This window comes from Mustelus asterias, chromosome 1 (genome assembly GCF_964213995.1).
Source record: "Mustelus asterias chromosome 1, sMusAst1.hap1.1, whole genome shotgun sequence".
Lineage (NCBI taxonomy): Eukaryota > Metazoa > Chordata > Chondrichthyes > Carcharhiniformes > Triakidae > Mustelus > Mustelus asterias.
In genome coordinates this window covers 38,365,501-38,509,679 of record NC_135801.1, presented here as the reverse complement: position 1 = coordinate 38,509,679, position 144,179 = coordinate 38,365,501, and the positions used below count along the sequence as shown (strand labels likewise).

Here is a 144,179-nt window from a genome sequence, read left to right as displayed (position 1 = left end):
TTATGAATGGAGGTGCTGGGATTCAAAAAGAAGGTATAATAACTAGCGTAAAGGCACTTTACCTAAATGCTCGTAGCATTCGAAACAAGGTAAATGAGTTGACAGTACAAATCATTGCGAATGTGTGTGATTTAGTGGCCATTACAGAGACACAGTTGCAGGGTGGTCACGACTGGGAGTTAAATATCTAGGATTTTCAGACTATTCGGAAAGACAGACAATAAGGTAAGGGAGGTGGTGTACCTTTGATATTTAAGGATGACATCAGGGTAGTAGTGAGAGATGATATAGGTTCTATGGAGAAAAGTGTTGAATCCATATAGTAAGGAGAAAAAGTAATTGATAGGCGTAGACTATAGGCCACCAAATAATAGAACATAGAAAAACTACAGCTCAAAACAGGCCCTTCGGCCCCACAAGTTGTGCCGAATATATCCCTACCTTTTAGGCTTACCTATAACCCTCCATTCTATTAAGTCCCATGTACTCATCCAGGAGTCTCTTAAAAGACCCTATTGAGTTTGCCTCCACCACCACTGATGGCAGCCGATTCCACTCGCCCACCACCCTCTGTGTGAAAAACATTTCCCCTGTACCTACACCCCAGCACCTTAAACCTGTGTCCTCTCGTAGCAGCCATTTCCACCCTGGGAAAAAGCCTCTGAGAGTCCACCCGATCTATGCCTCTCAACATCTTATATAACTCTATTAGGTCTCCTCTCATTCTACGTCTCTCCAAGGAGAAAAGACCGAGCTCCCTCAGCCTATCCTCATAAGGCATACCACCCAATCCAGGCAACATCCTTGTAAATCTCCTCTGCACCCTTTCAATCTTTTCCACATCCTTCCTGTAATGAGGCGACCAGAACTGAGCACAGTACTCCAAGTGGGGTCTGACGAGGGTCTTATATAGCTGCATCATTATCCCCGGACTCCTAAACTCAATCCCTCGATTGATAAAGGCCAGCACACCATACGCCTTCTTAACCACCTCCTCCACCTGCGGGGCCGATTTTAGAGTCCTATGGACCCGGACCCCAAGGTCCTTCTGATCCTCTACAGTACTAAGAGTCTTTCCCTTTATATTGTACTCCTTCATCCCATTTGACCTGTCAAAATGGACCACTACGCATTTATCTGGGTTGAAGTCTATCTGCCACTTCTCCACCCAGTCTTGCATCCTATCTATGTCCCTCTGTAACTTCTGACATCCCTCCAGACTATCCACAACCCCACCAACCTTTGTGTTGTCGGCAAACTTACCAACCCATCCCTCCACTTCCTCATCCAGGTCATTTATGAAAATGACAAACAGCAAGGGTCCCAGAACAGATCCCTGGGGCACACCACTGGTGACTGACCTCCATTTAGAAAAAGACCCATCTATACCCACTCTCTGCCTCCTTTGGGCAAGCCAGTTCTGGATCCACAGGGCAGCAGCCCCTTGGATCCCATGCCCTGTCACTTTTTCTCGAAGCCTTGCATGGGGGACCTTATTGAACGCCTTGCTAAAATCCATATAAACCATATCTACCGCTTTCCCTTCGTCAATGTGTTTAGTCACATTTTTGAAGAACTCCACCAGGCTCGTAAGGCACGATCTGCCTTTGACAAAGCCATGCTGAGTATTCTTGAGCATACTAAACCTCTCTAAATGCTCATAAATCTTGTCCCTCAGGATCTTCTCCATCAGCTTACTAACCACTGAGGTTAGACTCACCGGTCGGTAATTTCCTGGGCTATCCCTATTCCCCTTCTTGAAAATAGGAACCACATCCGCAATCCTCCAATCCTCTGGCACCTCTCCCGTCTCCATCGACCACGCAAAGATCATCGCCAGAGGCTCTACAATCTCTTCCCTCGCCTCCCACAGTAACCTGGGGTACATCCCATCCGGACCTGGCGACTTATCTATCTTGATGCCATTCAAAGATTCCAGCACAACCTCTTTCTTAAAGTCCACATACTCAATCTTTTCAGTCCACCGCAAGCCCGCAGTACATCCACCCAGGTCCTTCTCCTCTGTGAAAACTGAGGCAAAATACTCATTAAGCACCTCTGCCATTTCTACTGGTTCCGTACAGATTTTCCCGCCTTCACCTTTTATAGGCCCTATTCCTTCACGTCTCATCCTTTTACTCTTCACATATTTATAGAACGCCTTAGGGTTTTCCTTAATCCTACCTGCCAAGGCCTTCTTGTGACCCCTTCTGGCTCTCCTAATTTCTTTCTTTAGTCCCTTCCTACAAGCCGTATACTCATCCAGATCCCTATCTTCGCCAAGCTCTCTGAACCTTTTGTACGCTTTCCTTTTCTTCTCGACTAGGTCCCGCACAGCTTTCGTGCACCACGGTTCCTTTAACCTACCAACTCCTCCCTGTCTGCTTGGAACATTGTCCTGTCGAACTCTCAACAGACATTCCTTGAATAACATCATGGTGGGGCGAGAAATAAACAAAGAAATAACTGATGCATGTAAAAATGGCACAGCAATTGTCATGGGGGATTTTGATCTACATGTCAATTGGTCAGACCAGGTCGGTCAAGGCAGCCTTGAGGAGGAATTCAAAGAATATATCCGCGATAGCTTCCTTGAACAGTATGTAATGGAACCGACAAGTGAGCAAGCTATCCTAGATCTGGTCCTGTGTAATGAGACGGGAATAATTAATGATCTCAGTAAGGGATGCCCTCAGAACAAGCGATCACAGTATGGTTCAATTTAAAATACAGATGGAGCATGAGAAGGTAAAATCCAATACCAGTGTCTTGTGCTTAAACAAAGGAGACTGCAGTTGGGATGAGGGAGGAGTTGGCTAAGGTAGACAGGGAGCAAAAACTTTATGGTGGGACAATTGAGGAACAGTGGAGGACTTTCAAAGTGATTTTTCACAGTGCTCAGCAAAAGTATATACCAGTGATAAGGAAGGACTGTAGAAAAAGGGACAATCAGCCATGGATTTCTAAGGAGGGTATCACAAAGTGACAAAGATTAGTGGGAAAGTAGAGGATTAGGAAATCTTGAAAGATCAACAGAAAGCCACGAAAAAAACTATAAAGAAAAGTAAGATAGATTATGAGAGTACACTGGCTCAGAATATAAAAACAGATAGCAAAGATTTCTACAAACTTATAAAACCAAAAAGAGTGGCTGAGTTAAACATTGGTCCTTTAGAGGATGAGAAGGGGGGTTTAATAACAGAGAATGTTGAAATGGCTGAGGCATTGAAGTTATTTTGTGTCGGTTTTCACAGTGGAAGACACAAATAACCTGCCAAAAATTGATGACAAGAAGGCTATGGCAGGTGAGGACCTAGAAATGATCATTATCACTAAAGAAGTAGTATTGGGAAAGTTAATGACCCAGATAGCGAGAAAGGGCCTGTTTCTACGCTGTATACCTCTATGACTCTCTGAACTTTATTTATGTAGGGCTGGATTTGACAGTCCCCCACTGGCTGGGGCAGGGTGGAGGTGGGGGAGGAGTTGAACAGGGTCAGGCAAAATTTGTCAGGAGCCCCAGTTCACCTCCCACGCCCCCCCCCCCCTTCCCCCTCCATCAACATGTTCGCCATAACACAGGCTAGACTGCTGCCCTTAGGCCTATTAGGGTCCTTCAGTGTTCAATGAGTGGCAATTCAGGGCCTCAATCCACATCCACTGCTGTAAGATGTTGGGCAGTATGTGGCGGGTAAGAATTCAAAGGGCGGGATTTTACGAAAAAAATTCTAAGTGCCATGAGCGAGAAAATGGGAAAATTTCAGACTCATTTTTTGGGCAAGTTTGAAAATGCAATCTTACGGCACTTGGTGTAAAAAAAAAGACCCAGGATGCGATTCTTGCCAGCAGGAGGAGCCTCAGCTCACCAGAGAAGCCAGCTGCTGAGCTCTCGGAGCGCCATTGTGCAGGTGCCCCGATCTCCCAATGTATTGGGAGGTCTCCTGCTAATCCTCCCACCCCCACAAACAACCCCCTGCACATTTCCCTCCCTTCCTGCCAGATCACAGATTGAACGCCCCATGCAGATCACCCACCTTCCCTCCCCGATTGCAACGTTCCCTCCCTCCCTCTCCGATCAATCACTGGCAGAGTTCCCCCCTTCTCCCGCCGATCACCTCCCCCCGGCAGAGTCTCTCTTCCCTCCCGCCCCATCAGAGTTTCTCTCCCACCCCTGCGGAGATCCTCACATATCCCTCCCTCGCCCCCGTCATGGCTCTGCCCTCTGGCTCTGCCCCACTCTGGCTTCACTCCTTGGCACTGCCCCTGGCACAGTAATGGTGCCAGGTGGACACTTCCAGGGTGCCAGGTAGGCAGTGCCAGGCTGGCACTGCCCAATGAGCATTGCCTGGCCCTGCCCCAACCACCTGGCGGGCTTCAATGGCCTCCGATTCCACCCCACCCCGGAGAGTTCATCACGTCTGGTCCTCGTTAGTTGGGACCATACGTGATTCTTGTCAAGGAGAACCTTGGCCGATGAGGTGGTAAAGTTAAGTGAGCCTGAACGATAGTGTCCAGGACTTGTTAAGGACATGCAAAGCATGAGGGATTTTGCCAGCTAAACAGTGCTGGTAAGATTGGAGGAGGTGAAAAACCAGGCCTGATCTTACCACCTTGCCTCGCCAAAAGTCGGGTGAGACGAGGTCATAAGATTGCAGCTCAAAGGCTTTTTTTGAAATGGCTTGTTTGAAGGGGTGGGAAAGAAGGGACAGCTCATCAATCATGGGGTGCCTTGAGTACATCAGGGCCACCAACCCTGCCCCCACCGGGTTTCACTACTATTTCACTACTCACAATACCCCTCCCTCAGCTTCCTTTTCCTCTCCCATGGTCACTGCTCCACAGTTCACTGCACCTCTTTCTCCTCATACTCATTCCTATTCCAACTCTAACTTCCCCGCATCTCACTTCTTATACATTATGGCTGGAATTTTACCGCCTTGCCCGCCCCAGAATCAGAGCGGGCACGGCTCGCAGAACATAATTCTCCGTTGGCCTCGGCCGGGATTTTACGAGCCTCGGCCAAGCGGGGTCGTAAAATCCTGCACTACATATCAGCTATTCTACCATGACAGGCACTTTGTCAAAACACCTCATAGGACTCTCTGCAGCAAACTCCTTCTTTATTGCAGGATACGGTCAGACATAACTGAAGGCTGCAAGTTGCTGTGATGTTGAGGCCAAACCCATCAGCACATCCTACCCCTGTCAAAATACTGACCATCACAGGCAGGGGGACGGTTGCAACCATGGCAAGTGATAATGCTGGAGAAGACATCCCAATTTGCCCATTTTTCATCTTTTAGATCCATTTCACACTATCTCATATCTGAATACAATCTACAAACGCTTTCAATTCTCGGCTCTCAACTCAGATTCAAAACATTGTCACAATCTTTTATTTCAGGTGATGAAGATGGGGCGATAACTCTGCTATTTAAGGCCAAACTTGCTGAAGATTTCCGTGTGGTGGCAACTACAGGGGCTGCCGAGGGGAACTGGTTGAAAAGCCGCCTCTGTGACCTGGGACTTTGTCCCAATTACAATAAAAATAAAGGAAACAAAACACAACCCTCAGTTCCCCCTGCTCCCCACCCCCCCTCCCACAACCCCCCCACCCCCACACACACCCCATCCTCCATCACTCCATACACTCCTCATTCCCCATTCATGGCAACTTATGATCCCACACAGCCCCCATAGTCCCTCATATGCTCCGTACCAACCTATGCCCCTCTGTCCACATCCCATGGCCCTTTATGACCCCCATGCTAACTTAATGCCAACTCAGGCCAACCCATGATCCCCACTCATCACCATGACCGACTATAGTCCCTATGCCAACATTTGAACCAATTCCTGCCAACCCAACCCCCCACCCAACACCCTTTACCTTTACAACTTCCATGCCAATTTATCCAGATCTACCAAGTGCAAACTTAAGGAGCCATGGTGAGATATAATCAAATAAAGTTCTCAGTGTCTATTGCAAACTTCACTATTTAAAAAATATACTCATTCATAAAAAACATTCAATACATTTAAATTAATTTAAATGTTTAATGCCTTATAAAAATAACTTCCCCTGCAAGCACTTAATCCCTTATGAAAATAAACACTTATATTCATAGCCCCACATCAAAGACTTTATAACCAATTGGAACAATCAATCAACTGTAAAATTACAATCCCCCACTAGGTTGTAGATTCAGTCATGCAGCACTAATCCTATAATGATAACTCTCAGGCTTATGTCAACTGACAGCGAGTGAGATTGCATGCCACCACGGCTGGCTGTCTCTTTTTCAGAAATTGAAAGACTTTGGGGATTTTAAATAACTTGACAGTTTGACAATTCCACTGAGTGTATCCTTTTTTTACACACATTCATGTCTATTCTTAACAATCCCAAATGGCACCTTATCTTTCCTGAAGGGGCAACTAACCTATCCCAAAGGGACACCTGATCTCTCCCAAAGGACACTTTACTTCTCCCAAAGGGGAGGCACCTGACCTCTCTCAAAGGGTAGCTTATCCGTCTCAAAGGGCACCTTACCTCTTCCAAAGGTGTACCTGGTCCTCTCCAAAAGAGTACCCTACCTCTACAACTAGCTCTGGCAGCTTCAGAACATTATTTCCTCAAATGTCTAAAACCCACATATCATGTTCAGGATATTCCAGTTATGAAAATTTCATCTGTAAGAAGGCAGCTGCACCTTTACATGTGTGGCTGCCTCCATGAACCACAGATGTGCAAGCCTCAATGTGCCCCCATTTCAACACCCTCCCCCAGCCTGCCAGTGCTAATGGTTGAGGGGCAGAACTTCCAGAACCAGGGCTCCAGTAACACTTTGGCTAAGATGTAGAGCCCTTCCAGCTTTACCAAACTTTGGGCCAGGCACATGGGCCAATGTGAAACACAAGCAGTGCTCTGGTCATCATAACATTATCCCATTATACCTATTAATGCAGATGGCAGCAAATGTGTTCATACAAACAGTTTCACTACGAGCAGCTGGGATGGAGAAAGGAACAAGACAAACACTAAGGCCGGAATTTTAGTGCCCAGCCCGCCACGGGAATCAGAGCAGGTGAGAGGCAGACTTTCGTTGACCTCGGGCAGGATTTTGCGGTTTCGGGATGAGCGAGGCGTAAAATCCCGCCCAAAGAGTTTCTGTTAAATGTTCGATACAAATGTAATTGAGTTGCTTGATATATTTGTTTTTTATTCTGAATTTGACGATGCTGATTATTTTGGCAGTGAAATGAGGACAAGAGCCATAAAGGCTGAAAGATGACAAGTAGGTGGTGGCATTAAAGAGAGAGTGAATAAGGATTATAGGGCGGTTGTTCCAGGGGGATGGAAGGGAAAGTTCTGGTGAAGCGTGCTTTGGTGAGCTGTTCACTGAGAGCTCTGGCTAGTATGAGTTTTGATGATCTTTGACTGGAAATAGTACAGTAAGGAAAATCTGTAATTTCTTCAAAATATCCAGGGGATCTACAATTATTCTTTAAGAATGTTTCAGAATGACTTTTAAGAACTTGCATCAACGATCAATTGCAATTTTTGCTTGGTGGTACAGAACTTAAGCATTGCTGAAAAAAGAAAAATGCTGTCAAAGTTTTTCTTTTGCACTCATCAGGCCAGATGCAAGAATGTCAAATTTTAAATTAAGTGACAAATTATAACACATGAGAAAAGGGTGCTGATTGTTTGGCAAGTCAACTCTGATTGGTTGAGACATTGCCATGGAGAATGCACCAGAGAATTATTGTCCCTCATGCTCTTATTTAATTTTAAAAAGATACAATGCCTGTACTTGTTTCTTTTTCATGCAGAGGACAAATCCCTTTGTATGAATGCACATGTAGCTTCAAGCAAGTATAAGTGCACAAGCCACATTGTGGGCCCTATTTTACCATTTTGATTCTAATTGCTGGGCGGACTTGAAACTGTGTTTCAGATCCGACTTTTAGATCTGTTCTCAGGTGCCCCACACGCACTCTGCCTGAAAAAATATCAGTAATTCCAAATCGCGCTGCAGGAACTTGTGGGCGGGGCTTAATGCACCCAAAATCCTCCAATTGGCACCTCCAACCACGCATAGCAGAAAAAAAAGATAGAATGAGGCTCCCCTGCCACATCGCTCCCGGACTGGATAATGCCTCCCCCCGGCCCCCACAGACATTGCCCCACTCCCACAGCATTACTGACCCCCTTATCCCCCCATTCCCTCCCGCCACCCAGACTGATCGCGAGCCCCTCCCCCCCTTCTCCCCCTCTGATCTCAGACAAACTGGCAGCGGACCCCCCATTCCCCCTCACTGATCTCAGGCAGAGTGGCAGTAGATTCCCCCTCCCCCCCTACTGATCTGAAGCAGAGAGCCATCAGATCCACCTTCCCACCACACCCCCACCAATCTGAAGCAGAGAGCCGTCGGACGCTCGGCACTTACCTCCTCACTAACTGGAGCACCCAACCGGACTTTTGTGGAGCATGTCTGTTTCGTGCCGATTCTGGATGGGCAGACGCAGTGGTGAAGGGGGAAGTGCCAGTAAGGTTGGGCATGCAGCCCATTAAGTCAATTTAAATGCATGCAAATGCATTTAAATTACCGTCACGGCCATTTTCGGGCCTTGGTAAAGGGGGACCCGGCGTGGATGGCGCTACTCGCCTCACGCCCGACTTTACCAAATTTCTGCGCCCAAAAGCGGGCGCAACTTGGCAGTACAATCGGGCCCTGTGAGTCTAACTGATTATCTTAAATTGATTGTTGGTGTAATTTGTAGCATAATCAGGGTTGTCCTTCACATGCTGTCCGATGCTGCATCACATCTAACCTTTGACATTATTTTTGCAGCACAGGCTGAGTACAGTCAGCACTCTCGCCTACTGCAAACAGCCAAAGAGATGTACTGTTTGATATGATCCATTAGTCATTGGGATGTATGGCCTATGTACCTGGCATTGTACCAACGCTAAAATGTATTGACCACATTACTTATTTATGTGGTAGGCAGGATGTCATTTTGTTTTGATGGCATGGCAACATCCTGTTAGTGGAAAATACCAATTGTGTTGCTACTGCATAGTGGCAGCATGAAATGACTACATGCTCCAATTTTTGAGACACTTTACCCTTCCAAGGCAATTTGAGAGAGACTGAGCATTTTTTGGGTTCGAAGGTGGTGGCCTTAGGCCCATCCATGAGTATGTGCAATCTGATTGAAGTAACCATAATTGCACAGCAGAACTTTAATGAGTCCTATTTTGATATCAAACTTGCACCATGAGTAAATGATTTGGGTTCTATGTAGTAGATTGTGTCTGTCCTCACGAGTCAAGATGAAAGATTTCAACAGCATATCTCTTTTTTCAGCAATATTCAAATTGCAATTTTCTTGGATGACAGAAAATACTGGTTCATGTGACTTGGTGACCCTTGAGCTGGAAGCAGCACCAACAGGAAGACAGTTAAGATAAGGACACCTTGTGGCCAGGCATAAAGGACAGCTGCAAACATAAAGCGGAGCCACAAGCCAAGAAGCTGGTGAGTGAAGGCACAGATACAGACATGAAGGGCAAGCAGACAGAGCGACATGAAGTGGTACAGGAAAGTACTGTGAGGAGGAGATGCAAAACACTCCCAGGAAGGAGTCAGTTTTCTGTTTTCTAGTAAAGGAGACAGAAGATCTTGGAGGCATTGTGCGAGCTGGCTAAAAAGGTCTTAAACCTAGAAAGCTGTGGTGAATATCTCAAAGATGCTAAAAAGCTGGGTGGTATTCTAGAAGTGGCCAGCCCATGAAATTGGATGGTATCGGTTGGGTAGTTGCAAAGGAACTCTGGAAAACTTGGCTATCATGACTGTTGTGACAGAGAGAATTCATAGAAAGGTATCTTGATGATGATAATCATTCCCAGGAAACTCAGGGGTGAAACCTGTTGTCAGATAGGACTCCTGGGGAGGCCAATGGCGGGGTGAGCCAGTAAGATCGTGCGAGAGCCGAGAAATCAGGTTCGCGCCCGATTTCCCGCCTCTTGTGATCTCACCAGCACCGGATATCCAGCGCAATCAGCCTCCCACCCATTTCCAGCAAGAGGCTGAATAAATTATGCAAATTCAATTTGCATGTAATTTTATTGTCATTAGCGAGCCCGGGACGCTATCATCCGGGTTCAATTGCCTGTGTGGCCTCGCTGGGAGAGGTTCTCTCACAACAGGACAGGGCCTGAGGGGACGGAGACAGACCAGGGCTGGGCCGATGGGAGGGGCAGAACCAGTCTTGGAGTGGGGCTGGACTGGGGGCAGGGCCTACGGGGTGGGGCCAATGGAATTATAGAATTCTACAGTGCAGAAGGAAGCCATTTGGCCCATCAAGTCTGAACCGACCACAATCCCACCCAGGCCCTATCCCCATAACCCCATGCATTTACCCTAGCGAGTCCCCCTGACACTAAAGGGCAAGTTAGCATGGCCAATCCACCTAACTCGCACATCTTTGGACTGTGGGAGGAAGCCAGAGCACCCACACAGACACAGGAAGAATGTGCAAACTCCACACAGACAATGACCCAAGCCAGAAATTGAACCCGAGTCCCTGGCGCTACGAGGCAGCAGTGCTAACCACTGTGCCACCGTGCTGACCAAAAATATTTTTGAATAACGCAATAGCAAATTGTGACCCAGTGCCTACAATGTCTGGAATGCCATGAGTCCAAATTCGCTTCAGTGATTGAATGACTGCTTCCACCATGATGCAATACAAAGCTTTTTAAAAAGATGTAGGTGTCACTGGCTGAGCCAGTATTTATCGCCATCCTTAATTGCCCTTCAGAAAGTTGTGGTCAGCTGCCTTCTTGAACCGCTACACTCCCTGTGGTGTAGGTACACCTACAGTGATGTTAGGGAGGGAGTTTCAAGATTTTGATCCAATCACACTGAAGGAACGGCGATATATTTCCTCATCAGGAGGTGAGTGACTTGGAGGTGAACTTCCACGTGGTGGAGTTCCCAGGTATCTGCTGCCCTGGTCCTTTAGATGATAGTGTCATGGGTTTGGAAGGTTCTACCTGAGGAGATTTGGTGAGTTCCTGCAGTGTATCTTGCAGATGGTACACACGCTGCCACTGTTCATCAGTGGTGGAGAAAGTGAAGTTTGTGGAAGGAATGTCAATCCAGCAGCTGCTTTGTCCTGGATGGTGTTGAGCCTCTTGAGTGTTGTTGGAGCTGCACCCACCCAGGCAAGTGGAAAATATTTCATCACACTTCTGTGCAATCATCAGCGAACATTTCCACTTCTGACCATATGATGAAAGGAAAAGGTCATTGATGAAGCAGCTGAAGATGGTTGGGCCTGGGATACTACCCTGAGGAACTCCTGCAGCGATGTTCTGAAAATGAGATCATTGTTGATCTCCAACAACTACAGCCAGCTTCCCTTGTGCTAGGATTGACTGCAACCAGCGGAGAATTTTTCCCCTGATACCCATTGATTCCAGTTTTGCTAGGGCTCCTTGATGTCATACTCGGTCAAATGCTGCCTTGATGTCAAGGACAGTCGCTCTCACCTCACCTCTGGAGTTCAGATATTTTGTCCACTTCTGAACCAAGGCTGTAATGAGGTCAGAAGCAGAGTGACCCTGGTAGAACCCAAATCTAAAGTGAGATTTTCCGACCATGCTCGCCTCAAAACCGGAAAATCCCGCCTGAGGTCAACGGACCTTTGCATGGTCCATCCCCCGCCCGCTACAATTCCTGTGGCAGGCAGGATGGGAAAATTCCCCCCCCCTAGTGTCTTTGAGCAGGTTATTGCTAAGCAAGTGCCACTTGATAGCACTGTAGATTACCCCTTCCATCACTTTACTGATAATCGAGAGTAGATTGATGGGGCAGTAATTGGCCAGGTTGGATTTGTCCTCCTTTTGCGTACAGGACATACCTGGGCAATTTTCCACATTGTCCTAGACAGTGTTATAGCTATACCAGTACAGCTTGGCTAGGGGCACAGCAAGTTCTGGAGCGCAAGTCTTCAGTACTATTGCCAGAATATGGTCAGGGCCCATACCCTTTTATAGCATCCAATGCCTTCAGCTGTCTCCTAGTATTTTGTGGGGTGAATTGAATTGTTTGAAGACTGGCATCTGTGATGCTGAGAACCTCCAGAGGAGACTGAGATGGATCCACATACTCTATCCACTTGAGGCTGAAGATTGTTACAAATGCTTCATGAGGTCAGAAGCAGAGTGACCCTGGTAGAACCCAAATCTAGGGTGAGATTTTCCGGCCGCGCTCGCCTCAAAACCGGAAAATCCCACCTGAAGTCAACGGACCTTTGCATGGTCCATCCCCCGTAATGCCTGGTCTAAGTTCTCACATGACATTTTCTCTCTCTAAGTGACCCAGGTAAAGTCTTCGAAGAATATCAAGCCAAAGTGCTCTTGGTAAAACTATTCTCATGTTGAAGACTATTAAGTCACCAAAGACAGTGAAGTGCTTGCTCTGTTCAAAATACAGGCCATCCTTCCAAACAATATCCTCTTATCTGGAGACATTCCTCATCTTGTTGCTGTGCTTGTTTTATTTCCTGCAGCTTTTTTGTAGTCACTGCTAAGTGTTGAGTGATTATGAATGTATTTGCCTCCTCCTCCTTGATAAAGTGTAAATCTTATTGTTTGATTCCCTCTGATATTTTGTCTGCTGTTGTTTGATACTTCCCTTGAATGTAATCTCATTAATCATAATCTGAAGGGCTGGATTCTGGGCAGCATTTTCAGAATTTCTTTCAGCCTCAGAAGAGTGACTAGTACCTTATTGTCTGTTTTGATTTTAAATTGCAATCCCATAATGTCGTCTGAGAATTTTTTGTACAACCACATTTCTGCCAACGTTCCTTTCTCATTTGCGACATGTCTTTGTTCTGTTCCAGAAAGTGACCTTGAAGTATAACAAACCAGTCTACTATCGCCATCTTTCTGCACTTGAAATAATACTCCCCCAGACCTGGAAACAATATATCTGCTGCTGCTATGATCAGTAGTTCTGGATCATATGTGGCAATATTTCAGAGGAGATTTAAAGTTGGTTAATCTTTTCAAAAGCATTTTGCTGCTCCATATTCCAGTACCACTATTTACCATGTCAACAACTGTCTCAAAGGCTCATTGATCTCTCCCAAACTTGATAGGAACCTACCTACTTGGTTAACCAGACTGAGAATTCTTTGAAGTTCAGAACTCAATGATTAATTTTGTTTTCCACGAATATCAGTGGTTTGTACTATGTAACCTAGAAACCTGATCATAGGTTTGGCAAAGTCACATTTTTCATTCAATATTAGGCTTGCATCTTGTAAGACTCTCAAGACGGCTCTGACTCAGCGATCATGTTCTTCTCTCATGGAGCCATATATAAGTATGGCGTCCATACGTGTTGTGGGAAAATTGCCACTTCGGAGTCAGACTTGGAGGTTTCAACAATGCAGTTTTATTTGACGAAGCTTCGTGGAGAAAAGGCACTGGCACTCCGCAGTACATTAGGCAGCTACCTTCTCTCAATGATACAATCGGAGTGGTTCATTTTTATACTTTTCAGACAATGGATAGTCCGGACATTAGCCATTTAACACATCGTTACAGTTGAGTAAGATCGATAGTTAACACATCGTTACAGCCAGACATATACAGACATTAGCTTTTGACATCGCATTGTTTCATAGAATGGATACATTTCCTCCTTCAGTGACTATCAATGACTTTAGTTTCGGTCTATACATACAGTAATTGGTTTATTGCATTTATGTATTCCCGTTCCCATCTGTGGCTAATCTCTTTATCAGACCCTATTGTCCTTATCTTAAAGTGCCTCAAGCCCTGGCTGGCTTCCTGCAGGATCTGATTCCTGCATGTTTAACTTTAAATAACTGTCTGTCCTTCATGTTTTAATTTCAAGTAGCAGTCTGCGCTAAAAGTCAGTGCCTGTTTAATGTCTCTTTCCCAGGTGACTGTTTATGTGCCAGGCAGCCATTTTATGTGTTATGTACCCATCTTTATGTTTTTCCCCACTTCAATATGGCATATAATTTTTTTCCATGTCTTGAGTGTGAGATATTGTTCTCTGGAAAATTTCTCGAGTGGATGGTATTCCGACATTACGACGATAACTGGATAGCGTTATAAATATATGGTTAGCAATCTGGATTCTTTGCCCAGAGGCAACAGTCAAAATCTACTGTTTGTATCCACTTTAGTAAATAAAGTACTCTTGGCTAGATTGGCAAGGTTCTCATCCACTGAGGCCATCAGGTGGCTCTCACATTCCACAGATTTATTGAGTTAAATTCACGCAGATTCTTATAGAGCCATTTGACTTGGGGATTTTGATGATTCCAGAACACCATTTTGTTAGTATGGTGACGGGTGAGATAATCCATTGCTGTTGTATCTTCTTAATGTCACCATTGACTTTGCCCAAGAGTGGGTGAGGGGTAAAGAGGCAATTTAGTTCAGCGTCAGCCTTAGGATAATATCGTACTCACTCTTTAATTTTCCTTGGCCTGTAAATAATTTTGGACATGTGCTGCTGTAATGCTCATCAGCAACCTCATTCACTTTATAGATTATCTTCAATTTTAAGCATGCCTTTCTGCTTAGTAGACAGCATTCTTGATTTTGAATAACATAGAGATTTGAAGGTTTCTCTATTTTTGTCCTTCAACCTTGTCATGAGCTGGCCTTTGGTTTTCAATGTTGTTCCACCTGGACATTAATTTAATAGATGAGGGTTGCAGTGTAATCTGCTTGAGCCATTTGACTTTCTCTGATAGGGCAGAAACTCCTGCTCCTGTGTCTAATTTAAACTCAGTAAGAAGTCTCACAACACCAGGTTAAAGTCCAACAGGTTTATTTGGAATCACCATTAAACTCACTGGGATGTCTGTCCACTTTGAGTTTAATATTCCGGTATTTGTTTTCAATATAATTTACCTGCCCTTTGAAGATTACTTGCTTTGTCTGTAATGTGGCTTTGATTTTTTTCCCCTTCTTTTTACAGGTTTTCAGTTTTTTGAGAGACAGTTTTGAAGTGGCCTATTTTTCCATAGTAGTTGGACTCTGCCCACCGCCCCCCCCCCCTCCCCCCAAACCCCCCACCTCCATGCTGGACATTCTTTTCGCTTGTGGCCACATCTAAGACTGTACCAGATGGTGGTTGTCACGCTCTTTCTCATTTTGTCAGGCTTAGGCTTTGGCACACCTTCCTTCTTATGGCCTACAAATTGAATGATATCCCTGATCTTCTCCATGGGACTTTTCTTCCTCCATAAACAAATGTTTCATTCTGCCTTCGGAGCCCAGTTTGCCTCACACTTTGTACTGCCTTTAATAGTGTCAAATCCTCTCATGTCTGGAAGAGATCCAACAATGCCTCCTTCAGAACCCTTACTACAATTCTGTCATGAATCAATTCATCCCTTAAGATTCCATAATTGTAGTTTGCTGTCAGCCTGTATAAATAATTCATGAATGAATCCATGCTTCCAATTGTTCTTTGCTTTCTCTTGTTAAATTTTGCCCTTTCAATGTCACTTTGAAATGTGAATCAGAAGCTTTCAGGACTGCTTTGTAAGAAGTTGAAGTGTCATCAACTCCCTTGCTATCATGTTGTCAGCAATAGATTCTATTGCATAAAATAATGTACTGACCTGGTCTTTTTGATCTTTTTTGTATGAGCTAGAAGCTGTTCCATTTCTCATGAACCTCTTTCTCTCGCTGTCTCAATTCTGGGCCTGTTGTGAGCTTTTGGTGACCTGAAATGGTCCTGAGAGCAGTAGTGGGGATTCTGTGCTGTTATTGAGCCATGGAATTGTTGCTGCTTCAGTGGTATTGTGTGTTGCTTAGAATCAATGCTCACTTCTGTCTGGACTCCACGTCTGTGTCTCAGCTTGCATCTGACTTTGTGATGAGTTTGAATCTGTTCCTTTTTTGTCCTTTGACTTGCCAGCCCTGTAGCTTCTTCTTAAAGTTTTCTGTGTCGTCTACACTGTCGGTTGCCCAACATATCTTGGATTTGCGTTTTAGACGGGGGTCTTTTGGGCTTGTCTATTCTCCCAAAGTGAGCTGTTTGAGACTGTGACAGTTAAACCAATTACTCTTTAGTTAGGCTGAGTTTGTTGCCATCACAACTACAGGAGGCCCACTCACCGGAAAGGCTATTTCTATGTAGATCTTGGTGTACAGGGCACAAGCTCAAAATTTGTGGATGATACAAAACTTGGAAGTAGTGGAGGACATGCCCCTGTCTACATCAACGGGGATGAAATGGAAATGGTCAAGAGCGTCAAGTTTCTAGGTGTCCAGATCACCAATAACCTGTCCTGGTCCCTCCACGCTGACACTATAGTTAAGAAAGCCCCCCAACGCCTCTACTTTCTCAGGAGACTAAGGAAATTTGGCATGTCCGCAACAACTCTCACTAACTTTTACAGATGTACCATAGAAAACAACCTTTCCGGATGTATCACAGCTTGGTACAGCTCCTGCTCTGTCCAAGACCGCAAAAAACTACCAGGGTCGTGAACAAAGCCCAATCCATATCACAAATCAGCCTCCCATCCATTGACTCTGTCTACACTTCCTGCTGCCTTGGAAAAGCAGCCTACATAATCAAGGACCCCAAGTATCTTGGACATACTCTCTTCCACCTTCTTCCGTCAGGAAAAAGATACAAAAGTCTGAGGTCACATACCAACCTACTCAAGAACAGCTTCTTCCCTGCTGCCATCAGACTTTTGAATGGATCTAGTTCGTATTAGGTTGATCTTTCTCTACACCCTAGCTATGACGGTAACACTACATTCTGCACTCTCCTTTCCTTCTCTTTGTACGGTATGCTTTGTCTGTATAGCGCACAAGAAACAATACTTTTTACTGTATACTAATACATGTGACAATAATAAATCAAATCAAATCAAAGTATTGTGAACTGTGAGGAGAATAGTGTAGAAACTAAGAAGGACATAGACAAGTTGATGGAATGGGTGGACAGATTGCACGTGAAGTTCAATGCAGAAAAATGTAAAGTGATTCATTTTGGGGGGGGATAATATAAAGGGTACAACACTAAAGAGGGTGCAGGAGCATAAGGACCTGGGTGCTCATGTGCACAAGTCATTGAAGGTGGCAGAATAGGTTGAGAGGACAGTTAATAAAGCGCAGAGTATTCTGGGCATAGAGTACAGGAGCAAGGAGATTATGTTGAACTTATATAAGTCATGAGTTCAGCACTGCATTCAGTTCTGGTAGCTGCACCTTAGGAAGGATGTGAAAGCATTAGAAAGAGTGCAGAAAAGATTCATAAGAGCGGTTCCAGGGATGAGGAACTTCAGTTATGAAAATAGGTTGGAAAAGTTAGGACTATTTTTCTTGGAGAAAAGAAGGCTGAGAGGAGATCTGATAGAGATATTCAAAATTATGAGGGTCTGGACAGAGTAGATCGGGAGAAACTCTTCCCACTCAAAAAGAGGGGGCACAGATTTAAAGTAATTAGTAAAACAAGCAAAAGTGAAATGAGGAAGGATTTGCTCATGCAGTGGATGGTTAGGGTCTGAATGCACTTCCTGAGAGTGTGGTGGGAACAGGTTCAATTGAATCATTGGAAAAGAATTAGACTGATATCTGAAAAGGAAGAATGTGCAGAGTTACTGGGAGAATGCAAGGAAATGAAACCAGGTTAGCTGCTCAGAAAGTCGATCCAGACACGATGGGCCAAATAAGAACATAAGAAATAGGAGCAGGAGTAGGCCATCCAGCCCCTCGAGCCTGCCCCGCCATTCAATAAGATCATGGCTGATCTGAAGTGGATCAGTTCCACTTACCCGCCTGATCCCTATAACCCCTAATTCCCTTACCGATCAGGAATCCATCTATCCGTGATTTAAATATATTCAACAAGGTAGCCTCCACCACTTCAGTGAGCAGAGAATTCCAGAGATTCACCACCCTCTGAGAAGAAGTTCCTCCTCAACTCTGTCCTAAACTGACCCCCTTTATTTTGAGCCTGTGCCCTCTAGTTCTAGTTTCCTTTCTAAGTGGAAAGAATCTCTCCATCTCTACCCTATCCAGCCCCTTCATTATCTTATAGGTCTCGATAAGATTCCCCCCTCAGCCTTCTAAATTCCAACGAATACAAACCCAATCTGCTCAGTCTCTCCTCATAGTCAACACCCCTCATCTCTGGTATCAACCTGGTGAACCTTCTCTGCACTCCCTCCAAGGCCAATATATCCTTCCGCAAATAAGGGGACCAATACTGTACACAGTATTCCAGCTGCGGCCTCACCAATGCCCTGTACAGATGCAGCAAGACATCTCTGCTTTTATATTCTATCCCCCTTGCGATATAGACCAACATCCCATTTGCCTTCTTGATCACCTGTTGCACCTGCAGACTGGGTTTTTGCGTCTCATGCACAAGGACCCCCAGGTCCCTCTGCACAGCAGCATGTTGTAATTTCTTTCCATTTAGATAATAATCCAGTTTGCTATTATTTCTTCCAAAGTGAATAACCTCGCATTTGTTAACGTTATACTCCATCTGCCAGATCGTCGCCCACTCAGTCAGCCTGTCCAAATCCCTCTGCAGACCTTCTACGCCCTCCACACGATTCACTTTTCCACTTATCTTTGTGTTGTCTGCAAACTTTGTTACCCTACACTCAGTCCCCTCCTCCAGATCGTCTATATAAATGGTAAATAGTTGAGGCCCCAGTACCGATCCCTGCGGCACGCCACTAGTTACCTTCTGCCAATCAGAAAAGCACCCATTTATTCCGACTCTCTGCTTCCTGTCAGATAGCCAATCCCCAATCCACGCTAACACCCTACCCCCAACTCCGTGTGACCCAATCTTCTTCAGCAACCTTTTGTGAGGCACCTTATCAAACAGCTTTTGGAAATCCAAAAACACCGCATCCACCGGTTCCCCTCCGTCAACCGCACTAGTCACATCTTCATAAAAATCCAACAAGTTCGTCAAGCACGACTTTCCCCTCATGAATCCATGCTGCGTCTGCTTAATCGAACCATTCTTATCCAGATGGCCTGCTATTTCTTCTTTATTGATGGATTCCAGCATTTTCCCAACTACAGACGTTAAGCTAACCGGCCTGTAGTTACCTGCCTTTTGTCTATTTCCTTTTTTAAACAGCGGCGTAACATTAGCCATTTTCCAATCCGCCGGCACTACCCCAGAATCCAACGAATTTTGATAAATAACCACTAACGCATCCGCTATTACCTCTGACATTTCTTTCAATACCCTGGGATGCATTCCATCCGGGCCCGGGGACTTGTCCACCTTCAGTCCCATTAGTCTACCAAGCACTGCCTCCCTGGTAACATTAATTGTATTGAGTACCTCTCCTCCTACCAACTCTCTATCATTAATATTCGGTAAACTATTTGTGTCTTCCACCGTGAAGACCGACACGAAAAACTTATTTAAAGTTTCAGCCATTTCCTCATTTCCCACTATTAAATCCCCCCTCTCGTCCTCCAAGGGTCCAACATTCACTCTTGCCACTCTATTCCTTTTTATATATTTGTAAAAGCGTTTACTATCATTTTTTATATTTAGAGCTAGCCGAGCTTCATAACCTATCTTTCCTTTCTTTATCGCTTTCTTAGTCGGTCTTTGATGTTTCTTAAAGTTTTCCCAATCTTCCGATTCTCCACTATTTTTGGCCACTCTGTACGCATCGGTCTTTAATTTAATACTCTCCTTAATTTCCTTCGTTATCCACGGCTGGTTATCCCTTTTCTTACAGCCCTTCTTTATCACCGGAATATATTGTTGCTGAGTACTGAAAAGGATCTCCTTAAAAATCCTCCACTGTTCCTCAGCTGTCCTACCTACCAGTCTGCTCTCCCAGTCCACCTTAGCCAATTCAGCCCTCATCCTATCGTACTTCCCTCTGTTCAAACAGAGGACAGTGGTATGGGACCCTACTTTCTCCTCTTCCATTTGTATCAGAAATTCGACCATATTGTGATCACTTGACCCAAGAGGGTCCTTCACAAGAACATCCTTAATTCTACCTACCTCGTTACACATTACACTGGTGGCAAGATCTAAGATAACTCGTTCCCTCGTCGGTTCTGTAACATACTGTTCAAGGTAACTATCCCGACAGCATTCTAAGAACTCTTCCTCCATCCCACCCCTTCCAAAGAACAAAGAACAAAGAACAGTACAGCACAGGAAACAGGCCCTTCGGCCCTCCAAGCCTGTGCCGCTCCTTGGTCCAACTAGACCAATCGTTTGTATCCCTCCATTCCCTCCATTTCCAACTTGAGTCAGCCAATCAATATGCAGGTTGAAGTCCCCCATGATTATTGCCGTTCCGTTTTTGCACGCATCCATTATTTGCTTGTTTATAGCCCTCCCCACCTCAACATTATTATTTGGGGGCCTATAGACCACGCCTACTAGTGTCTTTCTCCCCCTACTATTCCTTATCTCTACCCATAACGATTCCACGTTTTGTTCCTTAGAGCCTATGTCATCCCTCACTACTACCCTGATATTATCTTTTATTAACAGAGCTACCCCACCACCTTTTCCTTCCTGTCTATTCTTCCTAAATGCCTGATACCCCTGGATATTCATCTCCCAGTCCTGGTCTCCGTGCAGCCACGTTTCTGTAATGGCCACTAGATCATACCCATTAGTGCTGATTTGCACCATCAACTCATTAACTTTGTTCCGAATGCTTCTTGCATTCAGGCAAAGTGTCTTTATTCCAGCTTTTATCTGGACCCGATTTGATGAAATGCTATCAACCTCTCCCTCGCCCTCTACTCCTTTAACTACTTGAATGCCCTCATTCACTTGCACTCGCTCCCTCTCCTTGACCATTGATTTCATAATTCCTCTTACCTCTGCACCCTCCCCCCCATAAATTAGTTTAAAGCCCTATCTACAGCCCTAGTGATACGATTCGCTAGGACTCTGGTCCCAGCACGGTTCAAACGGAGACCATCCCATCTATACAGGTCCCATCTGCCCAAATACTGGTGCCAATGCCCCATGAATTCGAACCCATTCCTCCCACACCAATCCTTGAGCCACACATTCGTCTCCTTAGTCCTATTAACCCTGCGCCAATTCGCGCGTGGCTCAGGGTAGTAATCCAGAGATTACCACCTTGTTGGTTCTGCTTTTTAATTTGTTCGCCAGCTCTTTGTACTCCCTCTGTAGATCCTTAGTTCCTGCTTTGTCTATGTCATTGGCACCTACATGGACCACAACAACTGGATTTTCACCCTCCCACTCCAGATTCCTCTGCAGCCCAGATGATACATCCTGGACCCGAGCACCAGGCAGGCAACACAACCTATGGTATTGCTTCTCCTGGTCACAGAGAACAGTGTCTATGCCCTTAACTACACTATCCCCAATTACTACTACATTTCTCTTTGATTTCTCCATTGCTGCAGCACCCTGCACCCTGGTACTGCCGACAGTTTGCTCGTCCTTCTCGCAGTCATTTTTCCATCTACACTGGTGGCAAGAACCTCAAATCTGTTACAAAGATTTAAGGGCTGAGGTTCTTGGGACTTTACCTCCCGCAAACTACTTCCCTTCTTCCCCCCTCTGCCCGCCTCACCCGCAGCCACTCCCTGTTGACCCTGACCCCCAGCTAAGTTAGTCAGTCTAAGGGGCGTGACTTTCTCGTTATACACATTATCCAGAAAGCTCTCCCCTTCCCTGATAAGCCTCAGTGTCTGTAGCTCAGAGTCCAGTTCATCTATCTTGAGCTGGAGATCCTCCAGCAACCAGCACTTACTGCAGACATGGTCCCTGGGGTCCACCTTGGGGTCCACTTGCTCCCACATCATGCAGAAACAGCACATTACATATCCCTCCATACCAATTTACCTTGTATGAGTTGGTGTAATTTAAAAGTGAAACCCTACCCTGCCTCTGCCTGTCCTCGCTGAAGCCCTGTGAGCCAAAGCCAGTTCACACTCTACTCCCCACTCACTCCGCCGCCCGCTCCCGACGCTGCCCGCTGTACAGAGTGACTTTTATACTAAAAAAACACAATCTCCCGGAATCCCCTGCGGCCTATTCCCACTTCCCTTAGATAAACCCTTGAAAAAAAGCCCGCGAAGAAACGGATTAAATAAATAAATAATTCACAGCACTTTACTCACCCTCAGCACTGCTGCTGAGAACCTCTCCCTCTGTCCTGCTCCAGTCGAACAAATGGCCTCCTTCTGCACCCTAGCAATTCTGTGACATCACAGATGTTTCAGGTAGTTGCTTACAACAAAGAATAGGTCAGACTATTGTATCTCCTGTCACCGCATTGGAGGAGGTGAGCATTCAATGGGCACACAATGATGTCAGTGGCACTTATGGGCACAGTGAGTGCCAACTCCCTGTTCCAAATACACAATAGTGATGTCAGCGGCATCCAGTTCAAGTGTAGTGGCAGGAAATACAGTGAAAAAAGAATTGAGATGCTTAGACTTTAATGTGTCCATCAAGGGAATTCAAGGCTGTACCTCACTTACAACTACTACCAACTAAACAGCTACTCAACTAATTGAAAGAGTTATCTGGTTTTTTAACCGAAGAGAATGATTAAGAATTTGCTGCATTGTAATGTGCATCTTTTATTGCTTAATTGTCCCTGCTGAATTATTCAGTCACAGAAAGCAGCAATAGATGGACCATTAGACAATGCCATTATTATAGTAATATGTCTCAGTCTGAGCCAGCTGTGTGCTTGATGAAAATTCTTATACCCTAAAAACTACAAGTTGTGCATTTTTAGATGCAAATAATTCAGAAAAATTAAATTGCTTGCCACAGGGATACAAAGAATGATTTTTTTAAAGCGCTTCTTCTTTGAACGACTGCAATCAGAGGATTCACGTTTGAACCATTCCTGTGCCATTCCCCCATACAATACATATTAAAAACCAGCACAGGTAAGGTCTAACAGTAAAAGCCTGAAGACCCTGGGCTGAGGCTTGGAGCATGTGGGGGGGGGGGGGGGGGTAAGGCTCAGTGGCTGGTGTGGAGCTCAGGCCAGGCTTGGATTGGAATCTTCACAGAATAACTCTCAACTGATTGACTCCCTAAAATTTTATTTAAGAATGTAATCGGAAACTGTCTTTTACCCAAGGCTGGAGATAGGCGCCAGGTTAACTCAACCCTGTTCAAGAGAGTGAAAGTTTTAAATAATTAAGTGCTGCATATTGTGCAGTCAGAAGTAGGTACACCCACCTCACTGATATCTGTGAGTAAATAGCAACCTTCTGAAAAGCATTATTACAACATTTTTACATCAGCAGTTTCATAACATGAGTATTAGAATTATGATTTAGATGGGGGTCATGGTTCACTTTCGTGCTGTCACTCTACCCACTGTCAACTCCAAATTCGCCGTTGTGCAGTTCACCCACAGCTGCAAATTTGTGCTCAGAACCAGGAAATAGCAAACAACAGACAAAAGTGTGAGGCAGTTCCAATGGTTACAAATACAGTGAGGAGGTGCTATTAGTTTTAAAGTTTGACTAATGCTGCATCTTAAAAGGGTGAATCAGTAGGTGAATGAGTGAGTGAGTGAGTGAGTGGGTAGGTGAATGAGTGAGTGGGTGGGTGAATGAGTGAGTGGGTGGGTGAATGAGTGAGTGAGTGGGTGGGTGAATGAGTGCAAGTGGGTAGGTGAATGAGTGCCTGGGCGGGTAGGTGGATGAGTGGGTAGGTGAATGAATGAGTGGGTGGGTGAATGAGTGAGTGGGTGGATAGGTGAGTGAGTGAGTAGGTGAGTGAGTGAGTGGGTGGGTGAATGAGTGGGTAGGTGAGTGAGTGAGTGGGTGAATGAATGAGTGAGCGGGTAGATGAGTGAGTGTGTGGGTGAATGAGTGAGCGTGTGGGTAGGTAAGTGAGTGAGTGGGTAGGTGAATGAGTGGGTGGGTAGGTGAGTGAGTGGGTGGGTAGGTGAATGAGTGGGTGGGTAGGTGAATGAGTGGGTGGGTAGGTGAGTGAGTGGATGGGTAGGTGAGTGAGTGAGTGGGTAGGTGAATGAGCGGGTGGGTAGGTGAGTGAGGGTGGGTAGGTGAATGAGTGGGTGGGTGAATGAATGAGTGGGTAGGTGAGTGAGTGTCTGGGTAGGTGAGTGAGTGGGTGGGTAGGTGAGTGAGTGGGTGGGTAGGTGAGTGGGTGGGTGGGTTGGTGAGTGAGTGGTTAGGTGAGCGAGTGGATGAATGAGTGCGTGGGTGGGTAGGTGAATAGCGGGTGGATTGGTGAGTGGGTGGATAGGTGAGTGAGTGGGTGGGTGAATGAGTGTGTGGGTGGGTAGGAAAGTGGGTGGATGAATGAATGAGTGGGTAGGTGAGTGAGTGGGTGGGTAGTTGAGTGGGTGGGTAGGTGAGTAGTGGGTGGGTTGGTGAGTGAGTGGATGGGTAGTTGAGTGAGTGGGTGGGTGGGTGAGTGAGTGGATAGGTGAATGAGTGGGCGGGTAGGTGAATGAGTGGGTGAGTAGCTGAGTGAGCAGGTGGGTAAGTGAGTGAGTAGGTGAGAGAGTGAGTTGTATGGTGAGTAAATGTGTGTAGGTGAACGAGTGTGTGAATGAGACGAGTGGGTGGGTAAGTGAGTGAATGGATGGGTAGGTGAGTGAGTGGGTGGGTAGGTGAGTGAGATGGAGGGAAGATGAGTGGGTGGGTAGATGAATGAGTGCATGGGTAGGTGAGTGCGTGGGTGGGGGGTAGGTGAGTGTGTGGGTGCGTAGGTGTGAGTGGGTACGTTGGAAGGTGAGTGAGTGCATGGGTGGGTAGGTGAGTGAGTGGGTGGGTAGGTGAGTGAGTGGGTGGGTAGGTGAGTGAGTGGGTGGGTAGGTGAGTGAGTGGGTGGGTAGGTGAGTGAGTGGGTGGGTAGGTGAGTGAGTGGGTGGGTGAATGAGTGTGTGGGTGGGTAGGAAAGTGGGTGGATGAATGAATGAGTGGGTAGGTGAGCGAGCGGGTGGGTAGGTGAGTGAGTGGGTGGGTAGGAGAATGAGTGAATGGGTAGGAGAATGAGTGAGTGGGTAGGTGAGCGAGTGGGTGGGTAGGTGAGTGAGTGGGTGGGTAGGAGAATGAGTGAGTGTGTAGGTGAGTGGGTAGGAGAATGAGTGAGTGGGTAGGAGAATGAGTGAGTGGGTAGGTGAGTGGGTAGGAGAATGAGTGAGTGGGTAGGTGAGTGAGTGGGTGGGTAGGTGGGTGGGTGGGTGGGTAGGAGAATGAGTGAGTGGGTAGGAGAATGAGTGAGTGGGTAGGTGAGTGAGTGGGTAGGAGAATGAGTGAGTGGGTAGGTGAGTGAGTGACTGGGTAGGTGAGTGAGTGGGTAGGAGAATGAGTGAGTGGGTAGGTGAGTGAGTGGGTGGGTAGGTGAGTGGGTGGGTGGGTAGGAGAATGAGTGAGTGGGTAGGTGAGTGAGTGTGTGGGAAAGTGAGTGGGTGCGTGCGTGTGTAGGTGAATGAGTGAGTGCGTGGGTTGGTTAGTGAGTGGACAGATAAGAGACTTCCCAACTTTCTCCCAGTCACTGACCCAGAAATACAGGACAAATGGAGAACCCGGAGGAAACAATACAGGACACGCAACAAACAGCTAAATTATTGGATGATCCCATACAATATATACTGGTGATCACCCTGGGAATTCCAAAACTCATATCCTGCCCACCAACTCAGACAATCCCACTATAAAGGTCACAAGTAGCATCCCAGAAATAGCTGCAAATCAAGAAATGGTAGAGAGGGAGAACTCAGGAAAATTACAATCACCAAAGGGGTATTGAGCAAATTGTTGGGTCTGTGGGCTGACAAATCTTCTGGTCCAGATGGACTTCACCCTAAGCTCTTGAAAGAAGTGACAGGTGAGATAGTTGATGCATTGGTTTTAATTTTCCAAAATTCCCTAGATTCGGTTAGATTAGAAGATAGCAAATGTAACTGCTTTATTCAAAAAGGGAGACAGAAAGCAGGAAACTACGGACCAGTTAGCCTAACATCTGTCATAGGGAAAATGTTAGAAGCCATTATTAAAGATGTTATGGTAGGGTACTGCATATCAACATGGTTTTGTGAAAGGAAAATCATGTTTAGCTATTGAAGTGCTTTGAAGGAGTAACATGTGCAGTGGATAAAGGGAAACTGGTGGATGTACTGTACTTAGATTACCAGAAGACATTTGATAAGGTGTCACATCAAAGGTTATTGCGTAAAATGAAAGCTCATGGTGTAGGGGGTAACATATTGTCATGGATTGAGGATTAGCTAACTGAAAGGAAACAGAGTTGACATAAATGTGTTTTATTCTTATTGGCAGGATGACGAGTGGTGTGCCACAGAGATCATAGAATCCCGACAGTGCAGGACGCCACCATTCGGCCCATCGAGTCTGCACCAACCACAATCCCACCCTGGCCCTATCCCCATAACCCTATTTATTTACCCTTCTAGCCCCCTGACACTAAGGGGCAATTTAGCATGGCCAATCAACCTAACCCACACATCTTGGGAGTGTGGAAGGAAACCGGAGCACCTGGAAGAAACCCACGCAGACACAGGGAGAATGAGGTTCAGTGCTGGGTGCTCAACGTTGCTCAATCAGTGTTGGGACCTCAAGAGAAAATGCTGGAAAATCTCAGCAGGTCTGGCAGCATCTGTAAGGAGAGAAAAGAGCTGATATTTCGAGTCCAGATGACCTTCTGTCAAATCAGCTTTGACAAAGGGTCATCTGGACTCGAAACATCAGCTCTTTTCTCTCCTTACAGATGCTGCCAGACTTGCTGAGATTTTCCAGCATTTTCTCTTTTGGTTTCAGACTCCAGCATTCGCAGTAATTTGCTTTTATCCAGTGTTGGGACCCCAACGTTTTACAATTTGGAGAGATGATTTGGATGAAGGGACTGAAGTTATGGTTGCTAAGTTTACAGATGACACAAAGATAAGTAGGAAATTAAATTGTGAGGAGGGTTTAAGGAGGCTACAAAGGGGCATAGTTTAAGTGAATGGGCAAAGATAAGGCAAATGGAGTACAATGTGCGCAAATGTGAAATTCTCTACCTTGGCAGGAAGAATAAAAATGTTTATTATCTAAATGGTGAGAGAGTGCAGAGCTCTGAGGTGCAGAGGGATCTGGGTGTCCCAGTGCATGAATCACGAAAGGCTGGTTTGTAGATACAGCAAATAATTAGGAAAGTTAATATAATGTTATTGATTGTGAGAGGAATTGAATGCAAAATAGGGAGGTTATGCTTGAGTTGTACAGGGTGTTGGTGAGACCACATCATAAGTATTGTGTACAGGATAGGTCTCCTTATTTACAGAATAATGTAAATGCGTTAGAAGCAGTACAGAGAAGGTTTCCTTTCTCTCAGAAGGTTGTGAATTTCTGGAACTCCCTTCTTCAAAAGGAAGTAGAAACAGAGTCTTTCAATATCTTTAAGGGAAAGCTATGTGGATTCTCAATTAACAAAGGGGTGAAAAATTATTGGTAAGCTTACTATAGCTCAGCCATGGTCTTATTGAATGGCAGAACAATCATGACGGCCCAGTGCCTACCCCTGGTCCTAGTACATACATTCAGTCCCAGCTCCTGCCCGTTATCTCATAGTCCCCTATCTATCACACACAGTCCCCTATCTATCACACACAGTCCACTATCTATCACACAGTCCCCTATCTATCACACACAGTCCCCTATCTATCACACAGTCCCCTATCTATCACACACCATCCCTATCTATCACACACAGTCCCCTATCTATCACACACAGTCCCCTATCTATCACACAGTCCCCTATCTATCACACACAGTCCCCTATCTATCACACACAGTCCCCTATCTATCTATCTATCTATCTCATAGTCCCCTATCTATCACACACAGTCCCCTATCTATCACACAGTCCCCTATCTATCACACACAGTCCCCTATCTATCACACACAGTCCCCTATCTATCACACACAGTCCCCTATCTATCTATCTCATAGTCCCCTATCACACACAGTCCCCTATCTATCACACAGTCCCCTATCTATCACACAGTCCCCTATCTATCACACACAGTCCCCTATCTATCACATACAGTCCCCTATCTATCACACAGTCCCCTATCTATCACACAGTCCCCTATCTGTCACACACAGTCCCCTATCTGTCACACACAGTCCCCTATCTGTCACACACAGTCCCCCATCTATCACACAGTCCCCTATCTGTCACACACAGTCCCCTATCTGTCACACACAGTCCCCTATCTGTCACACACAGTCCCCTATCTATCACACACAGTCCCCTATCTGTCACACACAGTCCTCTATCTATTATACAGTCCCCTATCTGTCACACACAGTCCCCTATCTGTCACACACAGTCCCCTATCTATCTCACAGTCCCCCATCTATCACACACAGTCCCCTATCTATCACACACAGTCCCCTATCTATCTCACAGTCCCCTATCTATCACACACAGTCCCCTATCTATCACACACAGTCCCCTATCTGTCACACACAGTCCCCTATCTGTCACATACAGTCCCCTATCTGTCACATACAGTCCCCTATCTATCTCACAGTCCGCTATCTATCACACACAGTCCCCTATCTATCTCAGTCCCCTATCCATCACACAGTCCCCTATCTATCTATCTCACAGTGCCCTATCACACACAGTCCCCTATCTCTCTCACTGTCCCCCATCTATCACACACAGTCCCCTATCTATCACATACAGTCCCCTATCTATCACACAGTCCCCTATCTATCACACAGTCCCCTATCTATCTCTCACAGTCCCCTATCTATCACACACAGTCCCCTATCTATCTCACAGTCCCCTATCTATCACACAGTCCCCTATCTATCACACAGTCCCCTATCTATCTCTCACAGTCCCTTTTCTATCACACACAGTCCCCTATCTATCACACACAGTCCCCTATCTATCACACACAGTCCCCTATCTATCACACACAGTCCCCTATCTATCACACACAGTCCCCTATCTATCACAGTCCCCTATCTATCACACACAGTCCCCTATCTATCACACAGTCCCCTATCTATCACACACAGTCCCCTATCTATCTCACAGTCCCCTATCTATCACACACAGTCCCCTATCTATCACACACAGTCCCCTATCTATCACACACAGTCCCCTATCTATCACACACAGTCCCCTATCTATCACACAGTCCCCTACCTATCACACACAGTCCCCTATCTATCACACAGTCCCCTATCTATCACACACAGTCCCCTATCTATCACACACAGTCCCCTATCTATCACACACAGTCCCCTATCTATCACACAGTCCCCTATCTATCACACACAGTCCCCTATCTATCACACAGTCCCCTATCTGTCACACAGTCCCCTATCTGTCACACAGTCCCCTATCTGTCACACAGAGTCCCCTATCTATCACACACAGTCCCCTATCTATCACACAGTCCCCTATCTATCACACAGTCCCCTATCTATCACACAGTCCCCTATCTATCACACAGTCCCCTATCTATCACACACAGTCCCCTATCTATCACACAGTCCCCTATCTATCACACAGTCCCCTATCTGTCACACACAGTCCCCTATCTATCACACACAGTCCCCTATCTATCACACACAGTCCCCTATCTATCACACACAGTCCCCTATCTATCACACACAGTCCCCTATCTATCACACAGTCCCCTATCTATCACACAGTCCCCTATCTATCACACAGTCCCCTATCTATCACACAGTCCCCTATCTATCACACAGTCCCCTATCTGTCACACACAGTCCCCTATCTATCACACAGTCCCCTATCTATCACACAGTCCCCTATCTATCACACAGTCCCCTATCTATCACACAGTCCCCTATCTATCACACAGTCCCCTATCTATCACACAGTCCCCTATCTATCACACAGTCCCCTATCTGTCACACACAGTCCCCTATCTATCACACAGTCCCCTATCTATCACACAGTCCCCTATCTATCACACAGTCCCCTATCTATCACACAGTCCCCTATCTGTCACACACAGTCCCCTATCTATCACACAGTCCCCTATCTATCACACAGTCCCCTATCTATCACACAGTCCCCTATCTGTCACACACAGTCCCCTATCTATCACACACAGTCCCCTATCTATCACACAGTCCCCTATCTATCACACAGTCCCCTATCTATCACACAAAGTCCCCTATCTATCACACAGTCCCCTATCTATCACACAGTCCCCTATCTATCACACACAGTCCCCTATCTATCACACAGTCCCCTATCTATCACACACAGTCCTCCATCTGTCACACACAGTCCCCTATCTGTCACACACAGTCCCCTATCTATCACACAGTCCCCTATCTATCACACAGTCCCCTATCTATCACACACAGTCCCCTATCTATCACACAGTCCCCTATCTATCACACAGTCCCCTATCTGTCACACACAGTCCTCCATCTGTCACACACAGTCCCCTATCTGTCACACACAGTCCCCTATCTATCACACAGTCCCCTATCTATCACACAGTCCCCTATCTATCACACAGTCCCCTATCTGTCACACACAGTCCCCTATCTATCACACACAGTCCCCTATCTATCACACAGTCCCCTATCTATCACACACAGTCCCCTATCTATCACACAGTCCCCTATCTATCACACACAGTCCCCTATCTATCACACAGTCCCCTATCTATCACACACAGTCCTCCATCTGTCACACACAGTCCCCTATCTGTCACACACAGTCCCCTATCTATCACACAGTCCCCTATCTATCACACAGTCCCCTATCTATCACACAGTCCCCTATCTATCACACACAGTCCCCTATCTATCACACAGTCCCCTATCTATCACACAGTCCCCTATCTGTCACACACAGTCCCCTATCTGTCACACACAGTCCCCTATCTATCACACAGTCCCCTATCTATCACACAGTCCCCTATCTATCACACAGTCCCCTATCTGTCACACACAATCCCCTATCTATCACACACAGTCCCCTATCACACAGTCCCCTATCTATCACACAGTCCCCTATCTATCACACAGTCCCCTATCTATCACACAGTCCCCTATCTATCACACAGTCCCCTATCTATCTCTCACAGTCCCCTATCTATCTCTCACAGTCCCCTATCTATCTCACAGTCCCCTATCTATCACACAGTCCCCTATCTATCACACAGTCCCCTATCTATCTCTCACAGTCCCCTATCTATCACACACAGTCCCCTATCTATCACACACAGTCCCCTATCTATCACACACAGTCCCCTATCTATCACACACAGTCCCCTATCTATCACACAGTCCCCTATCTATCACACAGTCCCCTATCTATCACACACAGTCCCCTATCTATCACACAGTCCCCTATCTATCACACACAGTCCCCTATCTATCTCACAGTCCCCTATCTATCACACAGTCCCCTATCTATCACACACAGTCCCCTATCTATCACACACAGTCCCCTATCTATCACACACAGTCCCCTATCTATCACACAGTGCCCTATCTATCACACACAGTCCCCTATCTATCACACAGTCCCCTATCTATCACACAGTCCCCTATCTATCACACAGTCCCCTATCTGTCACACAGAGTCCCCTATCTATCACACACAGTCCCCTATCTATCACACAGTCCCCTATCTATCACACAGTCCCCTATCTATCACACAGTCCCCTATCTATCACACACAGTCCCCTATCTATCACACAGTCCCCTATCTATCACACAGTCCCCTATCTGTCACACACAGTCCCCTATCTATCACACACAGTCCCCTATCTATCACACACAGTCCCCTATCTATCACACACAGTCCCCTATCTATCACACACAGTCCCCTATCTATCACACAGTCCCCTATCTATCACACAGTCCCCTATCTATCACACAGTCCCCTATCTATCACACAGTCCCCGATCTGTCATACACAGTCCCCTATCTATCACACAGTCCCCTATCTATCACACAGTCCCCTATCTGTCACACACAGTCCCCTATCTATCACACAGTCCCCTATCTATCACACAGTCCCCTATCTATCACACAGTCCCCTATCTATCACACAGTCCCCTATCTATCACACAGTCCCCTATCTATCACACAGTCCCCTATCTGTCACACACAGTCCCCTATCTATCACACAGTCCCCTATCTATCACACAGTCCCCTATCTATCACACAGTCCCCTATCTATCACACAGTCCCCTATCTGTCACACACAGTCCCCTATCTATCACACAGTCCCCTATCTATCACACAGTCCCCTATCTATCACACAGTCCCCTATCTGTCACACACAGTCCCCTATCTATCACACACAGTCCCCTATCACACAGTCCCCTATCTATCACACAGTCCCCTATCTATCACACACAGTCCCCTATCTATCACACAGTCCCCTATCTATCACACACAGTCCCCTATCTATCACACAGTCCCCTATCTATCACACACAGTCCTCCATCTGTCACACACAGTCCCCTATCTGTCACACACAGTCCCCTATCTATCACACAGTCCCCTATCTATCACACAGTCCCCTATCTATCACACAGTCCCCTATCTATCACACACAGTCCCCTATCTATCACACAGTCCCCTATCTATCACACAGTCCCCTATCTGTCACACACAGTCCTCCATCTGTCACACACAGTCCCCTATCTGTCACACACAGTCCCCTATCTATCACACAGTCCCCTATCTATCACACAGTCCCCTATCTATCACACAGTCCCCTATCTGTCACACACAGTCCCCTATCTATCACACACAGTCCCCTATCTATCACACAGTCCCCTATCTATCACACAGTCCCCTATCTATCACACACAGTCCCCTATCTATCACACAGTCCCCTATCTATCACACAGTCCCCTATCTATCACACACAGTCCCCTATCTATCACACAGTCCCCTATCTATCACACACAGTCCTCCATCTGTCACACACAGTCCCCTATCTGTCACACACAGTCCCCTATCTATCACACAGTCCCCTATCTATCACACAGTCCCCTATCTATCACACAGTCCCCTATCTATCACACACAGTTCCCTATCTATCACACAGTCCCCTATCTATCACACAGTCCCCTATCTGTCACACACAGTCCCCTATCTGTCACACACAGTCCCCTATCTATCACACAGTCCCCTATCTATCACACAGTCCCCTATCTATCACACAGTCCCCTATCTGTCACACACAATCCCCTATCTATCACACACAGTCCCCTATCACACAGTCCCCTATCTATCACACAGTCCCCTATCTATCACACAGTCCCCTATCTATCACACAGTCCCCTATCTATCACACAGTCCCCTATCTATCTCTCACAGTCCCCTATCTATCTCTCACAGTCCCCTATCTATCTCACAGTCCCCTATCTATCACACAGTCCCCTATCTATCACACAGTCCCCTATCTATCTCTCACAGTCCCCTATCTATCACACACAGTCCCCTATCTATCACACACAGTCCCCTATCTATCACACACAGTCCCCTATCTATCACACACAGTCCCCTATCTATCACACACAGTCCCCTATCTATCACACAGTCCCCTATCTATCACACACAGTCCCCTATCTATCTCACAGTCCCCTATCTATCACACAGTCCCCTATCTATCACACACAGTCCCCTATCTATCACACAGTCCCCTATCTATCACACAGTCCCCTATCTATCACACAGTCCCCTATCTGTCACACACAGTCCCCTATCTATCACACAGTCCCCTATCTATCACACAGTTCCCTATCTGTCACACACAGTCCCCTATCTATCACACAGTCCCCTATCTATCACACAGTCCCCTATCTGTCACACACAGTCCCCTATCTATCACACAGTCCCCTATCTATCACACAGTCCCCTATCTATCACACAGTCCCCTATCTATCACACAGTCCCCTATCTGTCACACACAGTCCCCTATCTATCACACAGTCCCCTATCTATCACACAGTCCCCTATCTATCACACAGTCCCCTATCTGTCACACACAGTCCCCTATCTATCACACACAGTCCCCTATCTATCACACAGTCCCCTATCTATCACACAGTCCCCTATCTATCACACACAGTCCCCTATCTATCACACAGTCCCCTATCTATCACACACAGTCCCCTATCTATCACACAGTCCCCTATCTATCACACACAGTCCTCCATCTGTCACACACAGTCCCCTATCTGTCACACACAGTCCCCTATCTATCACACAGTCCCCTATCTATCACACAGTCCCCTATCTATCACACAGTCCCCTATCTATCACACACAGTCCCCTATCTATCACACAGTCCCCTATCTATCACACAGTCCCCTATCTGTCACACACAGTCCTCCATCTGTCACACACAGTCCCCTATCTGTCACACACAGTCCCCTATCTATCACACAGTCCCCTATCTATCACACAGTCCCCTATCTATCACACAGTCCCCTATCTGTCACACACAGTCCCCTATCTATCACACACAGTCCCCTATCTATCACACAGTCCCCTATCTATCACACAGTCCCCTATCTATCACACACAGTCCCCTATCTATCACACAGTCCCCTATCTATCACACAGTCCCCTATCTATCACACACAGTCCCCTATCTATCACACAGTCCCCTATCTATCACACACAGTCCTCCATCTGTCACACACAGTCCCCTATCTGTCACACACAGTCCCCTATCTATCACACAGTCCCCTATCTATCACACAGTCCCCTATCTATCACACAGTCCCCTATCTATCACACACAGTCCCCTATCTATCACACAGTCCCCTATCTATCACACAGTCCCCTATCTGTCACACACAGTCCCCTATCTGTCACACACAGTCCCCTATCTATCACACAGTCCCCTATCTATCACACAGTCCCCTATCTATCACACAGTCCCCTATCTGTCACACACAATCCCCTATCTATCACACACAGTCCCCTATCACACAGTCCCCTATCTATCACACAGTCCCCTATCACACAGTCCCCTATCTATCACACAGTCCCCTATCTATCACACAGTCCCCTATCTATCTCTCACAGTCCCCTATCTATCTCTCACAGTCCCCTATCTATCTCACAGTCCCCTATCTATCACACAGTCCCCTATCTATCACACAGTCCCCTATCTATCTCTCACAGTCCCCTATCTATCACACACAGTCCCCTATCTATCACACACAGTCCCCTATCTATCACACACAGTCCCCTATCTATCACACACAGTCCCCTATCTATCACACACAGTCCCCTATCTATCACACAGTCCCCTATCTATCACACACAGTCCCCTATCTATCTCACAGTCCCCTATCTATCACACAGTCCCCTATCTATCACACACAGTCCCCTATCTATCACACACAGTCCCCTATCTATCACACACAGTCCCCTATCTATCACACAGTGCCCTATCTATCACACACAGTCCCCTATCTATCACACAGTCCCCTATCTATCACACAGTCCCCTATCTATCACACAGTCCCCTATCTGTCACACAGAGTCCCCTATCTATCACACACAGTCCCCTATCTATCACACAGTCCCCTATCTATCACACAGTCCCCTATCTATCACACACAGTCCCCTATCTATCACACAGTCCCCTATCTATCACACACAGTCCTCCATCTGTCACACACAGTCCCCTATCTGTCACACACAGTCCCCTATCTATCACACAGTCCCCTATCTATCACACAGTCCCCTATCTATCACACAGTCCCCTATCTATCACACACAGTCCCCTATCTATCACACAGTCCCCTATCTATCACACAGTCCCCTATCTGTCACACACAGTCCCCTATCTGTCACACACAGTCCCCTATCTATCACACAGTCCCCTATCTATCACACAGTCCCCTATCTATCACACAGTCCCCTATCTGTCACACACAATCCCCTATCTATCACACACAGTCCCCTATCACACAGTCCCCTATCTATCACACAGTCCCCTATCTATCACACAGTCCCCTATCTATCACACAGTCCCCTATCTATCTCTCACAGTCCCCTATCTATCTCTCACAGTCCCCTATCTATCTCACAGTCCCCTATCTATCACACAGTCCCCTATCTATCACACAGTCCCCTATCTATCTCTCACAGTCCCCTATCTATCACACACAGTCCCCTATCTATCACACACAGTCCCCTATCTATCACACACAGTCCCCTATCTATCACACACAGTCCCCTATCTATCACACAGTCCCCTATCTATCACACACAGTCCCCTATCTATCACACAGTCCCCTATCTATCACACACAGTCCCCTATCTATCTCACAGTCCCCTATCTATCACACAGTCCCCTATCTATCACACACAGTCCCCTATCTATCACACACAGTCCCCTATCTATCACACACAGTCCCCTATCTATCACACAGTCCCCTATCTATCACACAGTCCCCTATCTATCACACAGTCCCCTATCTATCACACAGTCCCCTATCTATCACACACAGTCCCCTATCTATCACACAGTCCCCTATCTATCACACAGTCCCCTATCTGTCACACACAGTCCCCTATCTATCACACACAGTCCCCTATCTATCACACACAGTCCCCTATCTATCACACACAGTCCCCTATCTATCACACACAGTCCCCTATCTATCACACAGTCCCCTATCTATCACACAGTCCCCTATCTATCACACAGTCCCCTATCTATCACACAGTCCCCTATCTGTCACACAGTCCCCTATCTATCACACAGTCCCCTATCTGTCACACACAGTCCCCTATCTATCACACACAGTCCCCTATCTATCACACAGTCCCCTATCTATCACACAGTCCCCTATCTATCACACAGTCCCCTATCTATCACACACAGTCCCCTATCTATCACACAGTCCCCTATCTATCACACAGTCCCCTATCTATCACACACAGTCCCCTATCTATCACACAGTCCCCTATCTATCACACACAGTCCTCCATCTGTCACACACAGTCCCCTATCTGTCACACACAGTCCCCTATCTATCACACAGTCCCCTATCTATCACACAGTCCCCTATCTATCACACAGTCCCCTATCTATCACACACAGTCCCCTATCTATCACACAGTCCCCTATCTATCACACAGTCCCCTATCTGTCACACACAGTCCCCTATCTGTCACACACAGTCCCTTATCTATCACACAGTCCCCTATCTATCACACAGTCCCCTATCTATCACACAGTCCCCTATCTATCACACAGTCCCCTATCTGTCACACACAATCCCCTATCTATCACACACAGTCCCCTATCACACAGTCCCCTATCTATCACACAGTCCCCTATCTATCACACAGTCCCCTATCTATCACACAGTCCCCTATCTATCACACAGTCCCCTATCTATCTCTCACAGTCCCCTATCTATCTCTCACAGTCCCCTATCTATCTCACAGTCCCCTATCTATCACACAGTCCCCTATCTATCACACAGTCCCCTATCTATCTCTCACAGTCCCCTATCTATCACACACAGTCCCCTATCTATCACACACAGTCCCCTATCTATCACACACAGTCCCCTATCTTTCACACACCGTCCCCTATCTATCACACAGTCCCCTATCTATCACACACAGTCCCCTATCTATCACACAGTCCCCTATCTATCACACACAGTCCCCTATCTATCTCACAGTCCCCTATCTATCACACAGTCCCCTATCTATCACACACAGTCCCCTATCTATCACACACAGTCCCCTATCTATCACACACAGTCCCCTATCTATCACACAGTGCCCTATCTATCACACACAGTCCCCTATCTATCACACAGTCCCCTATCTATCACACAGTCCCCTATCTATCACACAGTCCCCTATCTGTCACACAGAGTCCCCTATCTATCACACACAGTCCCCTATCTATCACACAGTCCCCTATCTATCACACAGTCCCCTATCTATCACACAGTCCCCTATCTATCACACACAGTCCCCTATCTATCACACAGTCCCCTATCTATCACACAGTCCCCTATCTGTCACACACAGTCCCCTATCTATCACACACAGTCCCCTATCTATCACACACAGTCCTCCATCTATCACACACAGTCCCCTATCTATCACACAGTCCCCTATCTATCACACAGTCCCCTATCTATCACACACAGTCCTCCATCTATCACACACAGTCCCCTATCTGTCACACAGTCCCCTATCTATCACACACAGTCCCCTATCTATCACACACAGTCCCCTATCTATCACACAGTCCCCTATCTATCACACAGTCCCCTATCTATCACACACAGTCCCCTATCTATCACACACAGTCCTCCATCTGTCACACACAGTCCTCCATCTGTCACACACAGTCCTGTCACACAGTCCCGTCACACACAGTCCCCTGTCTGTCACACACAGTCCCCTGTCTGTCACACACAGTCCCCTGTCTGTCACACACAGTCCCCTATCTATCACACACAGTCCTCCATCTGTCACACACAGTCCTCCATCTGTCACACACAGTCCTGTCACACAGTCCCGTCACACACAGTCCCCTGTCTGTCACAGACAGTCCCCTATCTATCACACACAGTCCCCTATCTATCACACAGTCCCCTGTCTATCACACACAGTCCCCTATCTATCACACAGTCCCCTATCTATCACACACAGTCCCCTATCTAACACACACAGTCCCCTATCTATCACACAGTCCCCTATTTATCACACACAGTCCCCTATCTATCACACAGTCCCCTATCTATCACACACAGTCCCCTATCTATCACAGTCCCCTATCTATCACACAGTCCCCTATCTATCACACAGTCCCCTATCTATCACACACAGTCCCCTATCTATCACACAGTCCCCTATCTATCACACAGTCCCCTATCTGTCACACACAGTCCCCTATCTATCACACACAGTCCCCTATCTATCACACAGTCCCCTATCTATCACACAGTCCCCTATCTATCACACACAGTCCCCTATCTATCACACAGTCCCCTATCTATCACACAGTCCCCTATCTATCACACACAGTCCCCTATCTATCACACACAGTCCCCTATCTATCACACACAGTCCCCTATCTATCACACAGTCCCCTATCTATCACACACAGTCCCCTATCTATCACATAGTCCCCTATCTATCACACACAGTCCCCTATCTATCACACAGTCCCCTATCTATCACACAGTCCCCTATCTATCACACACAGTCCCCTATCTATCACACACAGTCCCCTATCTATCACACAGTCCCCTATCTATCACACAGTCCCCTATCTATCACACACAGTCCCCTATCTATCACACACAGTCCCCTATCTATCACACACAGTCCCCTATCTATCACACACAGTCCCCTATCTATCACACACAGTCCCCTATCTATCACACACAGTCCCCTATCTATCACATAGTCCCCTATCTATCACACACAGTCCCCTATCTATCACACAGTCCCCTATCTATCACACAGTCCCCTATCTATCACACACAGTCCCCTATCTATCACACACAGTCCCCTATCTGTCACAGACAGTCCCCTATCTATCACACACAGTCCCCTGTCTGTCACACACAGTCCTCCATCTGTCACACACAGTCCTCCATCTGTCACACACAGTCCTGTCACACAGTCCCCTGTCACACACAGTCCCCTGTCTGTCACACACAGTCCCCTGTCTCACAGTCCCCTATCTATCACACTGTCCCGTCTCACACCGTCCCGTCTCACACAGTCCCCTATCTATCACACAGTCCCCTATCTATCTCTCACAGTCCCCTGTCTGTCACACACAGTCCCCTGTCTCACACTGTCCCGTCTCACAGTCCCCTATCACACAGTCCCCTATCACACAGTCCCCTATCACACAGTCCCCTATCACACAGTCCCCTATCTATCACACACAGTCCCCTATCTATCTATCACACACAGTCCCCTATCTATCACACACAGTCCCCTATCTATCACACAGTCCCCTATCTATCACATACAGTCCCCTATCTATCACACAGTCCCCTATCTATCACACAGTCCCCTATCTATCTCTCACAGTCCCCTATCTATCTATCTCACACACAGCCCCCTATCTATCACACAGTCCCCTATCTATTTATCACACAGCCCCCTATCTATCACACAGTCCCCTATCTATCACACACAGTCCCCTATCTATCACACACAGTCCCCTATCTATCTCACACACAGTCCCCTATCTATCACACACAGTCCCCTATCTATCACACACAGTCCCCTATCTATCACACAGTCCCCTATCTATCACACACAGTCCCCTATCTATCACACAGTCCCCTATCTATCACACACAGTCCCCTATCTATCACACAGTCCCCTATCTATCACACACAGTCCCCTATCTATCTCACAGTCCCCTATCTATCACACACAGTCCCCTATCTATCACACAGTCCCCTATCTATCACACAGTCCCCTATCTATCACACAGTCCCCTATCTATCACACACAGTCCCCTATCTATCACACACAGTCCCCTATCTATCACACAGTCCCCTATCTATCACACACAGTCCCCTATCTATCACACAGTCCCCTATCTATCACACACAGTCCACTATCTATCACACACAGTCCCCTATCTATCACACACAGTCCCCTATCTATCACACACAGTCCCCTATCTATCACACAGTCCCCTATCTATCACACACATCCCCTATCTATCACACACAGTCCCCTATCTATCACACAGTCCCCTATCTATCACACACAGTCCCCTATCTATCACACACAGTCCCCTATCTATCACACAGTCCCCTATCTATCACACAGTCCCCTATCTGTCACACACAGTCTCCTATCACACACAGTCCCCTATCTATCACACAGTCCCCTATCTATCACACAGTCCCCTATCTGTCACACACAGTCCCCTATCACACACAGTCCCCTATCTATCACACACAGTCCCCTATCACACACAGTCCCCTATCTATCACACAGTCCCCTATCTGTCACACACAGTCCCCTATCACACACAGTCCCCTATCTATCACACACAGTCCCCTATCACACACAGTCCCCTATCTATCACACAGTCCCCTATCTGTCACACACAGTCCCCTATCACACACAGTCCCCTATCTATCACACAGTCCCCTATCTATCACACAGTCCCCTATCTGTCACACACAGTCCCCTATCACACACAGTCCCCTATCTATCACACAGTCCCCTATCTATCACACAGTCCCCTATCTGTCACACACAGTCCCCTATCACACACAGTCCCCTATCTGTCACACACAGTCCCCTATCACACACAGTCCCCTATCTATCACACAGTCCCCTATCTATCACACAGTCCCCTATCTATCACACAGTCCCCTATCTATCACACAGTCCCCTATCTATCACACAGTCCCCTATCTGTCACACACAGTCCCCTATCTATCACACAGTCCCCTATCTATCACACAGTCCCCTATCTATCACACAGTCCCCTATCTATCACACAGTCCCCTATCTGTCACACACAGTCCCCTATCTATCACACAGTCCCCTATCTATCACACAGTCCCCTATCTATCACACAGTCCCCTATCTGTCACACACAGTCCCCTATCTATCACACACAGTCCCCTATCACACAGTCCCCTATCTATCACACAGTCCCCTATCTATCACACAGTCCCCTATCTATCACACAGTCCCCTATCTATCTCTCACAGTCCCCTATCTATCTCTCACAGTCCCCTATCTATCTCACAGTCCCCTATCTATCACACAGTCCCCTATCTATCACACAGTCCCCTATCTATCTCTCACAGTCCCCTATCTATCACACACAGTCCCCTATCTATCACACACAGTCCCCTATCTATCACACACAGTCCCCTATCTTTCACACACCGTCCCCTATCTATCACACAGTCCCCTATCTATCACACACAGTCCCCTATCTATCACACAGTCCCCTATCTATCACACACAGTCCCCTATCTATCTCACAGTCCCCTATCTATCACACAGTCCCCTATCTATCACACACAGTCCCCTATCTATCACACACAGTCCCCTATCTATCACACACAGTCCCCTATCTATCACACAGTGCCCTATCTATCACACACAGTCCCCTATCTATCACACAGTCCCCTATCTATCACACAGTCCCCTATCTATCACACAGTCCCCTATCTGTCACACAGAGTCCCCTATCTATCACACACAGTCCCCTATCTATCACACAGTCCCCTATCTATCACACAGTCCCCTATCTATCACACAGTCCCCTATCTATCACACACAGTCCCCTATCTATCACACAGTCCCCTATCTATCACACAGTCCCCTATCTGTCACACACAGTCCCCTATCTATCACACACAGTCCCCTATCTATCACACACAGTCCTCCATCTATCACACACAGTCCCCTATCTATCACACAGTCCCCTATCTATCACACAGTCCCCTATCTATCACACACAGTCCTCCATCTATCACACACAGTCCCCTATCTGTCACACAGTCCCCTATCTATCACACACAGTCCCCTATCTATCACACACAGTCCCCTATCTATCACACAGTCCCCTATCTATCACACAGTCCCCTATCTATCACACACAGTCCCCTATCTATCACACACAGTCCTCCATCTGTCACACACAGTCCTCCATCTGTCACACACAGTCCTGTCACACAGTCCCGTCACACACAGTCCCCTGTCTGTCACACACAGTCCCCTGTCTGTCACACACAGTCCCCTGTCTGTCACACACAGTCCCCTATCTATCACACACAGTCCTCCATCTGTCACACACAGTCCTCCATCTGTCACACACAGTCCTGTCACACAGTCCCGTCACACACAGTCCCCTGTCTGTCACAGACAGTCCCCTATCTATCACACACAGTCCCCTATCTATCACACAGTCCCCTGTCTATCACACACAGTCCCCTATCTATCACACAGTCCCCTATCTATCACACACAGTCCCCTATCTAACACACACAGTCCCCTATCTATCACACAGTCCCCTATTTATCACACACAGTCCCCTATCTATCACACAGTCCCCTATCTATCACACACAGTCCCCTATCTATCACAGTCCCCTATCTATCACACAGTCCCCTATCTATCACACAGTCCCCTATCTATCACACACAGTCCCCTATCTATCACACAGTCCCCTATCTATCACACAGTCCCCTATCTGTCACACACAGTCCCCTATCTATCACACACAGTCCCCTATCTATCACACAGTCCCCTATCTATCACACAGTCCCCTATCTATCACACACAGTCCCCTATCTATCACACAGTCCCCTATCTATCACACAGTCCCCTATCTATCACACACAGTCCCCTATCTATCACACACAGTCCCCTATCTATCACACACAGTCCCCTATCTATCACACAGTCCCCTATCTATCACACACAGTCCCCTATCTATCACATAGTCCCCTATCTATCACACACAGTCCCCTATCTATCACACAGTCCCCTATCTATCACACAGTCCCCTATCTATCACACACAGTCCCCTATCTATCACACACAGTCCCCTATCTATCACACAGTCCCCTATCTATCACACAGTCCCCTATCTATCACACACAGTCCCCTATCTATCACACACAGTCCCCTATCTATCACACACAGTCCCCTATCTATCACACACAGTCCCCTATCTATCACACACAGTCCCCTATCTATCACACACAGTCCCCTATCTATCACATAGTCCCCTATCTATCACACACAGTCCCCTATCTATCACACAGTCCCCTATCTATCACACAGTCCCCTATCTATCACACACAGTCCCCTATCTATCACACACAGTCCCCTATCTGTCACAGACAGTCCCCTATCTATCACACACAGTCCCCTGTCTGTCACACACAGTCCTCCATCTGTCACACACAGTCCTCCATCTGTCACACACAGTCCTGTCACACAGTCCCCTGTCACACACAGTCCCCTGTCTGTCACACACAGTCCCCTGTCTCACAGTCCCCTATCTATCACACTGTCCCGTCTCACACCGTCCCGTCTCACACAGTCCCCTATCTATCACACAGTCCCCTATCTATCTCTCACAGTCCCCTGTCTGTCACACACAGTCCCCTGTCTCACACTGTCCCGTCTCACAGTCCCCTATCACACAGTCCCCTATCACACAGTCCCCTATCACACAGTCCCCTATCACACAGTCCCCTATCTATCACACACAGTCCCCTATCTATCTATCACACACAGTCCCCTATCTATCACACACAGTCCCCTATCTATCACACAGTCCCCTATCTATCACATACAGTCCCCTATCTATCACACAGTCCCCTATCTATCACACAGTCCCCTATCTATCTCTCACAGTCCCCTATCTATCTATCTCACACACAGCCCCCTATCTATCACACAGTCCCCTATCTATTTATCACACAGCCCCCTATCTATCACACAGTCCCCTATCTATCACACACAGTCCCCTATCTATCACACACAGTCCCCTATCTATCTCACACACAGTCCCCTATCTATCACACACAGTCCCCTATCTATCACACACAGTCCCCTATCTATCACACAGTCCCCTATCTATCACACACAGTCCCCTATCTATCACACAGTCCCCTATCTATCACACACAGTCCCCTATCTATCACACAGTCCCCTATCTATCACACACAGTCCCCTATCTATCTCACAGTCCCCTATCTATCACACACAGTCCCCTATCTATCACACAGTCCCCTATCTATCACACAGTCCCCTATCTATCACACAGTCCCCTATCTATCACACACAGTCCCCTATCTATCACACACAGTCCCCTATCTATCACACAGTCCCCTATCTATCACACACAGTCCCCTATCTATCACACAGTCCCCTATCTATCACACACAGTCCACTATCTATCACACACAGTCCCCTATCTATCACACACAGTCCCCTATCTATCACACACAGTCCCCTATCTATCACACAGTCCCCTATCTATCACACACATCCCCTATCTATCACACACAGTCCCCTATCTATCACACAGTCCCCTATCTATCACACACAGTCCCCTATCTATCACACACAGTCCCCTATCTATCACACAGTCCCCTATCTATCACACAGTCCCCTATCTGTCACACACAGTCTCCTATCACACACAGTCCCCTATCTATCACACAGTCCCCTATCTATCACACAGTCCCCTATCTGTCACACACAGTCCCCTATCACACACAGTCCCCTATCTATCACACACAGTCCCCTATCACACACAGTCCCCTATCTATCACACAGTCCCCTATCTGTCACACACAGTCCCCTATCACACACAGTCCCCTATCTATCACACACAGTCCCCTATCACACACAGTCCCCTATCTATCACACAGTCCCCTATCTGTCACACACAGTCCCCTATCACACACAGTCCCCTATCTATCACACAGTCCCCTATCTATCACACAGTCCCCTATCTGTCACACACAGTCCCCTATCACACACAGTCCCCTATCTATCACACAGTCCCCTATCTATCACACAGTCCCCTATCTGTCACACACAGTCCCCTATCACACACAGTCCCCTATCTGTCACACACAGTCCCCTATCACACACAGTCCCCTATCTATCACACAGTCCCCTATCTATCACACAGTCCCCTATCTATCACACAGTCCCCTATCTATCACACAGTCCCCTATCTATCACACAGTCCCCTATCTGTCACACACAGTCCCCTATCTATCACACAGTCCCCTATCTATCACACAGTCCCCTACCTATCACACAGTCCCCTATCTATCACACAGTCCCCTATCTGTCACACACAGTCCCCTATCTATCACACAGTCCCCTATCTATCACACAGTCCCCTATCTATCACACAGTCCCCTATCTGTCACACACAGTCCCCTATCTATCACACACAGTCCCCTATCACACAGTCCCCTATCTATCACACAGTCCCCTATCTATCACACACAGTCCCCTATCTATCACACAGTCCCCTATCTATCACACAGTCCCCTATCTATCACACACAGTCCCCTATCTATCACACAGTCCCCTATCTATCACACACAGTCCTCCATCTGTCACACACAGTCCCCTATCTGTCACACACAGTCCCCTATCTATCACACAGTCCCCTATCTATCACACAGTCCCCTATCTATCACACAGTCCCCTATCTATCACACACAGTCCCCTATCTATCACACAGTCCCCTATCTATCACACAGTCCCCTATCTGTCACACACAGTCCTCCTTCTGTCACACACAGTCCCCTATCTGTCACACACAGTCCCCTATCTATCACACAGTCCCCTATCTATCACACAGTCCCCTATCTATCACACAGTCCCCTATCTGTCACACACAGTCCCCTATCTATCACACACAGTCCCCTATCTATCACACAGTCCCCTATCTATCACACAGTCCCCTATCTATCACACACAGTCCCCTATCTATCACACAGTCCCCTATCTATCACACAGTCCCCTATCTATCACACACAGTCCCCTATCTATCACACAGTCCCCTATCTATCACACACAGTCCTCCATCTGTCACACACAGTCCCCTATCTGTCACACACAGTCCCCTATCTATCACACAGTCCCCTATCTATCACACAGTCCCCTATCTATCACACAGTCCCCTATCTATCACACACAGTCCCCTATCTATCACACGGTCCCCTATCTATCACACAGTCCCCTATCTGTCACACACAGTCCCCTATCTGTCACACACAGTCCCCTATCTATCACACAGTCCCCTATCTATCACACAGTCCCCTATCTATCACACAGTCCCCTATCTGTCACACACAATCCCCTATCTATCACACACAGTCCCCTATCACACAGTCCCCTATCTATCACACAGTCCCCTATCTATCACACAGTCCCCTATCTATCACACAGTCCCCTATCTATCTCTCACAGTCCCCTATCTATCTCTCACAGTCCCCTATCTATCTCACAGTCCCCTATCTATCACACAGTCCCCTATCTATCACACAGTCCCCTATCTATCTCTCACAGTCCCCTATCTATCACACACAGTCCCCTATCTATCACACACAGTCCCCTATCTATCACACACAGTCCCCTATCTATCACACACAGTCCCCTATCTATCACACACAGTCCCCTATCTATCACACAGTCCCCTATCTATCACACACAGTCCCCTATCTATCTCACAGTCCCCTATCTATCACACAGTCCCCTATCTATCACACACAGTCCCCTATCTATCACACAGTCCCCTATCTATCACACAGTCCCCTATCTATCACACAGTCCCCTATCTGTCACACACAGTCCCCTATCTATCACACAGTCCCCTATCTATCACACAGTTCCCTATCTGTCACACACAGTCCCCTATCTATCACACAGTCCCCTATCTATCACACAGTCCCCTATCTGTCACACACAGTCCCCTATCTATCACACAGTCCCCTATCTATCACACAGTCCCCTATCTATCACACAGTCCCCTATCTATCACACAGTCCCCTATCTGTCACACACAGTCCCCTATCTATCACACAGTCCCCTATCTATCACACAGTCCCCTATCTATCACACAGTCCCCTATCTGTCACACACAGTCCCCTATCTATCACACACAGTCCTCCATCTGTCACACACAGTCCCCTATCTGTCACACACAGTCCCCTATCTATCACACAGTCCCCTATCTATCACACAGTCCCCTATCTATCACACAGTCCCCTATCTATCACACACAGTCCCCTATCTATCACACAGTCCCCTATCTATCACACAGTTCCCTATCTGTCACACACAGTCCTCCATCTGTCACACACAGTCCCCTATCTGTCACACACAGTCCCCTATCTATCACACAGTCCCCTATCTATCACACAGTCCCCTATCTATCACACAGTCCCCTATCTGTCACACACAGTCCCCTATCTATCACACACAGTCCCCTATCTATCACACAGTCCCCTATCTATCACACAGTCCCCTATCTATCACACACAGTCCCCTATCTATCACACAGTCCCCTATCTATCACACAGTCCCCTATCTATCACACAGTCCCCTATCTATCACACACAGTCCCCTATCTAGCACACAGTCCCCTATCTATCACACACAGTCCTCCATCTGTCACACACAGTCCCCTATCTGTCACACACAGTCCCCTATCTATCACACAGTCCCCTATCTATCACACAGTCCCCTATCTATCACACAGTCCCCTATCTATCACACACAGTCCCCTATCTATCACACAGTCCCCTATCTATCACACAGTCCCCTATCTGTCACACACAGTCCCCTATCTGTCACACACAGTCCCCTATCTATCACACAGTCCCCTATCTATCACACAGTCCCCTATCTATCACACAGTCCCCTATCTGTCACACACAATCCCCTATCTATCACACACAGTCCCCTATCACACAGTCCCCTATCTATCACACAGTCCCCTATCTATCACACAGTCCCCTATCTATCACACAGTCCCCTATCTATCACACAGTCCCCTATCTATCTCTCACAGTCCCCTATCTATCTCTCACAGTCCCCTATCTATCTCACAGTCCCCTATCTATCACACAGTCCCCTATCTATCACACAGTCCCCTATCTATCTCTCACAGTCCCCTATCTATCACACACAGTCCCCTATCTATCACACACAGTCCCCTATCTATCACACACAGTCCCCTATCTATCACACACAGTCCCCTATCTATCACACAGTCCCCTATCTATCACACACAGTCCCCTATCTATCTCACAGTCCCCTATCTATCACACAGTCCCCTATCTATCACACACAGTCCCCTATCTATCACACACAGTCCCCTATCTATCACACACAGTCCCCTATCTATCACACAGTGCCCTATCTATCACACACAGTCCCCTATCTATCACACAGTCCCCTATCTATCACACAGTCCCCTATCTATCACACAGTCCCCTATCTGTCACACAGAGTCCCCTATCTATCACACACAGTCCCCTATCTATCACACAGTCCCCTATCTATCACACAGTCCCCTATCTATCACACACAGTCCCCTATCTATCACACAGTCCCCTATCTATCACACAGTCCCCTATCTGTCACACACAGTCCCCTATCTATCACACACAGTCCCCTATCTATCACACACAGTCCCCTATCTATCACACACAGTCCCCTATCTATCACACACAGTCCCCTATCTATCACACAGTCCCCTATCTATCACACAGTCCCCTATCTATCACACAGTCCCCTATCTGTCACACAGTCCCCTATCTATCACACAGTCCCCTATCTGTCACACACAGTCCCCTATCTATCACACACAGTCCCCTATCTATCACACAGTCCCCTATCTATCACACAGTCCCCTATCTATCACACACAGTCCCCTATCTATCACACAGTCCCCTATCTATCACACAGTCCCCTATCTATCACACACAGTCCCCTATCTATCACACAGTCCCCTATCTATCACACACAGTCCTCCATCTGTCACACACAGTCCCCTATCTGTCACACACAGTCCCCTATCTATCACACAGTCCCCTATCTATCACACAGTCCCCTATCTATCACACAGTCCCCTATCTATCACACACAGTCCCCTATCTATCACACAGTCCCCTATCTATCACACAGTCCCCTATCTGTCACACACAGTCCCCTATCTGTCACACACAGTCCCCTATCTATCACACAGTCCCCTATCTATCACACAGTCCCCTATCTATCACACAGTCCCCTATCTGTCACACACAATCCCTATCTATCACACACAGTCCCCTATCACACAGTCCCCTATCTATCACACAGTCCCCTATCTATCACACAGTCCCCTATCTATCACACAGTCCCCTATCTATCTCTCACAGTCCCCTATCTATCTCTCACAGTCCCCTATCTATCTCACAGTCCCCTATCTATCACACAGTCCCCTATCTATCACACAGTCCCCTATCTATCTCTCACAGTCCCCTATCTATCACACACAGTCCCCTATCTATCACACACAGTCCCCTATCTATCACACACAGTCCCCTATCTATCACACACAGTCCCCTATCTATCACACAGTCCCCTATCTATCACACACAGTCCCCTATCTATCACACAGTCCCCTATCTATCACACACAGTCCCCTATCTATCTCACAGTCCCCTATCTATCACACAGTCCCCTATCTATCACACACAGTCCCCTATCTATCACACACAGTCCCCTATCTATCACACACAGTCCCCTATCTATCACACAGTCCCCTATCTATCACACAGTCCCCTATCTATCACACAGTCCCCTATCTATCACACAGTCCCCTATCTATCACACACAGTCCCCTATCTATCACACAGTCCCCTATCTATCACACAGTCCCCTATCTGTCACACACAGTCCCCTATCTATCACACACAGTCCCCTATCTATCACACACAGTCCCCTATCTATCACACACAGTCCCCTATCTATCACACACAGTCCCCTATCTATCACACAGTCCCCTATCTATCACACAGTCCCCTATCTATCACACAGTCCCCTATCTATCACACAGTCCCCTATCTGTCACACAGTCCCCTATCTATCACACAGTCCCCTATCTGTCACACACAGTCCCCTATCTATCACACACAGTCCCCTATCTATCACACAGTCCCCTATCTATCACACAGTCCCCTATCTATCACACAGTCCCCTATCTATCACACACAGTCCCCTATCTATCACACAGTCCCCTATCTATCACACAGTCCCCTATCTATCACACACAGTCCCCTATCTATCACACAGTCCCCTATCTATCACACACAGTCCTCCATCTGTCACACACAGTCCCCTATCTGTCACACACAGTCCCCTATCTATCACACAGTCCCCTATCTATCACACAGTCCCCTATCTATCACACAGTCCCCTATCTATCACACACAGTCCCCTATCTATCACACAGTCCCCTATCTATCACACAGTCCCCTATCTGTCACACACAGTCCCCTATCTGTCACACACAGTCCCCTATCTATCACACAGTCCCCTATCTATCACACAGTCCCCTATCTATCACACAGTCCCCTATCTGTCACACACAATCCCCTATCTATCACACACAGTCCCCTATCACACAGTCCCCTATCTATCACACAGTCCCCTATCTATCACACAGTCCCCTATCTATCACACAGTCCCCTATCTATCACACAGTCCCCTATCTATCTCTCACAGTCCCCTATCTATCTCTCACAGTCCCCTATCTATCTCACAGTCCCCTATCTATCACACAGTCCCCTATCTATCACACAGTCCCCTATCTATCTCTCACAGTCCCCTATCTATCACACACAGTCCCCTATCTATCACACACAGTCCCCTATCTATCACACACAGTCCCCTATCTATCACACACAGTCCCCTATCTATCACACAGTCCCCTATCTATCACACACAGTCCCCTATCTATCACACAGTCCCCTATCTATCACACACAGTCCCCTATCTATCTCACAGTCCCCTATCTATCACACAGTCCCCTATCTATCACACACAGTCCCCTATCTATCACACACAGTCCCCTATCTATCACACACAGTCCCCTATCTATCACACAGTGCCCTATCTATCACACACAGTCCCCTATCTATCACACAGTCCCCTATCTATCACACAGTCCCCTATCTATCACACAGTCCCCTATCTGTCACACAGAGTCCCCTATCTATCACACACAGTCCCCTATCTATCACACAGTCCCCTATCTATCACACAGTCCCCTATCTATCACACAGTCCCCTATCTATCACACACAGTCCCCTATCTATCACACAGTCCCCTATCTATCACACAGTCCCCTATCTGTCACACACAGTCCCCTATCTATCACACACAGTCCCCTATCTATCACACACAGTCCTCCATCTATCACACACAGTCCCCTATCTATCACACAGTCCCCTATCTATCACACAGTCCCCTATCTATCACACACAGTCCTCCATCTATCACACACAGTCCCCTATCTGTCACACAGTCCCCTATCTATCACACACAGTCCCCTATCTATCACACACAGTCCCCTATCTATCACACAGTCCCCTATCTATCACACAGTCCCCTATCTATCACACACAGTCCCCTATCTATCACACACAGTCCTCCATCTGTCACACACAGTCCTCCATCTGTCACACACAGTCCTGTCACACAGTCCCGTCACACACAGTCCCCTGTCTGTCACACACAGTCCCCTGTCTGTCACACACAGTCCCCTGTCTGTCACACACAGTCCCCTATCTATCACACACAGTCCTCCATCTGTCACACACAGTCCTCCATCTGTCACACACAGTCCTGTCACACAGTCCCGTCACACACAGTCCCCTGTCTGTCACAGACAGTCCCCTATCTATCACACACAGTCCCCTATCTATCACACAGTCCCCTGTCTATCACACACAGTCCCCTATCTATCACACAGTCCCCTATCTATCACACACAGTCCCCTATCTAACACACACAGTCCCCTATCTATCACACAGTCCCCTATCTATCACACACAGTCCCCTATCTATCACACAGTCCCCTATCTATCACACACAGTCCCCTATCTATCACAGTCCCCTATCTATCACACAGTCCCCTATCTATCACACAGTCCCCTATCTATCACACACAGTCCCCTATCTATCACACACAGTCCCCTATCTATCACACACAGTCCCCTATCTATCACACACAGTCCCCTATCTATCACACAGTCCCCTATCTATCACACACAGTCCCCTATCTATCACATAGTCCCCTATCTATCACACACAGTCCCCTATCTATCACACAGTCCCCTATCTATCACACAGTCCCCTATCTATCACACACAGTCCCCTATCTATCACACACAGTCCCCTATCTATCACACAGTCCCCTATCTATCACACAGTCCCCTATCTATCACACACAGTCCCCTATCTATCACACACAGTCCCCTATCTATCACACACAGTCCCCTATCTATCACACACAGTCCCCTATCTATCACACACAGTCCCCTATCTATCACACACAGTCCCCTATCTATCACATAGTCCCCTATCTATCACACACAGTCCCCTATCTATCACACAGTCCCCTATCTATCACACAGTCCCCTATCTATCACACACAGTCCCCTATCTATCACACACAGTCCCCTATCTGTCACAGACAGTCCCCTATCTATCACACACAGTCCCCTGTCTGTCACACACAGTCCTCCATCTGTCACACACAGTCCTCCATCTGTCACACACAGTCCTGTCACACAGTCCCCTGTCACACACAGTCCCCTGTCTGTCACACACAGTCCCCTGTCTCACAGTCCCCTATCTATCACACTGTCCCGTCTCACACCGTCCCGTCTCACACAGTCCCCTATCTATCACACAGTCCCCTATCTATCTCTCACAGTCCCCTGTCTGTCACACACAGTCCCCTGTCTCACACTGTCCCGTCTCACAGTCCCCTATCACACAGTCCCCTATCACACAGTCCCCTATCACACAGTCCCCTATCACACAGTCCCCTATCTATCACACACAGTCCCCTATCTATCTATCACACACAGTCCCCTATCTATCACACACAGTCCCCTATCTATCACACAGTCCCCTATCTATCACATACAGTCCCCTATCTATCACACAGTCCCCTATCTATCACACAGTCCCCTATCTATCTCTCACAGTCCCCTATCTATCTATCTCACACACAGCCCCCTATCTATCACACAGTCCCCTATCTATTTATCACACAGCCCCCTATCTATCACACAGTCCCCTATCTATCACACACAGTCCCCTATCTATCACACACAGTCCCCTATCTATCTCACACACAGTCCCCTATCTATCACACACAGTCCCCTATCTATCACACAGTCCCCTATCTATCACACACAGTCCCCTATCTATCACACAGTCCCCTATCTATCACACACAGTCCCCTATCTATCACACAGTCCCCTATCTATCACACACAGTCCCCTATCTATCTCACAGTCCCCTATCTATCACACACAGTCCCCTATCTATCACACAGTCCCCTATCTATCACACAGTCCCCTATCTATCACACAGTCCCCTATCTATCACACACAGTCCCCTATCTATCACACACAGTCCCCTATCTATCACACAGTCCCCTATCTATCACACACAGTCCCCTATCTATCACACAGTCCCCTATCTATCACACACAGTCCACTATCTATCACACACAGTCCCCTATCTATCACAAACAGTCCCCTATCTATCACACAGTCCCCTATCTATCACACACATCCCCTATCTATCACACACAGTCCCCTATCACACAGTCCCCTATCTATCACACACAGTCCCCTATCTATCACACACAGTCCCCTATCTATCACACAGTCCCCTATCTATCACACAGTCCCCTATCTGTCACACACAGTCTCCTATCACACACAGTCCCCTATCTATCACACAGTCCCCTATCTATCACACAGTCCCCTATCTGTCACACACAGTCCCCTATCACACACAGTCCCCTATCTATCACACACAGTCCCCTATCACACACAGTCCCCTATCTATCACACAGTCCCCTATCTGTCACACACAGTCCCCTATCACACACAGTCCCCTATCTATCACACACAGTCCCCTATCACACACAGTCCCCTATCTATCACACAGTCCCCTATCTGTCACACACAGTCCCCTATCACACACAGTCCCCTATCTATCACACAGTCCCCTATCTATCACACAGTCCCCTATCTGTCACACACAGTCCCCTATCACACACAGTCCCCTATCTATCACACAGTCCCCTATCTATCACACAGTCCCCTATCTGTCACACACAGTCCCCTATCACACACAGTCCCCTATCTGTCACACACAGTCCCCTATCACACACAGTCCCCTATCTATCACACAGTCCCCTATCTATCACACACAGTCCCCTATCACACACAGTCCCCTATCTATCACACACAGTCCTCCATCTGTCACACACAGTCCTCCATCTGTCACACACAGTCCTGTCACACAGCCCCGTCACACACAGTCCCCTGTCTCACAGTCCCCTATCTATCACACTGTCCCCTGTCTCACACCATCCCCTGTCTCACACAGTCCCCTGTCTATCACACTGTCCCCTATCTATCACACACAGTCCCCTATCTATCACACTGTCCCCTATCTATCACACACAGTCCCCTATCTATCACACAGTCCCCTATCTATCTCTCTCAGTCCCCTATCTGTCACACACAGTCCCCTGTCTCACACTGTCCCCTGTGTCTCACTGTCCCACTCAGTCCCCGTCACACTCAGTCCCCTATCTCACACTGTCCCCTGTCACACTCAGTCCCCTATCTATCTCACACTGTCCCGTGTCTCACAGTCCCGTGTCTCACAGACCCCGTCACACTCAGTCCCCTATCTCACACTGTCCCCTGTCACACTCAGTGCCCTGTCACACTCAGTGCCCTGTCACACTCAGTGCCCTGTCACACTCAGTCCCCTATCTCACACTGTCCCCTGTGTCTCACAGTCCCCTGTCACACTCACTCCCCTGTCACACTCACTCCCCTGTCACACTCACTCCCCTGTCACACTCAGTGCTCTGTCACACTCACTGCCTCTGTCACACTCACTGCCTCTGTCACACTCAGTCCCCTGTTACACTCAGTGCCCTGTCACACTCAGTGTCCTGTCACACTCAGTGCCCTGTCACACTCAGTCCCCTATCTATGTCACACTATCCCGTGTCTCACAGTCCCCTGTCACACTCACTCCCGTCACACTCACTCCCCTGTCACACTCAGTGCTCTGTCACACTCACTGCCCGTCACACTCAGTCCCCTGTTACACTCAGTCCCGTCACACTCAGTCCCCTGTCACACTCAGTCCCCTGTCACACTCAGTGCTCTGTCACACTCAGTGCCCTATCTATCTCACTGTCCCCTGTCACACTCAGTGCTCTGTCACACTCAGTGCCCTGTCACACTCAGTCCCCTGTCACACTCAGTCCCCTGTCACACTCAGTGCCCTATCTATCTCACTGTCCCCTGTCACACTCAGTGCCCTATCTATCTCACTGTCCCCTGTCACACTCAGTCCCCTGTCACACTCAGTGCCCTGTCACACTCACTCCCCTGTCACACTCAGTCCCTGTCACACTCACTCCCCTGTCACACTCACTGCCCTGTCACACACAGTGCCCTGTCACACTCACTCCCCTGTCACACTCACTCCCCTGTCACACTCAGTCCCTGTCACACTCACTCCCCTGTCACACTCACTGCCCCTGTCACACTCACTCCCCTGTCACACTCACTGCCCGTCACACTCACTGCCCGTCACACTCACTGCCCTGTCACACTCAGTGCCCTGTCACACTCAGTGCTCTGTCACACTCACTGCCCTATCTATCTCACTGTCCCCTGTCACACTCACTGCCCCTGTCACACTCAGTGCCCTGTCACACTCACTCCCCTGTCACACTCAGTGACCTGTCACACTCAGTACCCTGTCACACTCACTCCCCTGCCTCAGTCTGAGCTCCAGCTGCCTCTCTGGCTCTGGATTCTCCCACGTGTTGGCAGTAGCCGGTCGCAGGGTGATGATGTCAGAGAGGTGCGGCGCTGGTGTTTGGGTTGAGTCTCGAGCTGTGGGTTTGAAATGAGAGAAACTCCGCTGTCCAACTGTGAGAGGCAGTTCATCCTGCAGGCGCTCGCCGAGAGACAGGTGCGCGGAGCCCCAAATACCGCTGCTTCAGGGTTCAGTGATAAAGGCGGGCCGGGGGAGCGGGAGCCTCCGTGCCGGTGGGGGAGAAGGGGATGGAAGGAAGCGGGCCCAGTGCTCGGGGAGCGGTGCGGGAGGGGGGTGTGGGGAGGCTGACTGTGCCAGTGTGCGGGGTGTGGGGGGAGGCTGACTGTGCCAGTGTGCGGGGTGTGGGGGGAGGCTGACTGTGCCAGTGTGCGGGGTGTGGGGGGAGGCTGACTGTGCCAGTGTGCGGGGTGTGGGGGGAGGCTGACTGTGCCAGTGTGCGGGGTGTGGGGGGAGGCTGACTGTGCCAGTGTGCGGGGTGTGGGGGGAGGCTGACTGTGCCAGTGTGCGGGGGGTCGGGAGGCCGACTGTGCCAGTATCTGGGGGGGTGGGGAGGCTGACTGTGCCAGTATCTGGGGGGGTGGGGAGGCTGACTGTGCCAGTATCTGGGGGGGTGGGGAGGCTGACTGTGCCAGTGTGTGGGGGGTCAGGAGGCTGACTGTGCCAGTGTGCGGGGGTGGTGGGGAGGCTGACTGTGCCAGTATCTGGGGGGGTGGGGAGGCTGACTGTGCCAGTGTGTGGGGGGTCAGGAGGCTGACTGTGCCAGTGTGCGGGGGTGGTGGGGAGGCTGACTGTGCCAGTATCTGGGGGGGTGGGGAGGCTGACTGTGCCAGTGTGCGGGGGGTCGGGAGGCTGACTGTGCCAGTATCTGGGGTGGTGGGGAGGCTGACTGTGCCAGTGTGTGGGGGGTCAGGAGGCTGACTGTGCCAGTGTGCGGGGGGTCGGGAGGCTGACTGTGCCAGTATCTGGGGGACGGTGATCAGTGAGAGCTGAGGCTGTGAACCAGAGTCCAATGTGAACAGGAGCTATGGTGCTGTTCAGTCTGTGTGGCACAATTTGTGCCAGTGCCTGGCGTAACCAGTGGCTCTGTCAATGCGCTGTGTGATAACGGGTACTCTGTGGGAGGGAACTACATACAATTGACTGCTGAGCTTTTGGGAAAGATGGTCTGGCTCTTCACCAGTGCATATGGCTAGAGGATGACATAGATTGGGACCTGTGTATTGAGGGGTATGTTACATTTAGGAAAGGTAGGAAGTTAAGAACAGGCAGAGGGGTGGCTCTGTTAATTAATGACAGTATCAGCATATTAGAGAAGGGAGACCTAAATTCAGGAAACCAGCATGTGGAAGCAGTTTGGGTTGAAATGATAAAGGCAAGAAGTCATTTGTGGGTGTAGTATATAGGCCACCTAATTGTAACTACACTATAGGACAGAGTATAAAGAACAAAGAAAATTACAGCACAGGAACAGGCTCTTCGGCCCTCCAAGTCTACACCGACCATGCTGCCCGACTTAACTATAACCCCTTACACTTCCGGGGACCATATCCCTCTATGTCCATTCTATTCATGTATTTGTCAAGACGCCCCTTAAAAGTCACTATTGTATTCGCTTCCACTACCTCCCCCGGCAACGAGTTCCAGGCACCCACTACTCTCTGTGTAAAAAATCTGCCTCGTACATCTCCTTTAAACCTTGCACCTTAAACCTGTGCCCCCTAGTAATTGACTCTTCCATCCTGGGAAAAAGCTTCTGACTATCCACTCTATCCGTGCCTCTCATAATCTTGTAGACTTCTATCATGTCGCCCCTCAACCTCCGTCGCTCCAGTGAGAACAAACCAAGTTTCTCCAACCTCTCCTCGTAGCTAATGCCCTCCATACCAGGCAACATCCTGGTAAATCTTTTCTGTACCCTCTCCAAAGCCTCCACACCCTTCTAGTAGTGTGTCGACCAGAATTGAACACTATATTCCAAGTGCGGCCTAACCATGGTTCTATAAAGCTGCAACATGTCTTGCCAATTTTTAAACTCAATGCCCCGGCCGATGAAGGCAAGCATGCCGTATGCCTTCTAGACTACCTTCTCCACCTGTGTTGCCACTTTCATTGACCTGGGTACCTGGACACCCAGATCCCTTTGCCTATCAATACTCTTAAGGGTTCTGCCATTTACTGTATATTTCCTATTTGTATTAGACCTTCCAAAATGCATTACCTCACATTTGTCCGGATTAAATTCCATCTGCCATCTCTCCGCCCAAGTCTCCAACCGATCTATGTCTTGCTGTATCCTCTGATGGTCCTTACTAGTATCCGCAAATCCATCAACCTTTGTGTCGTCCACAAACTTACTAATCAATCCAGTTACATTTTCCTCCAAATCATTTATATTACAAACTGCAAAGGTCCCAGCACTGATCCCTGAGGAACACCGCTTGTCACAGCCCTCCATTCAGAAACGCATCCTTCCACTGCTATACTCTGTCTTCTTTGACCGAACCAGTTTTGTATCCACCTTGCCAGCTCACCTCTGATCCCATGCGACTTCATGAGGGACCCTTGTCAAAGGCCTTACTGAAGTCCATGTAGACAACATCTACTGCCCTACCCTCATCAACCATCTTCGTCACTTCCTCGAAAAACTCGATCAAGTTAGTGAGACACGACCTCCCCTTCACAAAACCATGTTGCCTCTCACTAATACGTCCACTTATTTCCAAGTGGGAATAAATCCTGTCTCGAAGAATTCTCTCCAATAATTTCCCTACCACTGATGTAAGGCCTGTAATTACCTGGATTATTCTTGCTACCCTTCTTAAACAAAGGAACAACATTGGCTATTCTCCAATCCTCTGGGACCTCAGCCAGTGAGGATACAAAGATTTCTCTAAAGAATGAGAAAATAGGAGTTTGTTGTAAGGCACAACAATAATCAAGCAGGATTTTAATCTACATCGAGATTGCAAAAATGAGATAGGTAATAGTAGTGTAGATAAGGAGTTCATAGAATGTTTTTGGAATTTTACTTTAGAACATGTTCTGGAGCCAACAAAAGGCACGCTATATTAGACCAAGACTGGTATTTTAAACTTAAGTAAGGGGAACTGTGAGGACATGATAGTGGAGCTAGCCAGTGTGAACTGGTAAATGTGCTTAAGGGACAGATCAATCAAAGGGACACATATTTAAATGGATATTTCAAAATATACAGAATATAGACAATCTGGGCCTATCATCTGTGTGTAACTAAAAGTTAAAGACAGCATTACACTAAAGCAAATATTTGCACAAAGTTGAGTGGCAGGTCAGAAAATTGGAAAGAATGTAAAGAACAGCAAAGAATTGCCAAAAAAGTGGTAAGGAGGGAAAAACTAAAGTATGAGAGAATGCTAGCTAGTAATATAAAGGTGGACAGTAGGACCTTCTATATATAATTAAATAAGAAAAGAATTGGCAAAGTGAGCATTGGTCCTGTAGATTGAGTGTCTGGGAAATTGATAATGGTGAGTTGGGCTATGGCGGATGAATTAAACAGATTTTTGCACCTGGTTTCACTATAAAGGACATAAAAAGCTATAACTCAGGAAATGGAAGGGAGGGAGGAACTCGAGGGAAAATTACAGTCACCAGGGATGTGGTATTGGGCAAATTGCTGGGTCTGCGGGCTGACAGATATGCTGGTCCCGATGGCTAAGGACTTGAAAGATGTGGCTATTGAGATAATTGATGGATCAGTTTTAATTTTCCAAAATTCCCTATATTTATGGAAGGTTCCATTAGATTGTAAGGTAGAAAATGTAACTCCTTTATTCAAAAAGGGAGACAGAATACTATAGGCCAGTTAACCTTGATTTGATTTATTATTGTCACATATATTAACATACAGTGAAAAGGATTGTTTCTTGCACGCTACACAGACAAAACGTACCGTTCATAGAGAAGAAAATGAGAGAGTGCAGAATGTAGTGTTACAGTCATAGCTGGGATGTAGAGAAAGATCAACTTAATGCAAGATCAGTCCATTCAAAAGTCTTGACAGCAGCAGGGAAGGGTTGGTACGTGACCTCAGACTTTTGTATTTTTTTCTCGATGGAAGAAGGTGGAAGAGAAAATGTTCGGGGTGCGTGGGGTCCTTAATTATGCTGGCTGCTTTGCTGAGGCAGCGGGATGTGTAGACAGAGTCAATGGATGAGAGGCTGGTTTGCATGATGGATTGGACTACATTCACGACCTTTTGTAGCTTCTTGCGTTCTTGGGCAGAGTAGGAGCCATACCAAGCTGTGATACAACCAGAAAGAATGCTTTCTATGGTGCATCTGTAAAAGTTGGTGAGAGTCATAGCTGACATGCCAAATTTCCTTAGTCTTCTGAGAAAGTAGAGGCGTTGGTGGGCTTTCTTAACTATAGTGTCGGCATGGGGGGACCAGGACAAGTTGTTGGTGATCTGGACACCTAAAAACTTGAAGCTCTCGACCCTTTCTACTTCGCCCCTGTTGATGTAGACAGGGGCATGTTCTCCTTTATGCTTCCTGAAGTCGATGACAATCTCCTTCGTTTTGTTGACATTGAGGGAGAGATTATTGTTGCCGCACCAGTTCACCAGATTCTCTATCTCATTCCTGTATTCTGTCTCGTCATTGTTTGAGATCCAACCCATTACGGTGGTGTCATCAGCAAACTTGAAAATCGAATTGGAGGGGAATTTGGCCGCATAGTCATAGGTGTATAAGGAGTATAGTAGGGGGCTGAGAACACAGCTTTGTGGGGCACCTGTGTTGAGGATGATCGTGGAGGAGGTGTTGTTGCCTATCCTTACTGATTGTGGTCTGTGAGTTAGGAAATTCAGGATCCAGTCGCCGAGGGAGGTGCCGAAGCCCAGGCCACGGAGTTTGGAGATGAGTTTCGTGGGAATAATAGTGTTGAAGGCTGAGCTGTAGTCAATAAATAGGAGTCTGACATAGGTGTCCTTGTTATCTAGGTGTTCCAGGGTTGAGTACAGGGCCAGGGAAATGGCGTCTGCTGTGGACCTGTTGTGACGGTAGGCAAACTGTAGTGGATCCAGGTAGTTCGGGAGGCTGGAACTGATTCGTGCCATGACTAACCTTTCGAAGCACTTCATAATGATGGATGTCAGAGCCCCCGGATAGTCATTAAGGCACGTTGCTTGGTTTTTCTTAGGTACTGGGATGATGGTTGTCTTTTTGAAACAGATAGGGACCTCAGATTGTTGTAAAGAGAGGTTGAAGATATCTGTGAATACCTCCGCCAGCTGTATCCCCGCAGGATCTGAGTGCACGTCCGGGTACCCCCTTCAAGAAAGCTGCTCTGACATCTGCAGTGGTGATCCCAGATACAGGTTCATCCAGAGTGGAGGGCATGCTCTCGCTGATCCCTTGCTCAAAATGGGCGTAGAATGCATTGAGCTGATCAGGGAGGGGTGCGTTGGAGCCGGTGATTTTACATGCCTTCATCTTGTTGCCTGTTATGTCTTGCAGACCTTGCCATAGTCGGCAGAGGTTGGTGTGGCTAGCCTGGGACTCTAGCTTGGTCCGGTATTGTCTTTTGGCATCTTTGATGGATCTCCTTAGATCGTATCTGGCTTTCTTGTGTAGGTCAGTGTCGCCTGACTTGAACACCTCAGACCTGGACTTCAGCAAGCAGTGGCTATCCCTGTTCATCCATGGTTTCCTAACCATGGTTAACCTAACATCTGTCATCGGGAAAATGTTAGAAGCCTTTATTAAATATGTTATAACAGGGCACTTGCAATCAGGCAGAGTCAACATGGTTTTGTGAGAGGGAAATCACGTTTAATCAATTTATTGGAGTTCTTTGAAGGAGTCACAAATGCTGTGAATAAAGGGGAACCAGTGGATGCAGTGTACTTAGATTTCCAGAAGGCATCTGATAAGGTGCCACAGCAAAGGTTATTGCGCAAAATAAAAGCTCATGGTGCAGGGGTTAACATATAGGCATGGATAGAGGATTGGCTAGCTAACGTGAAATGGAGTTGACATAAATGGGTCTATTTTGGCTTGGCAGAATGTGACAAGTAGTGTGCTACAAGGATCAGTGCTGGGGGTCACAACTTTGTACCATTTGTATGGATGACTTGGACTGAAAGATTTGCTGAAAAGGAAATTGAGGAGGATGTAAGGAGGCTGCAAAGAGGCAGAGATAGGTTGTGAGTAGGCAAAAACCTGGCAAATGGAGTATAATATAGGCAAATGTGAAATTGTCCATTTTGGCAGGATGTGAAAAAGGAAGTTTAATATCTAAATGGTGAGAGATTGCGGAGCCTTGAGGTGCAGAGGGATCTGGGTATCCTAGTGCATGAATCACAAAAGGCTGGTATACAGGTGTGGAAAGTAATTAGGAAAACTAATTGAATGTTCTTGCTTATTGTGAGACGAATTGATTACAAAAGTAGGGAGATTATACTTCAGTTATACAGTAAGAAGTCTCACAACACCAGGTTAAATTCCAACAGGTTTATTTGGTATCATGAGTTTCCGGAGCACTGCTCCTTCTTCAGGTGAGTGGAGAGTTGGGTTCACAAACAGGGCATATACAGACACAGACTCAATTGCAAGATAATGGTTAGAATGTGAGTCTTAACAGGTAATCAAGTCTTTACGGGTACAGACAATGCGAGTAGAGAGAGGGCTAAGCAGAGGTTAAAGAGATGTGATTTGTCTCAAGCCAGGACAGTTAGTAAGATTTTGCAAGCCCTGGCCAAATGGTGGGGGTTACACTTAGTGTGACATGATCCCAGTTGAGGCCGTCCTTGTGTGCGGAACTTGGCTTTCCGTTTCTGCTCGGCGGTTGTGCGTTGTGTGTCTTGAAGGCCGCCTTGAAGAACGCTTACCCAAAGATCGGAGGCTGAATGCCCTTGACTGATGTGGAGATGCGGGCGTTGGACTTGGGTAAGCACAGAAAGAAGTCTCACAACACCAGGTTAAAGTCCAACAGGTTTATTTGGTAGCACAAGCCACAAGCTTTCAGAGCGCTGCTCCTTCATCAGGTGAGTGAAGGAGCAGCACTCTGAAAGCTTATGGCTTGTGCTATCAAAGAAACCTGTTGGACTTTAACCTGGTGTTGTGAGACTTCTTGAAGTGTTCCCTGACAGGAAGAGAACGCTCCTGCCTGGTGATTGTCGAGTGGTCTCCGTTCATCCGTTGTCATTGCATCTGCATGGTTTTGCCGATGTACCATGCCTTGGGACATCTTTTCCTTCAGTGTATCAGGCAGACAACGTTGACCGGATCGCATGAGTATGTACCGTATACCTGGTAAATCGTGTCCTCACGTGTGATGATGGCATCCGTGTCGATGATCTGGCACGTCTTGCAGAGATTGTTATGGCAGGGTTGTGTGGTGTCGTGGTCACTGTTCTCCTGAAGGCTGGGTAGTTTGCTGCGAACAATGGTCTGTTTAAAGTTGTGCGGTTGTTTGAACGCAAATAGTGGGGTGTGGGGATGGCCTTAGCAAGATGTTTGTCTTCATCAATGACATGTTGAAGGCTCCGAAGAAGATGCCGTAGCTTCTCCGCTCCGAGGAAGGACTGGACGACGAAGGGTACTCTGTTGGCCATGCCCCTTGTTTGTCTTCTGAGGAGGTCGGTGCGGTTTTTCGCTGTGGCGCATCAGAACTGTCGATCGATGAGCCGAGCGCCATATCCTCTTCTTACGAGGGCGTCTTTTCAGCGTCTGTAGGTGTCTGTTGCATTCCTCCTCATCTGAGCAGATCCTGTCTATATGGAGGGCTTGTCCGTAGGGGATGGCTTCTTTAACGTGTTTAGGATGGAAGCTAGAGAAGTGGAGCATCGTGAGGTTTTCTGTGGGCTTGCGGTACAGTGAGGTGCTGAGGTGACCGTCCTTAATGGAGATGGGTGTGTCCAAGAATGCAACCGATTCTGGAGAGTAGTCTAAGGTGAGTCTGATGGTGGGATGGAACTTGTTGATGTCATCACGTAGTTGTTTCAGTGATTCTTCACCGTGAGTCCAAAGGAAGAAAACGTCATCAATGTATTGAATGTATAGCATCGGTTGAAGGTCTTGTGCGGTGAAGAGCTCTTGTTTGGACTTGTGCATGAAGATGTTGGCATATTTTGGTGTGAATTTGGTCACCATGGCTGTTCCGTGTGTCTGGATGAAGAACTGGTTGTTGAAGGTGAAGACGTTGTGATCCAGGATGAAGCGGATGAGTTGTAGAATTGCATCTGGAGATTGGCAGTTGTCGGCGTTGAGTACTGAGGCAGTTGCAGCAATGCCGTCGTTGTGGGGGGTGCTGGTGTAGAGTGCCGAGATGCCCATTGTGGCGAGGAGTGTTCCTGGTTCAACTGTTCCATGGGTGCTGAGTTTCTGTAAGAAGTCCGTAGTGTCACGACAGAAGCTCGGGGTTCCTTGTAGGATGGGTTTCAGGATGCCTTCGACGTAGCCAGTGTGGTTCTCACACAGGGACCCATTGCCTGATACGATGGTACAGCCGGATGTGTTGGCCTTGTGTATCTTTGGGAGGCATATCTCGTATGCACAGGATCTGCTCAGATGAGGAGGAATGCAACAGACACCCACAGCCGCTGAGTGACGCCCTCGTAAGAACAGGATATGGCACTCGACTCATCGATCGACAGTTCCGACGCGCCACAGCGAAAAACCGCACTGACCTCCTCAGAAGACATACAAGGGGCATAGCCAACAGAGTACTCTTCATCATCCAGTCCTTCCCCAGAGCGGAGAAGCTACAACATCTTCTTCGGAGCCTTCAACATGTCATCGATGAAGACGAACATCTCGCCAAGGCCATCCCCACACCCCACTACTTGCGTTCAAACAACCGCATAACCTTAAACAGACCATTGTTCGCAGCAAACTACCCAGCCTTCAGGAGAACAGCAACCACGACACCACAGCAACCTCTGTAAGACGTGTCGGATCATCGACACGGATGCCATCATCACACATGAGAACACCCTCCACCAAGTACACAGTACATACTCCAGGCGACTCGGCCAACATTGTCTAACTGACACGCTGCAGGAAAGGATATCCCAAGGCGTGGTACATCGGAGAGACCATGCAGACGCTACGATGAACGGACATCACTCGACAATCACCAGGCAGGAGCGTTCCCTTCCTGTCAGGGAACACTTGCATTCAGCCACCGATCTTTGGGAAAGCGTTCTCCAAGGCGTCCTTCGAGACACGACAACGCAGAATCGCCAAGCAGAAACTGATAGCCAAGTTCCGCACACATGGGGACGGCCTCAACCGTGATCTTGGGTTCATGTAACCCCCACCATTTGGCCTGGGCTTGCAAAATCTTACTAACTGTCCTGGCTTGAGACAATTCACACCTCTTTAACCTGAGATTAAACCTCTCTCCACTTGCATTGTCTGTACCTGTAAAGACTTGATTACCTGTGAAGACTCGCATTCCAACCATTATCTTGCAATTGAGCCTGTGTCCATATATGCCCTGTTTGTGAACCCAACTCTCCATTCACCTGATGAAGGAGCAGTGCTCCGAAAGCTCATGATACCAAATAAACCTGTTGGACTTTAACCTGGTGTTGTGAGACTTCTTACTGTGCCCACCCCAGTCCAACACCGGCATCTCCACGTCATGGCTTTCAGTTATACAGGACATTGGTGAGACCACATATGGAGTACTGTGTACAGTCTGATCTCCTTATTTTAAGAAAGATGTAAATGCTTTAGAAGCAGTTCAGAAAAGGTTATACACTAAAACCAGGGATGGGCAGCTGTCTTATGAGGAAAGGCTGGCGATGTTAAGTTTATATCCACTCGAATTTAGAAGAGTTAAGAGGCAACTTGATTGAAACCTTTAAGATCCTGAGGGGTATTGACAGGTTGGATGTGGAGAGGATATTTCCTCTTGTCAGGTAATCTAGAACCAGGGATCACTGTTCAAAAATTAAGGGTCGTTCATTTAAGATAGAGATGAGAAGTTTTTTCTCTGAGTGTTGTGAGTTCTGCACTGTCTTCCTGAAAAGATGGTGGAAGCAGAACCTTTGAATATTTTAAAGGCAGAGCTAGATAGATTCTTGATTAACAAGAGGGTGAAGAGTTATTGAGGGTGGACAGGAATGTAAGGTTGAAGTTACAATCAGATCATAGAAACATAGAAGATAGGAGGAGGCCATTTGGCCCTTCAAGCCTGTTCCGCCATTCATCATGATTATGGCTGATTGTCCAACTCAATAGCCTAATCAAGATCAAATTGAATGGCAGAGCAGGCTTGAGGGGCTGAGTGGCCTACTTCTGCTTCTAATTCACATGTTTGTATGTGTGATTGGAGAGTTTGGTGTCAGTGGCCAATATTAACTGAGAGCTTTATAACCAGTGGCCCATGTCAGTAGAGGGCTCAGTCGTAGTGCCCTGTGTGAGGAGGACTCTGAAACCAGTTTGGTATCATCTGTGAATTTGATCATTTTGTGCTGAATTTCTCAACCAAAGTCATTGATATAAAGTAGATACAGTAAGTGGTCTCAGTATGAAGCCACTTACTGGAGCAACTCATTCAGTTCCCCTATGCCATTATAATTCTAACACACAGTGTTGTTGTTTTTGACTTTTCAGTTATTCCTTATCATTTTCCAACATTTACCCTGAATCGACATATCATTCAGCTTAACCAGCAGCCTTTCACATGGAACTTTTTTGGATGATTTCAGATTGTGTACCTATGCTTTGGGACAAATTAGTTCCAGTGAGAAGGGCCCCTCCCACCAGTTGAAGAACCAGTGGTAACCTAGCGTTGCTCTGTCGTGAGTGGCCCAATGCAATATAAATGCAACCAGGCACCTAACTGACCTGCATTGGGCCTCCCACATGATCAACAAAGGACCTCTGTAGTAAGCCATTGCAAACCTGATGGGATAATCGCCTCCAAGTGGTTCACTAATGAGTCTAATTGATATCCTACCACAGTTGACTGGGCACACCCCGCTAATCAGTGTAGTCACTACAGTTTTTATTGGCAAATATGGCAGCGAATCTGATGAAATAAATAGTTAATTTCTGAAGTTGTACATGAGTGGGCTTGTGAAATGTTACTAATTGTCTCATTTGATGAAAGCAATTATAATGGAGTGAGGAGGGTGATGGGGATTGGGATTGTAAGGTTTGGGAACAATTCTATTGCTCAGCTTAAAACTAAAATTGTAAGTCATAGAATCACAGAAGGAGGCCATTTGGCCCATTGAGTTTGTGCTGGTTTTTTTGAGGAACAAGCCAGTGAGTCCCAATTGCCTTTTCTTTGCCCTATGTTCCTGTAGATATTTTTCTCTAAACTAGTGTTTAATGTCGGATTAGCGTTACCTCCTGGCTTTTGTGTACAATCCTATCTGCTTTATTAATTGCTGTTACCCTGTCCTCCCACCTACAAAGATTTCTGCACAAAGACCCCAAGTTTCTTTCTCTCCTGCACCCCTTTTAAAAAGGTACCATTTAACATTTTACCTACAGGAGGGGTCAATCAGCACTATTTCCCTCTTAACCACCCGGTCATAAACAGGAGGTGTTTTGAATTCATTTGTTTATAAAGAATAAGCACTGGTGTATTTTCCCAACTCCTTGTTTTTTTGTGTGATCCAATTTTACTAATCCACAGCAAGCTTGAGTTAGCATTAAATCAGAAGGTGGGTTTATTTTACCCATTCAAAATGCACAAAAGGAGTGTTCTCACCCTCCCACTCCGCATTCACACAGTGAAGGGGGAGAGGGGGGGAGGATGGGATGGAACAAAGGAGGTTGAGAGTACAAGGACCACAGAAAAACTCAATATTCATTTGAGTTTCAGAGTCCCAAAGCCAGAGTCTAATGAGAAGTTATTTCACATCGTCATTTCAAGTTCATCTGGCTGAAGACTGGTGTTGTAAGATTTGCTTTTCAGGTGGTGGTGTAAAATGAAGTTGGCGTGCAGAGATTGAATCAGTTCTATAGGTGATGGTACGAACAAATGCTAAGACTGAGCAAAAACTGCATACCGCCAGCTGTAAAATTGGTGGGCTGGTAAATAGATTATTGCAGGATATAGAATATAGACAGGCTCGTCAGATAGGTTGATCGGTGGCAAAATGGAATTCAATCCACATAAGTGTGAGGTGATGCACTTGGGCAGGACAAACAAGACAAGGGAATACATGATGAACGACAGAACCCTGGGAAGCACCGAGGATCAGAGGGACTTTGGTGTGCATCTATACCGGTCCCTTAAGGTGGTAAGACAGGTGGATAAAGTGGTTAAGAGCAGGGAGGTTATGACGGAACTGTATAAAATGTTGTTTAGATATTGTGTGCAGTTCTGGAATCCACATTATAAGAGGGATGTGATAGCACTGGAATGGATGCAGAGGAGATTTACCAGAATGCTGCATGGGCTGGAGAGTTTTGGCTATGAAAAGAGATTGGATAGACTGCAGTTATTTTCCTTGGAGCAGACGAGACTAAGGGGGGGACATGATTGAGATGTATAAAATTATGAGGGGTATAGATAGTAGACAGGAAGAAACTTTTCCCCTTGGTGGAGGGATCAATGACATGGCCATAGATTTAAAGTAAGGAGCTAGAGATTTAGAGGAGATCTGAGGAAAAACCTTTTCACCCAAAGGGTGGTGAGAGTCTGGAATTCACTGCCTGAAAGGATGATGGAGGCAGAGACCCTCATAACATTAAGAAGTATTTAGATGTGCACTTGTGATCTCATGGCTATGGGTCAGGTGCTAGAAAATGGGATTAGAATTGTTGGATGGTTTACCTTTGACCGGTACAGATGCAATGGGCTGAAGGGCCTTTTTCTGTGCTGTAGACCTCTATGACTCTGCTGCTGAGATGTATAGATAGTAATACTCACAAACAGGTTATTACAATATTTTTATATAAAAGGTACAGGATGAGAAATTGCCTCTTGCAGTGACTGCCACTTGTAGAACAGCTTTTCAAGCTCTTATCCTTGGCTGTTTCTTGGATAGCATGCTGCTAGAATAGAAGCACATGGAGGTGTATCGCCTAGGGACCAGAGGTGGAAGTGACCTGTCCATACAAAGGTTGTAATAGATGCAGTGACAGTGCCTCTGGATCTGTAACACAGCAGGGAGATGAAGCTGAGACTGTGAAGAGGGCAATCTTTGCATGAAGCTGTCTGCCAAGATGGAGGCGGATACTTTCATGCTCTTTGGCAGTGGCAGGAGACTGTCTGTCTGCCAGACCAGCTATGCACCTAACATCTTAGTGTCCATTCCCATCTTGTGAACACCTTCCAGTGAGTTGGCAATGGAACCACCCTTTACCCTTACCCTGGGTGCAGGTTACATGTTGATCCCAGCTCTGTGCAGTCCCAGTCTCTGAGCTGCTGGTTGCAAGTGTCCGATTGTGCGATGGGGCTTATTCGTTGGTGCTGTGCCATTATTCCCTTACACAACACGCCTCCACTCCCCCTTCTGTGACTGTGTAGGAGGCAGTTCTTGGGTGTCCGAAAGTAGAAAATCTCACGGCAGAGGTCGGTGTGAGGAAAGATGTGTGGGGTCAGCAGCAAGAGGTTCATGATCCCATCATCAGCAGCTTGCATGTTATTAGCCAGGCAGCAGAAAGAGGGTGCACTGGCAGTTGTGAAGGGGCATAAAGTAGAAACATATTGTCACCCTCAAAATTTTTGATGTCGGATACCACAGCTCTGCAGCCCACCCAGAACCATTTTGGTTGTCGGGCTCAGGTGATGCATCCATCCTCGTCTCCCACCAGCTCTGCTCCACTAGTCTGCCTTTAGGAAGAGCAGGCATGCTGTGAGCTACAAACATTGCTGCATGGCCCTCCTGTGCACAAGTAGTGCAGACCACAGCGAGGGAGCTATTTGGGCTGACACTACAATCATACAGATGAGGTGGGTACATGATATTTACATGTTGTCCACCTTGATCTGAACAGACCATGAATCATGATTCTGCTGAAAAAATGGGGCTAACCAATCTCTAACTGGTAATGTTCTTTCCTTTTTGCTTTAATGGTTTTCTGACATTTTGAAAAGGTGAGTGATGGGTGAGTGGACAAATTCTGTTTCTTTCTTCAAGGAAGTATAAATATGCTGTCACATCTAAACCATAGCCCATCATGAATATGGATGGAATTTTATCATAGAACCGTCACAAAATAAAGCCATTTTGTTTTAAATATGACTGATACCTTGTATTTTTAATCAACAGCGTCTTGATGGAAGACAGACATATGACTATAGAAATATCAAGATAACATTTGGAACTGAATATGGATCTTGTATTGTGGAACTGGGTAAAACAAGGTAAATTAGATCTGTTAGAAGAAAGCTGTAGTTCATTGCTTTGTGTAGTCTGAAAATCTGTTTTACCATAAGATATAGGAGCAGAATTAGGCCACTCGACCCATCGAGTCTGCTCCACCATTCAATCATGGCTGACATTTTTCTTTTCCCCATAACCCCTGACTCCCTTATTAATCAAGATGTTTTGATTTGTGATACTTGTTCTTCTTTGATGCATTAAGCCTGAGCTTTGAGTTGTTGGGGGAAGCAGAGATGCACAGTGTTGTTACATCAGTCAGTTAAATATTGCCAGCAGAAGCCTTAGGCAAGTCAGCCATCCGTCTTATTGTCAAAGGAGGTCCGTAGCCTGGGGAAACAAGAGAATGGGGATGCGGGTGATATTTAGAGGAAAGAATAAAAGTGGCTTGCAGTTCATAAAGGTGGAGTTTGGAGTGGGGACTGAAAGCAATGATTTCAGCCTTCCCAATAGTTAATTGGAGGAAGTTTCTGCTCATCCAGTACTGGAGACAAACAATTAAAGCATTAGTTGAAACAAACATACATTTCTAGTTAAAGATGGTATTAGACCACCCATGGATGCCAACACCTAGGAGACCCTTACTTGATGGGTAACATTTATGCCAGGCAATGGCCATCACCAACAAAGAAGAATTTAACCATCCCCTCTTGACATTTAATGGCATTACCATGACATTTAATGACATTATGGCACAGTGGTTAGCACCGCTGCCTCACAGCGCCAGGAACCTTGGTTTGATTCTTTCCTTGGCTGACTGTGTAGAGTTTGTGCATTCTCCCCATGTCTGTGTGAGTTTCCTCCATCCTGGAGGTTATCATTGACCAGAAACTGAATTGATCATATATATGACCAACCATATAAACACTGTGATTATACTCTCCACTTGCCTGGATGAGTGCAGCTCCAATAACACTCAAGAAGTTCGACGCCACCCAGGACAACGCAACCCACTTGACTGCCACCCCATCCACCACCTTCAACATTCACTCCCACCATCAATGGCGCACAATGGTAATATACAATCTTCATGATACACTGCAGCAACTCACCAAGGCTCCTTCAAAACCCACAACCTCCTGTCACCCTGGAAGGTCAAGAGCAGCAAATGCATGGGTACACCACCTGCAAGTTCCCTCCAAGTTACACCACCCACTCCCTTCCTAATGGTGCTGTGGATTGCAGTGGTACAAGAAAGTAGCACACCACCATCTTCTCTAGGGCAATTAGGGATGAGCAATAAATGCTGACTTGGCCGGGGACACCCACAGCCCTTGAACAAATAATTTTAAAAATCCAGATCTTTGCCAATACTAAGTAGTCTTTCCCTGGGCCATTCCTATCTGTGTTTCAACAAAATCTGTCCACTAGTTTTTGAGATATATTGTTCACAGGCTAACAAACAGTCCACCTTCAGTGGCAGAGGTAATAATTATAGTGGGGAATCAGAAATGACACAGACATTAAAGAAATAATTTGTAAGTATCATTGTGATAGAAGACAAAAAGAATTCTGAGCTAATGGGGAAACCTAGGGTCCAGCAACTTAAAGAAATCAGCACAAGTAAAGAAATAGTACTGGAGAAATTAATGGCTCTAACTGGGGACAAATCCACTGGAAATGACCACCTGCACCCTCGCATTTGAAAAGATGTAGCTGTAGAGTTGGTGGATGAATTGGGGCTTGATCTTCCAGAATTCCTTTGATTCTAGAGCAGCTTCCAAAGATTGCAAGATAACAAACATAACTATTAAAAAAAATTAGGAAATGAGAAAACCAGTTAGCCTACCACCAATAGGAGTAGGCAAAATGCTAGAATCTATTATTAGGGATAAGGTAACAAAGTAATTGAAAATAATATGATTAAACAGAATCAAGATGAAAGGAAAACCATGTTTTAAAAATTGGTTTGATTTTTGTGGGTGTAATTAGGATGGATAAGGTGGGGACCAGTGGATGTTGTTGTTTTGGATTTTCAAACAGTATTCAATAAGGTGCAGCACAAGGTTATTAGAAAATATAGGACTCCTGGGACAAGGGTAATATAGATTGAAGATTATTTAATGGATAGAAAGCAGAGTAGGAATAAATGTGATATTTTTGAGTTGGCACGCTGTAATTAGTGGGGGTACCACAAGGGGCAGTACTTGAGACTCCACTACTTATAATCCTCATTAATGACTTGGTATCATAGAAGGAGACCATTCGGCCCATCAAGTCTGCACCAACCATAATCCCATCCAGGTCCTATTCCTGTAACCCCACATATTTACCCTGCAAAGCCCCATGATACTAGGGTCAATTTAGCATGGCCAATCAACCTAACCCGCACATCTTTGTTCTGTGGGAGGAAACCCCATGGTGGCACAGTGGTTAGCATCACGGTTAGACTTAAATGAGAAAATGTATCCAAGTTTGTTGACAAAATAAAATCAGTTTGGAAAATAGGTGGTAAAGAAAAGGCAAAGCAACCGCAGTGGGGATGTAGGCAGATTGTGTGAGTGAGCAAGAATATGGCAGATGGAATGCAAGGTGGTGAAGAATGAAATTATCTCTTTTGGTGGAAAATATAAAAAGGCAGAATCTTTTTTGAATGGTTAGAGACTGGAAGATGTTTGGGAGGATCTGGGTTTCTATATACATGATTCACGAATTAACATGCAAGTACAGCAAGCAATTAGGCAGAAATAGTATGTTAGCTTTTGTTACAAAGGGATTAGAGTATAAGACTGAAGAAGTCTTAATCAATTGTGCAGGGTGTTGATGAGAATGCAGCTGGAGTACTATGTGCAGTTTTGGCCTCCTTACCAAAGAAAGCACTTACTTTTCCTGCAGCGAGGTTTACTTCACTGGTTCCTCGGTTATGGGGATTTTCCTATGATGAGATTGAGTGGATTAAACATTTTTTTCCCCCTGAAGTTTAGAAGAATGAGAGGTGATCTGATTGAAACATATAGATTTGGATTACGAAATGCAGTAGCATGCTTTTTGGTCTTAAAAGTCCAAAAATTCACTGTTACACTTGTTTCTCCTGAGATGAAGTCTTGAAATGTTGTAGGTCTGTGATTCCATTTTGGTTCACTGAAGAATTGTAATCTGGAGGTTGATGAAGATGGATTTGGTTTACTGCTTGCTTCACTCCAGTTAAACCCTTGTAACGAAAACATGGTTTGGTTCTTCAAATAGATAGGCAAAGACTGACCTAAATTCTCTACCTGCTTATAGATCTTAAGGCAGGATCCTGTTCCCTTGCTGATCTGGATCTTTCCGCCCACTGCTCCAAAAAATGTGACTTATTATATGTCCCTTATCAGAAACCTGATTTCTGTTACCATCGTCTATTCTTCATCGTGCCAAACATGGTCTCTGACAACTTGGCCATTGACAAGAGCCTGATGTTCACTCACTCTCACATCACTGTGATAGAATAAGGTTTTTTTTGTCCCAGTTCCACTCCAAACCACATCTGCAAGTCTATTGTGAACCAGTGTATTTAATTTTCTGGATAAGGGCAGTCATTGATCCACAGGAAAGGTTTGTTGTTTTTTTAATTACTTCTCAATGAAATGTCCCAAAAGTTAATTTGTATTTTAGTGACTTGTCCAGACATGAAGCTAACTCCAGGGCCTTGTCTGGTTTCATTATATTGACAGAGCCTATTCAAAACAGAGGAACATTTGGGAGCTAGGGAAATAAAGTGGAATGGGGCTAGTGGGAAAGGTGGAACTTGGATAGAGGAGCAGCCATGATCTTATTAAATTGTGGATTGGCTCAAAGGGCCCGCTCCTGTTTCTTATGATAGAGGCTGTCATCTGCATGTGTTCTTTATCTGATGAGATACTCCCCATTGGTTCTTCTAATCTCCAGTCCACAGCTCTTTGGCAATAAATTGCCTGACACTCTTGCATTGTGTTAAAGCTTCTAGATGGCAAGGTGACTGCTGTCAATGACATGTACTGTGAGATTGGGGGAGGGGGGGGTGTAGTAGAGGAGCAAATATTTTAAAAATAATTCTTACTATAGGTAGAAATTATAATTAAAACTAAATATAAGGAAGAGAACCATCTGAGTGAGCTCTGGAATCTTAAAACATAAAATCACAGCATGTAACAATGACCAGGGGTTTAGTGGTAGCTGAGTATGGGCTGCAATAGCATGGAACATCCAGCAGGCGGCAGAAGGGACACATACAACATCCAGGAACAGGCCACAGCACAATAAAGGTCAACTATCGCTCAGGGATTGTTGGGAACAGAGAATAAAATATCAACATGTGAATTTGGAAAGGAAAGTTAAAGAAGTTGTGCTTTCCTGGAGGATGCATCAGCTTCACAAAATCATTAGGTGCTTCCATGGCAAAAATCACTCACTGTGGCACAGCTTCCATATTTCCTTCCTATTTAAAGGATGTCAATGGCTGAAGCGTCAGCTCTACCTGAGCGCACGCTTTTGGTTCTCCACTGGAATGGCAAGTGTCACCAGACCTGCAAGAGCTGTACCATTTCCATTCAGAAAGCTGTGTATTGCAGCTTTTGACAAAAATGATGTATTGGCATCGATGTTGAGCAAAACTGTCCCCAAGAATAAAATTATATTGCTTGTCCAAAGTGGTTGAAAGGCAGCATTGAGTTTAAGGGAAGGCTTGTGAAGAGACAGACTGGTTACCAGTGGAGTAACTAACTAGAATTGTTGTTGCTGCCATCAACGTGTGGAAACAAAAATGTTTATAGAGGCAGGGAAGACTGTTGGGGGAAAGAAAAGGCATTCTAGAAAGGAAGTCACAGCCAGATCGTTGGATAAAAAGCTGGGCCGGGGGTCTCCATAGAATATTTTTTTTATTTTTTGCTAAAAGCCAATGTATTTACCAGGTCACCAGGAAAGCTCCCTGCTTCTCATTGAATCATGTCAAGTTTTTTCTAACGTCCAGCTGAACATGTAGAAGGCCCTTCATTTAACTTTAAGCTAGACGAGGACACCTTTTGTGGAATTGGAGAATGATTGATATTAGCCATTATTATGCAGACACGCTTTCCTTTTCTGGAGTTGAAGTAAAAGATGCCTAATTTGTCTCCAACTGTCATTTCAGGGTCCTTGCACAAGTGTCATGTGAACTTGTTACTCCTAAACCTAGCCGGCCTACAGAAGGCATCATTTTTTTCAATTTGGAACTCTCCCCAATGGCTTCTCCTGCATTTGAACCTGGCAGGTAAGTCTGGTACATAGAAAACAATAGAAGATTACCATTATAAATCATTTTCCAGCAACCAACCAGCTTTTCCTTTTTGACACCAGAAGTGTTTCTTTTCTCTTTTATGGTGATGATAAATACTTTTAACACCTGGTGCATTAATATTATTTCCTTTTCCTTTGTATGTATATTGTGTTACTAAAACTAAATTGTGAATCAAGTAAAATGCAGGGGTGAATTCTTCAGTCTCGGGACCCTTTCATTGCAAGTGAGAACGGAAAGTTTGGCATTGGCCAAAAACCCATTCAATTTCAGCAGCACCAAAAAATCCGTGAACGCGGACAGAAGATTTCAGCCACTTTTTAAAAGATCCGCATTATGTTGTTCCTGTTGAGGTGGTGGCACTTGGTCTGAGGGATTGAAATATTTAGGTGTGCAGACACAGTCTTAAAACTGGTTATGGAGGGATACAAAAGAATGGTCTAGTTTGGACCAGGGAGCGGCACGGGCTTGGAGGGCCGAAGGGCCTGTTTCTGTGCTGTATTGTTCTTTGTTCTATTTGAACCAAATGTTCCAATATTTTGTAGAGGTTTGCTTATTTTGTAGAGATTTGCTTATGGTATATTAATTTGAATAGTGTGGCTCTCATTTACCCATTCCAGTTAAGGGTTTATTTTTTTAAAATGTATACTTTTAATGTTTTGAAGATGTTGATATCTTGCTGGGGAAAGGTTTCATGGCTGCTTACATCTACCTAGCCTAGGCAGCTATATTCATGTGTGAGTCTTGACAGTGTGCAAAAGTAAGATAAGGACTAGCCCGTTAATTCAAATGATCTGATAATTCATTTCTTAGCACTAATTCCTAGTTTGCTATGTTATTGATAAATTAATAAATAATTCAAATACTTAATTTAAAGTTTTTTCTTTGCATGTATCAGCCAATGACTCCATTACACTATCAGCGTGGTATCACAGCTGAACTGAATCTTGCTTTCATGTATCATCTTCACATCCTCTCTGACCTTCCCCAAATGATCAGTCCACAAAAAAGGCCTTCACTTCATCCCCTTACACTCCAGCTCAATGAATTTCAAACTTGGCATGAATCTAAGCTCTCTCTTCACATCCACACTCACTTCTTTAGCTCGGTGCCTTCCCTTCCATATGGACCCTTTCTCCTATCTTTGGGAATCTCATTTCCCACGGACCTCACCCTCTGGCCTTTTAGCTCCTCTAGAATTTTTCATTGAGAACTGTTGGTGTGCGATTATCATATTTTTTTCTACTCCGTTCACTTATTCTGTCTGAATTTCCAGCATTCCATTCTCTCTGGACTAACCCTCACATTATTGAGAGTGATGCTGTTCTTGTTTGGTGAACCGACCTCTATGTTGTGGAGGCTGATGACATCCTGCACTAAGATCCCACCATCAATTAACAGACTTTTACTCCATTGGAGATTTCTCCCCACTGCCTCTAAACCTGTAGACCCTCCCGCCCATGCGACACACTCCAGCCCTCAGGCCTGAGTGCCGCCCTCCGGTACCATACCTGGCCTATTCATTAGCTGTCTGCAATCATTAGCCTATTCTTGCCTCGTTCACTGAGCTGTCTGATACCCATGCTAATAAGAACTATGCTTTTATGGGTGTATTGTTATCAGGAATGCAGTTCACTTCCCTGGCCTATTTCCCATGATGCCTTCGAACCCTTTGGCCAAGATCTATGCCTGTTTAATAATACTTTCACAAATACATGATTAAATTCCTCTAACTGTGGTTATATGTGTTTCTATGCAGACGGTATCTCTGTAAAATATATATAAGGCAGTCTGTGGTTCTTTACATAAGATAATCCACTCTGTTCTAATAGTCTTTATTAGTGTTTTAAATCTCAGAGTATTTTGAAGTCCTCCAGACCCAACTAGTCACAATCCAATCCTGTACCTCATTGAACTTGTTCTTACATTGAACACCTTCTCCTTTGAGCACATTCACTTCCTCTAAATAAATATTATTGTATTGAAACTCTTATAGGTCCTAGGTACTCCAACCTTTAATTGGATTGTGAAATATTCTATGTTACATTCAACTTGGTCCTCTCCCTCACTACTTTTTCTGGTACTTTGATGACTGTATTGGTGCCATTCTCTGCTCTCACCCTAAACTTTCCTCCCAGTTTCCACTCTGCTCTCCCCTTCTCATGATCAATCTTTTGATTCTTCCTTTTCTTTCCTCAAATTCTCTCTCTCCATTTCTGGGGATAGGTAATCAACCAATATCAATTTCCACAGCTACTTTGTTTATACTTTTTCCCCACTCCAACTCATTCTCCAAGTTTTTCTGCTTCCTTCGCAACTATTCAGATTATTCATCCTTGGTTATCAGTGCGTTTGATATGTCTTCCTTTTCCCTCGACCAAGGATGGTTACCTATTTCCTGCACTTCAGCTCCCTCCTAGAAACATGATGGTGTTTCCCTTGTCCTTACCTTTCACCCCGGCATTCAGTGGATCACCTTGTGTGCCACCTTTAGCTAAAGCAAACATCTTTGGCTTGCTTTTCTGTATTCCATTCCCCACAATACTCCAGTTCACCTTTCGAATTGGCAGTAGCCACTCCTCTCCACGGTGTTTTTCCATGCAAGCACAGGAGACATACATGTGCCTTTTCATCTGTTTTCCTTCCACTGACCTGGGCCACAACCACTCCTTCCAGGTGAAACAGTGATTTGCTTGTTCCCCTTTCAATTCTGTATACTGCATTCAAGGCTCATGGTGTCTCCTCTACACTTTTGGAGTCCAAAAGCAGATTGGGTGAATGCCTTATGAAACCTCACCATTCAGTTTGACCCCCAGTTGCCAAACTATATGAGGATGGTACCCACATAATTTTAGGTTTGTTAGCTTTAGGCATTATAGGAAGGGAATTGGTGACTATAATTAACACAGAAAATGCTAGGAATGCTCAGCAGATCAGGCAGATCTGTGAAGAGAAAAACAAAATTAACATTTCAGGTCAATGACCTTTTCTCAGAATTGGAAATGTTAACCATGCAGCAGATTGTAAGCATGTACCTATGTGGAGAAATGGGTCTGGGGTTGTGGAGGACAAACGGGAAGGCTTGTGATAGGATAGAAAGTAGGAGAGGTGAAATGACAAGAAGGATGATGGTGCAAGGCAAAAGGGGATGGTAACGGGACAAGTTCAGAAACCGAAGATGGATTATGGAGGAGCTGCAAATGTTTATAACAGAATCATTGTTAACAGCTGCAGTTCAGAAAAATGGAAGCAGTGGTTAAAATCCAAGGTTTCTGTACTCACAACCTTGAAGGCTGTAGAATGATCAAAAGATGAGGGTCTATTTCTCAAGTTTCAGTTGAACTTACTACAGCAGCACAGCGAAGGACAGGGAGGTCAAAGTGAGAGCAATTACAGTGATGGATGTAGCTTCCAGCTGGGATAATTGATTGCAACAATCTTTTCTTTGAAAGACAGCTTACCTTGGAGCCCATCCTTTCTAACCTAACTGGAGATGCAATGAAAGGTCCAAAGGCTTTTAAAATAATTTCATTAAATGAGTTTGTTCTGATTTCATAATCATATTAATAATCCAGTATATTAACCTTTTTTGAGACTGAATACAAAGAGACATGCATTTATTAAGATAAAAACTGCTAACTCATTGAAGTCAGATGTGAGCAAGAGTATAATGCAAAATTAGAAAATGCAAGAGTATTTTTATATTCACTTTAACAAAGGAGGAGCGAGGGTAGAATGTCAGCAGTAAAAGGGAATGTAGAAATTAAATTAGGAAACCTAATGGGTTTAATATGGCTCATTGAAAATGTTAATGTAGAAAATAATGAAACTCGAGATTGACCTCCAGAACCTGATGGTTTTCACCCAAGAATCAGGTAAAGTAATTGTACACGAATTATCATAATTTTCCAAACCTGTCTAGTTTCAAGGTTTGCATCTTTTGAAAACTGCAACGGCCACCCCATTACTTAAGAAGAAAGGAAGAAATCAGATAATGAAATACCTGTTCATTTAATACGAATTATGGGAATGTTGCAGAGATCCATCAAAGACGGAGTGATTAAACACTCATATAAGTATCATCATAGATTTGTGAAGCTCATGTCTCACAATTGAGTTGTTTTTTTGAGGAACTCACTAGCATGATGGGTAAGTGTGGGTATTTGGACTTCCAGGAGACATTGGACAATGCTCCAATCCAATCAGTTAGTAGCAAAAGGGAAATTGCACAGATTTGAAAGTGATCTTGTAAGGATTTAGCAATACTTGGGAGGTAGGAGACAGAGAGTAGTAGTAAAGGGAATTCTCTGATTGGATGGATGTAAAATGTGGTGTTCCCTTAGGATCTGTTGTTTTCACCAAATATATCACCGGATGAAAGGAACTTGTGTATCCAAGCTTGTAGTTAGGACTTTCTAGAAGCAGGATATTACTAAGGAATATAGACTCAGTCAACTAAATGAAGGCAGATGAAGATCCAAGTTGAAAAGCGTATGGTCATCTACTTTTGGATTCAAGAAAGACAAATTAGAATATTTTTCAATGGAGCGACGAGTGGGTGTGGAGGAGCAAAGAGATTTAAGTATCCATGAGCACAGGTAGAACTAATAAAAAATGGATTATTGATCTTCCTTGAAGGGATTGGAATACAAAAAGGAGAAAATTATGCTTCTGTTGAACAGACCCTTGATCAGGCTTCATCTGGAGTGCTATATTCAACTTTGGACATTTGAATCTCAGCAGGGATATATTGGCCCTGAAAGTGATATAGTGTAGATTCACCAGATTGGTATCGAGGCTTATATGAGGACAGGTTGTATAAGCTTACTTTGTATTCTTTTGCATTCACTTGCAGTGATTTAATAGAAGTGTTTTAAATACTAGAGGGTGAGATATGAAAGAGAGACTATTTCTTCTGGTGGTATTATCCAGGGAATAAAGGGAGGAATCTTAAAATTAGAAATTGGTTCTGAAAATTGAAATTAATTTTTCCCCACCAAGGGTAATGGAAATCTGAAATCCTGTTCCTGAAAATTTGTGGATTCTGGAAAAATGAAAAGTTTTCAAAACTGTAATATGTATATTTTTTTATAAGGAGAGAGTTGGAAGGAATATTGGCCAAAGAATGGAATAAAAATAGAATTAAACTGTGGTACAGACCAGTCCTGAACCAACTGAATGGCATAACCGGCTTGAGTAGCTGCATGTTTAGGATCTGGGTTCAAATCCCAGTCTGCAAGGGACCAATGTAAAATGAGTAAAAATATGTAAAATGTAAAATATTCTGAATCCAGTTCTGTGTACCTCTGCAATTAAAACATTGTCACTCAATTGGGAATTCACTTTTGACATTGAGGCAAACTTGTGGCAACCTTGTCTAGTTATGTTTCATCTGATCTCTGAGTGCTTGATGATGACATTAGGTCCATGAAAAAAAAAGTGTTCCATTTCCAAAGTGTTTCCTCTTTGTCCATTTAATAAGGAATATATTATTAATGCTCACAGACCACCACATTGTCACTTACCATCTCAGTTTTAGAAATCCTTGAAATTAAAGGATTTTTCATTCAATATCTTTTAGTCTCCTATTTTTAGGTTCTATTTGCACAGCCTACTTCTGACGAAGGGTGTGATGAGGCAGTTAATTCACCATCTCTTTTTCTCGTCCCACACAAATGTATGCATATGTACACAGCTGTAATGGCAGATTGCCATTAGAAACAGTTATCTATATAAAGTTGTAATACAGTGGGAAGCAACAAGCAGTGTCCTATCCCTCAATTGTTCTCATCTCTCCTAAAGATGGCTATTGATACTGGAATGTAGTTCTCTGGCAGCTTCTGGTTCCTTGCCAAAGTGCCCATGTATAAGCCTGAAACAGTCTTCACCTGACATCCCTAAGATTGTGGTGAGAAACGAGTATGGTTTACAGAAGAATTGGCTAATAAATATTTAAAATTGTTTTACTTTTTGCAAGTGTTTTTAGTCAGATAAATTGACGCAAGAGAACAGAGCCTTTGTTCTAAAGTCAGAAGTTAAATTGAGCTTTCATCTAAGTTTGAGATGTTATCAAAGTGTTAATCTATATTCATTATATTTAATAGTTTATTCTTATGATGTGTAGACAATGTTTATATTTCTTTAATAGATATAATGAATTGCTTGAAGCATTGTCGATCAGTCAGAATTAAAAATATGGAGCTCTAAATGTGGTCTACAGCTGAGAAGATTAATGCTGCACATTCTTCCAATTTGTGAATATATCTGAATATTTTTGGAAAGTGTACATCCAAAATTAGATGTAAAATCATTGAAAAATAAAGCAATGACAGGTTTTTAAAGATTCCCAGCAGTGGTGCAAAATAGGTGACAGTGAATCAGCAGTCTATTTCACACCTTTCAAATTCATTTTCCATTTGAAGTTGGTGGAAAAGAAAATTTGGTGGTGTTTAAAGCCACCTATCAACTCTTTATCACCCATTTTGTGCTATTGTCTAAGACCAATTTCATCTCCATCAATCTTTCGCTTCTCCAATATATTCTTTCTCAGTAACCGTTAGAATTTGTATCATAACCGTGGGGTGGCACAGTGGTTAGCACTGCAGCCTCAAAGCGCCAGGGACCCAGGTTCAATTCCTGGCTTGCCTGTGTGGAGTTTGCACATTCTCCTCGTGTCTGCGTGGGTTCCCTCTGGATACTCCGGTTTCCTCCCACTCTCCAAAGATGTGCAGGTTAGGTTGATTGGCCATGCTAGTTTCGGGGGAGAATAGCAGGATAAATATGTGGGGTTATGGGAATAGGGTGGGATTGTTTTGGTGCAGGCTCGATGGGCCGAATGGCCGCCTTCTGTAGTGATTCTAAGTATTGTAAGAAAGGTATCACTTTACTCCTGTTTGTATGTGTATAAACTATCTAAAATAATATTTTCAAAATTTTCTGATTTCCAGACAGTCCGAGTTATTAGTTAAACTGAATCGATTGTTGGAGAGGTGTTTGAGGAATTCCAAGTGCATTGACACCGAATCCCTGTGTGTTGTAGCAGGTGCAAAGGTGAGAATGTATTGTCATGACGTATAGGGTCAGTACTTGAGAACTTGTATCTCTCGTACCTCCCTACTGACTGCAATTCGCTGGCAGTCCAGCCTGTAGTTTACTGGGCATGAAGAAGTGATATGGCCTTAAATTCAAGTACAGTTAATCACATCAATAAATAGACAAGTTTAAGGAATGTATTTAGCATCAGATTTCTCCACATGCAGAAATCTCACCTCAGGTGGCACTGATCAGCAAAAAGACAACCATGAAACAACAACTTACATTGCCAGCAGCAGTACAGCCTAAAAATAAATCAATTCATGGAATCAATCTATTTACTACTAAGCAGGCAGCTACAGATCACCGATTTCTAAAGGTTTGACTTGCTCTAATGGTTGTATCTACTTCTAAAGGGTTTATCTCCAAATTTGCAACTTAAGCTCTCTCCTCGTGCAATAACATTTTGACCCCACCATCCTTGCAAGCTACCATTCCATCTCTAACCTCACTTTTCTTCTCCACGGTCCTTTACTGTGTTGTTGCCTCCCAAATCTGTTCCCATCGTTCCCAGAACTCCCAAATTTGAATCCATCCCATCAGATTTACTCCTCTGTCATAGGAAGAATAAGGAAAGACATGCATTTACATAGCACTTTTCACAACCACTGGATGCCCTGAAGCATTTTACAACAAATGATAAACAATATTAAATATAGTCACAGAACATGCGGTAGCTAATTTTCACACAGCAACTTTCCACACACAGCAATGTGATCATTTTTATGATATTAATGGAGGAATAGATATTGGTCAAGACAGCAGGGATAACTCTCCTGTTCTTCTTCAAAATAGTATCATGGAATCTTTTCCATCCACCCAAGCAGAAAGACAACACTTCCAATCGTGCAGCACTCCTTCAGTACTGTGCTGGATTGTGAGCCTCAATTTTTGTGTTCAATTCTTGGCATGGGACTTGAACCAGAACTATCTCTCCCTGCTAACAGTCTAAACATCCTTGTGTGACACTGTGTTGTAACAGTGTTCTAGGAGGGAAGGGAGTGACTTGAAGTGCTCTCAACTTATCCTGGGTAGCATATCCATGTTTATAACATATCTCTGGTGTGAGCAACTAAACATAGTATAACTGATTAATTGGATCATCAACAACAAAGCATTTGGAAAGTTGAGACTGGCAGTGCCAGAAGTATGTACCTCAGTGTGTATTGAATGGGAATACTTTGAGGTCATCATCTGTAACGAGCCTATGTACCCACATTATCCAAAGATCAGTGAACAGTTGATAAAAATGAAATGCATTTAAATCAATGCCACGGCAAGAAGCCATATAATCTACCCAAGATATTTCAGTCATTTTTGTGCTTTTAATTTTGTATTATAATAATGTAATGTGAATGAAGCAAAGTAAAAATTTAATCTGAAAGTTAAATTATCAGATCATTTTGCTACTGTGCTTTTTTTCCAATGGCTTCTCTATATTTCTAAATATCAAGATGTAAGATTCCAATGAGCCTTATGACTGCTGCCAGAGGGTCACAGCTGCAGTACATTATACAAGCATCTCAATATCAGGACAAATGATAGAATATTTATACTCATTAAGTTCACTGCAGATTCCAAACCCATTTATATATGAAGCTATATTTCAAAGCAGCTCATTTATAAACTCAACCATGATCACTTTTAGCATGTGACACCTGTGTTGTTTGGTTACATGGTATAATCTAAAATTGTACAGACAGCAATTGAATATATAAACATCATTTTTAAATTCTTCGGATGAAAAATACCATCCCTCTCCTTTAAACTTTGGGCCAAATTTTTAATTCTTCGCAAATGAAGGAGTTTTGACTGTATCATAGAGGCATGCAGCACAGAAAAAGGCCCTTCAGCCCATCGCGTTTCCACCAGTCAAAGACAAACTACCTAATTATTCTCATCCCATTTCCCAGCACTTGGCCCATAGCCTTGAATGCCTTGGCATCACCAGTGCACATCTAAATACTTAAATGCTATGAGGTTCTGTGCCTCCTCCATCATTTCAGGCAGTGAGTTCCAGACTCCCACCAACCTTTTGGATGAAAAAGCTTTTCCTCACATCCCCTCTAAACTTCCTGACCCTTACCTTAAATCTATGCCCCCTAGTCATTGATTCCTTCACCAAGGGAAAAAGTTTCTTCCTGTCAACTCTATCTGTGCCCCTCATAATTTTATACATCTCAATCATGTCCGCCCACTCTGTCTCCTCTGCTCCAAGGAAAATAACCCCAGTTTATTCAATCTCTCAAAATTATAACTCTCCAGTCCAGGCAACATCCTGGTAAATGCCCTCTGCACCTTTTCCAGTGCTATCACATCTCACCTATAATGTGGATTCCAGAACTGCACACAATACTCTAGCTGTGGCCTAATTAACATTTCATGTAGTTCCAGCATAACATCCCTGCTTTTCAACTCTATGCCTTGGCTAATAAAGGCAAGTATACCATATGCCTTCTTAACCACTTTATCCACTTGTCCTGCTACCTTAAGGGGCATGCACACCAAAGTCCCTCTGATCCTCAGTGTTTCCCAGGGTCCTGCTGTTCATCATGTATTCCCTTAACTTGTTTGTCCTGCCAAGTGCATCACTTTAAAAGTTTTTAAAGTTTATTTATTATTAATGTCACAAGTTGGCTTACATTAACACTGCAATGAAGTTACTGTGAAAGTCCCCTAGTTGCCACACTCTGGCACCTGTTTGGGTACACTGAGGGAAAATTTAGCATGGCCAATGCACCTAACCAGCACATCTTTCAGAATGTAGGAGGAAACCAGAGCACCCGGAGGAAAGCCACACAGACGTGGGCAGAACGAGCAGACTCCACGCAGACAGTAACCCAAGCTGGAATCAAACCCAGGTCCCTGGCGCTGTGAGGCAGCAGTGCTTGCCACTGTGCCACCCACTTCACACTTATGCAGATTGAATTCCATTTTGCCACCGATCAACTCTCCCACATTCAAGTCTGAATCATTTATATAAACCACAAACAGCAAGGGCCCCAACAGTGAAACCCATGGGACCCCACTGAACACAGTCTGAAAAACACCCCATGACCATCACCCTCTGCTTCCTGCCACTCAGCCAATTCTCAATTTAGTTTGGCAAATTTCCTTCGATCTGATAGGTTCTTACCTCCGCTATCAGTCTCCCATGTGGGACCCTATCAAAAACCTTGATGAGGTCCAAGTAGACTATGTCAAATGCATTGGCCTCATCTACACACCTGCTCACCTCTTCAAAAAATTCAGTTAAGTTGGTCAGATATGACCTCCCCTCAACGAAACCATGCTGACTGTTCTTGATTAATCCCTGCCTCTCCAAATGCAGATTAATTCTGTTTCTCAGAATTGCTTCCATTGACTAACCTATAGTTTCCTAGTTTATCCCTTGCTCCCTTCTTGAATAATGGTACCACATTGGTTGTACTCCAGTACGCCGGCACTTTTCCTTTGGCCAGAGAGGAATTGAAAATCATTGCTAGTGTCCCTGCTAAACCTCCCTTGCCTCACTCAACAGCCTGGGAAACACTTAATCCATCATTTGAAGAACAGGAAGTTATTTCAGTGTTGTTGGCCAATATTCCTCCTTGAACTAATCACATGTAAGAACTGGTCATTTGTTCATTCACTATTTGTAGGACCTGGTTCGGCTCAAATTTGCTTCCATATTTGCCTAGATGTCAACAGTAACTCATTGGGTGAAAAACACATTAGGCCATGACAAACACTATGGGTGCGAACGTAACCAGGTCGTCCCGCCAGTTGCTGGGCAGGGCAAGCCGGCAAAATCGCGCAAGAAGCAAAAAATTGGGTTTGCGCCGGATTTCTTGCCTCCTGCAATCTTACCGGCCCCAGATTTCCGGTGTGATCAACGTAAATCCTGATTTAAATATTATTAGTCATCCCGGGACGCTTTTGTCCCGTGCTCACTTGCCTTAATGGCCTCATTGATGAAAGTTCTCACTGGTGAGGATCATGTATGGTTCCCATCAACAGGGACTTGACATGGTGTCCTCGCTGGTCGGACCGGAGGCCACTGAGTGCCCCCCCCCCCCCCCCCCCCCCCCCCCCCGGTTGGTCAGGGGAATGGATGGACAGTGCCCTTGGGCATTGCCAGCCTGGGACCCTGGCACTGCCCAATGAACACTGGGAGTGCCATGGGGTGAGGCCTAAGAGGAGAGGTGGAACCATTATGGGCGCGGGGCAGGCAGGGGGGTTAGCTGCAGTGATTGGCTGAGGGGGTGATCAACCTGGGGGAGGGGGGTGAGGGTGCGATATTCAGAACCGGGAGATCTGTACATGTACAATTGTGCCCTCTAGTGTGAGCAGCCAGCTCTCCCTCTTATGTCCCACCAATCTACCTAACCTGCAGATCTTTGGTCTGTGGAGGAAACCAGAGCACCCAGAGGAAACCCACATAGAAACCAGGAGATCATGCAAACTCCACGGCCAGTGTTGAAGCCAGGTCCCTGGCATTGTGAGGCAGCAGTGCTAACCACTGTGTCACTATGTGTGAGACTTTGTATACAAATGCTAAAATATCATAAAACTTACCTCTTAATAACTGCTTTTAAAAAATCAAATTTCATGAATATCAACAAAAGGTTATCAACAATAGTTACCAAATGTTACAGGCAAGTTGACTATAATGGGTTTTCAGCAGTATTACTGAAATTGAAAAAATACGATAGTCATAGAATTAGCACTAGTGTTTAAATAATATAAAACATTTAGAATTCATACTGTTGAAAGTTATACTGTAACTATGAAAATTGAATATAGGCTGAATAGTTTTGAGGATTTTGACACTCTCTTGCTGATTGGTAGAAGAGGACTGTTGCACATGACCTATTTTGGGAGGAAAAAAGTTTAAATTTTTGAAAACGTTTCTTGCCTTTCAAGTTTTTATCCTGGCCCAGAGCACCTGCAGACTCTTGATAGCTGGGGTTCTAACACAACTCATGTACCATACTTTTCGAGCTGTCCCAGTACTGGACTATTGTAATTCAGTGGGAAAACCTAGGAGTTGGAAACTCCCATTTTCACATTAGTAGTGTTGGTGCAATGGCCTGGGAAATCCTCAGACAATAAATGAGACCCTTTGCCACACGGATTGGGAAAATCTGCTCTCGTGTTATCAGAAATTACCATGAGGCCCTAGCATTGCTAACATTCATGTTATGAAGTTGTCCAAAGCTTGCACTATATCAGGTTATTTTTTCAGTCTCCCTAAACATGTCTCCTTTTCATCCTCATGCTCCATGTAAACTAGGTAGATTAATTATCACCTTTGATTTATCTAGGTATGGCAGATTCGTGTAGACTTGCATTTATTAAACCATGATGGGAACATTATTGCTGCTGCAAGCATAGCAGCTATTGTGGCATTGTCTCATTTCAAAAGACCCGATGTCTCCATCCAAGGAGAAGAAGTCACAGTGGTGAGTATTCAGAAAATTGTCTTTACTTTTTAAAGTTGCAGCTAAAGGACATAGCTAGATAAATTTGGCCAAGCTGTGCCTGCAAACTACTTAGTATCAAATAGTTAAAGATAATTAATCTAATAAATATTATAATTACATAGAATATACGGCACAGAAATGGGCCATTTGGCCAAAAACCAACTGCGCTGGTGTTTGTACTTCACAGTCTCCTCCCATGCCAGCTGCCTCATCCTAGCTATGATGTGGAGATGCCGGTGTTGGACTGGGGTAAACACAGTAACAGTTTTAACAACACCAGGTTAAAGGAGTCAAGGGATATGAGAGGAAGGGAGGAAGGGGGGAATCAGGATATCGAATTCAATGATCAGCCATGATCAAAATGAATGGCGGAACAGGCTCAAAGGGCTGAATGGCCAGGTGCACACATGAGGACGGCCTAAACCGGGATGTTGGCTTCATGTCACACTATCAGTAACCCCCACAGCTTGCCTCCTGGACTTGGTGGCTGTCCTGTCTGGAGACAATACACATCTCTTTAACCTGCGCTTAATGCTCCCTCCACTCACATTGTCTGTATCTTTAAGAACTGGTTGGCTGTAGGGATTTGCATTCTAATCAGTATTCTGTAACTTGATTTTGTGTCTCTGTGCTCTGTTTGAGAGCAGATTTCCACTCCATCTGATGAAGGAGCAGCGCTCCAAAAGCTAATGGTATTTCCTACCAAATAAACCTGTTGGACTTTAACCTGGTGTTGTTAAAACTGTTACTGTGCTCATCCTAGCTAACCATTCTATACATTTCTGTCATGCACTCTCACCTAGCTATTGAAGAAAGTTGAGAGAGTGAAACCAGGGATTTCTAGACTAATTAACCTTAACATCAAAATTACTGGAGTTTCTAATTAAAGACAGAGCATAGAGCGCAATTCTTGGGGTGGCAGGGGGGATCTCAGTTTGCCTGTGAAGCCAGCTGCTAAGCTCCAGGGGTGCCATTACACAGGAACTACAATCTCCTAGTGTACTGTATACACAGTATTGGGACATCTGCCTCTGCCCCTCCCCCGATCGTTGCCCCAGCTGGTCAACGAGCCATAAGATCACGCCCCAGGGCTCTTGTTCTATGGCAGGACCATAAAATTCCAGCCAGCGGTGGGTAGCATCACAGATGGGACAGGAAAATTTGGAGACAAGCCGAATAGTTAATTGACTAGAAAATCCCGACGGCTGGATTGAATTTTTTTCAATTTCAGTAACATAGAAACTGGAAGCAGGAGTAGGCCATTCAGCCCTTTGAGCCTGTTCCGCCATTCATTTTGATCATGGCTGATCATTGAATTCGATATCCGGATTCCCTCCCTTCCTCACATATCCCTTATCTCCTTTAGCCCCAGGAGCTATATCTAAATTCTTCTTGAAATCAGACAACGTTTTGGCCTCAACTACATTCGGTGGCAGTGAATTCTACACATTCACCACCTTTTGGGTGAAGAAATTTCTCCTCACCTCAGTTCTAAAAGGTTTACCCCTTTTCCTCAAACTATGACCCCTAGTCCTGGACTCCCCCACCATTGGGAACATTCTTTCTGAATCTACCCTGTCTAACCCAGTTGGTATTTTATAAGTTTCTATGAGATCCCCTCTCACTCTTCTCAACTCCAGTGAATATAAGCCTAGCTGACTTAGTCTCTCCTCATATGACAGACCTGCCATCCCAAGAATTTGCTGTACTCCCTCTATAGCAAAGACATCCTTCAGATAAGGATACCAAACTGCACACAGTACTCCAGGTGTCACCAACATTCTATACAATTGCAGCAAAATCTCTATCCTATCCCTCTACTCAAATCCTCTCGCCATAAAGGCCAACATACCATTTGCTTTCTTTACTGCCTGCTGTATCTGCACACTTACTTTCAGTGACTGATGCACAAGGACTCCAGGTCTCATAGAGTATCCACCTCTCTCAATTTACACCCATTCAAGTAATAATCTGTCTTCCTATTATTGCTACTAAGGTGGATAACCTCACATTATACTGCATCTGCCATGCACATACACTCAGCCTGTCCAAATCATGATGAAGCATCTCTGCAGCCTCCTCACAGCTCATCCTCCCACCCAACTTTGTATCATCTGCAAATTTGGAGATAATACATTCAGTTCCCTCTGCCAAATCATTAATATATAATGTGAACAGTTGAGGTCCTAGCACAGATCTCTGTGAAACCCCACTAGTTACTGACTGCCAATCAGAAAAAGACCCATTTATGCTTCCTATCTGCTAACCAGCCTTCTATCCATCACAAAACATTACCTGCAATCCTATGTGCTTTAATTTTACATAGTAGATGATCTCGGTACAGTGGCCACTTCTCCGAGTAACGCTGCCGGCCTCCAATTGGCAGGGGGTGAGCAAGAGAAGTCTTGTCTCAATAATTAAAGGTCAGTCAGCCAAAAATGAAAGCGGGGAAAGAGGCGGGCTCTTTGTTGTTGTACAATTTATTAACACCAATCGCGTTGTTTGACAGAAAGCAACCTCACAATCCAAGGCTTTACACTTGGGTGCCGGGAGCCTTACCTTCACGTATAATCTAGCCCTTTAACTCTGTTTTTCTCTCTACTGATGCTTGCTGGCCTGCTGAATGCTTTCCAGTGTTTTCTGTTTATATTTTGTATTTCCAGTTATCTACAGTATTTTTCCTTAATATTTTCTTTGACATAGCACCAACGTGCTATGCAATGCAACAGGATCTTGATCAATTGGGCCAGTGGGTTGACGAATGGCAGATGGAGTTTAATTTAGACAAATGCAAGGTGATGCATTTTGGTAGATTGAACCAGGGCAGGACTTACTCAGTTAATGGTAGGGCATTAGGGAGAGTTACAGAACAAAGAGATCTAGGGGTACATGTTCATAGCTCCTTGAAAGTGGAGTCACAGGTGGACAGAGTGGTGAAGAAGGCATTCAGTATGCTTGGTTTCATCGGACAGAACATTGAATACAGGAGTTGGGACGTCTTGTTGAAGTTGTACAAGATATTGGTAAGGCCACACTTGGAATACTGTGTTCAATTCTGGTCACCCTATTATAGAAAGGATATTATTAAACTAGAAAGAGTGCAGAAAAGATTTACTAGGATGCTACCGGGACTTGATGGATTGAGTTATAAGGAGAGGCTGAATAGACAGGGACTTTTTTCTCTGGAGCGTAGGAGGCTGAGGGGTGACCTTCTAGAGGTCTATAAAATAATGAGGGGCATAGACAAGGTAGATATTCAATATCTTTTCTCAAAGGTAGGGGAGTCTAAAACGAGAGGGCATAGGTTTAAGGTGAGAGGGGAGAGATACAAAAGTGTCCAGAGGAGGCAATTTTTTCACACAGAGGGTGGTGAGTGTCTGGAGCAAGCTGCCAGAGGTAGTAGTAGAGGCGGGTACAATTTTATCTTTTAAAAAGCATTTAGATTGTTACATGGGTACGATGGGTATAGAGGGATATGGGCCAAATGCGGGCAATTGGGATTAGCTTAGGGGTTTTTTAAAAAAAAAGGGGTGGCATGGACAAGTTGGGCCGAAAGGCCTGTTTCCATGCTGTAAACCTCTATGACCACTTGTTTTCATTACCTTATACTTGTTTTCAGTGTTAAAGGTGCTGTCTATCGCCAAAATCTTGCTGCCGTTTATACCAGCTCACTGTTTGACTGAGGGCACACCCCCGCCATGGGTTTCCTGACGGAGAGAGTGCGTTCAATGGGAAGTCACCCACCTGTGCCATTCGCACAGTCCGGAGTTATCCCATTATTTAATAATATTTAAAATTGATTAATTAACAGTGGCAGAAATTCTGTATGGCCCTTGTGGAAATTAGGACGGTGAGACTGTATCTCTTGGCTTGTTCTCAGCTTACTGCCCCGGACTTTGATGTATTTTGTTTCCGATAGAGATGTTTACCATGTACAGTGGTAGCTTAACTAGTTTTGCATTGCGTTATACTTGATTGTCAGAACCTGATAATGACTTGAGCAATCTTGCGATTTTGTACCACCTTCAAATTCATTATTTTCAAGTACATTCACAAGTTTTCTACTGGAGTAAACAATTCGTGCAGCAGGCATCCATTTTAGGGGGTTTTCCTGCCAAGTATAAGTAGCAGAACCCTAATAGGACATTATTAGTAATATCCTACCAGTTTTCTCTTTTGAATAAGCTTATTGCGAGACCCTTCAACCCCATTTCTCAGCAATCAGGCTTTTCAGCATTGAGCCTATATTGGGAACTTTTCTGCTTTCTGCATCTTTATCTTTGTAAAGAGAACTGCTGCATGCATTGTCTGGAAGTTACTTGTAACCACAGTGTACTTGTATTGCTGTTTTGCATATAATCAATAGAATCTCTTTGTGAATCATGGTTTATCTTTGTTACTTTGTTGTCTGGTTATTGCCTAGGTGTACTTCCAGTGATCTAATCAGCATTATTCTTGAGACATTTTGAGTTACACAATGTTGATGTTTACATATTTACCTGGCAAATCTACACTCAACTATAAACCTTTCAGAAAGACAGATTATAGCCATAAAAACTTCCCAATTTACCTTCCTAAAGCAGTGAACTTGACACTTTCTCTTCCTTATTTATGATCATTCTTGTCTGTGCTATATTAGTCTTTACTACTTTGTGTCATTAGTTTATAGTTTTTTAGTACCGGGGCGGCACGGTAGCACAGTGGTTAGCACTGCTGCTTCACAGCTCCAGGGTCCTGGGTTCGATTCCCGGCTCGGGTCACTGTCTGTGTGGAGTTTGCACATTTTCCTCGTGTCTGCGTGGGTTTCCTCCGGGTGCTCCGGTTTCCTCCCACAGTCCAAAGATGTGCGGGTTAGGTTGATTGGCCAGGTTAAAAATTGCCCCTTAGAGTCCTGAGATGCGTAGGTTAGTGGGATTAGCGGGTAAATATATGGGGGTAGGGCCTGGGTGGGATTGTGGTCGGTGCAGACTTGATGGGCCGAATGGCCTCCTTCTGCACTGTAGGGTTTCTATGATTTCTATGATTTCTAGTTCTAAATAGTATCTGCTATTTCATAGGTTTGTTAAATATAGGAAATAGCATTTGCTATTAGAGAAATTGAATATTTTATGAATTATCTTACTATATAAATGATTGCAAGAGGTTGCTTTATCTATGTTCATAAACACGAATATAAGACACAAAGAGAAACCAAAGTTAACTGCATGGTGAAGATGCGGAAAGGTGATCTTGAATACTGACACTAGAAAGATAACTATATTGTGATAAATATATCCTATAATACATCATATCTAGAACAATGTCTCCTGAAGAAAATTATCAAGGAGCTTCATATTGGGCACTGCCACCAGTTAAGGGGAAAGAGAGCAGTTCCCTTGGGACGTGCTCCATTTAAACCAGACTGAAACCAATGCTCTTGGCATTGGTGTCCTGGGATGTGCAGGTTAGAGGGATTAGTGGGTAAATATGTAGGGATATGGGGGTAGGGCCTGGGTGGGATTGTGGTCGGTGCAGACTCGATGGGCTGAATGGCCTCTTTCTGCACTGTAGGGTTTCTAAGATTCAAGAAAGGGTAAATTGAAAACAATAAGGGAAATATCAGGACTGCAGAACAGAGTAGTGATTTGGGTAAAAAATAAATAGTGGATCAGAGAGGGACAAACAGCTTAACAAAGGCAGTGGGACATTACTGACTAAGGTGACATCTGAGAAAAATAAAGATGATGGTAAAAGTACTTTATCTAGATGCACAAAACAGTCGCAGCAAAATAGTTGGATAAAAAGCGCACACAAATAAATGGGGTTAATCTTCTAGACATCACAGAGATGTGGTTGCTAATGACCAAGGTTTGGACCTAAATATTGCAGCATACTTGACTTTTAGAAAAAAATAGGTGAAGTGGAGTGATGGAGAAAGAACCCTGATGATAAAGAATGGGATGAAGATGAGAGACAGAGAATCTCAACTCAGAAAATCAAGATATAGAATTAGTTTGGGGAGAGCGAAGAAACGCCAGCGCTGGTGCAGTTTGCCAAGGAACCAATTTGGTAACAGGCTATTTAAGATTTTGTACACTGCAATGTGATCAGATTAATTAAAAAAACCAAAGGACCTCTGGAGAAGCGCAATCATGATATTAAAAGAGTTTGAAATTCAGTTTGAGAATGATTTAATTAAGTCTGAAACAAAGGCCTTAAATCTGATCAAAAAGTAAACTATGTAGATATGAAAGGTGAGTTGGTTAATGTAGATTGGGAAGCTAGATTAAACAAAACAGTAGATAAACAGTGCGAATTGTGAATTAATTCTTTAAACATTTGCCAAATATGTTCTCCAGACCAACAAAAGCAGTTAAAATAGTACAGTACTAAACTAGAGAAAGAGGCTTATACTGTTGTCTTTGAGTAGGAAACACAAGTCATAGGTGTTTAGAACTCAGCAAAAACTGGCCAAGAAATTGTTAAAGAAAGAATAGAAATACAAGAGTAAACTGGCAAGAGGCATACAAATAGATTTAAAATATTTCTAAAGGTAAGTAAACAGATTAGAAAAAGTAAAGTGGTCTCTTAGAGGCAGAAACAGGAGAAGTTATAATGGGGAATAAGAAAATAGCAGAGACATTAAATAAACACAAGCATTCCAGAAGTGAGAAACATAAATAAATTAGTATTAGGAAAGAAAAATGCTGGAGAAATTATTAAAGGGACTAAAGGCTGGCAAATTCCCTGAAGCTGCAGGCCTACATCCTAGGGTGTTAAAAGAAGTGGCTGCGAATATAGTGGATGCATTGGTTTGGATCTTCCAACATTCCCTAGATTCTAGAATGTTCCCCTTGAATTTGAAGGAAGCAAATATAACCCTGCTATTCACAAAAGGAGGGAGAGAGAAAATGGAGAAGTAACTGGCCTGTTAACCTGACAATAGCAGTTGGGAAAATTCCAGAATCAATAGTAGGGATACTATTGATAACCAAGAAAATTATAAGATGATTGGATAGAGTCAACACTGATTTCAGAAAGGGTAATCGTGGTTGACAAATCTGTTGAGATGTTTTTAAGTTTGTAACTAACAGGGTTGATAACTGGGAAGCAGTGGTCATGGTGAATTTGCATTTTCAAAAAGCATTTGATAAAGTTTGAGATTATGGCACAAAATTTGGGCTCGTGGGATTGGTGGTGATTTATTATGTTTTGAGCATTGATTAAGAGAAGAAAACAGAACAGGAGTAATCGGGTGATTTATGGTTGACGGAATGTAACAGTGAGGTTCACTGCTTGGGCCTGAGCTTAATACATATGTAACAAAGATCAGATGAAAGGACTGAGTGCATTGCATTTGTGTTTGTGGACGATACAAAGTTAGATGGGAAAGTAAGCAGTGAGGAGGGTGCAAAAAGGCTGGAAAGGGATATAGGCCGGTTAAGTGAGTGGGGAAGATTATGGTGGATGGAGTATAATATGGAGAGTGAAGTCATTAACTTTGCAGGAATAATGGAAAAATAAATGATGAGACGTTTGTAAATGTTGGTATTCAGAGGACCTGGGTATCCTTGTACACAAGCCATATAAAGTTAACATGCAGGTACAACAACCAATTAGGAAAGTAAATGGTTAGCCTTTGTTACAAAGGATTTAGAATAGGACTTAGTCCAAAGATGTGCGGGCTAGGTTGATTGGCCATTCTAAATTGCCCTTAGTGTCCCGGGATGCATAAATTAGAGGGATTAGTGGGTAAATATGTGGGGATAGGGCCTGGGTGGGATTGTGGTTGGTGCAGACTTGATGGGCCGAATGGCCACTTTCTGCACTGTAGGATTCTATGAATAGGCGTAAAGAAATTTTACTATAATTAAATAAGGTCTTGGTACGAATACACCTGGAACACTATTTGTGGTTTTGGTCATCTTACTTCAGGAAGGATATACTTCCCTTAGAGGGAGCATAACAGGTTCACTGGACTAGTCGCTGGGATGAGGGGGTTTTCATGTGAGGATATATTGAACAGACTATGCCTATATTCCCCAGAGCTTGGAAGAATGGAAGTTGATCTCATTGAACTGGCTACAGAGGAGGTAAACACAGTAAGAAGTTTAACAACACCAGGTTAAAGTCCAACAGGTTTATTTGGTAGCAAAAGCCACACACGCTTTCGGAGCTCTAAGCCCCTTCTTCAGGTGAGTGGGAATTCTGTTCACAAACAGAGCTTGTAAAGACACAGACTCAATTTACATGAATAATGGTTGGAATGCGAATACTTACAACTAATCAAGTCTTTAAGAAACAAAACAATGTGAGTGGAGAGAGCATCAAGACAGGCTAAAAAGATGTGTATTGTCTCCAGACAAGACAGCCAGTGAAACTCTGCAGGTCCACGCAACTGTGGGAGTTACAAATAGTGTGACATGAACCCAATATCCCGGTTGAGGCCGTCCTCGTGTGTGCGGAACTTGGCTATCAGTTTCTGCTCAGCGACTCTGCGCTGTCGTGTGTCGCGAAGGCTGCCTTGGAGAACGCTTACCCGAATATCAGAGGCCGAATGCCCGTGACCGCTGAAGTGCTCCCCAACAGGAAGAGAACAGTCTTGCCTGGTGATTGTCGAGCGGTGTTCATTCATCCGTTGTCGCAGCGTCTGCATAGTTTCCCCAATGTACCATGCCTCGGGACATCCTTTCTTGCAGCGTATCAGGTAGACAACGTTGGCCGAATTGCAAGAGTATGTACCGTGTACCTGGTGGATGGTGTTCTCACGTGAGATGATGGCATCTGTGTCGATGATCCGGCATGTCTTGCAGAGGTTGCTGTGGCAGGGTTGTGTGGTGTCATGGTCACTGTTCTCCTGAAGGCTGGGTAGTTTGCTGCGGACAATGGTCTGTTTGAGGTTGTGCGGTTGTTTGAAGGCAAGAAGTGGGGGTGTGGGGATGGCCTTGGCGAGATGTTCGTCTTCATCAATGACATGTTGAAGGCTCCGGAGGAGATGCTGTAGCTTCTCCGCTCCAGGGAAGTACTGGACAATATTGGGTTCATGTCACACTATTTGTAACTCCCACAGTTGCGTGGACCTGCAGAGTTTCACTGGCTGTCTTGTCTGGAGACAATACACATCTTTTTAGCCTGTCTTGATGCTCTCTCCACTCACATTGTTTTGTTTCTTAAAGAGTTGATTCGCATTCCAACCATTATTCATGTAAATTGAGTCTGTGTCTTTATAAGCTCTGTTTGTGAACAGAATTCCCACTCGCCTGAAGAAGGGGCTTAGAGCTCCGAAAGCTTGTGTGGCTTTTGCTACCAAATAAACCTGTTGGACTTTAACCTGGTGTTGTTAAACTTCTTACTGTGTTTACCCCAGTCCAACGCCGGCATCTCCACATACAGAGGAGGTCCCAGAGGATTGAAGAATAGCCAATGTTGTTCCTTTGTTTAAGAAGGGTAGCAAGAATAATCCAGGTAATTACAGGCCGGTGAGCCTTACATCAGTGGTAGGGAAATTATTGGAGAGGATTCTTCGAGACAGGATTTATTCCCACTTGGAAATAAGTGGACGTATTAGTGAGAGGCAACGTGGTTTTGTGAAGGGGAGGTCGTGTCTCACGAACTTGATCGAGTTTTTCGAGGAAGTGACAAAGATGATTGATGAGGGTAGGGCAGTGGATGTTGTCTACATGGACTTCAGTAAGGCCTTTGACAAGGTCCCTCATGGCAGACTGGTGCAGAAGGTGAAGTCGCATGGGATCAGAGGTGAGCTGGCAAGGTGGATACAAAACTGGCTTGGTCAAAGACAGAGGGTAGCAGTGGAAGGATGCATTTCTGAATGGAGGGTTGTGACAAGTGGTGTTCCTCAGGGATCAGTGCTGTTTGTAATATATATAAATGATTTGGAGGAAAATATAACTGGATTGATTAGTAAGTTTGCGGACGACACAGGTTGGTGGATTTGCGGATAGCGATGAGGACCATCAGAGGATACAGCAGGATATAGATCGGTTGGAGACTTAGGCGGAGAGATGGCAGATGGAGTTTAATCCGGACAAATGTGAGGTAATGCATTTTGGAAGGTCTAATACAGATAGGAAATATACAGTAAATGGCAGAACCCTTGGGAGTATTGATAGGCAAAGGGATCTGGGTGTACAGGTACACAGGTCACTGAAAGTGGCAATGCAGGTGGAGAAGGTAGTCAAGAAGGCATACGGCATGGTTGCTGGGGTATTGAGTTTAAAAATTGTCAAGTCATGTTGCAGCTTTATAGAACTTAGTTAGGCCGCACTTGGAATATAGTGTTCAATTCTGGTCGCCACACTACCAGAAGGATGTGGAGGCTTTGGAGAGGGTACAGAAAAGATTTACCAGGATGTTGCCTGGTATGGAGGGCATTAGCTATGAGGAGAGGCTGGAGAAACTTGGTTTGTTCTCACTGGAGCGAGGGAGGTTGAGGGGAGACCTGATAGAAGTCTACAAGATTATGAGAGGCATGTACAGAGTGGATAGTCAGAAGCTTTTTCCCAGGGTGGAAGAGTCAATTACTAGGGGGCATAGGTTTAAGGTGTGAGGGGCAAGGTTTAAAAGAGATGTACGAGGCAGATTTTTTACACAGAGTGATGGGTGCCTGGAACTCATTGCCGGGGGAGGTAGTGGAAGCGGATATGGTAGTGACTTTTAAGGAGCATCTTGACAAGTACATAAATGAGATGGGAATAGAGGGATATGGTCCCTGGAAGGGTAGGGGGTTTTAGTTAAGTCGGGCAGCATGGTCGGTGCAGGCTTGCAGGGCCGAAGGGTCTGTTCCTGTGCTGTAATTTTCTTTGTTCTTTGTAACATTTATAATTCTTAAACGCTTGACAGGATGGATGCTGGAAGACTGTTTCCCCTCCTGGGAGTCTAGAACTGGGATGGACAAGGCGGAGGGCACAATCTCAGAATAAGGGGTTAGCCACTTAGTAGAGATGTAGAGAAATTCCTTCACTCCAAAGTTTGTGGATCTTTGGAATTCTGTACCCCAGATTGCTTTGGGTGCTGAGATATTTGAGTATATTCAAGACAGAAATTGATAGATTTTGAATAGTAAGGGAAAGTGAAGTTGGAGTAAAGTTGATCAACCATAATCTTGTTGATTGGCAGAGTGGGCTCAAAAGGACTAAATGCCTCCTCCTGCTCCTATATCTTGGATTGTTAGAATGTTTTCCATAGTTTTCAATATTAATGACTTCCATAAGTCATTCACCGTAACTCCTGCTGACCAACTAGAAAGGTGTCAGGAACATGTTGCACATGTGGACTTGGCCCACACGCCAGCCCCTAAATGCACAGATTCTCTCACTAAGATGCTGACTCCAAGTTGTTTTTGCTTTTGGGCCAGTTTGACACTACAAAAAGGCTAGTTTAACACTACAACTTTAGCCATTAAGCAATATTTTTCTTTTGATTTATTGAAACAAGTTGAAAGGCTTAGTGCAGAGAATATTCTCACAGCTTGTATAGTTTGGTTGGTAGATAATGGGACTCTTAATCCTAGGTTCATGGATTTGAGCCCCACATTTGTTTCTTAAATAGTTTATTCAAAATTCTTCTTTATTGATTTTTGCCAATGGCAAAACTCCACCGATATAGTATTAGTCTCCAAGACTGGTTCTCGCCCAAACCAGTCTGGTTTGGGCGAGTCTGGTTGGTTGCTGGACCAATTGGTTGCTGGAGAAAAATTATTTGTTTTTGCCATTACGTGAAGCTGATTATTAAAATGGTTGCTGTTTGAGTAGTTGCCTTTTTTTTTGACCATAAACTAATTTTGTTATAAGACCCCAGCTTACAAAAATACGTAATTAAATGACAGGAAGCAGAGTTGCACTTAAATGCATCTCTCGCTTTAAACAGCCTGACACTGACACTGCATCTGTGCATGTGCTGGAAATGCTCCCCTAGTGTTGCAGCACAAATAAACACAGCCTAAATCATTATATTGGGGATCTGAGTATATCTTGGTGATATTGTTAGAACCTGTTGTAATGACTCATTATTTTGTGTTCGAACAATTGTTAGCATCAAAGCATATGCCTCTAACAATGTGTTTTCTCTCTCACTAGTACAGCCCAGAGGAACGCGATCCAATCCCATTGAGCATCCATCATATGCCCATTGCTGTCAGCTTTGCTTTCTTTCAGCAAGGGTAGGTATAAAAATGTTTCTTCCTTGTGCTTCTTCATCCCATATAGATCCAAATTGTAATGGGTTTTTTTCCCTAGGTCAAAGAAAATTATTTAGTTCTAGAATGTAGATAAATAAGCTCTGGTTTTCAAGTAAAATTTTATTATAAACTCAGGATGAGACCAGCATGTAATCCATTGCGTGCAGTTTTAGTGAAATACTAACTTTGAATTTCTGCTGATTTAGCAGGATATGAGCTAAGTTTTGTATTTTCAGCCATTTTAGAAAGGACAGCTGCAGAGCTATCTATGTAGAGGATTCCACCTCTCAATATTGCTAACTTTTATACATCGAACAAGAGGAGTCCATTTAATTCCTTGAGTCTCTGCTGCCATTCAATGTGACCCTAACTCCTTCAACCTGCCTTTGCCCCCTATCCTTAAATACCTTTGGTTAACAAAAGTGAAGAATCTTGGAGTTTTATTATTGACCTAGTATCAATTACCTTTCCATAAGAGGTGTTTTCTAATTTCACTTTTGAAAGGTCTGGCTGTAATTAAAAGACTATGGGCCCGATTTTACCAAAAAACGGGCGCGAAATCGCGGTAAAGTTGGGTGTCGGGCCTTTAGCGCGATCTGCACCCGCGGGCTCAGATGGATCTCTGGTTGGGGGATGGAGGATGGGGGGGGGGGGGGGGCGGTGGAGGATGGACTTGAGAGTATCTTGCAAACTGAAAATAATGTAGCATATTCTTTGTGCTGCCTAATTATCTATGGGAAAGGTAATTAAACTGCAGTGTCCTAGTGAGCAATTAGTGACCTGTATAATACATTTGTGATCTGTAACTGGATTGTTGATGTCCCTGTAGCCATGAGCCAGGTGCTCAAATGTTCACAGTTTTGGGAAAATATTTCTAAATATGGATGGGAGGATATATATTTTGAAATATTTTCCCAAATGTTTGACTGTCAGGTTTTTAGTTCTGCAATTATAATTTTGACATTATCTTCCAAAGGAAATTCCTCTAATTCTGTGCAATGTTCAAATGAAAACAAGATGAAAGAAAGGATCCAAGGCTGCTCCAGAGGCAGATTAGCTGCACCCAATGTTGCCCATGCAAATCACACTCATAAGTAGGGGCACATCTGCCATGGAATGTGAGAGAAGAGTTGCCAATACAAACTTCTTTTCACTATGGTTGATTTCCCAGATTTAGTAATCTCCTTGAATCTTATTTCCAACCAAGTTCCACCACGGGGACAATTCTTCCAAGTTCACCACATGACTCTGAACATTTGAGCACCTGGCTCATGGCTACAGGGACATCAACAATCCAGTTACAGATCACAAATGTATTATACAGGTCACTAATTACTCACTAGGACACTGTAGTTTAATTACCTTTCCCATAGATAATTAGGCAGCACAAAGAAGATGCTACATTATTTTCAGTTTGCAAGATTCTCCCAAGTCCATCCTCTCCCCCCGCCATCCTCCTCCCCTCTCTGCTCTCTCTGCTGTTTTTTTTCTTTCCCGCACGGGCGCGCTGCGTCAGATTTTCTTTCAAACTGCGCATGTGCAGTTCAGAGCCCCGATCGTTCCGGCAGCGCTAAGCCCCACCCACTGCGCGGATCAGACTGGAGCCGGCAAAAAGCGTATGGGCGCGCTGGAAAAAGGATTCCAGGCTCGGATCTGCATTATGCCCAGATCCAGCCCTTAGACTCCAAATGGTAAAATCGGGCCCTCTGACTCTCCATCCATGGGAAATAGTTTCTCTCTAACTTTCTGTTCCCCTTACTTAATATCTTGAAACTTGGATCAAACTTCTAAATCGTTTTTATAGTTCAAATGGTTCTAAATAGTCAGGGAATACAATCTTAGTTTGTGTAACCTTTCCTTGTGATTTAGCTCTTGAAGTGCAGGTATTCTTCTGGTAAATCTACACTACACTCTTTACAAGGTCACTATATCCTTATTTGGTATGGTACTCCGGGCTGAACACAATATCCCAGGTGTGATTTTAGCGTGTATTCTGGTGTATTCTAGTTGTATTCTAGTTCTCGAGATATAAAGGCCAGCATTCCATCAGCCTCTTGGATTATTTTCTGCACCTGTTCAAGGCATTTTAATGACCATGTACCTGTACTCCAAGTTTCTTTTCACCACCACTGTTTCTACTTTTGCACCATTTATAATGCATCCTGCTTGTGCTTTTTGAGTCCAAAAGTCCAATAACCTCACATTTGCCCACTTTGGGATCAATTCACCATATTTTTGCTCATTCACTTCATCCATTAATATCTCTCCGTATTATAGAATCTTTACCATGCAGATGGGGCCATTCGGCCCATCAAGTCTGCACTTGCTCTCTGAAAGTGCATTCTATTTAGTCCCACTTCCCTGACTTGTTCCTGTAACAGATCGCATCCCAATTGAACCTGCCTCCACCATCCACTCAGTAAGTTAATTCCAGACATCAACTACCCTCTGGATGGAACATTTTTTTCCTCGCATCACTTTTACTCATTTTGCCCATTATTTTGAATCTGGGCCCTCTAATTCTTGATGCTGACTTGAGTGGGAAACTTCTCTCAATTTTTTCCCTGTTCATACTCCTCAGGATCTTGAATACCCGTATCAAGTGTCCTCTCAGCCTTCTTTTCTCCAAGAAAAACCTCTCCAGTCTATCCTCAGAGATACAGTTGTTCATCCCTGGAATCATTCTTGTAAATCGCCTTTGTACTCTCTAAAGCCTTGACATCTTCGTCAAATATAGCACCCAGAACAGGATGCAGTGCTCCAGATGAGGCCTAACTAGTATCTTATATACAAGTTCAACATGACTACCGTACTCATGTACTCAGTGCCCCTATTTCTGTCACCTTCAGTGACTTCATAGAATTAAGTGGATTTTCATAGAATCCCTGCTTTGCAGAAGGAGGCCGTTCAGCTCATCAAGCCTGCACCAACAACAATCCTACCCAGGCCCTATCCCTTTAACCCAAAGTATTTACCCTGCTAATCCCTCTAACACTAAGGGGCAATTTAGCATGGTCAATCAACCTAACCCGCACATCTTTGCAGTGTGGAAGGAAACCGGAGCACTCAGAGGAAACCCACACAGACACAGGGAGAAAGTGCAAACTCCACACACAGAGTGACCAAAAGCTGGAATTGAACCTGGGTCCCTGGTGCTGTGAGGCAGCAGTGCTAACCACTGTGCTATCATGCTGCCATATACTTATGTACATATACACCGAGATCCCTCTGTTCCTGCATCTCTTTTAAAGTTTTTCCTTTTATTTTATAATGGGCAGAATCATGAGCCTGCACTCTCCATCTGGGAGATTGCTGGTGGGAGCTCAAGATCCAGCAAAGCCTGGAATCACGAATCTCGCTAGCACGATCGTGAAATCCGATTTTCACCACCCTTTGCTGGTGACACACTTGAGCCTAATTTATATTCAGTTAAATAAATTTTAATCAAATTAAAGACCCCCTCCTGCTAGATTTTCATACCATCGTTGAGGTTTACAAGTTCACCCAGATGTGAATAGTTGAAGCCCCAGCACAGATCCTTGTGTGACACCAATAATCACATCCTGTCCATTCACCTGCCTGTCCAACATCCCTACTCTTTTCCTGCTGCTCAGCCAATTTCTCAGTCATATCAATAATTTACTTTCAATTCCATAAGCTTCAGCTTTAGCTAACAGTCTTTCATGTGGGACTCCTGAAATGCCTTAACATAAAGACATTCCCCCATCCACTATTGTAGTCACCTCTTCAGAAATCAAATTGAAATCTTTGGCTTTCCTACTTTACCACAATCACAGATGTATGGAAATATAAAGAATCATATAGCATTGTGTAGTGTTGTTTGATTTACCTTGAACAATAAACTTGTGAATATCCAATTTTATTCATTGTTAAAGGAATTATTTGTAACCTGGGATACAGTCAGAGAATGAAAATAGGCAACTTGGTGCAGATTTTTCTTTCATATTTGAGCATAAAGCATCACTTTGGAGGAATGATAGAGGAAGGTCAAACAGGAAGGATTGGGTTCTCATAATACAACTGCTCAGTTTTCCTCCCTTTGATTTAAATAGTTAGAAAAAATCAGGTGGGTTTTGTTATAGACATGATCCTTTTTGTCAGTTTTCCTTCATAGCTTTGTCAGACCATACTTTAAATCCACATGCTAAATAGGAGAATCTGTCCCTTTGTCCTAAAAAATTCTTCCACTCAGCCATTGGACATTTATTAAATATTATACAGCAAGAACGATCTGAGACATTTTGTTGAAATGAAACAGTCACAAACAGCACTGTATGTCACTAAACATTGATGTAAAATTATGGACAGCAGAAAAGGAACTTTTATACAGAGAGTTACAAGACTGTGGAAAATAATTCTGGAATTAAAGACCATTTGAACCACAGACTATATCAGCATTTAAAATATTAAGTAGTTAAAGGAAAGGTAACAAAAGAGATATGAGAACAAAGTGGGCATGTGGGATTAGATCTGTTTACCGTCTGTATTTTGTAATTTTTTTAATAGAACCTACCTGTTAGTGGATCCAATCGAACATGAGGAACGGGTCATGGATGGACTTCTGGTAATTGCCATGAACAAACATCGTGAGCTATGCACCATTCAGTCCAGTGGTGGAATTATGCTTCTAAAAGATCAGGTCAGTAATTAGCGCACCTATACGCTTAAACCAAAATGCTGGCAGTGCACAGCAGGTCAGTCAGCACGCAAGATGTTTTTATTATTGGTTCATGGGATGCGGGTGTCACTGACTGGACCAGCATTTAGTGCCCATCTCTAATTGCACTCGAAGGTGGTGAGCTACATTCTTGAACCGCTGCATAGACTAGCAGTTTAGAAATGCAGCTCACCATAATTCTTTGTGAGAATTATGTAATTTTAAGCTTCGTTGTTTTGCAATACCTTCCAATTGGTTTTGTTTTCTAATTTATTTCAAAAGCATTTCACATAAATTGCTAATAAACTAGGAAACTAATGAATCTTGTAGAGGCGCAATGTACTTCTAATTATACCATGTGAAAATTTGTTTCTGATTATTTTGTGTTGCTGAAAGCTAGGAGTGCAATTGCCCATGTTGCTGGTTGTATTTTATGTTGTATTGAGTGAATGCTGTCACATTTTGCTGTTGGATTCTCTTTCTTTTTTGATTTTATAAAGAGTCATCTTTGGATTACTTTGCCTACATTATTTGCTCTAAACTCTTGATTTTTTTTGACAGTATTCTCCTGTCATCTAACATAACTGTCATTTAGATTTTTAGTGTGCAATGAGCATCATAATACTGATGAATCTCCTTGAAGCACCTTGAAACATTTTACTATTTTAAAAGCACTATAGAAATACAGGCTGTTGTTGCAGCATCTGCTTGGGCACCTTCTGCCTATATTTATAAATTGATCATCTATAATTACAAATGAACAAAATCAGTCTCAGTTTTTATGCCTTTATGTTGAATAGAGTAATGATGCCCGTGGTTTAAGATATCACACAAAATAATTTGAGGTAATGGAGGGCTGCTGGTCCTGTGGACTCCAACATAAATCAACATCTCCAGGTAAGGAGGAAGAAATGGAAAAAAGAAATAACAATAATCTTATTTCATTTTAGGTTCTCCGTTGTACTAAAATAGCTGGCGTGAAGGTGGCAGAGATCACAGAACTAATGCAAAAAGCTCTTGAAAATGATAAAAAAGTCAGGTAAGTTTATTTTAAATGCCTTTTTTGTAAAGAATGCTGTGTTTTGAAAGTAAGTTATTTTTTAGGTTGGAACTTCTCCAATGATATTAAATAAGCAGATTTAATATCTGGTCTGTACTGAGTTATCACTCAACAAGTTGTCGAAGGCATCAGATTCAGTTTCTGTGTCCTTAGCCAAGTTTGCCTCTCTCCAGACTAAGGTTCCTGATTGTTATCCAGTGTCTTCTGCTGGTCAGTGTATCAGTTTGATTTTTGGTGAGGAAAGGGTATTCAGCCCTGAATATTTGAGTCCTTGACATTTGTGGCTATTCTAAAAAAAGAACAGCCACTTGGATCATATTCTTTGGGGAGTGGGGAGAAGAAGAAAGTGTTATATGCACCCTTAGTAATGTACCCCAACTTGAGTCACCCTGTGGGAGGGGGATGAAAATCTCTTGAGTATCCAAATATGGTTGCAGACTTAAATCAATCAGGGTACTTAGAGCCATAGAGGTTCACAGCATGGAAACAGGCTCTTCGGCCCAACTTGTTCAAGTCACCCAGGTTTTACCACTAAGTTAGTCCCAATTGCCTGCATTTGCCCATTCTATACCCACCATGCTTTTTAAAAGACAAAATTGTATCCGCCTCTACTACTGCCTCTGGCAGCTCGTTCCAGACCCCCTCCACCTTCTGAGTGAAAAAATTGCTCCTCTGGACCCTTTTGTATCTCTTCCCCCTCACTTTAAACCTATGCACTCTAGTTTTAGACTCCCCTACCTTTGGGAAAAGATGTTGACTATCTACCTGATCTATGCCCCTCATTATTTTATAGACCTCTATAAGGTCACCCCTAAGCCTCCTACACTCCAGGGAAAAAGTCCGAGTCTACCCAGCTTCTCCTTATAACTCAAACCATCAAGTACCGGTAGCACCCTAGTAAATCTTTTCTGTACTCTTTTTAGTTTAAACAAAAGATTTGTAGTGGGTAGCTCTTCAAAACGTTTTGGTATTCTGTTGCCTGCAAATATAAAGTTGACATTTGAATGTGAGTGGTATTTTTAAAATTGTAAGCATATGGTTTGTCAGATATAATTTATTTTTCTAAATCATGTATTTGCTGAAATGTATTGCCAGTGATTAATTTATCCATCAAAATCATTTGAATATGTTTTAATAGACCATACACACCTTTTATTTGTCATAATTTGTCAGATTTGTGAGCCAATTTCTAATGGTCTTTTTAAAGGAAAATTACAGATTCGAACATATGGAAGCAAATGTTTTTGGTATCGGAAATTTTTAAGAGTTTGATATTTTAAATTCAGACGGGTGAATTTAAAAGCTGGTGATAGAAATGAGATGTCCATTTATTGTTTCTCCATGTACAATTACCAAAACCTTGTGGAGATAGAAAAACACTTTTTAATGCAACATTTTTTTGATATTGGAGCACTTCAGACTGTGGTGGTTTGAATGGCTACCTGAGTGTCACCACCACCTTTGCAAGGCATTTAGGGATGGGCAATAGATGCTGGTTTTGCTGGTGACAGCATTATCCCATGAAATAATAAAATACATTCTTTCAATAGCTCCTTACATTAAACCCATTTTTACCATTTTAAAACTGTCATAACCCTTTGAAGTATGAAGGCTTGAAAGTCATGACCAGCTCATTTATCATAAAGTATTTCTGGCTACGGGAATTTTAAAGCTGCACTAATTTTTGGCACACAGACACATCAGAGTGCAGTTTGGCCACACTCTTCACCACTAGCTCACATTTGATAATGGATAAGAGCTTTCACAAGAATATTTGCAAAAAATCACTGGTGAACTGATATTATGATTTGTTATCTCAGGTAGTTGTTTTTTTTGTATAAGAGGAGAATTTTGCACTTCTCGCAAGGGTCACAAATCATCTTTCCTAGGGCAGTCTTTGGCATTGCTTGATGGCTTTGGGTGAAATTCCCTGTTGACCTTGGGCAGATATCCAGCATTCTGTCAGGATTCCATGCTGTTCAGCAAAGGTGAGACAAATTAGGGAGGGTTTCACAAATGAATCTTCATGGGCACAGAGCATGATATAGACAGTGAACCAGCCCTTTCCCCCAATTTCCTCAATGTTTGTTGGTCCTTTGTCATTATCAGTTACATCAGATAGTTTGAGCACTATTCACAAGTGGAAAGCTTATAATACAAATAGGTCCAGGATGAAAGCAAAATTCTTATACATTGGTCCTTCCAATTTATTTTTAAATTCTGACATGTATACCAGCCTTCTCCAATAATACACAGAGGAATGGAAACTTCCTGCATAGGAGGTCCCCATCCCAGGGTGGACTGAAGTCCAAATTCTTATGAGGTAACCACGGAATGGTGAAAATCCAGCTTTTCCACTGTTTTCTGATGGGTTTCAGAGTTTCAGCAGAAGACTGATGGAACCCTGCAGAAATTTCATATCTGTCATGTCCTTTCTCCTGTCCTGTAGACAGCGATATCAAATTGTAGAGAAGACCATTGTTCAAGTAATTTGATAAAGTAATGATAACTGTAAACCCAACTGCTAACATTTTATGCAAAATCCTAATAGATTATCTGTGAATGTTGCATTGCACAGGAAAGAAGGTGGGAAGTTTGGTTTTGCAGAATCCATACCAAACAAACGGATCACTACTTTTAAGCTTGATGAAACTCCAGTGGATACAGATGGTGTTGAAGAACAAGCTGAAGAAATTGTATCAAAGGCTGAACCATCCACATTACCGTATCCTTTGCTCACTGGTCTAGTCACTAATGTTAACTTAAAGCTGATTATTAATTTGCTTAGTAAAGCATTTTATTCCAGGTTTCAAACTATCTTTCTGTTATTTTAAAATTTAATGGTTTAAGTTGATCATTTCTTGCTATCCTGTTAGAACACTTAATTCCATATTCAAACTTTTAATTTGATTCCTAATATATATTTATATGCATTAAAAAAAAGTTGCAAAGTCCATAATGTTTATTTGATAGAATAAAGTAAAGACAGGCACATCTTTACAACCTTGGTGCATCTCAAAGCACTAGGCAAAAGTGTTGTAATGTAGAAAACATTACTACTGGTGATCTTGTGATCTGTCCTATTGAGTGCAAGATGAAAAGCTAGAGAGCATTGCCAAAATCTTGCTAGCATTTATGTTGGCGGGATCTTATGGTCAGGCCGACAGCGCACCCCTGACGAGGTTTCCCAGCAGCGAGGGGTGCATTCAGTGGGAAATTCCGTTGACAACGTTGGAACCATAAGATCCCGCTGCCAGCGAGCAGCATGCACTGCGAAACACACAATGGTGGGGGAGGAAGAACCCACCCTGTGTCTCTTTTTTCAACAATACTCTATTGCTGTTCTTCAGAATGCTGCAATAGATTCTTTTACATCCCTCGGTTTAACATCTCATCTGAAAGATTGCATCTCAAGACAGTGTAGCACTCCCTCCATACTGCACTTGGTAGCCAGCCTAGATTATTATGCTAAAGTCTCCAGAATGAGACTTGAACCCACAGCCGTCTGACTTAGAGGTGAACTGAACCACTGCAAACAATTTAATGTCACTTATCGTGATATTCTGTGGCTAACAAGCATTTGTTATTGAAAGAATGAAAAATGAGGTGAAATAAGGTAAAATTGGGCTGATATGATGCATATACCTGTTGGGTCGAATTTCCTGTTTCTATGCTGTAAAACTCTCAGTTGCATTTGGATTGCACCCTTTATGATGTTGTGACATCTCAAGTGCATCACTGTCAAATAGTTATTTTTTTTAAAAATGTAGTCACTTTTGTAATGTCAGAAAATATAACGAATGCATAATGTCTCACAATAAGACATGAATAGATAAATCTCTTTTAGTGAGGTTGGTTGGGGGATAAATATAAACTTAGACATTGGGAGAACCACTCCACCCTTCAAATAGTGCCATGGGATTGTGTCCTCTTAAGAAGGCAGACAGGCGCTTTTGTTTACCATCTCACCTGATAGATAATATTGCTGAAGTGTAGAACTCCCTCAGTACTGCACTGATGTGGCAGACTTGGATAACAATTGCTGTGCATTTTGCTTCCTAAAATAGTATTTAAACTCACTCATTCATCGGAAGAAGTGAAATAAATATTCTACTGATAACGCTTATGCTGATTGTTCATGTCCTTTGCCTAAAATCATTGAATGTTACAGCAAAAACAGGTATTTGACTCAATGAGTTTATGCCATTGTTTTCTCCACATGAATCACCTTGTCCAATTGTGCTCTTAAATTTCATGATATCCTTAAAAATTCCTCTTGTAATTCAATCATAAGACTTTTTAAACTCATAATAACTAGGAGCAGAAGTAGGCCATCTTGCCCCTCGAGCCTGCTCCGCCATTCAATAAGATCATGGCTGTTCTTTTTGTGGACTCAGCTCCACTTACCTGCCCACTCACCATAACCCTTAATTCCTTTACTGTTCAAAAATTGATCTATCCTTGCCTTAAAAACATTCAATGAGGTAGCCTCAACTGCTTCACTGGGCAGGGAATTCCACAGATTCACAACCCTTTGTGTGAAGAAGTTCCTCCTCAACTCAGTCCTAAATCTGCTTCCCTTATTTTGAAGCTATGCCCCCTAGTTCTAGTTTCACCCGCCAGTGGCAACAACTTCCCTGCTTCTATCTTTTCTTTTCCCTTCATAATCTTATATGTTTCTATAAGATCTCCCCTCATTCTTCTGAATTCCAATGAGTATAGCCCCAGTCTACTCAGTCTCTCCTCATAAGCCAACCGTCTCAACTCCAGAATCAACCTAGTGAATCTCCTCTGCACCCCCTCCAGTGCCAGTATATCCTTTCTCAAGTAAGGAGACCAAAACTGTACACAGTACTCCAGGTGTGGCCTCACCAGCACCTTATACAGCTGCAACATAACTCAAAAGAATGTTTTGCAAACTTCAGTCAGATAAGATGTTAAATTTTACGAGGGGAAGAGGAGGCAAATAGACATGGCCTAGAAAGAAAATAGAATTCTGAAGATAGAAAAGATAAAAGTAGCTAGATGTTGCAATACAGAGTGGTATCCAGCGGATCAGGGTTCTCTAACAGATCATGAGAACCTTTCAAGGGATCTGTCCAAAATAACTGAAGAATATGTAGAGTTTCTATATGTGACAAAAACAAAAATGATAACTATATTGTTGTATAACTATTTTTATACAGGAAAATATACTTGCATTGTTCTGCAAAGACTGTGGAATTTTTATAACAAGAGAGGATGGTCTCAGATTCAAGACGATTGAGATAGATCATTGTTCCAATGCAGGTGCTGATAAGGTTGGAAAAATATATACTGCGGATGATGGGGAACCAGTGGATGTACTGTATTTAGATTTCCAGAAAGCATTTGATAAAGTGTCACATCAAAGGTTGTTGCAAAACATAAAAGCTCATGGTATAGGAACATATTGGCATGGATAGAAAATTAGCTGGCTAACAGGAAACAGAGAATTAAGCATAAAAGGATTTTTTCTGGATGTAAGATGTGATGAGTGGTGTGCCACAGGAATTGGTGCTGGGGCCTCAACCTTTTACTATTTATATAAATGGTTTGGATGAAAGGATCAAAGGTATGGTTGCTGATGACCACAAAGATAGGAAAGTAAGATATGAAGAGTACACAAGGAGTCTAGAAAGGGATATAGATGAGTAAAATGAGTGAGCTAAGATCATTCAAACGAAGTATAAAGTGGGAAAATGTGTAATTGTTCATGGCAGGAAAAATAAAAAAAGGAGATTATTATCTGAAATAGAGAGAGTTTGCAGAACTCTAACTGTGAAGGGGAATTAGAAAAACTAATAGAATATTATTTATTTATCTCTGCAGAAAGCGGCCATTTGGCCCATGAAGCCTGCACCGACAACAATCCCACCCAGGCCCCATCCCTGTAACCTCATATTTACCCTGCTAATTCCTCGATACTAAGGGGCAATTGAGCATGGCCGATCAACCTGCCCTTTCTTCCAGTCACAATGCATCTCTCCTTTCAGAGTTGCAGGCTGCTTTTCATTTCAGTTGTGCGCACCACTCATGTCAGGCCCCTTATTGATACATGCAGCTCATGACCAGCGTTAGCAGAAATTATTTAAGACAGCAGACAACACCAACTTAACTTGCCGCTTGCTAATTGTGAACTGGTTAATCAGGCACTGCACTTTGCACCCTCCACTTTCCGAGATGATCCAATTTCATCCCCATGTTTGATTGGTTGCAACTATGGCTTCAGTTTACTTGCGATATATTGGGAATTCTATACAAAAAGGCTATGAGTAAAATTGTGACCTAGGACTGTTACATGGACAGTTAGTAAAAGGACTTATGTGAACTATGCCATACTGTAACTGATACTAAGCAGTAACCAAGAGACTGAAAAGTAGGCGAGAATCAAAACATCTTTATAGTGACTACAATATAATAGAATTAAAGGTTCAGTTCATGATTCACTACAATGGAAACACCCAACTTTTGGACAAAACAATTTGAATGGGTGAGTTGGAAAGCTTGGTGGCCAGTGCAGTTAGACAGGAAAGCATGATTTGAAAGTGTATCATATTTAGAAATACTAGTATATTTATGTACTTTATGTATGAAGACACATAATAGATACATACCATTAGTGAAAAAGGGTAGCATACGAGGGCAAGACTTGATATGGACCGCAGTGGAAGTAATGTAGAATTGAAGGCAAAAAGTGATTGTTTCCGAAGTACAAAGCTATAAACATGGTAAACCAAGACTAATTAAAGTGGCAAACTGTACAATACTTTAGTATACTCTAACTGTAATAGGAAAGTTTTTATCAATGGCAGCAATTAGTACATTTTTGAATAAGTGTGGCACTTTTTCTACGGTCTATAGTGCTTCAGTAACATTTTTCTTAACTGGAAGAAGCGTCCCAAAACCAATTGTGCGGGCTCCTGGAACCGGTCAAATTGGGGAAGGGATTCAAAATGAATGGATGATCAATGATCTTGAGGAAGAGGAGGAAGAAGATGAAGAGGACATCGTTCCTGAGCCAGGTGCCCAGAGTTTGGGCATTGATAATGAAAAAGCAAGCACACATGCAGATGGTAAATATGCCACATCTTTGCTGACTTGTGTTCAGTTTAGCATGTGAAATGTGCTGACTCTTTATGTTTTTTATATAGCTGAGATTATCCAACTGTCAGACAGTGAAGAAGAGGAAATATTAATACTGGAACCAGAAGGCATGAAAAAGAAAGGAAGGTGGGTTGGAAACCTCTCGAGGTGAATTACTTGATACATTTATTTAATATTTAAACCCAGCTGGCAGCTAATTATTAGTGATTACATAGGTCCCATTCCCACACCAACTGGGATTTTTAGTTGGCAATGCAGATGGCCCACATCCAGGCTGACTATCATGGTCAGGCAGTTGTGACTCTTCAATATTTTAAAAATTTGGCCTCCTCTTCAGAGGGTGCTTCAATGTTGATGCATCTTTTTCTCCTTCACACATTGACAGCTTCTACCTCAGCTGGTGGGGCTGCCGATGTCAGTTCTGGACTGCCTCACATTGGTCCTCCAGCCTCTTGAGCTGGTAACCCTAATCTCTGTCATCAATTGGCTTGGCCTATCTGGAACATACCGCCTTGAGACCTGGAATTGAACTAGTGGCCAGGTTCCTGACCCAGAATTGAAAATCCTAGTCATTATATGTACTGATGTCTGCCTATGGCTTTCATCAAGGTGTTTTTTTAAATGTCCTCCCACTATACATATATTTCCCTATAAACATTATAAACTCACCAAGTTAAAAATCTATTCTTTGAATCAAGGTCATAACTGACGTAAAGCAACTGGGACACTTCCCAGTAAGGGAAGATGGTGATGTAGCGGCAGCTGATGGAATTTTAAGTTCAATTATTAAATCTGGAATATAAAACTATTCTCAGTAATTGTGACCTTCAATTGTTGTTAAAATCCATCTGGTTCATTAGTGTCCTTTTGGGAAGGAAATCTGCCATCCTTACCTAGCCTGGCCTACCCAAGACTCTAGATCCACAGCAATGTGGTCAACTATTAACTGCCCATGGAAATTGCCTAACAAGCTACATCATTCAATGGCAATTAAGGATGGGCAACAAATTACAGCCTTGCCAGTGATGCCCAAATCCCATAATAAAGGAAACTCCCTTGATGAAAACCACATTTCACTCCTGGATTTTCTTTCACAGAGTTGTTTGTTGTGCTTTAGTCTCCACTGGTGAACTGGTGGTGTTTAGTAAAAGCCTTAACCCCCCCCACCTGTCCTTCCGGAATGACGCTACCCCTGCCCCCCCCCCCCCCCCCCCAACCTCACTCCTTGTCTTGACGCCCTCTTGCCCACTTCCGGTCTGACCACCCCCTCCCCACTGGGTCTCCCCTGCCATTCTGACTCCTCCCCCTGATGGGAGGAAGGTCAGGCAAAACAGGAATTTAGTAATTTCAACAAAGATAAGTGCCTCTAGAGCAGTGATGCCATTCCAAGGAAGTTACAAGATAACCTAGACCTGAAGAGATTATTCATTCTAGAAATAAATTAGTGCTTACAATTGGAATTGGTTGCACAGGCAGTGTGTCAGATCTGCTGAATTTTGGACCAACTGTCTCAGATAAATACATTGAGAGGACGTATTTCTCCATTAAGACACTCCAGTTCAGTGGCTGAATTAGAATTATTTTGACACACAGGAGGGCGGGAGGAATTCTGGATAGTTTAATCCATAGTCATCTAAAAAAGATAGGGAAAGGTGTGTGTGTCTGCCAGTTAGCAGGGTAGGGGGATCAGGAAAGACAGCGAAGGAGGGATTTCAATCCTATCCAACAGAATATTGTAATTGATACCTGTGGGGACAGGATGAAGATTGCAGGTAGAATGCTAACCATGAATAAAGGGACAGCTCAAGAGGAGAGCAAACTAGAAATAAGTTGTAGTGGATAGAGATTTGATAATTAGTGTCAAATGGCATCCTCTGCAGTGGAGACTGTTAAGGATAACTTGGAGGAATAATTGGCGAAATGATCTAGTTATAATTGACTATGCCCAGACCTGTAACGGGAAAAATATCAGGGGAAAGATCTTACTAAGTGTTTAGCAGGAGCTGGGGCCTACATTAAAAATCTAGGAATTGCTATGCAAGCCACATGCTAATTGGCATGGGGATTGATAGTAAAGTAAATGTTCTGGATCTTGCAGTGATGTTAAAAGCTGAAAATGTGTCTCTTGAGGTCTGCCTTCAGTTCAATGCAGTCATTGAGGGGAATAGCATTGATGGATTTTATGGGGAACTTGAAGGAGAAAAGAATACAAGATGTTGAAACAGGATGAAGTACGGTGGTAGGAAGCTCATGTGGAGCATCGACACCAACATTAGACTTAAAGGCCTGTTTCTGTGCTGTAAATTTCAAAGTACTTGGAGATCATAGAATCCTACAGTGCAGAAGGAGGCCATTCGACCCATCAAGCCTGCACCGACCTCAATCTCACCCAGGCCCTATCCCCGTAACCCCACGCATTTGCCCTAGCTAGTCCCCCTGACACTAAGGGGTAATTTAGCACGGCCAATCCACCTAACCCGCACATCTTTGGACTGTGTAACTACTATAAATATATAAGTACATACTATATAACTACTATATACTGTTAACTGCTACTTAATGGGTGTGTAAAACACATTTGAGTCCGCTACTGTTTTGGAAGTTGCTAATCCATTGTTTTTTTTCATCCTTCAGAAAGGTAAATTCAGAAGAAGCACAGCAGATATCAACAAGCAATATAGTGCTAAAAAATAAAAACAAGAAAAAACAGAAGAAAAAGAGGGTCCAGCAGTGATGTTAACTGTCAAATAATTTAACATGGGCTCTGTTGAAGTTATGTAAGAGTACATTACTTTTGTGTTGCATGTTAAATATGCTACCCTAGGAGGAGGCATGCAAAATAAATTGCACCATGCAGGTCTCAAGAACTAGGTTTGGATAAATATTCTTCACATTTATCTATAGATTTATAAAAAGCCACTGTATTTTGAACATGAAAAATTTTGGATAAATTCTGTTAAAATTGCTTTGCTAACCATTTACTGGTACCTGGTTGACTAATTGGCAACTTTCAGGGAATTGTTAATTTTTAATGCATTACATCTCTTACTGTTTTTAGAAGCTCTCATAGTTCAGCTTCAAAGATTTTCTGCCATTTCTGCAGAGATTGCCTGCACAGGCTGTAAAACAAATTTTACCTTTCTAATTCTTCAGCTTTTTAAAAATGTATTTTTATTCCTCCTTTCAATTTTGTGAATTTGATTAAATTTGTTTAATTGAACCTGTTAAATTAGTTTATTCACTGAAATAAAATCCTGTACAGAATTTTGAACATGACTGAACACCTCTGTAGCAACTTTCTTACAGGTTGAAAACTTCAGGCACCTCAGAATCTGGCCACCATGGCTTTTAGTTCATCAGTGGGCAAACAATGTTGTAGATTCATTGTTACTTTGAGTTTGTGTCTTCTGATTTTTTTTAATGCAGAATGAACAATTTCCATTTGTGTAGTACCTTTTACACAGTGATGTATCATGAGGCACTTTCAAGCCACAGAACGGGATAGTGGTAGAATCTTAGGAGACTGCAGAGGCAGGACTGGGAGGGAAATCCAAAAGGATGCCATTGGATTGGTGGGCTGGTTGTCTGGGTGGTCTTGCCAGATTTGGGTGAGCAATGGAAATGGTTGGGTAGCAAATTAGTGGTAATTCGCTCACCACTAGGCACCGGATTGGGTACGCACTAACCTCGCATCTGAGGCCACAAATAATTTCAGTAATTTCACACATCTTCCAAGGGCATCTCCATCTTCAGGAGCCCTCACTTATTCCTGCCTGACTGCATTACCCACCTCTCCTTGTGGGTTGTTGGAAGAACATCACTGCCGAATGTCTGTTCCACCTGCCAGTTTGAATCAAATGGCTCTTCCAGGGGCAGCCTCTTAGTCAGTCTCGAGTATGATTAAGCGGGTGGGCAGCCAGGCATCAGAAGGAAATCCGCACCCACATTTAGTCCTGATCTCAGAAAATATCTTCACTTTGCAGACTTTTATATACTAAATTTGTTTTTAGCTGAAATGTTCGCAATTATTGTGGAATCTTGCTATTTGATGCTGAAATCATTTAAAATATTTTGCAACGTCTATGACAAAGCTGTAACTCCATGGTCAATTAAATTTATGAATAAATTAAGGTGAAATGTTAATACTGGTTGTTCACCAGTATTACTATCTGGGTGCTTATGAATTGAGGTCAATGTTGGGATGCCTTTGTTCAAACATCCCAAACATAATTTATAGAGCACCCTTAACATGATAAACTGATGTCCCAAAGCCTTTTACAGGAGCATACAAAGCAAATTAGACTCTGAGCCAGATAAACCAATTATGCAGATGGCCAGAAGGTAAGTCACAGAGGTTCGTTTTAAGGAGAACTGAAAGGAAGAAAGTGGTTAGCTAAGACAATTCCAGAGCTTAAGGCCTAGGCAACCTAAGGTACAGATTGCAATTTAAAATGAGGGTAGGTATCTCAGCAGGTTGTGCAGCTGGAGATGAGGAGGGAAAAGGCCATGAAGGAAGGATGGCATTTTTAAATCAAGGTGTTGCTTGACTAGGAGTCAGTGTAGTTCAGTGAGCACAGGGGTAATAGGTGAATGTAGGACATAGCAGCAAAACTTTGGACTACCTCAGCTTGTGGATGTGGGAGATCAGATCGGAATAGTCAAGTCTAGAGTTTAGATGGAAGGTTCCAGCAGCAGATGAGCTATGGCAAGGGCAAAGTCAGATAATGTCATGGAAGTGAAAATAAGAGGTTTTGTTGATTGTGCAGGTGTGGTTGGAAAATCAGCTTGGGGTCAAATATGATACCAAGGTTGTGAACAATCTGGTTTCGTTTCAGACTTGTCAGGGAGAAGGATGGAGTCGATAGCGAGGCAACAGAGCTTAAAAGTGGGAACTGAAGATAGCCAGATATTTAACTGGAGGAAATGTCTGCTCTTCTAGTACTGGGCATCACTGGCTAGGCTAGCATTTATTGTTCAACCCCTCACTATCCTTGAGAAGAAGGTGGTAGTGAACTGCCTCCTTGAATCGCTGCAATCCAGTTGGTGTGGGTACACTGACAGTGCTGTTAGGGAGGGAGATCTAGGATTTTGACCCAAAAACATTGAAGGAATGACGACATATTTCCAAGGTGGCTAGCTTGAAGAGCAACTTCCAGTTGCTGGTGTTCCTTTGTGTCTGCTGCCCTTGTACTTCTGGATGGTAGTAGTCATGGATTTGGAAGGAGTTGTCTGAGTCTTGCTGAGTTCCTGCAGTGGATCTTGTAAATGGTGGAGTGTGATTTTTTTTATGGTTAGGATGGCAAGCAAGTGGGCTTTGTCCTGGATGGTATTGAGCTGCTTTGGTGTTGTTGGAGCTGCACTTATCCAGGCAAGTGGGGAGTATTCCATCACATTCCTGATTTGCACCTTGTGGACAGGTTTTTGGAATCAGGAGGTAAGTTACTTGCTGCAGAATTGGTCATGTGGCCAGATGGCCAAGATCGTAGGCCCAATGGACAATTGGACACTAAATTAAACTGCTGCAGCAAACAGCTCATACAGCAAGGATTGCTGTGAACCCAGTTAGGTCAAAGCCAAAAACAATACAGGTCAGGGCATGCACCAGTGGCAGAGATTGGAAGGACTTGATCCTGACTCTATTTGGCAGATATATCTGGCTTGCAGCCAATGAAGTTACCAGGCAGGGGTGGTAGCACCTAATGAGGTTTTGGATTCCTTATTCAGAGATAACTAAATGCACCCTAGGTGTCCATCATCAAGTATGCATATTCCATGTAGCCCCTAGTCACCAGAGAACTGGTGACTAGTTTCCACCACAACCTTAGAGGGGGTTACATGGAATATGCATATCTGATGACGGAACACCTAGGGTGCATTTAGTTATCTCTGAATAAGAAATCCAAAACCTCATTAGGTGCTGCCACCCCTGCCTGGTAACTTCATTGGCTGCAAGCCAGAGAACCTTCTGCAAGGATGTGAAGGAGAAGAAAAGGCACGTGAAGGCCACCCCCAGCAAAATTCTGCATGACTCGGCAGCAATCCAGATGAGGACTCAGGTGTCAGGCTCAGAGTTGAACTTGCAGCTCAGTCAGGTTCAAAGGTACGGGTAGTATTAGAATCTTAGGCAATAGAGAAGATAATTTGGGGAAAGTAACTATTGAACTTGTTAAAATTGGGTTGAACTGCAAACCAAGTCTTGTCTTTTTGTTCATCTCAAATAAGGGCACCCGAGTAAAGTGCTTGAGATGTACTGATTTAAGTGCCCACCTGCCTCTGCAGCCACAGTGCTTATAGGGCTGATCCAGTTCATTTCTAGTCAATGATAAGCTGCAGGATGTTGATAGTGGGCAATTCAGTGATTGTAATACCAATTGAATGGCAAGGGGCAATAGTTACATTCTCTCTTGTTGGAAGTGGTTATTGCCTGTCCCTTGTGTGATATGTTTGTTACTTGCAATTTGTCAGCCCAAACCTGGATATTGTCAGTCTTGCTGCATTTGCTTCAATCTGAGTCATGATGACCAAGAGTAGACTGATGGGTGATAAAAAGAAATCCATGTAGTTCACTAGGTAATCTGTCATCTTTACCTGGTCTGGCCTACATGTGACCACAGCAATGGGGCACGGTCGATGTATACTAGGTGGAGGGACTTTGCTGTCCATCACCAAGAGTAGCTCCATTAAATTTACAGTACAGAAGGTGGCCATTCCACTCATCCAGTCTGCACCAACTCTAAGAGCACCCGGGCCTTATCCCTGTAAGCCCAAAGTATTAATTCCCTAATTTAGGGGATTTTTGACCTATTTTGTGTACAGGCTATACCTGAGCATTTAATCATTGCCAGTGATGTAGGTTAACTGAAACAGCTTCGCTAAGGGCATGGCAGGTTTTGGAGCACAAATCTTTAGTATTGCAGGAATATTGTCAGGGCCATTGGCTTCAGCTGTTTCTTTATCACATGGGGTGAAAAGAATTAGCTGAAGACTGGATCTATGATGCTATAGACCCAGCCTAGCAGCTATTTTGTTAGGACACCAGCTCCACTTCTATTGGTGCTATGGTTAGGTTGATTGACCACAGTAAATTACCCTTTAATGTCCTAAAATTAGTTTAGAGGATTAATACTTGGGCTTACAGGGATAAGGCCCGGGTGCTGTTAGAGTTGGTGCAGACTGGATGAGTGGAATGGCCACCTTCTGTACTGTAAATTTAATGGAGCTACTCTTGGTGATGGACAGCAAAGTCCCTCCACCTAGTATACATCGACCGTGCCCCATTGCTGTGGTCACATGTAGGCCAGACCAGGTAAAGATGACAGATTGCCTAGTGAACTACATGGATTTTTTTTTACTGAATTCAATATCACCATCTAGGTCCTCAGAATTACCCTGGGTTTAGTTCAGTGACAGTGGCTTTCACCTTAAACTAGAGGCAGTAAGGGAGTAATTTAAGGATAAAAGTTATTGTAAGGCAGATTGACCAATGGAATGCTCCTCTTGCACAATCTGGGAAGATGGGGACAGTGTCCAGGGTGACTGTGCACAAGAAGGGTTTTCAATCTCTTTCAAAGCTGGAATCACTTTGAATTGAGATCTTTTGTGGATAGCATGGTCATATGGTTACACTGCAGGTAAAGTGCACATAGGCAAAAGTGTAATGGGTGACAGGCAGTTGGTGCAGGAGAGTCCATCTCCCTTTAACAGGTTTTTTGTTTTGATTACTGTTGGTGCAGGTGGTTTCTTAGGAGATTACAACTTGTGATCGAGAGACTATGGGGTGGAAGCTCATGCTTAAAATACAACGCTCAGGCTGTATCTAGGAAAAAGATTTGGTAGGGGCTGAAGATAATGGCAATTATTTTAAATGACCTGTGGTTACATTTTCAATACCTATTAAAATCTCCCTATCATCTCCGCTTCACTGAGAATAATCCCAGCTTCTCCATTTACTCTACATAATTGAAGTCCCTCAACCGTTGTCCTTTTTAAAGCTCCTCTACAACCTCATCAGGACATTACCATCCTTCCTGAAGTGTATTGTTGAGATTCAGTTGAACCTCAACCAGGACTTGAAAAAAGCAAGTGTGACTTATTTTGTATCAAATGCCATTAAGTTGCATTTCAAGAATTTATGAATCTCTCCCATCTAGAGTACCATTATTATAAAGCCTCTCCACATAAATGTCCCTTCCATGCCAAAAGTGCCTTTTACAAATCTATGTCCTGGAATTTGCTACAGTCCTGCATGTTACCAAGTTTTGCATTATCCACAAACTTCAAAACTACTCCTTCAAGGTTCAGGTCATTTATATACAAGAAAAGCAACACGTGCACTCAAAAAAAACCAAATTGTAAAATTGAAGTATTGAAGCATGCAGGATAATGTTTCAAAAATTCTAGATCAGATATTTATACTCAAGCACAACATTGGATCTAATGCATGTTTATTTGTAAATTTGTTACATGTTCCATAATTTACATTGGAAGCCATTCAAATAGACATGGTAATGGGCTTGATTTTTCCCTGCCTAGCTCAGCCATGGTTTTCAGGCACAATTAGATGGTTTACAAGTTTAGTTGAGGGTTCACCTAAAAAAGTCAGTGTTCATGTATTGATTGTCCAAAAATGAAAATTCCTTTGCTTGCTATGTGCTGCCCTATCAAAAAAAAAGCCAATAAGTTTTAAACTTCAAGGGGACAGTGAAGAAGTGAGAAAGCTCAAGCAATTGATGAAATGTTAAGCACATTCACTTACTAAAAAAAGGACCATAAAGTTTCTGATAAAGGCAGCTTTCTAACCATGAACAGGGTCCTTAGGAGCCACAAAACATTTGCCTATTCATGTCTGGTAATACTTCAAGAACTTAGTCCCAATTGACATGCAACAGGAAAACGGCATCAATGGAATTGGACGTCATAAGCTTAAAGTAGCTAATCCTCAATTAGAGTATCCAAATGCTTGGTTTAGCTATACCGAGGATTATTTTTTGACATAATATTAAGCATATCCCAACAGGCCTATATTGCAGTCATTATAATCCACATCTGAAAGCTTTTCCCACTCAAATCATGGAGGCACCAATATGTATACTAAATTAGTGCACTGGGTCAGACTGCCATATTTAACCCATTTGGTTTTTTTTAATTGACATCTTTGTTCAACTAACATCACGTGAAAGAAGCCCGTCAGGATTATTCAAAAATCATACACTGGCATTCTTTCCAAGATACCTAATATTCTACTTGCGATAAAAAATTGTCCGCACATAGTTTCCCAAGTGAATTAACAAAAACTTATCCTATTGGTTAATTTGGGCTTGGTTATTTTAGCTCTAAATATAAAAGTTGTATACAATGGGATTGCACATGTTCATAATTAATAAAAATGTACAAAGTATAAAACATACTTCAACTGCTGCTTGTAATATCCCACAAAAGTCAAATTACTCCTGGTGTAGATTGCAGTTATCCAGTGCTAGAAGTTGTAGTGGCAAGTTGGTCAAAGTCCACATTGCGCTTCAAAAATCTGAGCTGTACAAAAATAGTCTTCAGGTTCTAAATGTTTGCAATATATACACACTAAACAAGGTGGATAGCATCACTGTTTTAAAAGCAGCAGGTCCAAGGAGTGTGGTGGGTCAATGATCGACACACAATGATACCTGCAAAGAGAAAATTAATTTTAAAATAGGACAACTATTTTCCTGCAAGTGATGCTGAAATACATGAAGCTAAACCCAGTTGAGAGGTAGAACACGAGTGCAATGAGAAGTTTTATCCTGATCAATGGCCTTGCCATTTGTTCACATGCAAGATAGATTTCACATTAGCAATATGATATTAGCAATTAAAAAATACAAGTATGTTCTTGATAAAAGGTCCCAGCTGAGGCCATATATTTCACCTAAACCACTTCACCAGCAAAGACATAGTAAAAGGTCAATAGTTAGATATTGACCCAGGGTGACAGGTGAACAGATTCAAAAAGTTCCTGGACTAAGGCATCATAATTTTTCATATGAAATACACTGCATTCCTCTGAAGCATTGATAGAAGCCATACCAAACCTTCAAGTGCAAAAAAGTGTGTATTTTATTTCCACAATGTACTCATTTATAGACTGCTTCATCCTTCCTCAAGAATCCAAGAGACAGATGTTTGGGAGCTTTTACTAAAGAACTGGTAAATGCAATGAAACATTTCATTTGACTCAGTTTCAGGAGGGCAAAACACAGCATCTATCAGTGGCTTGTACAGCAGGCAGTGGCACTCTCAAGAGTCCCATTATCCATAAGAAATAGTTGCAGACATTAAAGATCTGGCAACCAGAACAAACATTGCTGACCCACATTATTCCCTGTGGTAGGGCTAATAGGGAGCCACATGATTATAGCAGATGAGAAAGATTATATCTACATACATTATGGTAGAGATTTTTTCTTGTTCATTTAATGCTCAAAATAAAGATTGCACAAGGTTATCCCAAGTAGTTCGATCTCAAGTTACCATAGGTACAGAAAACTAGTGATTCAGACTATAGTCTGAGCAACCACCATACGATTCTGAATGTGCAGGCTCTTCAAAAGCTTCCATGCAGCCTCAGCATGCAAAATGTGAAGTAATGAATTATGGGAATGATCTCAATCTCCACAAACAGATCAGTTTCTATCTAGACACAAGTGGAATGCTGTAAACTTTCTCACCTATCCTGTTCATATTATATCCAAAAGGTCGTTGTGAAGCAATTCATTATACTGCATTTTTCGTTATCCATCTCAACTCTCACTGCTTGAGTAGAGCTCATGCAAATACCATTGTGTAACAGCAAGTCTTCTTAGCAGTTAAAGAGTCATGAAACTTACTACTTCTAGAGAAGTTAGTTATCCTGCACAAATAGATTGAGGCTAAACAAAATTTAAATTCCCAATTATCTTATTTCTTTCCTCATTGATCAAATTGACAGTTAATACCATACTTACTTAGAGCTTTTGTATTTCTCCCGTACTGCTTGCTGTGCATGTTCAGATGCTTTGAGGTAGCTTTGGTAAATGTCTGTCACACAAGGCATTAAGCTTTCCAAGACGTATCCTGTCAATTGTGCTAATGATCTAGGCTGTAAAGAAAATGCAATTGAAGTTAAATAGCAAGTCTAAAATTGAGGTTATACTTCACAGCTCAAAAACAAGAAACTAGCAATTTAGCTCCAAATTTAAAGTTTTCATAAAGACAAAGTAAATGACATAACATATGTATCCTAATTATCCATAGGGGTTCCTATTTCCAGGAGTTTCCTCAGTTTGTGACGGAAAGCATTTCTGCCTGTCCCTCAGAAGAAGGGATAGATTGGGCCATACAGGGTTCCCAAAGCTAGTGTTTGTATGACAGGTCAGTTAGAAACTGTTCAAAAGATATATCCAATTGAAAGTACAACTACCAGTGGGGCCCAGAAGAGGCAAGAAGCCAGGTCACGGGTATCATTAGCAAGTTTAGGATGAGCGTGAATTTGGACAATTCTCCCACCCAACTGCTGACAATTAAATTAGGCAGACATCAGAAATGCACCTGCACCCAGGTGCCCCATTGAAATGATATACACTCAACCACACAAACCTCAATCATGCCAGTGTTTACTTTTGCAGAGGGTGGCACCAACCACAATCATGGCCATTATAGCAGTGGAGGATTTGCCCAATTAATTGAAATTCTACAATCATTCCAATCAACCTTCTCTTACTTCATCAGGAAATTCAATTAGACTAGTAACATATGATCTGCATTTTACAAACCCATCCTAGCTCTCCCTCAAACCTCTCCAAGAGCCTGTTGATTTTTTTTCTTGTTTGTTTCTAAAATCAAACCTACCCCTGATGTTAAACTAACTGGCCTCATTGCTTGGACTCTCCTTACACCCTTTCTTCAATAAGGATATCACATCTGGCACACTCCAACCCTCTGGCACCTTTGTATCTAGAAAAGATTGGAATATTATGGCAATCCCTTCCACCATCTCCACTCCATTTTCTCCCCACCTAGGACAAATCATCTGATGACCTACCTATCCTAAAATGTAGTCAGCCTTTCCAGTACCACCTCTCCCAGTTTTCACATTATTTGTTGCTTCTACCGAGATTATTCTTCTTTGGTAAATACAATATTCACTCCATGCTCTCAAGCACAAGTTAACTTGTCTGTCGTCAATAGGGCCCACTTTTCTCACTCATTTAAATGCCAGAAGATTTGAGCTATTCTGCTGTAGTACTTCTGCCTTAACATAGGAAGCTCAGGATCCTACCCCAGGTTATCAAGACCAAGGAAAGTACAATCATAATATTGCCAAACAGGTCACTTAACAATCTTCAAGTCCTTCCTACACAATAGGGCAGGCAGTCAAAGCAGAGATTCCTGGTCAGCCATGGTGATAGAAAGTTGGAGCTTTTATCATGATTCCCACTCCCAGACTGCAATATGCAAAAGTGCATGTCATCACAGGATCACTGAATGCTACAAACACCAGATGAGTTATGGGTTCCCTTTTAGGTTGACTCTGTACTATTCTCAACTTGCAGGGTTCTTTTCCTTCATTGCCTCTAAACCTACTCCATTTGACCTGGCTCTCATTTGAAGAACCCACCTGAAATGCACCAGACACTCAATTTTATCTCCCTCATCACCCAAAGAACCCTGTTTGTTGTAATGTACCTAGCCTGTACCCGAAGCATATCTTCCTTAAAAGATAATCCATGATTGTTACAATTCTTCTTGTCAGTCTTTTTCATTTTACCCTGACTAGATCCCTTCTCAACACATTGACATTAGCCTTCTTCAAATCTTAAATGTTCTACTTCTATATTGTTCTTTATTTTTATCCCATCACACTTACAGAAAAGTTCCCTCAGACAGTTGGTTCACCTCATTTCCCAACTCCAAATGCAGCAATGCCTCCTTTTCTAATTGGGCTAAGAACACTAGTTTTCCACATTTCAGGATTTCCTCCCTTTCCTTACCCTTTTGTTAAAGTCCCCCAATATCACCACTCACTTGTTTATCTGTTATTTCCCTGCAGATTTGCTCCTCCCGCATACCCCAGTAGCATCAGTTTCCCAACTCCAACCAAAAGGAGTTCCCTTGCCCACATCCCTCCCCTTTTCCAACATTGCAGCGTCTTCCCCAATCAGCACCGTCACCAAACAGCTATTTCCAACCCCCCACTTTTTCTGAACACTATATCCTCCTTCATTTCGAGGATGGGAAAAGGCTGTAATTATTTGCCACCTTTAATGGCCTAGAGAATTATAGTTTTAGGTAGAGAATCCCAGAATAATGAACAATTGTGATGAAGGAGCCACTTTAAAAATGTCAAAGTCAGGAAGATTTCTGACATGGGAGATGATAATATTCCTGCTCTTGTCCGTGGTAGAGGTCAAAAAGAGATGTTGTCATGGTCTTGATAAGTCATTGCTCTGCATTCTTGAAGAGTATACCTGATAACCTGCATTTATATTGTTCCCTCAGTGACTCATCCCATCACAAAAAATTGACACTGCCTCATTAAAATGGTTTCCAAAAGTTTGGTCAAAGAGCTTTTTTTTAAAAAAGTGTTTACTAAATGAGATAAAGGCAGGAAGATTTGGGAGACAATTTCAGAATGGAGTGTCTATGTAGCTGAAAGTATGGACACCAACAAAATGTTGCATGAATACAGGGATACGACACCAGAATTAAAGAGAGCAAATAATCTGGCAGCATTGGCGGGCTGGAAGAAACTGAAGGTAAAAAGGGGAAAAGTTAGATTTTAATTCAAGAGTATTTTAAACTGGAGGGATTTCTGGACCAGGAGCCAATGCTCATCATAAAGTGTGGTTTGCAGATGTCTAAAGCAAATATTTCATTGACATCCAAGACTGGCTGAAGGATGATAAAGGGATATGGATAAGGAATACATGTCCATATGCAGTAAGCCCTGAATAACATTAAAGCTTAGGCTGATGAGTAGAAAGTAACATTTGCGTCACAAGTGTCAGGTAACGATCATCTCCAACAAAAGAATCCAACCATCTCCCCATGACATTAAATAGCATTACCATTGCCGAATACCCTACTAACATAATTCTGGGGATTACCATTGACCAGAAACTGAACTAGACTAGCCATAAAAATATTGTGGCTACAAGTGCAAGTCAGAGGCCCAATATTCCAGTGCGACTCCCCAAATCTTGTCCACCATCTACAGGGCACAAGTCAGGAATGCGATGGAATACTCCCCACCTGCCTGGATGATTACAGCTCCAACAATACTCAAGCAACTTGACAGCATCCTGGTCAAAAGCATCCCACTGGATTAGCACCCTATCCATCACCTTCAACATTCACTCCCTCCAACAGTGGCAGCAACATGCACAATTTACAAGATGCAACCACAGTGACTCACCAAAACTCCTCCAACAGCAATTTCCAAATCTACAGCCATACCAACTAAAAGAGCAAGATCAACAGATGCATGGGAAACCACCACCAAGTTCCCGCCCAGACCAAACACCATCCTGACTCGGGACTATATCACCTTTCTTTCATAGTCGCTGGGTCAAAACCCAGGAACTCCCTCCCTAACAGCTCTGTGCATGTATTTACATCACATGGATTGGATTGCAGTGGTTCAAGAAGGTGGCTCACCACCATCTTCTCAAAGACAATTAGAGATGGGCAATGAAAGCTGGTCTAGTCAACAACAGCCACCCACATCCCACAAAATATATATTTTAATTGACACCAAACCAGAAAGAAATATTAAGCACGGTGACCAAATGTTAAAGAATATCTCAGATAAAAAAAGGCCAGGAGCTTTAGGCACGAGAGATTGCCCAATGATGGAGCAATTGAAATCAAATGCTCAAGCAGTGGAGATGAGAGATTGTGTTGGACTTTGAGAAGGACAGTGATCATGAAGAAATCTGAAATGACTGAATATCTAATTTTTGTTTGAAATGGTTTTTGGTTTTAACCTGGAGCCAATGTAAATCAAAGAGCACAAGGAGTATGGACTTGGTGTGGTGCGAACTTGAGCAGTTGTGTAGTCAAGTTTATGGAAGGTACAACCTGAGGGCTGGCCATGAATGCATTGGAACAGTCAAGAGGTAACAAATTCCAATTTTAATAAATGGGAAATGGTAGGAAAGTGAATTGGAAATCAAGAGAAAATTTTAAAACCATAGTTTAAAAGGCCTAAATAGCAAATTCCCACAGGTCTTTCTGTAGTTAACAAATTGTATGCTTCTGTGTAAAAGCAGAGATTTCGCAATAGTTACTCAACTCACCCAGCTAGTTCGTGATATTGTATAGTTGGCCAAACAAAAGGCAGATGCAGCAAGGACAGAAGGTAGATATTTCAGGAATGTTTCCGAATCAATCAAGCTGAGTTCTGCCAGGTACTGTCACGGGAAGAGATATATTTTGGTTATAAAACAAATAGGAGCAAGAGCAAGTCATATTCTGTCCTCAAGCCTATTCCATAAGATCATGGTTGAACTTCAGCAGCAACTCCAATTACCCCACCTTTTTCCATATGCAAATCTACTTGCATAAGTCTTGAATATATGGAATGACTGAGCATTCACAGCCTGCTGGAGCATGGAATTGCAAAGATTCACAAGAAATTTCTCCTCCCCAGTCTCCCAGCAGCTTGCTCACTGAACCATCCTATTAGTGAAATTCAAGATTTAATAGGAATACAAATGTGTCTAAAACTGGAGATTAGAAAAACAAGTTGGGTGGAACCTGGAGAACCCACACAATACTCACCATAGATAAGCTCTCAACTTTACTGCTGGCTTTCTCACGCCCAACATATTGATTCAGGAATTGGTTTATTGTTGGTGCTGCCAAGTCAAATGACAAAACTTTAAGAATAAGATGTTCCATGCGTAGAACCTGCTTCTTTGAGTAGGTATCATCAGTTATGTATACAAATTCAACAACTTCAGGTGGATATATTTCTTCAAATTTTCTGTAGGAAATAAAGTCTGTAAGTACACTTTGCAAAGTAACAACAGTGCCACAATGACTGGAAATTGTGATAAGAGCAAGGTCTACCTACAATGACACCAGCTAACCACACGGAACTCTTTAGACCCGTTTTTAAAATTTAGAAGACACTGATCAAAAATGGGTGCCATGAATCACCTGATGTCCAATATGGTAAAATTGGCCATCATCGCAAAGTTTTCATAGGCATTGCACATAGACCTGTTGCTTGGAATTTCACACCTTGTGGGGATGGAGTTAAGGTCCACTTCAAACAGGGACTCTTAGAAAACAAAAGTGCTGGACTTATCAGCTGTTGTTCTATCAAGGCAATGGGAACTGCTAACCAGCCAGATAGACATTCAAACACCCCCCCAGAACCAAGTACATCAAAACGGCCACACCATTCAACAATTTACACCTCAAAGACAAGCATAACACAATATATTCTTTATTAATTCTATTTCTGATCTGTGTGCATGTCGTCATGTTTCCCCCCTCTCTTTGGTGTTACAGACTCAAGAAAACCTTTTGCAATTTTCAAAATGTCCACATTTCACACCAATGCTTTCTTTAAAAAAAAAAAGAGCAGGGGGAACGTTACTCATGAGGATTTAAAAGTTAGCCTTGGCTATTCCTTTCAAATTTCTGATTTTCGGGTGAAGTGGAGGGAGAGCGAGCAAGCGAGACAGGAAGGAGAACAGAAAGACAGAATATTCCAGGAAAGGGAATGTAAAACAGCTCGGACTGAGAAGCATGCATCTCACTGTATCCCTTGAAAACATCACTGGCTCAGACTTGAGGGAGGCAGCAACCAAGTTTGCCCATTTAATCACCAAGATTGATGGGTGGATGCTTTATTTTATCTTCTTCGAACCATTAAGACATCAGGTAAATTGGCCAGTCCAACACTGGCCCTTGCCATTGCAAAGCAACCTTTCAGGAAAAGTGCATAAACTATGAGGCAGTAAAAAGGATATTTTAAGTGCCTACCGGTCAGAAATTGCGTGTACCTGACTAGACATATCTGGAATTTGGAAGGCTTAAGCAGCTTGTTTTCAGTGAGTGTGGACACTTGAAAACAGAAGTCAGCTCCAAAAACCTGTGTGAAATAAGTCTGAGTTTAAAAACTCCATACTTTTCCTCTACATGCGTTATTTTGGAAAAGAGGGTGACAGAGGCCAGGCAGCCAGCCTCACTGGCTGATGATTATGAGCTGATCTACAAGCTCTCATACAAAAGGAAACCATTTCCCGACTAACTGAAAAGTATATAGTGATAGGAAACCGAGCACCTATGGCAGAGGGGGGACAGCTGGAAACGCAGGGGGCTGCCTCAGGCCAGCAAAGGGAGACCAGGAAGACCATTTTAACTGACAAAAGGTAGAACACCTCCATGCTGACTGCTGGAGGTTACAGGAACCCTGCACAGAGAATGGGTATCCAAGAGTATAGCAGATCAGGCCATGGATCAAACTGGCAGTAAATGCCTGTAGGTGCACAGAGCGTTAAGACAAGTTTATACAAATTGGCAAGAATTACAAGGATTTTGAATCAGAAGGAAGAGTGGCCACATTTCCCCAGGGTAAGGAGAGTAAACCTCTGATGATACAGGAGCCAGCTAAACACTACTGCTGGGAAATATCAAGCTGAATTGAAAGCAAAAACAAAGCTGAAAATTTTAGGGAATCAAACTAAGCTTTCAGTAAAGTTCATACTTACGATGCCAACAGCATGGCAGCAGTTCCTACAAGCTGGAGTTTCCCTCTGAGGACTGACATGGATGACAAGAATCTGTCAATGTAGTTTACAGCAAGATACAATGTTTCATTCTGCAATTTGTATTCTTCGCCAACTTCCACCAGCCAATCAACAAGGATAGCCCTCATACTGTTGGTAATATCAGGCTGTTTCTTCATGTACCCTGCTTTGGGTCTGCATTTCAACTAAGAAAAAAAATGCAAGTTATCAGTTTCTTAGAAATCTTATCCTTCCATGAGGACCATTGGTCCAAGCTCAGGTATGGTAAATGCAAAGAGGCAAATCATAAATGCTAATCAACCCAAATATAATAAACCATTTAGTATCCATTTATTGTTTATTTGGCTTAGAGTGGAACTGATTAGGAACCAGTAAGGGAATTTAACATGAAGATAGAGATGATGACAATGTTGCAGTTGGTCTTGAGCGCGGATGGTGTTGTGTTGTGCTCGGGTGATGTTCGGGGCTGTCTTGAGAGTGCGGCTGATGAATCTGGTGTTGACGCACCTCCTGACGACTTGGGCATACATGTCAAGTCGAGGACAGCGGCCTTCCGGAGTCCAATTCGACTCTTTCATTGTCATCAAACCAGCAGACAAAGGAGGGGCCATCGTCATACTGAACAGAACGGATTACTTCAAAAGGTGTACCGACAACAGAACAATGAGAAACACTACAGTTAACTGCAGATCTGACCTAACACACCCGTCAACTCAACACTCTGATCAAGACCTTTGATCCGGACCTTCAGAGCACCCTCCATGCTCTCATCCCACGTACTCCCCGTGTTGGAGATCTCTACTGCCTCCCGAAGATACACAAGGCAAACACACCCGGCCGTCCCATCGTATCGGGCAATGGGACCCTGTGCGACAACCTCTCCGGCTACGTCGAGGGAATCCTGAAACCCATTGTACAAAGAACTCCCAGCTTTTGTCGCGACACTACGGACTTCCTACAGAAACTCAGCACACATGGAGCAGTTGAACCAGGAGCGCTCCTCGTCACAAATGGATGTCTCGGCATTCTACACCAGCATCCCCCACGACGCTGGCATTGCTGCAACTGCCTCCGTACTCAACGCCGACAACTGCCAGTCTCTAGATGCAATTTTACAACTCATCCGCTTCATCCTGGACCACAACGTCTTCAGCTTCAACCAGTTCTTCATCTAGACACACGGAACAGCCATGGGGACCAAATTCACACCTCAATATGCCAACATCTTCATGCACAGGTTTGAACAAGATATCTTCACCGCACAGGACCTTCAACCGATGCTATACATCGATGACATTTTCTTCCTTTGGACTCATGGTGAACAATCGCTGAAACAACTATATGACGACATCAACAAGTTCCATCCCACCATCAGACTCACCATGGACTACTCTCCAGAATCGGTTTTATTCTTGGACACACGCATCTCCATCAAGGATGGTCACCTCAGCACTTCACTGTACCGCAAGCCCACGGATCACCTCACGATGCTCCACTTCTCCAGCTTTCACCCTGAACACGTTAAAGCAGCCATCCCCTACGGATAAGTCCTCCGTATACACAGGATCTGCTCAGATGAGGATCGCAACAGACACCTCCAGACGCTGAAGGATGCCCTCATAATAGGATATGGCGCTCGACTCATCAATCCACAGTTCCAACACGCCACAGCGAAAAACTGCACCAACCTCCTCAGAAGACAAACACGGGACACGGCAGAGAGTACCCTTCGTCGTCCAGTACTTCCCCGGAGTGGAGAAGCTACATCTTCTCCGGAGCCTTCAACATGTCATTGATGAAGACGAACATCTCACCAAGGCCATCCCCACACCCCCACTTCTTGCCTTCAAGCAACCGCACAGCCTCAAACAGACCATTGTCCGCAGCAAATTACCCAGCCTTCAGGAGAACAGTGACCACGACACCACACAACCCTGCCACAGCAACCTCTGCAAGACGTGCCGGATCATCGACACGGATGCCATCATCTCACGTGAGAACACCATCCACCAGGTACACGGTACATACTCTTGCAACTCGACCAACGCTGTTTACCTGATACGCTGCAGGAAAGGATGTACCAGGGCATGGTATATCGAGGAGGCTATGCAGACGCTACGACAACAGATGAATGAACACTGCTCGACAATCACCAGGCAAGAGTGTTCTCTTCCTGTTGGGGAACACTTCAGCGATCACAGGCATTCGGCCTCTGATCTTCGGGTAAGCGTCCTCCAAGGCGGCCTTCACGACAACACAGAGTCGCTGAGCAGAAACTGATAGCCAAGTTCCGCGCACATGAGGACGACCTCAACTGGGATCTTGGGTTCATGTCACACTATCTGTAACCCCCACAACTTGCCTGGGCTTGCAAAATCTCACTAACTGTCCTGGCTGGAGACAATACACATCTCTTTAACTTGTGCTTAACCCTCTCTCCACTCACATTGTCTGTACTTTTAAGACTCACATTCCAACCATTATTTTGTAAATTGAGTTTGTGTCTTTATATGACCCGTTTGTGAACAAAACTCCCACTTACCTGACGAAGGAGCAGCGCTCCGAAAGCTAGTGGCTTTTGCTACCAAATAAACCTGTTGGACTTTAACCTGGTGTTGTGAGACTTCTTACTAAAAGATATGATCCAGGGCTATATTTGTCAGAGATGCACTGAAGATTTGGCTGGAACGTTTTACAGTTAAGCAATCTACCAATACAGTCCAAGGTTCACACAAGAAATCATTTGGGTAAAGTACTAATGAGTTGCCAACACAAGTCCAGTACAACAAAATGAAAAATAAATTCCATGTGCATGGAATGCAAGTCAACACATTTGCAGACATATTATGGGCTCCATACATATAAAACTGAAAAGTTAGGGATAGATATGCTTGGAGTAGATGGTCTGCTCTGGGTTCTTTACCTCCATTTCTCTTAGGTATTTGTGAATGTCATCTGCATATTCAGGTAATGCATTAACATTTAGATGTTTTTCTTCAACTGAAGATGTTGACATGTCCAGCACCATCGGGGAATCTTTAAACAAAAAAGACAAAGCTGATTAGTCTCCCACTAAAGTTATTTCCACAACTGTAGAGTGAATTGACTTGATCAATGTCCATCCTGCTTACAAATATCTTTCACACAAAGGCATCATCTGACTCCACCCTTCCTTCAACTCATTAGTTGCTAACTTCATACATGCCTTTGTTGCCTCAAGACTGACCCAGACTTCTCACTATTTTAGACTCTTGGGCAACTTCCCATATTCTATCTTCCATAAACTTGAAGTCATCCAAACCTCTGCTGCCCACGCCCAAGTCCCATTCACCCATCACCCCTGTACTCATTGATCTACATTGGCTCTTGTTTAAACTACTCAATTTTAAAATTCACACTCTTCTTTTTAAAAGCTTACAATGACCTCATCCTTTGCTGTATCTAATCTCCTCCTGCCCACAAGTCAAGATATTTGTATTTCTCTAATTCTGGCCAATCGAGCATTCCTGATTTGAAGTACTCCACTGTTGCATGTGTGCCCTCAGCTGCTGAGGCCCCAAACTCCAAATTCCTTTCCCAAAACTCTCAGCCTCTCTTTCCTTCTTTAAGGCACCCCTTAAAACCTCTGACTAAATTTTTGATCATCTACTTTAATATTGCATTATGTGGCTTGGTGTAAACCTTCTCTTTCTAACTATTTTGTGAAGAAGTTTGGGACATGTTATAATAAAAGCACATATAACAATGGCAGCCCATTAAACAACCTTAACTTCTGGTATCCCAACTGAACTGGGAACTTATGTAGCACAAAAGAAAAAATTGCAAGGAAAAAGTATTAGACAAGTGAGTTAGACATAACTGGAATCAAGTAGAAATTGGCTTAAGGAATAGACTGGATGGAGTGACAGACCTGACTGAGTGGCATCCAGGAACGGTATGAAGTAGTGCAAAATGTGTCCCAGGAAACCAGAGTTTTAAATTTAGAAAAAATTTGGGCTGAATTTTACATTCAGGGCATGCCTGAAGTCAGTTTGGGCAGGAGCAGATATTGAAACCCGCTCCCACCCCAGATTGCATTGTTAATGCAATATTACACAGGCTGGCCAATTAACAGTCATCCAGCATGAACTGCGCTCTGCTGAGTGCTGCCAGAGGAGACAGGTGCTGAGAAAAGGGAATATGCGGGCTTGCACTTCTAATGTGCTCCCTCAGCTGCTGCAGAGTTCTGAGGGAGCTGCAGACCTGTAAAAAAAAAGTATCAGTGGAAAACTTGTTCCAAAAAAGTGTTGAGGCAAGACAATCGTACATAGGCCTCAGTTAATTTCATTTGAACCCCGAATTTCACTGCACCCTGGACTGAGGTTGCATAAAGACTGCCTTGCCAATCAGTCTGCCCAACCATAAAGGCAGACGGGCAATGCAACAGTCACCTGCTGTTTAATTTAAATTGACTTCTTGATTCAGTGCGCTCACTTCTGACTCACACATCGACCAAAATATCACACGGCTGCAATGACATCAGGATACGCACCCAAACTTTATACGCAAAGTTCTAGCCCTGGATTCAGGTATCTCAACACAAATTGATACTGAAGTAAGAGAAGTAAAATCACAGAATCCTTCAGTGCAGAAGGAGGCTATTCCACTGAAATAGAGCTACAAGAGAAATGTAGTCTATCATTATGTCCATTCAGTACACCATCATACAAAAACAAACCAAGAAGAAAGATACCAAACATACCAAGTCACTGTGGTTAATGAATGTACAGTTATGGGGCAAAATAGAACAGCAAACAGAATGGTAAACTATAATGATAAACCAAAGGGTCAAATGAACAAGTTTATTTCCAGTTGTAGTAATGCAAATAAACCTTCTATCTTGGAGGTACAAAGCTAACACTACATTAAGCATAGACACAAGATACTGCATCAATTTGGGCTGCTCAGTTGGTCTCGAGACCAACAGCTGAGGTAGAGACCTACAATTAAGTTTCTCATTCCCTAATTCCTAGCGAAAGACAAAAGACTACAAAGCACATCAAGGAAATCAAACAGCCAGCTTGGATGTGGTACCGTCAGTGGTTAAAACATACCAGCACTTATTTTCTAGCTTTCACAAAGAATGAAAGTACCATGTACCCTAGCATGAGTCACTACCTCAGCAAGAGGGCAGCAAAGACTGAAAGAATGTGTTTTTCCCCCCCTCAAGAGAAAAAAAATCAAGATTTCAAAGCAGGTGCTTCATGCCTTGAATAGCCCAGAGGTAAAGTTACCTTAAGATACTGGGAGTCCAATGTGAAGATTTAACTTCTTTCATACAATGCAAGAATCACTGGAAAGGGCAGCATTTGTTGCCCTTCAGGTGGTGATGAGTGGGTTCCAGAATCACTGCCGATACACCCTCACTGCTGTTAAGGGACATCCAGAATTTCAACCCAGCAATAATGAAGGTGCGGGCATTATAGTTCCAACTCAGGATGGTTCATGGCTTGGAGGGGAACTTGGATGTTCAAGTCTCTGCTGCCCTTGTTCTTCTATATGGTAGAGTGTCAATTAGGAAGATGCTGTCAAAGGCAATTTGGAGGGATATTGCAGCACATCTCATAGGTGGTACACACTGCTGTAAGTGTGCAATGGTGACAAAAAGGAGTGAATGTTTAAGGTGGTGGTACCAATCAAGCAGGTTGCTTGTCTTGGGTGATGCCAAGCTTAGAGCGTCATGTTGCCACACCCACCCACAAAAGTTGAGAGCATTCCATCACAATCCTTTGCGCCTGTAGATGGACAGGCTTGGGGGGGGGGTCAGGGGTTACTTGCCACACAGAGTTCACAGCCTCTGACTTATTCTTGTTGTCTGTGTTTGTATGGTTGGTCCAATTCAGTTTCTGGTCAATGAAAACCCTCCCAGAATGTTGATAATGGAGGATTCAGCAGTGGCAATGCCAGTATCATGGCAAAATGGTTAGATTCACTTTTTTTGCAGACGGCCATTGCCTGACATTTATGTGGCATGAATGTTTATTGCCACTTATCAGCCCTAGCCTGAATGCTATCCAGGTTCATATGCAATAACCGAGTTGTGAATAGTACGAATGCTGTGCAAACAACAAATATGCCCACTTCTGACCTCGATGGAGAAAAACATCATTGATGAAGCAATCAAAAAAAATGGTTGGGCCTACTCTGTGCTCTAATGAGGAAGTCCTGCAGCTACATCTTGGAATGGAGATGACTGGCCTCCAAAACCATCTTCAGATTTGCTATATAGGACAAATATAACTCCAAGTGGGGTCATCCACCACAATTCCCATGGATTTCAATTTTACTGTGGTTCCTTTGTGCCACAACTGGTCAAATGCTGCCCTGATGTCGAGGTCACACAAGAAAATGTAGAAGATAACATTCGGCAATATAACAGATGGATGGTGATGTCAGATTAAAAATACAAAGTGCAAAGAAAGTCAATATTTAAAATTCAGACACATCTACATCATATAAAAAAAACTTACCAAAACTGACATCTGCAGCACACTCATTAGTAGCCAGAGGCTTGCAATTTCCAAGTGACAAAATAGCTGAATTTAGTGTCAGAATTGCAGCACTTCCTGCATTACTGCTTGTACTTCGCCGTGGAGCACCATCAGGCTCATCTACGTGGATAGTGAATGATGGTTTTGTTGGTGCTTTTCCTGCTGGTAGTGGACCAGAGTTTTCATTGCTGCAGATAAATCCTGATGTTGAAACCTGTAGGTACAGCGTAGACATATGAAAGGATCGTATATAGATTCTTGCTTGAAGAACATGATTTTTACTCACGATAGGATTAGAAAAGCAAAAGATTTTTAGACCCAATTTAGTCATTTTACGGACAGACATTGTCCAAGGTGATAACACAATCTTACTTCCATGTTTAAAAACATAACCCATTTAAGAGTTAATGAATGTCGTAAGAGGATGAAAAAAAAAATCAGAACTGTTTTCCACTGTTAGTGCATAACTGAAAACCAAATGAAGATCAGGCTCCACGTGATACCTACGGCAACAAAATACTCCGAACATTTCTACCTAGGTTTATTTGGGTGAAATATGGAGGGCTGATGCTGCCCATGGAAATGTTTTGACAAGTTATCACCTTCCTGAGGTGAAATGCAGAATTAGTGATCACTTACTGAATTAAGACTGCAGAAACATGCAATATATGTAACCAGGCCATAGGTGAAGAGGGAAGGCCATGGTACAGGCCCCAAATCCTGGCACTGTGCTCATTCTTTGCTGATTTTGTCCTGCTCGAGTTGTGCAGACCTGGAGGCTAGCAAATGCTACATTTACCACAGCTGCTGCATTGGTGGATAAACTTTAATGCTTGGCTCCCAAGGATCCCAGCCATAGAAGACAAAAGCCTGTATAGCCTCACAATAGGCTATAGAAATCCTCATCAATTGGCAACCAAGATCAGTCAATTATTCCTGCACTTGCAGTAGCCACCATAAATTCAAATTCATGAGGTGCCCCCTACTCATGTACAAAAGGTCATCAAGTTTTAGTAATGTCAGTTGAAAGGAACACATCCATTTAAAATACTACCCAAGCCATGTAAAAGAATACTCGGTTTCCCTATAATTGTCTATTTTATTGCCAGCGTGCCCTTTCCAGTGGCATCACTGACGGTTCACAACGCGGTTCACAAATTCACTCTCGTCGCGGCCACGTAATCCCAGCAAACCACGCCAACATTCAGTAACGATTTCCCAACATCTGTAGGTTCGGAGGTGGTCGGGAGTGTGAACGATTTGAATTTTACAGCTCTCGGACACTCCAAATAAGTGAAACCATTAAGAGCACCACAGCCGTTTTGACTGGTGACTTGATAGAAAACTGAAGAGCAAAAAGGTTTACTGGCATCGAGAGCGGAACATTTTCTGCATCACAAAGGGAATGAATACAAGTTTAAAGCCTGCTTTTTATTTTAGAACAACTTGACAAGTCACCAATCTAGAAGCTTGAATTTTCAATGCTAGCAATCAAAATAACCGCAGGGCCGTTGCAAAACGGAAGCGGAATGGTGTTGGGGACAATTTGAACTTCACGCTATTCAAGAATACCGCCCAGGTTCTCAGATGTGTCGGAACTGGCCATCCAGCCTTGCCCGCTGCCTGTTAGAGACCCCCAGCTTGTGGCTGCGCAGACCACCCAGTGAGAGCAGCACCTGCCTCTTATACTTACGGGCTTGCGGTGGGGCTGGAAAGCCTGGTTATTCTGCAACACTCCGAGCACCTTCCTGCCGCCCATCGGGGTGGCGGCTCTGGCCGCACTCCGCTCCCAACTTGGCGGCTCCGGCTCCTCCCAGCTGGCGGCTTTCATGCCCGAGGGCAACACGTTTTCCCGGTCCCTGGAAGCATCGTCGCGAGAAGTCCGAAACATCTCGAGCTCGGGGGGGGGGGGGGGGGTTTAAAAATTGGCCGAATAAAAAAAAAGATTTCAAAAATATAGATTGTAAAAATAAAAACAAATAAAATACAGCCCTCGGATTGGGCTAGGGATGGAGTTGAACAGGATGGCGACTCGGATCAGTGCGCCCTTCCCCTCTGGCTGAGCCCAGGCTCTCGTTGCTTGAGGAGGGAGAGGCCCCGGCTCGAGCGTCCCTCTGGCCAGGTCCCGCCCTATAATCCGTCCCCCGGCCGCCTAACGCCAGACTGCCCGAGTGCTCGAGCGGGCGGGTGGCTGCGCGAGCAGTGGTCCTTCCTTCCTTCCCTACCCTGCGCTGCACTCGGACAGTTTGCTCTGTAACTCTGCCCCGCGCAGCGCTCGGACAGTTTGCTCTGTGACCCTGCGCAGCGCTCAGGCCGGGCTACTCTAACTCTGCCCCGCGCTGCACTCAGGCAGTTTGCTCTGTGACCCTGCGCAGCGCTCGGGCCGGGCTTCTCTAACTCTGCCGCTCACGTCACCCGACGGCGGACCGTTAAAGTCCATTCAGTTCAAGTGTCCCGCGTCAATTGAAACCAGCCAATGGGCGCTGGGCGCGCGCGGGTAGGCCGGGCCGCTGTCGGATTTGAATTTCTTTTCTCCGGATCTGCCTCTTCGCGCGATGGCAGCTTGTCAATCAAAGCGGGAGCCGACCGGGTGGCGCCAGCAAGGGGAGGGAAGTAAAGAGCTGTTCCGAAACACTAAGTCCTTGTCTTCGTGAATGAAGAGCGGAATGTGTCAACATTGGGACTAACACTGCCAGTAAAAGTGAAGGTCTTTGCACACGGATTTTCATATTCTGCACTGTATAATGTACTGCCCCTTTCCATTAACTCCTGTCTTCAAAATGTTGCATCCCGTTGTGGTAAAGTTTAAGAAGGAAGCTGTGGTGCATAACCTCATTCATTTTTCTACTTGTGGGCCCATATCATGAGTGTTAGCAGTATTGCCCCACTAAGGATGGCATCACAGAAAGAATTATTTATTTATTATTTCACAGAATCCCTACAGAACAGGAGGCCATTCGGCCCATCAAGATTGTACCGACCACAATCCCACCCATGCCATATCCCCATAACCCCATGTATTTACCCTAGCTAGTCCCCGACACTAAGGGGCAATTTAGCACGGCCAATCCATCTAACCCGCACATCTTTGGACTGTGGGGAGGAAACTGGTGCACCCGAGGAAACCCACGCAGATACAGGGAGAATGTGCAAACTCCACAGACAGTGACCCAAGCCGGGAATCGAACACGGGTCCCTGGCGCTGTGAGGCAGCAATGCTAACCACTTGTGCTGCCCTAATGTCAGTAACAGTTTTAACAACACCAGGTTAAAGTCCAACAGGTTTATTTGGTAGCAAATACCATTAGCTTTCGGAGCACTGCTCCTTCGTCAGATGGAGTGGAGCAGCGCTCCGAAAGCTAATGGTATTTGCTACCAAATAAACCTGTTGGACTTTAACCTGGTGTTGTTAAAACTGTTACTGTGTTTACCCCAGTCCAACGCCGGCATCTCCACATCATGACTGCCCTAATGTCACCATGCCACCCTACCTTTATTTCTCATTAGTGTCACAAGTAGGCTTACATTAACACTGCAATTAAGTTACTGTGAAAATCCCCTAAATCGAACCCAATGTCGATTTGCATCCTTTTCCAAGGTTATCCTAGAGTCGTCAGCTATAAAACATTAACCTGGATGTTGCTGCATGCAATCTGAAAGGGAAAAAAATCAGGCAGACCTTAAACATTTTTTTAAACTCCTCTATAGGCAGGCACGGTGGCACAGTGGTTAGCACTGCTGCCTCACAGTGCCAGGGACCCGAGTTCGATTCCCAGCTTGGGTCACTGCGGAGTCTGCATGTTCTCTCCATGACTGTGTGGGTTTCCTCCAGGTGCTCCAGTTTCCTCCCACAGTCCAAAAGACATGCTGGTTAGGTGTATTGACCATGCTAAATTTTCCCTCAGTGTCCCCGAACAGGCACTGGAGTGTGGCGACTAGGGAATTTTCACAGTAACTTCATTATGCTGTTAATGTAAGCCTACTTGTGACACTAATAAATAAACTTTAAACTGTTTATTAAAGATATTTGAGATGTAATTTTCAAAAAAGCTGACTGAGATCAGCAGCGAATTAAGTGGAAGGTGTATCCTATAATGTGTGCGAAATCATGGACACTACCGGTGTCCTGAATGACCATGTCGGCAGGAAGTGTTGCCAACTGCAAAAATTTGAGCTCTGGATTTCAGAGCTCCTGTCGCACCTGGAGTCACTGTAGTGCATTTGCAAGCTGTGAACTATGTGGATGGTACATTTAGAAAGGTGGTCACATAGCAGCTTCAGGGCCTGGGGTCAGAGAGGGAATGGGTGACCACCAGGCAGTCCAAATGAATTAGGCAGATAATGCAGGAGTCCCTTGAGGACCTGCTCAGAAATCATTATTTTGTTTGGAAGCTGGTGAGGGCACCGGTTCCTCAAGAGTGCAGTCAGAGCCAAGTTTGTGGCATCACAAGTGGCCACAGTGACTCCAGGTGCCACACGAGCTCTGAAATCCAGAGCTCAAATTTCTACCAGACACCTGTTATCAACACATTTATCTTCCTTATTTTATTTTTTTATCTCTTTTTTTCATGCAGGGAGCTCTGGATTTGTTTGCCTTATCTCTCCCTTTTAAGGGAATGTGCCTTGACTGAGTCTGGACTATTTCTATTTTGAAGGTAGGCCATTGTTCAACTAGTTTTTCCCACCAAACGTTCCTTCCAGTCTAACGAGTCCAGCTCCATTCTAGCCCCATTGAGGATGGCTCTCCCCCAGTTAATTATTTTTACCCTGGATTGCCTATTTTCCTTTTCTAGCATCATCCTAAACCTTATGATATAAATAATCATGTCTCCTAAATGTTACCCCAGTGACACTTGATCTATTTGACCCACCTCATTTCCAAGAACTAGATCCAACGGTGCATCCTTTCTTAATGGACTGGAAGCACTACTCCAGAAAGTTTTCCTAAACACAATCTAGGAACTTTAGCCTCTCTCCGCCCTTTACACTACTATTAAAGCCCCCCATTAAGACTGGTTGCACTTGAACAGAGCTGGGACTGAGTTCCTTGCTTGACATTTTGCTGGTGCTGTTGTGGGAGCTTTAAACTAAATCGGCGGGGTGCAGGAGCCAAGAGGAAATATTAGAGAGGAATACCAGGGTGGGTAAAATATTGGGAGGGATAGAAAGCACTGAAATAGAGAATATTAAGTTAATAAGTGAAGTCGAAGTAAGTGAGAAAGAAATGATGTCTAAATCAGGGTTACTGTGCATGTCTGTGATTGCACAAAGAATAAGATTGGGGCGTGTTACAGGCACAGATTGCATTGTGGAAATATGATGTTCTGGTGATAACAGAGACCTGGCTCAAGGAAGTGCAAGACTGGGTGTTACATATTTCTGGGCACAAGGTGTTCATAAAAGATAGGAAAAGAGGAGGGTTGGCGGTACTGGTTCAGGAGAGCATTGCAGAGCTGGAGAAAGAAGATATCACAGAGAATTCAAGGACAGAATCAATTTGGTTAACCTAAGAAACAAAAGGTGCAATTACATTGCTTGGCGTAATTAATAGATCACCAACTATTGAGAAGGTTGTAAAAGGACAAATCAGAAGAGGAAAGATGCAAACATGGTGTAGTTTTAATGGGGGGCTTTAATTACCCAAATGTACGCTGGGATAATAGTAGTGTAAAGTTCCTAGATTGTGTTTAGGAAAACTTTCTGGAGTAGTGCTTCCAGTCCATTAAGAAAGGATGCACCGTTGGACCTGGTTCTTGGAAATGAGGTGGGTCAACTAGATCAAGTGTCAGTGGGGTAACATTTAGGAGACATGATTATTTATATTATAAGGTTTAGGATGATGATAGAAAAGGAAAATAGGCAATCCAGGGTAAAAATAATTAACTGGGGGAGAGCCATCCTCAATGGGGCTAGAACGGAGCTGGGCTGGTTAG

General features: G+C 44.2%; 2 protein-coding genes across 2 annotated transcripts; one reads left to right on the top strand and one right to left on the bottom strand.

Moving 5' to 3' along the window:
• The first annotated feature begins 56,774 nt into the window (after window positions 1–56,774).
• On the top strand, window positions 56,775–117,210 carry exosc9 (exosome component 9). The gene is made up of 12 exons (XM_078211499.1): window positions 56,775–56,911; window positions 71,004–71,098; window positions 76,201–76,320; window positions 83,292–83,394; window positions 88,743–88,880; window positions 100,976–101,058; window positions 105,604–105,736; window positions 106,705–106,793; window positions 109,393–109,539; window positions 113,730–113,908; window positions 113,987–114,065; window positions 116,574–117,210. Exons 1-12 carry the CDS (start codon window positions 56,846–56,848, stop codon window positions 116,671–116,673), a joined length of 1,332 nt encoding a protein of 443 aa, XP_078067625.1. The 5' UTR covers window positions 56,775–56,845; the 3' UTR covers window positions 116,674–117,210.
• Window positions 117,211–122,230: 5,020 nt separating this feature from the next.
• On the bottom strand, window positions 122,231–140,663 carry ccna2 (cyclin A2). The gene is made up of 8 exons (XM_078211484.1): window positions 139,940–140,663; window positions 138,226–138,460; window positions 134,640–134,752; window positions 131,678–131,901; window positions 129,735–129,939; window positions 129,251–129,364; window positions 124,919–125,052; window positions 122,231–123,601 (listed from the first exon to the last, which is right to left on the bottom strand). The coding sequence occupies exons 1-8, from the start codon at window positions 140,135–140,137 to the stop codon at window positions 123,538–123,540; spliced, it is 1,287 nt and encodes a 428-aa protein (XP_078067610.1). The 5' UTR covers window positions 140,138–140,663; the 3' UTR covers window positions 122,231–123,537.
• Window positions 140,664–144,179: the final 3,516 nt, after the last annotated feature.

Excerpts from the sequence above, each read along its gene's own strand:
- ccna2 (XM_078211484.1), bottom strand. The coding sequence starts at position 140,137 with ATGTTTCGGACTTCTCGCGACGATGCTTCCAGGGACCGGGAAAACGTG. Across the intron at positions 129,940-131,677 it reads GCTGCCATGCTGTTGGCATC|AAAATTTGAAGAAATATATC; the intron begins GTAAGTATGAAC and ends TATTTCCTACAG. Across the intron at positions 125,053-129,250 it reads CAATATCACGAACTAGCTGG|CCTAGATCATTAGCACAATT; the intron begins GTGAGTTGAGTA and ends TTTTCTTTACAG.
- exosc9 (XM_078211499.1), top strand. The coding sequence starts at position 56,846 with ATGAGAGAAACTCCGCTGTCCAACTGTGAGAGGCAGTTCATCCTGCAG. Across the intron at positions 76,321-83,291 it reads CCTGCATTTGAACCTGGCAG|ACAGTCCGAGTTATTAGTTA; the intron begins GTAAGTCTGGTA and ends TCTGATTTCCAG. Across the intron at positions 114,066-116,573 it reads GGCATGAAAAAGAAAGGAAG|AAAGGTAAATTCAGAAGAAG; the intron begins GTGGGTTGGAAA and ends TTCATCCTTCAG.